Source organism: Parambassis ranga, chromosome 20 (assembly GCF_900634625.1).
Source record: "Parambassis ranga chromosome 20, fParRan2.1, whole genome shotgun sequence".
NCBI classification, from domain to species: domain Eukaryota; kingdom Metazoa; phylum Chordata; class Actinopteri; family Ambassidae; genus Parambassis; species Parambassis ranga.
Window position 1 is genome coordinate 7,913,404 of NC_041040.1, and position 144,179 is coordinate 8,057,582.

A 144,179-nucleotide genomic window follows, 5' to 3' on the forward strand; every position below is an offset into this window, starting at 1 on the left:
TTTGCACTCATTGCACTCATGGCACATTCCCTTTATTGTCAGCGCGTGTGTCCATAGAGTCTGGCGGCAGAGAAGCTCAGTACATTACAGTCCCAAAAGCTCATGGTTCATTCTTTTTATAATGGTTGCTGATTATTTGAAAGAAGGGATGGGCAGAGGGATAAAGTGGAGGTGATGGGTAGTGTGTCCTTCCCACCACGTTAAACTGGTCTCTTCAGAGCGGGCCAGCAGCAGGCCTCCGTCAGCAGTGCCGAGCCCAGCAGCAGCAGCAGCAGCAACCTAGAGGTGGACTGAGGCATCAGGGAGGCCGTGCCCGAGTTGGAGTCGCCGCAGCCCCCAAGCTCTGACTCACAGCGGCGCTTCTCACACAGCAGGCCGGTGTAAGCTCCGAGACAGCTGCAGCGGACGTTGTTGACACACACCCCTCCGTTTTGGCAGCGCAGGAGTTCGTTGTCACACACCCGAGCTGCGATTGGAGGGACAGCAGAGGAGTCAGAGACACACAAACACTGGTGACACTTTACTTGAAGTGTACCACAATGAAAGAAACATGGAAGCTAAGCTTCAAGTAAAGTGTTACCACATTTGAATCCAGATTCAATATTTCTGAACTCTTACATAAAAAGCTGCAGATAGTTAGATGAGAGGATTACTGCCAATCATCAAATATAAAGATACATCTTGCTCTAACACACAGACACACAACTCCTTGTACACCTTCATTTTGAATGAAGTTAAAGTTGAAACAATATCGTCCAAAATTAAAATAATAAATGCAATAAAAAGAAATAGATAGATTTCATTTTAGACGTCTGTGCATAGTGTTGCAGAGATTAGCCAGCTAACCAGCTAGCTGCCTGCTGTAATACTAGAGGCACCACAAGCTAAGCTAGGGTTGGTTTCTAGCCTGTGTCTGCACCAAATTTTAGCAAGCCACAGAGACTAGAGGTCTAAACTGGTACCTGAGCGGATCATCACACAGGCTGCTTTTGGGATTATTTCTATGCTCAGACACTCCAATATTAGGTGCCGTAGATATTAAAAAAAGTTGGAGTAGTAAAAAAAAAAGAAGCAACCCCTAGAATAAAGCAAAGTGGGTGTTAACTTCAGGGGAGCTGCTTCCCTTATGTTTGGTCCTGTCCACACAGACAACTGTGGTAATCATCTCATTTAACATTGTGCAAGAAATACAACAAGCATATTGACCAAAATGTTAGTCAAGCCAAAATAATACTCTCTTTACTCTAAAACATTTAAATCTGATGTACAGTGGCTTTAAGGGTTCTTTTTGAGGTGAATCTTAGAAAATAAAACACCACCTTTCACAATCTACATCTTCAACCTCCACACAATTTCACATCCCTCTGTAATGATATGACATGCAGCCGAGCGCCTGACATTTAAACATGACAAAAGCAAAGATTCCTCCATTTTCTTTCCAAATATCAATCCATATTAAAAGTCCTTGTATCATCTGCTACGTTACGGCACAGAAAGCCACACTTCCCTCCATGCCTGCAAGGCTTTCCCTAAACAGCAGTGATTTTAGACAAACTGAACGTCAGGTGAAAATTGGTGTATATTTAGAGCTGGGACGCCGAGGCCACTCTATTCCCAGTGGAGGCAAGCTGTCAAGCAAGCTGGAGGCAAACAAAGCAGCGCTGCACAAACTAATAAACCAACAGAGACAAATAAACAGTGATAAACACAGGGGCCACTTCTGCCCATTGCAGTCCTTTATGGGAGTGGAAAACAATGTGGTGAGCAATCCATGAGCTGTATGGGACATAAATATCACAATAACAAATATAAGACCTCTCTCCTAATACTCAGGATTGGTTGCATGCTGTCTCCCAGGAATAGCCAAATAGGCCTTTGATGGGGTGGGGTGGGGGGGGGGGGCTTGTTAAGAAACATTGTCTGTGCGAATCCTATTTGTGCCACATCTGTGTGGTTGTAGAAAGGAGAAGCTGCTGTTTGGCTCGCTAGGTTTGGCTTCAGGCCACAGCTCACCAATTACCATGCACAACTAGATCCAAATGAGACATCTGAACTCTATAGTTGTCTTTTTTTCAAACTGACATATCAATTTCACTCACCACTCAGAACAAACTACCATAAGGAGTCAATACGTGAGGAGGCTACAAGCTCTGCTGCTTTCTATAGAAATCCTTTTACTTATGATATATGATGGACTTAGTAATTTGGACATTCCCTGGCATGACAGGAAGGAAAACTAATTAAAGAACCACAAGGCCTTGAGATGATTGGTACATCAGACAATGACCTTTTATTCTCTTCCTCGTTTTTTCTCTCGCTGCGATGACAGAAAGCAAACACGTATTTCCGAGAATATTCAGAGAGGTTTGTGTCCCTACTGTGCTGGGAATTCATCATGCTGGAACCGTTTTGGTGCAACAGCCCTTCCAATATATATCTGTTGCTGTAAGTAAGCTAGAAACCATCACTAGCTTACTTATATGTTGTTACCTATGTTACTCATATGTTGCTGTTTAGTATACACCTCATATAGACAATGACCCCAGGGACATTGGTCACATAAATCTAGATTTCCTAAGGATTCATTCAAACAAATAAAGACTGTGATTTGTCTGCTAAATTATTTGGATGCAAGCTCACAGCTTGAAGCCTGTCAGGATGAATCATCTCTTTCTCACACAAGTCTTGCTTCTTTCCAATATAAGATTCCTGTTGCAACTTTTTGGAAAAAAAAAATCACAAAGCAATGCAATCAGGCAATTGGAAAGGACAGTATCACTCTGGAAATACAATAAATCTGCATATAATATACAGCCTTATTATTCAATGTTTATCATAAGAAGCAGTTGTTACATTGTGTTGCTGCTGTCGCCCCTGTGAAGTTTCCATTCTGTCACTGCTTGTGTCTGTGCTTCAGGGAGATGCTCCAGTGCTGCCAGCTCCTCAGTAAGAAAACTGGCTGTCCCACTAAATTACCTTATTGCATAATTTGCATAGTTGAAAGTGTTTAAACTACCATTGTATTTGTTTTGTTTTTAAAATTATCCATTTAAATATACTATGTATACATCCTGCTCTGTAAGCCATGACCTGCGGCAGCTTTGCATTACGATTGGACGCAGAGTGGTCTGGGTCTGCTCTCTGCTCGGACTGCTGTGTGAAACTACTGTGAGACTGACCTGCTTTCACATCAGTCACCAAAAGCCACCGGAGAAAGTTGCTAGATTTGTCGCTAGTCGCTTTTGACAAAAAAAGATTTAGAAAATCGTCAGATTTAGCAAAAGACACGCCAAAGTGACAACACTCATTTCTATGCCAGTGGAATAAAATGGCTCCCTGCATTACTTGATGCACATGTCTGGAACTGAACAAAACACACAATTTAAAAAAGAAGCATCAATAACAACTTATTGAACTCGATGAGGTGTCAAAGGTGTATGGCTGGAAAGATTAAAGGTAGTGTAGCACTTTGATGGCTTGAACACCTACGTGGGGATAAACTCACAGCGTGAGGAAACATGGGAGTCTGTCTGTATAGTAGAGATGAGGTAATCATTTTCAGAGCCATGCACCTTTATCCGCTGTCTTTTTCTCTCATTTCACATTACCGCATGTAAACAGAACCGGCACAGGCAGTAAATGACAAGATTTGTTGCGTTTGCTTTTGATATGAGTGATAATATTTAGAGAGGGGACCAATGTACTAGGTGTGTCTGTCTAGAGAAAGTGCTGTGTTTGACGAGAGATTTAAGTTTTAATTGCATTTTTCAGTCGGCATGCAGATAGAGGCTGGTCCATGCACAGAAATACTGCCGCAGAGGCAACACCCAAAAGAAGGTCAAGACGGGAAAGTTTTCAAACTGCTTCAGCTGGGGACTCACTCAGCAGCAGGAGCTCCTCGGGCAGGCAGGTGTTTCCGATATCAAACTTTTTGTAGTTTGCAGCAATATGTATTGTATAATGTCTACTACGGCACAGCTGTGTTTGAGGTCACCTTTCGAATTCCTGTGGAAAACTGGATTTGGAGCTTTTTTTTTCAGCTACTAATACAACAATCCACTGTAGATTCATCAGGGCCGCTTATCACCAAAGACTCAGTAGACCATAATGCAATGCAGCAAGAGCTTTCATCTTTGAGGACTGGGTGTAAATCTGGATGCACTGATTCACCAGAAATAAATATTACAAATGTCCATTCATTTCCTCACAACAGCCAAAATAAATAAATAAAAAAATATAAAAAAATAAAAAAATTGGCATTTGTAACATTCACAGCACAGAGACCCCCACTGTGGATGTTGCATTCTGGGAAATCTGGTCACAACTGGTAAAGGAATCTGTTACCATGGTAGCAAGAAAAAAAATGGCAGAGAAGCTTGTTGCAGATAGGAGGAATTTCCCTTGTAGTATAAACAGTTTGATTATCTAGATCCAACCAGAGAGGCTAAAAATAAAATTATTCATTCATTATTTAAATCATAGAAATTAGCCCTAGTGACAATGCAGTATTTATTGTTCAACATGTCTGGAGCAGATCTGTATTTGCTGCTTTTTAGTGTTGATTACACCTCTTTAATCTGACTGTAGGACGTTTGAGGCAGAACTTTAGAGAAACGCTCCACACACTCATCTCTGTTTGATTTTCTGATCACTGCTTCATGACTAATCTGACAAATACAACCACTGATCCATTCTGTGCTCTGTCTCTCTGTTTCTGGCACCATCTGTTTAACTTGGCAGTGTGACAACAAAAAATATATTATATTTTCATTTTTTTTTAAACTTTCTATTGTCACATGTAAACATTATATTAGTCCTACTGTTGGACAGCTCAGCATTCTTCAATATTCCTCTTAGCAATGCTGCAGGATTTATACACGTAATGATGTGCCTTCGCCTTCCAGCCTAGAGATGCACTTCACACTGAATAAAAGCAGCCTTATCTGTACATTGTATATAAAATTGGTCATTCTTTGGAGCTAAAAATATTTTTTCATAAACATATTGCTTAAACTTACAACACATTTCTCTGCCATTGTCTTGGCTAATAATTCCTGGCTCATCTGGATAATTTGAGGGCGCACAGGAGAAGAAGAGCTTGAAGTTATGTTATTTGTCAGCTAAAATTCATCATCTTCAGTTGTTTACTTTGTTTTGTCTACCTCCTGTGGGTTTGTCACTGAGGAAAACAATGACATTTTTTTTAAAAAGTGACTACACAAGGCATGCAATACAAAATGACTGAAGGAAATATACACAGCAATAAATAAACTTAAAATGACCTGCATTCTCCTTTAAAAAAAATAAAAATAAAAATGTCAGTGTTGGATGACATTGTCCTGTTGTGGACAAGCGAGGGGGTGACGGCTACTCAAACAGATCATAGGCAGCCTGTCAAGCAGTCAATATTGACTCAGCTGTTGTGTTATGGGTGTGCGACGCGCCTGGATAACCCAGTTACTGTGCAGCATGCATCCTGCCATGCCATTGCTTTGTCTCTCTTTTTTTTCTTTAAAAGCCATAAAGGGCACCTGCTGATATTACACTGGCAACGCAGCCGCAGCAAGTGTGAAAGGCAGGATTAGGTAATGAAAGAAATGGCTTCAAAGTATATTGGGTTAGCTTGTGTTAGGTCTGTATTTGTCAAGGCAGCTGTAGGCAGTCCTGTGTATGGGCAGCACATTCTTCCAGCCAAAGCAGGAATCACACAGAGAGAAAAGACATCAGAGAGCGAGAGAGAGAGAGAGAGAGAGAGAGAGAGAGAGAGAGAGAGAGAGAGAGAGAGAAAGAACACAGGGGAGCTGCGTAGGGAGGGTTGTGGTTCTACTTACATTTGCAGCCATCGTCCCACAAATAGCCGGGTAGACACTCCTGACACTTAGGCCCTGTAGTGCCCTCCTTACATATACAATATCCTGTGCCATTACAGCGATCACTGACTGAGCCAAAGGGATTACAATTACACTCTGGAAAAACAAGACACACACACACACACAGGCTGGAGAAAAGGGTGGTGCTTTAACTTCCTGGCACAGGATTTTTTTTTTTTTTTTTTGGAGTGGACCACAGTCCTCGAGCTCTATTATAATCCCAACAGGTCGAGATTTTTTCATAAACAAATGAATTTAAAGAATCATACAGGGGAAAAAATGCTACCATTTCAACTGTGATGGAGACAGAATGAGGAAGGAATGAAGTTGGATCTAGATGCACGAACACCTTATATTCATTACAACATATTTGTAATTTATATTGAAGTAATTTTGCCATGCAAAGCATTATCAGTAGCTTTGATTTCAGATGGATAAAGTAGGTTTAGCTAAACATGATCTTGTAAAATCATTCACACAGAAAGCGATGGAAGAAGAGTGGAAGAGCAGACAGTATATGAAATGAGAAGGTATCAGATGGAACATGGCATGAAGACAAAGAGTGAATGTTTAGAGGCATGGCAGTACAGTACATTGAAATGGGCATTGTTGTAATATGTTCTTTAATTCTCTTTTAAGGCTGTAAATACTTCTCCTTCCATAAGAACTGTCTACAAATATCTCTTTATCATTAGATCGCTATTAGCCACAATAAAAAAAGTATGCTATAAAAAAAGGACCTGTTAAGTCTCTACTGTCCTACACTCGACTGACCTCCCAGCCTTCCGCAGTAAGAGAAGCACTCTGCAGTCAAAGTGACACCTATTTTGACAGTCCCTGACCATCACATTGTACCTTCTGGCTGCACGTGGCTGCACCCGAGTGACATCCAGGGGTCAGGCAAGAGGAGAGAGGTGACGGCAAGTGACAAACTTAGGGGTCAGTGAGAGAGAGGCAGGGTGACGGCGGGTTTGGCACGCAGTAATGCCTCGGTGACTCTTAATGCCTTGTGACGGGTTTCAGCTGCTACTCCTGAGGCCATTTCATGTATATGACATATGCACTTGCGTGACACCTCTGACTAGCTGTGTGACTTCCCTGCAACATTTCTCTCAGAACTCTTGTTACTTGTCAAACTTCCCCCCCTCAGGACTCACAAATGCACCTGGCACTGAACGCCGTGAATTCACACTACACGTGCTAGGTAAAAAATTCAATAGGGACAGAGCTCTTGCCTTAGGAACTATGTGAAATGCAATTTTTACACATAAGAAAAATAGATGATGCTGTTTATGAGCGCCTGCATAAATGTCATGAACAAAATAACAGAAATGCCCTTTTAACTTTAACACTATAACTACAAAGGTGGCATTAACTTTATGAAATAAAGTATGATTTTAGAGACATTTGCATTTTAGAGGGAGATTTTAGAGGAGCTAACCTAGCTTTGAGCCACACCAAGGCTATCTGTGTGATATGCTAAGCTAAGCAGCTGCTGGCTTCTCTTATACTCACCATAAAGACTTCAATTTCATCTTAAAATGTTAAACAATTTCTTTAATATTTACATAAAAATATCAATATTTTGGGCCTTAAACTATAGTTAGCCTAAGGCTATGTCCAAGACTTTACAGCTAAAATGTAACTCAATACTTAAAGAAATCTGACCAACCTTTAAGCTAAGAAGAAGGAATAATATTCTGAAGGATACTGCAGCATCTGTATTTGTAACAATACACCTAAAAAATGCTTAAGAATCGTCTAGAATTGATTGACCAGCATCCTCTGTTAATCATTCATTCTCACACAGAGGTTGTGCAAAAGCAGAAGAAGCAAAAGAAGAAGACCACTGAAGAACATGGAGACAGGAGGGTGGTGTACAGATGAGACAGCGGTGAGTGATGCATGGTGGCACTTTCTCTGATGAGGAGTCAAACACAGGAAGTGAGGTGAAGAGAGTGTGAAAGCATGGTGGCAGTGAAGGGGCCCGGATGGGGGACTGACCTATGCACACATTTTCATCGTCCAGTTCTGCTGAGGCATTGCGGTAGTAGCCCAGCTTGCATAGCTGGCAGTGCTGGCCCCTAGTGTTGTGCTTACAGCTCACGCAAATGACGCTGTTTAGCAGCTCGATGTAGCTGCATCGGTTGGAGTGGCCGAAGCATTCGCAGTCTTGCAAAGAGAGAGGAAGTGTGAAGAGAGAGAGAGAGAAAGAGAAAGAGAGGAGAGAAAGAGACGCGATAGGGAGTGTTGGAATTGTTGCTGTTGCTGCGAGTGCTGCGGCGGCAGGGTTAGCAAAACTTTGAGCGAGGCGCCACGGCATGCGAGGTTAAAAAAGATGGAGATACTGTGTGAGGGAGGAGGGTCAGATGTTAAGGGGAAAGATGAAAGGTATAGGTTGATTAGTCTGGCATGGGCACAGCCAGAGTTAGAAAATCATCAAACAAAAAAAATGCACGGCATTAGTAGGATTTAGAGAGGTCACATCACTTCAAGCACACCACAACACGAGGCGAGGAAGGCTCCAACATGATGGCACAGAGACACGATCACATCGGAAAACACCACACAGCGAGAGGCGGGAAACACCATGAATGAAATGATCTGTGTGAAATCAGTGTGAGTGAGGCCTGTCAGTGTCATGGTTTTTCTGGTTCGAAGAAATCAGAAGGTGGATGAGATGAAACTTTGATTGGAACTTCACATCGCATCCCTCAATAATGAAAAAAAAAATATTCAATCCAAATGGTGAGAAAGAAGTTTTTAAAGAGTCACTACAGCACAACTGATATTTCAGTGAGAGTGATGGTGAGTTGCAGCTGGGAGAGAGTGTGTGTCGTTGCCGGCTGTGCAGTGTTATGTCATGCTTAATTAGATATAAGGAGCTGGACTGCAGAACCTGCTACAGTCTATGATACTCAGTGGCAGCACTGCCCTTAGGCGTGCAGCCCTTGCTCGCCTCTCTCCCGAGTGAGGATCTGTCTGCCACGCTGAGTGACCACTGACACCATGTGTCACAGCACAGACAGATGTGACCCTTAAGCCTCACTGGCAGCTGCCTGTACAGAAAGCCCACTCACGGCTCCAGAACGAGTGGGGGGATGGGGCTTTCATCCAAGGGATTGTTAGTTATTAAGAATGTGTATCGAGGTCAGTTCTCTCTGTCTGGCCACTAACAACTCAGCAGGGCTTAGAAATGAAGAAGCAGTGAGTCCAGTCCACTCTACCTTTCACCTACATCAGCAAGTCTTATCAGGGCGTAAGCTAGGATCTTCTACATTAGACGCTTCACTCGAGCAGACATACTCTCCTAAGACAAATAATCTCTTCTCTCTAGAAATAGGCTAAGGTCATAAATCATGCACACATGGGGAATAAAAAGTCTCTGAAAGACATTCCCCCCAAAAATAGTTGTAGTCTCAATCACCCGCTTTATTTGCACTGAAACAGAAATGATTCCAGGGGACGTTTACAGTGTTTAGAAACGATTCATAGATGAATGAGTCCTCAGTGTACCTCGGATACAGTGAAAGCCATCGGTCCAGCACTGAACTGCTGATATGGTGATATACACAGTACTGTAGCACAGGGTGAAGCCGGGCATACACTGTGCGTTTTTTGGTCCAATTTTGACCCGAATTTTGAGTCATACGATGGGTCGGGCCGAATTTCAGCTTTGTCGTGCGTCTTTAATAGCGCAGTGTACTGGGGCTCACGAGAGGCAGTTATAGTCGCACGATCGGTTGATATTCTGACGTTTGATATATTTGTCGCCCCTCGTGAGAATATCGCAGAGATACGGCCCAAAGTCTGCGTTTTTCCCACACTGCACATGTGGTTGCCCGAACACTTTTAATGTCATGACGCCTCCACAAAATTGTTTCAGATGATAACAAACATGGCGGCACCCACACGTTTCATGAGCTGAGGCAGCAACACGCAGCACAAACTGACTGACTTTGACTGTTTCTTTGAAACAGCAACAGCTCTGGTTTATACATGTTTAATTTCCAGTTCAATGTGATCACCTGTGCACCCGAAGTCGCGTGTAGTGTGAGCAGTGACATCGCAGCTGACCATTGCACCGTACAGTGTGACCACATACATCGTGAGCTTTGACTTGACATCGCATGCGTTTTTATTCGTACTGTGTGAGTTGGTGTTAAACACATACTTCCCCAAAATCGCACAGTGTATTGGAGGCTATAGTGCCTACAAGGGTCAGGGTTCTTATAGGTAAACAGAAACACCAGTTCATACATTGAGAGGGCTTTAGGTGTCATCTGGGTTGGGGAGGGGGGAGGGGGGGGGGGGGCAACATATGAGTTCTAGTGCTCCTACCTCGCTTGCTGTTTGCAACGTGGACAGAGGGGGCAGTGGACAATGCAACTTGCGGAGCTACTAGACAAATTAAAAGAAGAAACAAAAAAAAACATGATTTTGCAATTAAACATAACACATGTAATGTCAGAGAATTAAGAGTAACAAGCATCATGCCTAATAAAAATATGACTGTTAAAAAAAAATAATCAAAGAAACACACACAATAATGATGAATGATAGCGCTGAGAAATAAGGAGTGACATTGCCAAGTGAGGCTGGCTGCGTGTAGCAGCATCTGTTACAAATGCCTTAGATTCCTAACAATTCAAATATTATGGTCCCACTTCTATGCTTCATTTCATTAACAAGTGCTTTGTATAATTCAGAAGGCTCTGTGCATGTGTCCCCAGACAGAAACCTCTCCTGACAAACTACTCTCCACCTTGGCGGAGGCAAGCCGAGACTTTTCGCCCTATAAATTTGTGCACAGGAGCGTGGTTTAAGGAAACGGGCTAACAGTGAACACATCAGTCCTTCCGTTCTTTTCCGGTCATAAAACAAACAGTTGGAAAAAGAGAAAATAATAAGGCCCAGCCTCTGCCATTGTGCTGGGTGACATAAGCCCCCTGACACATACGCTGAGCGCGCTTGGCTGCAGTCATGGAAACACAGAGCTGTGTGGTTTTTTTTGCGCTAGTTGTTTGCAAGGTGGCTGCGAATCACATCTGCTGATGGATTAAACCGAGATGAGCCCAACATCTGCATAAAACCACCGTGAAAACCTCTCCAGCTTTTCTTCCCGATGAGCTGACACAGAACCGAGGGTCCCTGGAAGTTCTACAGCCAATTAAATTCGAGTGTTTATGCATAAACGTACAGCACACACATTGAGTGTTAGAGAGGATAAAGCACAGCACTTCAGTGTGTTGAAACATGAGCGCCACATGAATGCACAAGCCTTCCTCTTGAGCCGCCATCATTGACAAGACCAGCATGTTTTTTACTCAGTAAAGGACCCTAAAGGGGAAGATACTACCCAGAAGAACTCTTTTTGGTGACTAAGCAAACACCTGAGGTAAATGAATCTGTGAAAAAAAAAAGAATTGTTGCATAATCTTGAATGCCTACCTTCTTTTCGGTTAGCGACACCTAGGGATGACACATTCGGCCGAACTGCGTGCAATTGAGAGAAACCAGGAGTTATTCATGTGTCCTTTGTGTGTGATGTACTTCACAGACTTGTCTAGAGGAGAGGGAGGGGGGTGGGGACTACTTGGTTGCTGACACACAAAAACTAGAGACACGGACATGTCCAGCATGACTCAAATCAGTAAATCAGGAAACAGCAAATACAATGGGGCAGGGCTGACATGAGAATGCATCCAAAGACCCCGTTCAAAGGACATTTGGAAAGACGTTGTATGTAATTCGTATGACTTCCGTGGGCTTGCTGTGTGTGTGTATGTTCATGGCGATGATAAGCGAAGAAGCTAAAGAAAAAAGAATGTTGTTACACTTAGTATTTAAGTCGTGATTTATGCAAGGGAGTCTAAACTATGTATAGAAAATGAAGACGTTAGGGGGCATTTTGTTTAATTCATCACATCGACTGTGTAATCGATATCTAATTACAGTGTATTTCTGCTGGTGGAATAACAATGAATAAATAATGGCAGGTGTTGGGACTTGGAATGACGGACTGCTGTGGGTAGCATAACCTCATAATTACATACAAGTCAGTATTTCCGTGTCAGGGAAATACTCTGCGGTTGGAAATGGGAGAGGACTCAAGCAAAGTGAGCGAATGGGATAAGTTTCCTCATTGTGCCCCTTCATCTTTTCACTTGATCTTTCTGTCCTTTCGCTATTGACTCCATGAATCATGCAATCTCCGGCAATTAACATCCAGTGCTCTCTTGGCAAGAAGCCTATTACTCTAACTAGGCATGAGCAGAGAATATGACTGCAGCTCAGAAGGTGGAATCTTTAAGGAATGACTATTTCACATAGAATAATTGTTTTAACCTATTCCCTTTTTTTCAAAAATTAAATAATACATTAGCTTTGGGCTTGGCGTGTCTACACACTGTGACAGTCACTTTTAAAACAGCCTTAGCGTTACTGGCTGGCTGTGACATCTGCAGTGGGGTACAGTCATATGAGTCACTGGATGAGAGGCTCTTTGAAAATGACAGATTAACAAATAAAGAACTTAACAAAAAAAGGAGACACCACTCAAACTTGGCTCTTATATTTTAAAAAATGGTGAAGTTTTCCTTTTAAATCTGCATTTATATCCAGAAAAGCAGCTCGAGGATGCTGATCTAGGACAAAACAACAAAACAAAAACAAACCTTCCTGTCCGGATCTAAAACCTCTTAATTGGTAAAGTAAGTTCCTTTTTAATTATTTTGTGTTGGCGATTGATTGGCTGTAATACACATCTGGGGTTCCATTAATTATTTTGCTATGGAGAATATTCAGGTGAGGCGAGCTAAATGAGTGGTGACGGATTTTAATCAATGCCATACTTCTAATGAAATGCAATCTTGCAGAGCCAGAATTGTTTTTTTAAAATATTAATTTCACTTTAATGGTCCGCATTAGGCAATTCTGCCTGGCTTAATAAACTTGAAATAGAATTGAGAAAAGTCAATAAGGAATTCAATTACCTTCAAACAACAACATGAAAAGTGCACGGCTCCCACAATAGCTACGGCTTCCCATCCTTTTAACAACCTCAACGACCTTCTAAAACATTTTTTTCTCCCACTCTGTTGTAACTTTATTAACAAATTCAGACATGAACTTGATTGCACTGAAAACAGCTTCATCCTCTTCAGAGTGCTTTGAAAGAAAAAAAAAACCAAACAGTATCTTTGTGTTGTGTTGGATCTGAGGGGAGGCTGCTGCGACAAGACAGCCACTCGTGAGAAATCTAAATCCCTGTGGGCCGATCTGAATGAGAAGTGAAGACTTTGGTTTGTCAGAGTGTCCTTTCTTACATCACCCACCCCACTCACACACACACACACTTATCAGCATGCACACTCGCCCTGTACAGGATTTGAGGACAGCTGTTGGACATGGTCTGACCTGGTGCTTTGAGATGGGACAGAGAAAACGGATGTGCAGCAGTGAATATGTGTGTATACATGTGTATGTTCAGTATGAAGAGCATGCACACACCAGTCATGCCATGCATGGAGAGGAGGTAGCATAAATCTGAAGGAGGAGGTGGCCGGCTGTGGAGGGATTTAAAGGGGAATGGTGGAGGGGGTGGGGGGGTAGGTGTCTCATGTCCATTTCTGACTCGACTCATGACACAGCATCAGACTTTACTTCTTGTGTGAGCCACCGCACTAAAGCCTGATTAAATACCACCTGGGAACAGCCTGTTTCCCTCCCCGTGTCACTCCCAGCACGTTTTTGGGAAACTTGCCCGGCAGTCATCTTAGCCTTTAAATGATGAACAACAAGACAAGTCTGCATGTGTTGTGTGTCCTCAGGGAGACCTTGGAAATAATTAGATGCTGAGTGAAAGTATGGTTCATTTATATTAAATAGATCTTTTGTTGTTTCGTCCACCAACTTCATCAATTGAACCAGTTTCTCAAAAACGTGCCAGTCAGTGTGGGCTCAGGATCAGACAGGGTGGGGTGGGGGGGGCAGGTCACTAATCAATCTGCTGCCATGGGGACCAGAGGATACACGCTAAGAACAGGGCAATGAAGAAAAAAAAAAAAAAAACAGATTAAGATGGACTGAGCCAGGCTGTGAATGCACTTTGACTTGTTCAATACAGTCCTACGGTTCCTGCATCACGCAGCCTTCCAGGCAGCGGTAACTTGAGACATGGCACCTCTCTTCTTCCTCCTCCTCCTCCTGAGGGGCTACTGGTTGACGAAGATAATACCAGCCGAGGCGCTTGCGGCTCATATTAAAATGACCTCCTGTGACATTATACTGCCAGAAAGGTCTTGGCACTTTAATAAAGTCTAGATGCCATTTATTTATAATGCATGGGAGAGAGAAGGGGTGAAAAAAAAACAAATGACATTCTGCATGCAGAGCTAGACAACTGTTATCTGGCTGAGTTAAGTCTGGATAAAGTAAATTAATATGCCCACATCAGGACAATATAGCCTTTAGCTATTTCTTAACTCCACCCCACTTTAAAAAAAAAGTAGGAAACAATTGTCAGGTGACTCTTGGTAGGAAGATTGGAATCAGAAATGAACACTCGGCAGCAGGTTCGGGGATGTGCGATGGAGGGTGAAACAAAAAAAGGCAAAGCAAAGCATCAAGCAAGTGGAAGTGTTTACTTACTAACTGGACCGATGTTATTGGGAATACCTGCAAGAGACAAGGAGAAAAGAGCATCTTAAAAAGGGCCTTGAGAAAATAACATTTGTAATAGAGATATATTGATAGTCCTCCCCTCACACTTCCCACACAAACATTTGTGATTCATCTGGATGATAAAGTCAACATTTCAGAGTCGAATATTTTAGTGATTAGCGCACGTCAGGGGTTAGACTATGTATTGTTACACACACACACATATCAAATGGCATCATTGATGACGAATCCTGCTTCTGACACCAACGGGAGGACATGTCTTATCCTGCCGCCTCCCCGTCCATCCCTCCATCAAGCTCAATCTCTGAGCCGGGCCGCCACTGAGCAGATAATACAGTCTGTCTCATCCCCATGGAGACCAGATCTCTCCCACACCTGGACATTGGGCTGGATTTGGATCTGAGACATTCACAGGCTTCTTATGCTGATCGTTTTTTACCATCTGAACCAACTGGCGACATCTTGGTTTGGGAATTAATTAGAACGCTTGCATCAGACAACATAACGGAGAGCAACCGATGTCAGAGAACACGTTTTTTCTTTGTTTGAATCTATGTTCTTCAAAGACACATCAACACACTGGTTGCGTATTTTTGGTCAGCTTTGGTCTTTGCTTCCAGGATATCGATGCCAACTCCGTTTTTTCTTCTAATCATCCCTTTGAACAGAGGCTCTCCCTCCTATTTGCTTTACCCCCTGCCCTCAATAAGGCAGTCTGCCCACAAAAACAAACCACCTCCTCACCACGGGAAGGGGAAGCATGCTGGGCAAGAGAAGACATGCGCCCACATTTCTTCCAAACTGGAGAGGAAGAAATGAAATAAATCTCTCTGTCTCTCTCTCTTCCTCTCCTGCTTACATCTTGCTCGCTATCACACCTACAGCTGAGGAAGCTGAGGAGACATATGTGCAGGGTTTTTATTTGGTGGGGCCTTTCAACTGATGGAGCCATCACAAAATATCTCCAAGCACTCGGGGGAAACATGATGCTTTCCTGAGTGTGTGCGTGTGTTTGTGTAGATAGACTTTGATCAAAATGCTGTCCGTTCAATCACTTTTCCTCTGATCTCTGCCCCCTGGTTGTATTTAGGAGGCAGATCTGTGACCTGTCTGAGAGCTGTGAGGTGTTGGGAGGCTATGCTAACATATGGCCACAGAGAGAGTAATGGATGTCAAATCTCAGGGGGGTGGCCAGATGCTAACCAAGAGGACAGGAAGGACAAGGCAAGGACAATCAGAAGCAGAATTATCTTAACTGGCAAGTGCAGGCTGATATGGCAGCAGGTTCACAGTGTTACAATAATGATACAACAGGACAGTACAAACCACAGGCAGCATACATTCTACAGCTTTACCATAGAATCTGCTCCACTCAGCTGCATTTAAATGTTACGCTAAGTAGCCTGAAACAAGCAAAGTTTTCACCTTTGGAAAAAAATAAGGATTTCTTCAACCTCACCACTAGATGGCACCAGATCCCATGCAGAGGTTCTTTAAAAGTCAATTAACAAAACCAGTTAGCGTCTTTAACTGGCAGCACACTGAAAATGAGAATTATAATATTTAGAGTTACTAAATAAGTAACTTGACAATTACTTATGTGCATTATTATTATATATACATCAATATTGATACATAATCACTCTTCAATTATTAAATCATACATTAATCTATTTCCGCTTAATGCAAGCTTCACATGATTGAAAATGCACTGGAAGTGTTTTAGCTCTAACTGAACTGAAAAAAGAAGAAGAAATGCAGTGCTAAAAACGGGCCTGGTTGAGTAGCTGACAGAGCAATAATACACAGGCGCTATCTACATCTAGTCAGGAAGATTAGCAGGGGACCCACTACATTAAATGGAAACGGATATAGATATATGAGCAGAGAGAGAAAGAGAAGAGGGTGACTGGCTCTTGCTGTTACAGTACGGACCTTCGTAAAATAGAGTTCACTGTTTGGAGAGAGATATTCTTCATACCAGTGTGTTTATACAGAGAAAATATTCACTGTGTTCTCAACAGACTGTACACAAGTGCCTTCAAGATGAATATACAATTGTAATAGGCTATTGATGCACTGGGAGGGTGTGCGCTTACTGAAGTGTTAAATCACTCACACCACTCAGAGTAAGACGATGCCGATGATATAAATTGAGAACGGCAGATTACACAGTGTACAGTAGTCGTGTATTAATCAACTACTGATTATACGATGTAGTATTTTTAGCCTTCCCCCTGTAAACAGAATGTACCTTCAGTGTAAATCATGTTACATACAAACAAGTGTTAATCAAAGCCACCACTGTATTGACAAATTACACTTAGCCGAGGTCAGGGCCAAGCAGCCCTATCTTCCAGGTCATGAGCTCCAACACCAGAGGCCTGTCAGCGCAATTATTCACCGCTTTATGAACAACCTGTGTGCTCCAGGCAGATCCATGGATCCCATGTCAGGTCATTCGATTAATTTTCAATCGCAGTCATTTTCAATCCCCTTCACCTGCCCGGCCTCGCCATTACAGGGCATGGCTGCAATCTAATTTTGTCCTATCACACAGGAAGAGCATTAGGGGCTGCTTATGTTGACGGCGTGCTCCATTGATTTTTATGTGTTTTGCTCAGGGATCATGGCTGCGAGCTGCTTGGGTGGTGAATATGATCTCTGAGGGCTGTGTTGTTCACTGAATGTGATCTGTGTGAATGGGATCTGCACATGTAACACAAACACAAAGAGGGGCATTAAAATCTCACTTCACAGAGCGGGGTGGTCAGACGTGCTCGATGTTTATTCTTTACACGATCACTTCAAGTTATGATGTCAACCAACTAAGACCTCCAACCTATGGATTATCAGAGTACAGCTATGCTTTAAATAGATCCAAGCTAATTTATTCTGTGCATGGGCTGAAAGAATGGACGTCTTGGTCAAGTTTACCCTCTGGTTCTTGGATTTTACTGTCAGTTGGTGGCGTAGTAGTCAGATATGACTGTGTGTGTCATTACATTGTTTCTGTCAGTCTCCATTCTGCTCTGACCTTCAATGTGCCTCACCTGTTTGCCTGGGCGCTACCTGGACTTCTCTGAAAAGGCGGCTTATCTGCTGAATTCCACCACAGGCAAAGTTGGTAATTGCTTTCCCTGGCTGCCATCATTTCACAGCAATCTATCATCATCTGGAGCTCTTTGGCTATATAGAGCCCAGTCATGGTGACAGGCATTGCTAACTGGTTAGCAACGGAAAAGGCTGCCAAAAACACAAGCACACCGCATGCAGGTTGATTGAATTCCTCAGGAGAAAAATTACGGCTTGCCTTGCCGGAGTGCCTGGCTCACCGGCTCACTCGCCTCGTCTCAATGTGTAGATCTGAATTGAAGGTGGCAAGTCTTAAAGTGCCCAGGAGCCAAGTTGGAAGAAGCACAGTTTAAGATTTCAGGGATGGAATGAGGTGTACGTCGATGGTGGCAGCAGTAAGGGTATTGGAAGAAAAAAAAAAGATGGAAGAAACAAATATTTGAAATAAAGATTACCGTCACAGCTGCACAGAGCTGAGATGTAGAAAAGACAGAGTAAACAAGCTGGGTCTCTGGGGTGGTTGGGGGTGTTGTGGAGGATAGAATGAGAGAGAGAGAGAGAATGGAAGCATAAAACAAAACCAAGAGATGGAGCAGGCAGAGGAAGAAAAAGGTAGTGAGGAAGAAGAGCTGAAGGAGCAGCAGGATGGGAGAAGATGGGGTGAAATAAAAATTCAAATAACTCTGGGAAAGCATAAATGAGCGGCTGTGAGAGAAAGGGAGGAACAATGGGACTGTGTGGAGATGCATTAACATGTGGCTCTAATTGAATACCAGGTAGACATGTGAGCCTGATTAAAAAAACATTTTAAACAGAGACAACAGTTCCACAACACTGAGTTAAATACTGTCTTTTATGTTCATTAAATCCCCTGTGAAGAGCTGTAGGAAATATTTGAAAACTGTGTTTGTGGAAACCGTGGGCTATATATAAAAAAATATGGTATTTTATGCATATATGCAGATGCACAGACTTCCTGAAGAACATTCTGAAGCTCAGTGTGGTGGCTCTGGGCCATTTCTGGAGTGTGAGTGGAGCTGAGTGACTATTTCAATGGCTACATTTCTAGGAAGCTACTCTATCAAATTGCGTGTTCTCATGTCTCAGTAACCTTTGATTTCTACCAAGGACTGAAGACTTCACAGAGTTCTCAAGAATGCTTTGTGTGCATATTGCTATCGCCAAAGCACCCACAATGGTGCATATATGAAGATTATTAAAGGTCTCAATGGGAATGTTTCGACATGCACCGTTAACAGCACCATTATGTGTCCTTTAATCATTAGAAGAAAATGACATATAATAAAAAAGTCTCATCCTTATGGGGAAAGCTTAGCAAGGGGTTGAGTTAGTTTAGAATAAATACCAAAAAAATGGTGGAGAAACTTGTTGCAGATCAGACAGTTGACCTCAATGTGTTCATCTTTGTGATCCAAACCATAATTTCCTAATTTTAAACCTAACCAAGAAGTTTTCATGGTTTTAAGGTGAGCACACAATGTCAAAAGCTTGAGGACATGTTGTCATGGGTGCAAAAATTATGCATACTTACTAATTTTTTTTTTTCTACCAGGTAATATTTGGGAGTCTAGAGGAGTAGAGTGAAGAAATGTACATATACTTCATCCACACCTAAGGGAAAAGCAATCAGACCTAGATCTAAATGTGTGTATCTGTGTAGATATGTGAGTGTGTGTTTTGGTCACATGACCACACAGGTTGGACAAGAGCTCTGCATTAATGCACACTCATCAAAAAAAAGGAATTTGTAAGTCGTGTGAAATAACAGTTGTTGTTGTTGTTGTTGTGACTGTCACCTCCAGATACCACAGTGCTGCTTAGCATGCTAATGTGGGATGCAGGAGATGCTGCGTGCTCTGTGGGGTGAAGCAGAGAAATCCACTGCGTGTCCACGCCTCTTACTGCTTTGATCAGAGGAGATCCATAAAACTCTGAGCCTGGCTTCAGCTAAATCTCAACAAGAGTCTCTTAATCCTGCACTGACAAGGTAATCTACTCATCAGGATGCAGACGGAACAAACGAGTACTTCATTTCCAGGAGTGCTATGCATCATTGGGAGAAAATTAAATTTCCTCAAGACAATTATTTGTTAAAATGTTTAAATAAATAAAGACCCTGTTTTACTTGTTTTCCTACTGAGGCCATTTAAACACTTTCAATTAGCAGTACCTGCTAAAACATCGCACAAAAAACAACACAATGTGATCATCATGAAAAATAATGGCTGCAGGTGACGGGTGGGATCTCTTATTATTGCTGTCATAGCAGCTATCAACCAGAACAGTCACAAGGCTGTCGGTGTGCAGCAAGGCCGCACATCTCTTATATACCCCGTGACTGTCACAGCATGGAGACAGGTCACAACCTTCAACAACTCTTTCTTTCTTTCCCACAAGCAGGTCTCTCAGAAAACATCTTTAGGTGACTGAATAATTACAAAGTTATCTGAACGTAATCCGCAGATGGGTTTGGAATTCATTTATGTGTACCTTCCATATTTTAATGACTTACCTTAATTTCACACCTTTGTCAATTTCATTGGGATAGATGATGGTGCAAATTAGTCTCCACCCAACCCCTCTTTGAACACCAGACAAAGTTTATGGAGAGGCAAAGCCAGAGCACTGTGTTTCAGCACCTTCCACTTTGGGACTGGAACATATTTAATTGGATCTGACACCTCTATTAAATTATGCAAACACATGTTTGTCTAATATTGACTACTTGTTAGTTGTGGTTCTAAATAATAATAATAAAAAAATCTTAATTTCCCCAATATAGAAACCAGAGGTGGATTTATGATGCATTCCATGACTGTTCTCTTTCCCCTCTGAGCAGGTGGAGCTCACCCCTGTCTGTGTTCCAGGACCTGCTATTGTACAAATAATGCAAGTAGTGGTTCTTTATGTTGTTATGTATGAAAATGACTTCAGTTCTGTGGCTCAGCCAGAGTGATGCCAGCTTATTCATTAATTCTGACAATAGCAAATAATGATGTGTGTGAAAATGATCCGTCATTCAGGTCATGGTGTATCAGTAAGATCTGAATGCTGAGCTGATGAAGCTGATGAGGCTGATGAGAGCAATGAAACGTCTTCAAGGAACTCACAGACAAGTCCATTTAACATTTAAGAGAAGAGATTTCTTTGGGTTTTTAACCACATACTTCACTGCTCCATGCATACATACAGGAATATTAATGTATGCAAATGTATCAAAGCAATGTAAAATCAATTTAAAGTTCATATAAGAACTTTAGCAGAACATTCAGGAAACATTTTTTACTGTTTGAAATCAACTTTTCAGAGGCCACCAGTAGCTGCTCCCCAACCTCCACCGCCGGCTTCTATTTCCCTCAGTATTCTCGGCCCTACAGTGAAATGAACTGCCATGGTTAATTCTCAAACTGATCCCTCTCCTTCTGTCTCCACAGAGGAAGGAAGTGAGAATGAGTGAGGATCAGGAAAGAGTGTGTGTGTGTTTATGGTGGGTGGGGTATTGAGAGACATAGATGGAGAGAGGAAAAGTGAGAGAGACAGAGCCCACCCCAGACGGCTGAGTTAGCTGTGACAGAGAGTGATGCCCACTTCCCCTCCTTCTATCTTTGCCATCATTTTCTTTCTTCATCACTTTTTAAGTCCTCTTCTTTTGCGCTCCCAACACATCGTAAAAAACCACATATCACACACACACACACACACACCCCACCCCCCCATGTATGATGATTCATCGACCTCCTTATCACATCAGACGACTTGATGGGCATAGTAAAAAGAAATTAAATCTTAATTAAATTTTCATCTTTGACAAATTTGTCTCTGCAGAGCTGCCATATGCTCACTGGTTTTGGGGGGAAAACATTGAGAGCAGGGGAGACTTTTGGAATTGCTGTTAAAATGGGCTTGAACATTACGAAACAGCACAAGGTGCATTTTTCTGTCAGCCTTCTGCATTTTCTTTTCTATTCAGGAGGGATAACCTTGCATTCCTATAGATTTCTCACAGCGTTATTACATTATGGATTTTTCTCCCTCCAAGACAAAGTATAATAATGCACTTTATACCAGGACTGTTTTTCATCACATGCAGGGCAAAGGGAGGCTGCGTGTGTGTCCGTGTGTAGTTAAGATTGTGTGTAAGCTTTGAGGAGTGTGCACACAGGTGTGGGTGAGCACCTGTGTATGTGTGTGTGTGTGTCAAAATTTTTAATAATGTGCTGTCAATCTGGGCTCAGGGGATGGTCATTTCACTAACCCTCCCTAAGTCTCATATAACGTAGATCCTCTGGGAGGAAGAGAATAAGTCATCAGTGGCCCGACGGCAGAGAGTCCTCGAGCACCGCCGACGCAGTCAGAAATCACAGCAGATGCAATAAGAAGACGGGCGGGATAAAAGTTGGGCTTTTAAATTAATGCCAGCACACTCGACCTCATAGACCCGCCGCTCATCACTCTGTCTGGGGTGATTTCATAGGGTGACAATTAGGTCTATCATGCATTTATTTATTCATTCACTAAAGCTGGACCCAACACATCTGGAGTCTGCAAAGTCTGCAAAGGGACACATGGAGGATGGTTCTTTTTTCTTTCTACTACATTTATGTGTGTTTCTTTCACATTGTATCAGATAAAACCAAGAAAAATAGTTTAAATGGATGTCTCTTGCATGAGGCTAAATATCCAATATGTGTCTTCCACGCTCCGTATAAAGAAAATAAAAAATCCTCTCATGATGTGACGTCACTACAACACATTAGACAAAAAGGAGTTGGCCCACTTACTTCACTGCAAGCGGGAGTAAATAATTGCCTCTATTCTACATTAGCATTGCAGCTGGTGCTGGACAACATTATTTACGACCTCTAATATACTGTGTGTATTAGTGTAAATCTTTGGCCCCTACATCAACAGGCACTTTAAGATATAAAATGCAACTGTAGACGACAGTGTACCCAGTTAAATACAATGGAGGGACGCTGCACAGCAGAGAGAAAAAACACAATATAGTCACTCATTTTCATCATTTTTGGATAAACTCTTCTGTTCATTCATCTACACAAAAGACCTTTTTAATGTTATTAATGCTTTAAAAGCAGATGATTCAGCACAGTGGTGGTTATTTCTTAAGGCCTCCACTCATTTTACAGAGCAAAGTGATACTAAAAAGTGAAAGGAAGACCAAACTATAATCCTGATGCTCCACACTGAGGTATGTGGTCTTGTCAAAGAGAGCTCTGACTTGATGTTGTGGGTGTTTTTAAAGGACAGAAGGAGTAAGTAAGTCAGACACAGGGCATCTGCTGTTGCAGCTTTTACAGCTCCTACCATGCCTAAGATAGGAAAACATGTAGTTTGTTTTGTGCATATTGATTGACTCTTTAGTGTGTGTGTGTGTGTTTGTACTCACAGATATTAGCCGTGCCCTTGGGGATGGGCAGGTAGGAGCCAGCGCTCCACGCTCGCCCCTGGTAGTTCCTCTTACAGCGGCCACAGTCGGGGCCCGTGGTGTTGTGCTCGCACTCGCAGCTCAACTTCTCTTTGTCATAAACGCAGCTGTTGGCGTGAAGATTGCACTTGCACCTGTCAAAGACAGAGAGGAAGCGTTCAGAGGACAAACACATCAACACGAGCAAATTTTCACGGCAAATGAAAAACAGACAGCTTTTTATTGTGTTGGACAATGGAGCTGAAGGGCAGAACGTCCTTGACTGGCGGTGGCATTGAAACGCAGTCAAAGCGGCACAGACAGTTACGTCTTCAAACTTCAAGGGGTGCTAGTTCAAAGAAAAGAACAAATCTGGCATCATTATTTTTTGCACCCCTCTCCACTTGGAAAGGTAGCACAGTTTTAATTGTCCCACTGGAGGATGCGTAATTGTAGTAAGGTCACGGTGGATGGGTACGGGGAGGACCAGCAGGGAGAGCGGGACGAGGAGGAGGAGGAGGAGGTACGGGAGCTGCAGAAAACAAGCCGAGTTAAAGTGTGGCACAAGCACCTGGAAAATGAAGGCATGGAAAGGCTTGTAGCTCTGCGAGACGACGAATAGCTCAGAGTTAGCCAGAGGGTGGCACGGAGCAGCAGCGTGACTACCTTTTCTATGACAAATTAATATGAGATGAGATCTCAGAAGCATATTTTCAGGTTGGGGGAAGAGGGGGCTCCCTTAAGGTGCACTAAATCCCCCACTCACATCCTGCTCACCAGAACCTCAATTTAACAATAAACTCAGCAAATTCATTTTCTGCGGTGACTAGATGAGTATTGAGGGGATATCTATCTGTTAAATTAATTTATGAGCCTGATGCAGCATGAAGCACTCGGAGAAATACAGAGAAATTCACACACAGAAAACAAGACGACTGAGTTTTGGACTGTTGGAATATGAATTCTAAGGCAGTGCTCTGTGTTTTTAAGATATCTTTAGCCCTTAAGTAGAAGGATTACATTTATACATCTTTTACATTTGACCAGTTCATCAAAGCTCTTGTTTCCAAAGGGTACCAGCAGGCACGATTGTGCGTCAGTACCTTTACCCTGTTTCAGAAAAGACTCACTGAATAGTGCTGCGTTTGTTTATTTGATAAATCCTGCAGGTCATGTAAGGGTACTTAGAACATTTACACTCAGAGTCAAGTGAAAGGCAACTCTTCACAAAACATTAAGGGAGGGAGATGGAGGGAAAGATGTTGATGGAGATGACACAGATCAAGTATTAGTAAGGATCTCCAGTATAGTGGCTGGCCACTTTCACCCTGCCTCAACACAACACTGATCCCTGAATAAATACAATCATTCCAAAGAAGGGCAAAGACTGTAATCACTTACTGGTCCTTGACCCTGACACTAAACCGATCTGCCGTTTGTTGGTACTTAAGTGCTGTGCTGAATGGAAGTGTTGTCAATGGTCACAAGTAACTAATACATTTAATATAAATTCTGCAAGTAAATAAAAAAAAACACACTGTTATGATTTTAGCTAATTTGTCATCACACACATTTGAAAGAAAGGACAAGTATTTGGTTCTAAAACCATTTATATTTTATATTTTTTTGGGCACAAATGAAAGAAAACATTTGGTGCCAAAAGTGCCAAAAACCGCAGTTCCTCTAACAGCCACTAGTCAACATACAAACTGCAGCACTAAAAGTGCATGTCTGCTCTGAGTGACAGATAGATGCTGTCACGTTGCCACCTGCTGACCTCTGCCCCCCCCCTAACACTCCACCTCTTAATCATGCCAAGTTACAACACACAACACAGGAACACAGGCAGTGTGATACAAATATATTTGGTTCACGGCTGTCAGAAAAGTACACAATACTACCAACGTTAGCACCACACTCTGCCTGCCAAAGATGGCAGACTGCACTATTTATTTTATCTGTCCACATTTGTCTGGCTGCACCGAAACTCAGCAACTTGTGATTTATGTCCAGCCACAGCCAGATAGAATGGAGGATGGAGCTTAAAGGACATTTTTCACATTTGTTTTAGTTTTCAGATGTGTTACAGCACCTTTTATATGCTGTAATTTAGCTTTGTAACCTCACATTACAATGGATTACATTTACTACAACTCTCATAAATATCCAGTCAAAGTGGCTCCATCTGAGTTTACAGTCCTACTCATTGTGCGCTCTTTTTTTCTGTTGTAAAAGTCAGATTTGTGTGTGTACGTGTGTGTGTGTGTAAGTGGAGCGGTTAGACGCTGTGGTGTGGATCGACTTCACATGCAGCCCCTTTGTGGTTTAACCTTCAGCTTCTTTTAACGTCGGCAACATTTTAATCAGCGTCCAGAAATGATAGCGCCGTCGGCATAATGATGGAGACCGCCGGCGGGGCCCGCAGGGTCTCCAGCGCTGCTGTGCTTCCAATCAGCACTGGCTCCTGAATGCAGATACCATTGGGATGCTTCCTAACCGCTGCAACAGCAACTACATCTTCAAAAAGGGCCAAAGTAAACTTGTACTTAACAGCATTTGATTGGCAAATTTCCTCCTGGGTTCCCCAATTCTGTGTCTTCAACTCCTGCAGGCCCTGCCACACTTTGAAGGCTCTGTGGGTTTTCTCTTCTCCTGACTTCCTATCCGTCTTTGAATCATATAATATCTCTTCATATCCTGCCTCTATCCACCTATTAGGCTGTCACTCTGCTCCGGTATCTCTCATTAATAAATATTCATGGTGCTAAGACGTCTTTGTTTTTGCATGGTGCTCTCAAAGTGATATTGCTCAAGGCATTATTGAGTGTGCCAGGCACCGTCTGTGAGCTAAAGGTCCAGATATGTTTTCATAAAATTACCCACAAGGCTGTGAGCTCAAACTGCTAAACTGGCACAAAAAAAGGCAGAAAAAAAACTTGATTGAAGGTTTGATTCTTTTTTTTTTTTGCTGCAAACATAATCTTATATCTGACAAGGGTTTAAAGTTCTCCTTGAGATGGTGTAGATGGAAGATCGTTGGGCCCAAATGCATTATTTTTCTTTGTTTTTTGGGGTGCAGCCCGTTGAGACTTAGCTTACCTGGAGCAGTTTGGCAACAACCTCTGCAGTAATGGGATTCTGATTGACACCATGGGTCCAGACCACACATTCCACTGATGATGCCACCAACAACAAATGAAAACAAGGTACCACAAAGCTGTAATTCCCAAGAATGCACCCTGTTTTCTTTTTTTTCTTCCATTCAGCCATGTTCGTTCCCAGTCATCGCTTAATTTTGCTCATTGCAGCATCAAAGCCGAACGTATCAGCCATTAATTAATAGTAATTATCCACAATCCAAGCCTACAACATCCCCGATGCACAAAGCTGCTGATCCCAACAAATTGAGCAGAGTAAACTCAACATGGTCCTTAAGTGGGTTAACTAAGTGAAGCAATTAAATTTCAATCTAACGCCCAGGTGTTTTCATACGCAAGCCAATTGGGTCAAACGTTCGGTTAATAAACGCTTTTTATAGCTGCGTGTCTGCAGTCAGTGCAGTGCGTGCTGCAAATGAGCGACAACACACCGGGGGTTGAGGGGCAAGGCGGTGGCGGTGATGTTGGGAGGGGGGGGGCAGCTGGTTCGGAGAATGCTACGGCTTAATTATGCATGATGAAAATGAAAGGGAAACACTGGGAAAAGGATCTGGAGGTGTAGTGGTTACTCACTCACATACAAGGAGATTTTCTGTATAACTTCCCACCTAACTTACACGCTACACTGACATGTAGCTGCTGTCTGTATCAGCTTAAAGCGTATCAGCCTGCCTGCTAACATGTTACCTGCTAATTGCCTCTGCTACGTCTCTCCCCACCCCTGCCTGCAGTGCATTGTGGGAAGTGGAAAGAGTGAGATCTCAGCACCAGCTCTCCTGGGATGGACCTAAGCCCCCAACCTTCTCCTAATTATAACCAGAACCTCACTAGAAAGCAAGCAGGCAGTGAAAGCCGAGAAATCATGACAGATTTACTGCATTACTCCTCAATTAAGGGACATTATAGAGCTGTTCAGTAAATGCATTTACAGATTGAGCAGAGCTATGCAAGTGCAGGACTTGTGAAGAGAAAATATCCAATCTTTTAAACCTGCATGGGTCTAAAGGGGCAGAAAAGCACTGCTCTGAATGACCTCCACCTTTACAATCCTCAGCAGGTGCACATTCAGCCTTGTTGCTCTGTTTTAGACTCTGCTGGAAAGGGCAGCAATCGCAAACAGCAATTATCATTAAAACATTTTAAGATACAAACAAAAAAAAAGTGATAGTCATAACTGCTTAGTTGCACTGCCTGGCTTTGCTAGTGTTTACAACAGGAAATATTGGAGAAGCCATATGCTTAAGTAGCCAATTAAGCCTTGGGTTGGCACACAGATAGGGACCCAGCTGCTGAACTATGGCAGCTTACTTAAAAAATGCAGGACTTCTAATTATTTTAATGACTGTGGCTCTAGTTGTATATTCCTCTCAAAATAATGAAAAAACATTCTTTTTTTTAATCCGCCATTGGTCTGTTAGTTCTCTGGTTCCACACATAGAGGTAAATGTGCCTGCACCCATCTATCCAATCCCCTGCATTACTAATGTATGGAGTTGGACATGCTATCCAAGCAGGAGTCAATCAAGAGGTCTTTACTGCCTGTGACATGCCAGGCCAGTTCAATAGAATCGACATGCTGGGCCTCGGTGATACTGCTCTCAGCTAAAGACTGCTGGCTGCGTGGACAGAAAGTGCACTGCAGAGGTGTGAGAAGGCTCCATCACTGAGAGGAGGGAGTGGATACGGGCTAAAAGGCAAGGCCAGGTGGATGAGTGACATTTAGCAATGTTGTCATTTCATAAGTGATCTTACTGCTCAGAGCTTTAAGAGAGGAAACTCCCAAAAGATGAGGAAACGCATTGATCAGTTTGGGTCAGCAGAAAGTCCGCAGACTGTGAGAGGTTAAACTGCATTTGACCTGTGTGTGTGTGTGTGTGAGAGAGAGCATCATCTACAGCCTCCTGTTTCAAATCTTGGTGAGGCTAACAAATAAAAAATTAACACGACCCACTTCTTTTAATGGTCTTTTGTTATCTTCTTTCTTCCTACTAATGTCACTAGCCATTAAACTTTGGCAACCTCTTCTTTGTTACTCAATCCCAGCGTCTGGCGCAGACATTTCCCATGGCTACGCCCACCAGGGGCCATAATCTGAAACCAAGGGAAGGACCCAAAGAGCAGGTGTAATTACAGAAAATGCTGGCAGTTTCCCAGCTTGCACAGGGGTTAACTCTCAGAGCCCTTCTCCTACTTAAACCCCAGACCAGGTCATTAGTAGTTCAGGTGGTTACTAGCATTGTATTGAAAACATTTCTATTATATATAAGTTGAACAGCCTCCTGGTGATTGATGAGCAGTGGGATGTATAGGATTGCTTGAAGGAGAACATGCAGGTGTGTGTGTGAGAGAGAGAAGAGGGATGTGGAAATGTAGAGAGAGGATCTGTGTGTGTTTACATCTGTGGTCTCATTCATGTGCTTAAAATATTACATATTACAAACAAGTTAAAATGATGATTGACTGCTTCAGCAGGGACTGGGGTGCATTTATGATCTGTGACTGTGGTATGGCTGTGACTGGACATATTGGTGCTGTGCAGCTAATGGATATTTATGTCAGTTTGTTTTTTAGCTGATTGAATTGTTGTGATTCTAGAAACCTAAAGGTCTGCGGTATATTAGAAGAGAGAAGAAAACTGCAGTTACCCATGCAGACAGAAAGACCAAATGATTTTGTTCCATTCTTACCATCAACACAGCAGCAGCTATATTGAAATAAAAAAGACAGAAACAAAGAATATAGCAGCAGCTGTTTGGCAGCAAATTCAAACAATGTCAACTCAGGACCAGCCGACTGCTGACAGGCAGCACACACAACACAAAAAAAGCTGATTAAAGCCAAATATACTATCTAAAAAGCTACAATTTTCATCATATTCTGCTTAATTTTTGAAACTGTCTATGGCTAGACAATATCTCTCCATGGAACCTGATAACTTATTATAAAAAAGTGAAAGTCTGTTCTGGATATTTTGACTAACACATAAGAATCCTGATAAAAGAAAACAATATTATTTTAACTTCTATTTCCAGACATCCAGGCGACTATGGCTGAAGACCCAGTGTGCCAGTCATGTGTCAGTCATACATACTTAAACCAGTGGTGACACTAATTATTGCTGCACTGGTGACCATTTGTGGTCATCTTGGTAACCCAAAGCCACTGAATGCTGCCATCTAATCATCAGCATCGCCTAACATCATCATCAGCATCCTCCTGAGCAGTCACTCCACAGCACCACTGAGACATCGTGCTCCAATAATTTACATTACCTTGCTAAAGGAGCAAAGGTCTGGAAAATTCTACACAGCACTTTTTTCTTTGTTTGATTGTATTCCTTTCTTCCTTTGTCAGTTGCAGCTCTATTGTACCATCCTGTTCTGCTTGAAGGCTAAAGCGCCGTCGGACGGCCATACATAATGAGCGCCTGCATTCATTGGCCTCCGCGAAATATAACTCGCTCAGAATCGCTTTTCATGACTCAATGATCCCATTATCAGGCAGTTTTTATTCATCACTCCCTGTCGTCTTCAGATCAGAATCAAATATCTCGCTTGGGGAGGTTTAGGATCTTACCACATCAGCGCTGTCACTGAGTGTGTGTTTGAGGGTACAATGTAGATTACACAAACAGAAGCAGTATGATGACGCTGTCTACACATCTTCCTCTCTCTCTGTCTGTTAGAAATGCTGTTTCTGCTTCGGCTTGTGAGGGGGAAATACTGCCATATGGTGTTTTCTTCACTGACGAGGCTCTCGTCTCATGTCGCCCATGCCGATATGGTTAGCACAGCAGGAGGTCTGACTGATGAGAGCATTGCCAACTCTTTTTGGTATTTCAGATTATGTGCCACTTCAGAACTCATCACTGCTTTCTTGCACTTGTGTCAAAGTGAGCGCCAGAGGCTCCATTTAGGTTCTGAGTTCATTACCACATGTGTTATTAGGTCTCACATATGCTATTTTCACATAAATAACTCAATATTACATCAATATTATATCAACTCTATTGCTTTATTGCACCAAAGAGGAAGCCCTGGAGTGTTTAATATAATGTCTAATATAGCAATAATATGATTGGGAGAGGACCTGTCCAGGGTGAACCCATGATGGATGGTTTGGATGATGGATCGTGGGATGATTGGGAGATGGCACAAGACCAAATATGGTATCAAAAGTGTAAGAAGCACGTTTTGTTGGCATTTTGTGGGAAACAAGAACAAACTGTAAACAATGCTGTTGCATCCAAACCATAATTACAGCTGTGCACTTGAGATGCCAAAGCTAACTGCCACAGTTACAGTTGTAGTGGATTTGTCAAAATTAGCTTTATACATGTCTGATGGATAAAGACCAAATAACATAAAAAAATCTCATTAAGCCATCTGCATCTGTTCAAGCAGCACTTACACACTAACCAGACAGACTGATGGCAGACACTGGCCTCCACGCTGCTTTCTTTACTCACATAAGTTGTAGAACTAGATGAGTGAAGTCAGAAAGATCAGGAAAACAAACAGAAAGGGGATTACTGGCAATGATCAATGAATCAATCATTGTTATAGCGAAACATTCGCTGTGTCTCCTCAGGCTTTGTTTTGTCCAGATTGGCCCTACTGACATACAAATGTGAGATTTGGTTGTCGTCGGCTAAGTAGCCAAGATAGCGACCATCGACAGTGAGAGTTTTTATTCTTTCTCAGTAGATAGATAGAAACTCTAGGTGCATTTACATGAATCTACTTGTGAGTGTCAACACACTTATTCAGATTAAAAAAAAAATGTTATTCATCCCTGAAAGGCAATTCAGTTCCTTCAGTCCGTTAGGAATGATAGGAATAAAAAACATGTATATACCACCGCCAAGTGTAAGAGCCAGAGTACAGAGGCATCTGAACAACATACCAAATAAAATAAATGTGTACTTAAAATATATTGGCGCTGAAAAACCTGACCGTAGAAAAATACAGCCTCCTCTAATAGTTCACCGTCTGACTACTCAGCATTGAGCAATTTAATAGCTGAGGGAAAGAATGATTTTGAGTAGCGGCTAGTCCAACTAAGTACACCTGAAATAGCAAGTAATAAGGAAAAAACATGAAATGTGAAAATGTTGTTGTTGTCAGACGGTGAAACGGCTATTAAAGAAAACAGCTGCTAATGTTATAACAATATAACCATCTACACATTAGAATAGAGAACTGTGTTTAAACCGGCACTGAGGAGCAGTTTATATTATTACAGATGCATGTTTTGCTGCTATCCACCCCCCGCCTTAAAAACCAGTTACTGAATCATCAGTGTGGTATGGGTGCTGCAAGTGAAGGAGAGGTCAATGAGGGGATTAGTCATGAAACCCTGACAGGAGGGCCCATTATGAGGGTGGCTACAGCAGACGAGGACGAGGAGGAGACACGTCGAGGAAAAAGAAAAAAAAAAGGCCTCTCCATTAATGAAATGGGTCACCACATGAATGTTGAATGTGCTCTGTCAACGTTGAGGCAGAGAAAAATGCCTGCGATGTGCCTGCTTTCTGCACCCGAGCACCCCGTTTCCAGCACAATAGAAACACCTCACTTGAAAATAAAAAAAGGGCTTTATGAAAAAATCTGATCAAAAAATGGCTCAATGCACCCACTGAGAGTGTCAAGATGTTAATGTAACACCAGTAAACACTTAGTTATCATCATGTCTGTATGTTGGGAACTATAGATGAACTATAGATACTTCCTGCATCACCGATATAAACAGCATTTGTATGTATGTATGTATGTATGTATGTATGTATATATGTATGTATGCATATATGTGCCTGTGTGTGTGTGTGTGAGAATTTTCTATTAAATTCCTGTTGAAGCAGATTTGGATTTATCGAACACAATATGAGATATATTGCCTGGAGGATATGTTTTGCCCTGCCACACACACACACACACACACACACACACCTAGAATGGATGAATAAGGATTCATGGAAATACTGTATGTGGTGCAGCCACATCCCATAAACAGTACACCACCAGTGGAGCATGAATTGTCTCGTCATGCGGGCCACATCAGAAGTGCACTCTTCCAGTCCAAGACATAAATTCAATTTGTTGTCTGCACCGGCTACTAATAATGGCAAACCCATTGGGAGAGAAATCAATGCGTAAAAATACAAGATCTGCAGCATCAGCAAAGCAGCACTCAAGAAAACAAGCAACATTTGTATCAAGTTAAAAGGTGTAAAACTTCATATCTGGAAGTGGAAAATGAATGTATCTTCATCCCCGAGAACGAGAGAAGGATTTGTTGGAGCGAGGCGCCTCCTGTCCTCTGCTCGGCTGATAAAAATCTTTCATGTCACTTGTCGCTTTGCTCCTCATATCTCTGGACTCAGTTGATTCCTCTGGCCTGTGATAAACAGGAAGGGATTGGCTCGTACACCTTCTGTGGGTTCAGTGTCAGCGACACGGCAGCTTATCGCCTGATTTTATTTGTACATAAAGCTTTCAGTGTTCTTGATTTTATTTTCTGACTGAACAACGGTATTTACACACCGCTCTGAGGGTTCTGTTATCATGTGTCAACAGCAGACATATCTTTGTATTTGCTCATATGACCCAATGGGCTTGGTGTATCTACAGTGTATCTTGCTACTTCTTTCAATTTGTACCATAATTTAGTGGTTTTATTAATTTATTCTCATTTATATTTATCAACCTTTCTAAAGCAAAGACTGTGTTGAGGATTGTGCTTCCTCACACAAACTACCCCTACCGAGCTCTCTACAGGCAGCCTTCTTTATAAACCCACTGTAACTCAGATGGGGAACAACAGAAAGCAAACACTCTTCTGCTGTTTATGTTATGGATATTTTAAAAAAGAGAAAGAAATAGCAGAGGCCTTGTGAAAGTACAGTACAATAGCTTTAAGCTGGATTGTTTTTGGAAAGGGGCAACTCAGCAAACAGAGACTAAGCAGTCAAAATCCATCCTTCTTTCATCCTGTCATTTGTATGTGAGAGTGGTAGGGAGAGCAGGGGAAAGGCAGAGGAGGTTTTAAAAAGGCAGAGAGAAGAATCTGCTCTTGGTAAAAGGTGTTTAATACTCAGAGGCAGGTTGGAATTTAGGATTCACACACACTCATCTTCTAAAGACAAACGGTTTGGATAAGATGCTTTACTAACACCAATGACCTTCAAACATTAAGACAAAAGTTGTTTGTTCAAACGCATTCAAGGTTTAAACAAGTGATATTTTATCTATTACTGTAGCAACAGTTTGCTTCTCAACACACTTTAAAAAAAAATAAAGGTCTTTTATTGATATTTGTATTCATATGTTAGGTAGTATGTAAGCCTGTTTACTAGTCCACTAAGTGGGGACCCTTGCAGTTCTCTCTTTGGCCTATAAAAATGTGAAATTATACAGGTGTATATATACATTTGTTTAAAATACTATGTCTAAATATATATTTTATGAGGGCTAAGCATGTAAATATTAAAAATAATCATCATCAAACATACTATTTACTATTTATTTACAAATGCACAATGTAAGGCACGGTGTGGTGTAGTGCAACATTAGCATTAGCATGTTCAGGTAAAATAAGGCAATGTTTAGATATTATATGAAAAGCTAAAACTAAATTTGGCACTTAAACTTAAACAGTTCAGAATTTTAATCATGGCTGACATTGCCACGGACAGATCAATGCCGCCAGTGCGGCTAAAAATGCGTCCATTCTCTTTAAACATGAACTAATTAAGCATCTGAACCGCGGCTTGATTGACAGGTGTAACATCACTGCACTGAATATTTTTGTCCCACCATCCATGCCTCATTTTGGTCCATTGCCATAGAGGACACAGACACAGCGACAGTGCTCTGATGTTGCCAGCAGCTGTATGTCTCTGCACAGGCAGCTGTGGCCTCTAAATATGGTGCCACTGGTTCTTCACTGCTGCCACCACGCTTAACCTCATATTCTGGCCCATGCCTGTTCACTTTGCATTTTTCAAGTCCGCCCTCTCATTTGTTTTTTCTTCACCTTCACGGTTCACATGTGTATTGCTTGGGGAGGGTTTTTGCAGCTGGGAAAATCCAATTAATTGGACAGGGGGGGCCCAGCTTCTATATTAATACTGCTCACGAACAGGAACACACCCACCACAGCTGGCTAAAAGGGTGCATGTTTGAGCACATGACTTAACATAAAAAATGTTCCACACAGCTGAAAGGAAATTCAACATTGTTGTTCTCATTATCAACATTAACAAGTGCTTTACGAAATAAAAGCTTGAGCTGCATGAGGACAAAAGGGGGAGTGCAGGTGGCACGAGGACAGATGGGGCTAATAAATCATATTAGGATTTACGGTATTTCGTGCCGGTGTATGTCGCTGTCTGCCTGCTTGTCTTTGCTTCTCTACAGCTGGAGGTTGCTTCCGAAAACTTTCAGATGCTCTCTTGTCCGTGCAGCACACACACACTTTTCACGGATCTGATTGTCTTATGAAGCAGGCTCTTCCAGCACAGAGGGAAAAAAGTTTCTGCGTTGACTGATAAAAATTTCTTTTGAGCTCCTCAACCTGGCAGACTCAAGCAGGGAGGGCGTCAGTGAGAGACGAGGATCAAAGTCGGGAAGGTGGAGAAATGGCTTGGACAGAAGTCAGGAGCGACAGGTGATGTAGGTGTTGATGGAAGGAGGAAGAAAAGAGGCAAAAGAGAATGGAGAGGCAGGGAGGGGTTGTTTGGTAGCAGGCTGAGTTCCTTTCAGCAACAAAGAGCACAGATAAAGCAAAGAAAAGAGGTGTTCTGGAAGAAACTATGCTCAGTAATAGGTCAAATGTTTCGTAAATATGGTCAAAAACACCTCAAATGTCAGCTGAGGACTATAGCTACACTCCTCATATCAGTGATGCACGCATATTTAAATAAAGTACCCAAGCTGCAAAGACAAAAAGATTCTAAATCTGCGGAAGCTTCAAAGAGAAGATGTAAGATTCCAGCTGAAAACTTTAGGTCACTAGTTAATAAAGCATCCACTGCTTCTCCTCTCACAGCTTCACACTGAACGGGTTCAAAACAAAGAGAAAGACACAAACAAAAGCAGCGTGGGGGAAACGCAGGCGTGGGTCAGAGGACGGACTCAGGATAGCCTTTAACAATTTAATATTAAAATGTGGGTTGGCAGTATCATCACTCACATACTGAGAGAATGCATCCCTTATGTGGATAAGGTGAATGGAGAAGTTCTATTTAAGCAGAACTACTTTTGTTTAGTTTTTTTGAGAAAAACACAACAAACTTTTAAAATATACTGTGGTGTGCTTCCCAGTGTTCCATATTAACCTGCGTTGGCTAGTTTTCTAAAGTAACCTTAGCAACTGTAACAATAGAGATGTTTTTTTCTTTGCAGCTCTGCCTTTACTTCCATGAGTCACCCTCCACTAATTGACCTCATTCTACAGTAGATATGGCAGACATACATTAGACACTTTGACTTATAGCCTCACTGACTCACATTGTTTGCTGACCAAACAAATGGCCGCTGGGTCATTTGATTACAGCCATTAAACTAACATGTGGCATGGATGTTAACAGATGGTCCGAGTTATCTGGACCAGTCACTTGGCCTGTCCCACAAACATGGCATTCTCCCACACATGACTAATAGCGACTGCTGATTCAAAAAAAAAAACAGGGCTGAAAGGCTGAGCATGCCACAAGGTAAATAGATGCTTATGGCGGTGGAGAGTGAGGAAAAAAAGAGAGACTAAGGAGGGAAGACAAGAGGAATGACTTATTCACGGGGGAAGTGGGCAGCAAGAAACATGAAATTAGCACAAATAGATTATCTGTCCACTACAGCCAGGCCTAAGAGCAAGCCAAGCACTGTGGAGAGAGGAAAAAAAAGCAGATCGACTTCTTGTTTGTTCCTCCCTTAGGGGATTCCAATGGAGCCATCACTCACCAAATTGCTGATCTGTAGTTGGAACAGCTGTATCCAAAGCACACGTGCACTGGACTACACAGCAATTAGAATGCACCAATAGTGTGACCCGTGCACTGTGGGAGAGATGAAGTGTCTAATCCCTTACAGATGGTATATATTTTTTTTTGCATGCCTCAGATAAATAACCTCTCTTTATCACACCTTCGGATAATAATGTGCTAAAGCACTATGGATTTAATCCAAAAAAACCATAATAGAGCATTGCTATAGTAATGACAAGCCATCCTCTATAATGCACAGCATTGCAATAAACACAGCAATGCAGACATACGCTGCTGTTATTGCACAACATGCAATTAATCAAACGTATTGTTGCAGATAAATATTGCTTTAAGTAGGAGGGGATGAAGACATAATGACGTGTTTACAGGGAAATGTGCAGAGCCATATGACAGCTAGACGTACAATGAAATACAAACATCTGAATCCCATGCAACATGTTATCTCACTCCAAATAGCTTCACAAATGTTTTCTGATCCAACACAGAACACAGCATTCATACAATGCAGGCTTAACTAACTTCACTGCTGTTATTTTTCCTTCAGTGTGTCTTTGCTCCACTAGTGGTCTGTGATGCTTTGGGTGGAATTCCGAAGTTGTGTTTATGATTGCTGACCAATTAGAGGCTGTGTTTCGGATTGTGTGTGCAGCTCTAATCTTAACGGAATAAAAAAATGTACCTAAGTAAAGTCACCTGATCATGGGCTTGGTAGGCAGGAGAATAAATACACAGAAATGGCTGCCATTTCCCCCTTTTACTAATGATCTTTCTAGGTGTTTTAAATTGACGTGTGGACTCACATACCGTGAAACACCCTGCAAGGTGTCTACACTCACAGTCACTGAACAAGCCTTTTTCTTTCCACGAGACCGAAGGGAATTCAGACCAGGAAAAAGGTTGGTGCATCTAATAACCAGTTCACCCCTTCGAGTGAATTACCTGTCTACCCTGCACTCTGTGTGATATAAATTCTGAGGGTTGGCTCTGACCTCCCCTGATAGTGTCCCTCAGCACATACTCTATGCTTTGAATTGAATCCCAACTCTCACAGGTGCAAAGGTAAATTGGTATATTGGGCTTTACATTATTGTTTATGCACTGGGACAGTAACTCTGGAGCAAATTGCACATCAAGAAGTCAAAATCTGTTGCCACGTAAAGAGGTTATTTAAATCTCTGGCCTTAAAAGGATTGTCCTGGTAGATATTGGCAGTTAAAAACCTTGACGATCTAAAAAGAAAAGTGCCAAAAATCCCACCTCCGCTTCTTCCTGTTTGCTGTATTTTGTTTTGGTTTAATGGTGGGTAGTGCTTTTTGCCGATGTGTGGTTAGTGTTAATCCCTGCAGTCGATGTAAGGCAATGCAATACAACTGTGATTTTGTTTGCATATATGAGACAGAGACTGAGAGCCTTTAGAGACGGGGATAAATAGAGCGAGACGGGGAAAGGGGACAGAGCCCGAAAGAGGGGGAAAAAAAACCAAGAACCAGAAACAGATCCTTTACTAGTCTGGATCTTCTCCAGCTTTAATTACACTGTATTGATCACAGGCAAGAGGGAGGAAGAGGAGGGACGGGAGATCGAGTGAAGAGAGAGACAGTTGGTGGGGTTTCAGGCTGTAGTTACTGTAAAGCATGTAAAAAAAGGCAATTATTCCAAAGCCATACAGTAGATAATTAGAAAATCCTCCCCCCTTTCTCTCCACACAGCCATTTAACACTGCTGAAACAATGAAACCGTGAGGGTGTCAAATTCATTTAAGTCACCAGCCAGTATGCATTGTTCACATCCATCTCAGAGCTCCACGCCTGGTTTGATTTGAAATTCTCAGCATCGATTTTTCCCCCCCTTTGGTGCGGCCCTTCCTTGTGATCAACCATAATAGAATGGTCATGCATGGCACTTCTGGCTTCCCTGTGACAACCTCAGATACATGTTAGACAGATGCAAAGCGGACTACTTGTGGAAAAATTCGCTCTTTTCTAGGTTGACCTACTTTGGCAAAGAGCTTAGGTTCCTTTTCTTTGTTTCTCGCACTGTTGTGGCAAGGGCAAAATCTGCAAGCTCTCCTACTGTATTTCCCTCCACACCCACTCGCTCTCCTGATCCAGGCGGATGGTAGCTGAGTCCAGCACAGTGAAATATGCCAGACTCAACCTCGCTGCCCCAGCAAAATCTCTCCCGGCAAGTCTCACAGAACTGTATTCTGGGGTTAAGGAGCTTATGTCTCGTATACGACGCACAGAGAAAAGGGGCTGAGCAGTGATTCGCCACGGGAGAGCGTGGAGGGGGGGTAAGAGGAGTGAAGCCTCTCTGTGTAGAGCATATCTCATTATGGCTGAACTGTGTGTTACCTTTGGTAAACAGTGGGGAACATTTCTCAGGCGAGCGTCACTCCAAAAGCAGCAGGCTGGTAAACGACCACGGCCCGACGGTGCCGCAAAGCCATTGCTCAAATCTACAGCCCCACAGGGATGTATGAGTTGGGTCATGATTAGTCAGATAGAATAAATAATCTTTGCTTATGACAGCCCTCTTCATTTCGCTGTGTGCGTTGAATGGATGCTCCCATCCAGCTCTTTTGTGTTAGTAAATTCCCTCCAGTTATTTTTGCTGAACGACCTTCTCAATCACAAGAAAAGTCAAAAACTCAATTTCTGAGCAGGGCATTCATTACCATAGACCCTTTTTTGCTCAAGGGTACCTGCATTTAATGTGCATCACAGCGATGTGTAGAGCTCAATTTCAGTTGTGTATAGTGGATAACAACAAATTAGGGAGTCATTAAATTGAAATTGAGAATATTAATGTAAATAATGTCACAGCATGTTTTTCTCTTTTAGCCTCCTCATGCTAAAAACGTTGATTCCACACAGCCACACTAAATAGAACAAACAATATCAAGCAGGACACTGATACTGACATTTCTATTTGTAGTCATCGTTCCCAAGTCTATCTTCAGGCACACTGTGACACGCTCAGTGTTGCGAGCTACGGTCTGGCAGCCCGACTTCAACACTTCCGCCCATTTCCTCAAATTGTTGTGACGTTCCGCTACTCTGCGCTGCTGTACAGTGGAGCCTCTCATGTGTGAAGAGCAAAACAAGAGTAATTAAATCTTCATTCCTTCACCCCTACTGCCAACACACACACACACACATGCACAACTGCATTCACATCTGTTAAATTGAAAAACCACACAGTGTAAAACAGATCCACTTAAGCGTATGCCCCAGTGACTCTTGTAGTAGCGTCAAGAAGCAGAGGACGCTTTTGTCGGCCTTTCCGCTAACAGTATAATGGCGTCTTGTTTTCATGTTATATGACCCTCTGTGGATTCTGTAAATCAGACACTAATTACAGCGAGCAGTGACCTGACGGCTGAAATGCTACATCTGATGTCTTCCACGGTCTGATAGACAGCTGAGTGAATCTGCCGCCCAAAACTCGAGTGCTTCAGCAAACCGTAAGCAGCTTGGTTAATTAAGACATGCTGACAACTGGTGAACTCTGCACATCGTTATGGATCCACTGCCTAATTGGAAAGAATGGTTAAGTGTAAACACATTTTTCCTCACTATTAGGCAGTTGTACTGTACCTCCAGTAAAACCACAGAAAAACCACAGAGGGGTCAATCTATAGCCTCATCTTTACATTATCCATCCTTTCACGACCCAGGCCACAAAATTATTCAGCCTCAAGCAACCCCATTTTAGTTGATTAATTGCCAAAATATATGGGAATTCTAACCAAGCGAATGAGCAAAAATCATAGACATAGAATCTCTGTCTTACCTTCCTTGGACTTTGATGTCAGAAATGGCGTAGAAGTATCTGGACAGGTTGTTCTCGTCCACCATCGTAGCTCCTGTGGCAGGTCGAAGCAGACGGATCCTCAGATCGGTAATGGTAAAGAAGTCCCTCAGCTTCTTAGTTGTGTCCAGCTGTCCATAAAGCGAGGCCATGTTGTGGAGTCGGGGCCCTGCAAACAGTGCAAATCGGTCCTTGATTTCAAAGCGGACAGTTTTGTCATACTTCCACACGTAGCCCCGCGAGTAGTCCTCGGTGCAGATGATGTCCAGCAGGGTGTGCTGAGAAAGGTCCTGCACCGTCTTGGGCTCCATGGTAAAAGCATCCAGGCAGTCGGTAGCATAGAACTGGTAGGGCTGCCAGGTTCGTCCGTAATCCAGAGACTTTTCTAGGACCATCTGTTCGGGTCGGCCTGACTCAAAGGTGAGGACGATGTCGTCAGTCAGCTCAATGGTCTTGTTCCAAGATAGCGTGATGTTAACCAGGAGGGCCTTTGGGTACTTCTTCCAGGATGTGGACTGCCAGAAGGTTGTGGGGTTACGACCCTCTATGTCGAACATGAGCTCTGGAGGGTGGGCGAGCTCCTCAGTGCTGGCGTCACATTCATTATTACACATGTAAGGGTTCTCCTACAGACAGACAGGAAAAAGGAATGAATGTGTTAGCTGCATCTCAGAGAAGCTGGCCTGTGCATTCACATATGAATATTTCAAGCCACGTAGTTTGCCATTTATGGGTCTGCAGGACCCCTGTTCACTCTTGGTATTACAGTAATTTCACCTCTTTTTATGGCACTGTCATACCATGTCATGACAAATATGGTGTCATGTGATTCACAGAGCTTAAATTAAGACCTGTTTACTAGTCAAAAACAGTAAATAATTTGGTGGAATCAATATCTTAAGAGAGATTTTATTCACTTTTTGAACTCAAATCTTTTAAATGTTTCATTCAGATAAAATATGTCGGATTTTCATTCATGGCTTTAAGAGTGCATTCTTTACAAGCTTTCTGTTTATCAGACCCTATTCTTTGAAAGAGGTCTTTCCAAAAACATTTGTCCGATTTACCACAAATCATTACCAGGCTATGTTCTCTCTCTTTGCTCCCTGGGGGCTCGATCTAGCTGTCAGAGGGAGGAGGCACTCCTCCAAGAGGACCTTTCAAGTGCTACAAGCTCCAATTTATCAGGACAAGATAATCCACTACTTGATTAGGTGGGAGATGTCACCCTGGGTGTGTATGTGTGGAAGAGAGTGTGGCGATGTGGTGAGGAAACAGGGGAGAGGAGCCGGCCTCTGATGTAAGACAGTCTAATGAAGCAGTGAGGCAGAGATCGAGTAAGTTAGGGGGAGAAACAGCTCCATTCGGCTAATAAGCTTTGCAAGTTTTCCCCTCGTCCTCCAAGGCAAGGTGACAATGAAACAGGGTTCTGTCAGGCCTTTTGACTGTTGGAGGGCCCCATTAATATCCTGTCTGGACCATTCCCTACAGGCTTCTCACAGCACTGGATGGCAGTGGCTGGGAGGAAGAAGGCAGCTTGGCAGTGGAAAATTCCACTCGGGTTTGAGTGTACCATCTCAGGGAGGGAGGTTAGGTGTGCCATTAACTGCAGCATCTGGTGCACCATGTACCCACAGACAGATGTGTAATAACTCATGGGCGACAGTTATGCGTGCTTAAGGGGTGTGGGCAGTCTCTGAAAAACACACTTGGCATGCAGGATGTTGTCGTGGCTTGTTGGATGCATGTCGTTAATAGAGAGAGTATGTGTATGAATTTGGTATCAGAGAGTAGAACATGTTGATTAATTAATGTGGATTATGTAATTATTCTGTACCTGTAATTATTCAATACCATGGTAACTAAACTACTTGTAATTGTAATTTTTAGTCAGGGTAGTGTGGTGACAATTATAATTCAGCTTAACATTGCTTATAATTTTTTTATTTTACTTCAATCTTTTCATAGAAATGAAGGTCTTTCAGTTATGCAGATTATACAACAGGTCATTTAGAACAGCATGCAGACAGTAGACACACAGTGAATAGTGGAGCTGAGGTATATGTAAAGCACAGGTTTCTCATAACAATACCTAAGAAAAAGCACTTCTTAGGCGCCACAGCTTTGTTATTGACTGACCCAAAATTCAAGCTTTAACCTATATGTTTACCCTGAAGAGGCAGAGTAGGCAAACAGTTTTAAGTGTGTGTTTATGGGAGCAACTATATCATCTCTGAGGTCAAACTCTTTATTCCTTTATGTCTAAATAAGTCAGAGCCAATGGTCAGTTATTGTTGTAACAGCCCCACACACACACACACACACACACACACACTCTGCTTTCCTCACATCTCTGTAATCAGACAAAGATGTATCCCTATCGATCCCTGTGGCCGAGCAGCTGAAAATCTGCTGCGTGTAGCACCTGGCCAGCAGTCCAGCGAACACACAGGTTAAGAACCTTTCATTACTGTCTCCTCCGCTTCTCGCCTAACGACAAAATACTGCCTTTATGAAGATCAATAACCTCACCGGTCTGCCGGAGAACAGCAAAGAGATAAAATGCTGAGTATACGGCCTCGTGAAAATCAATAGCAGATTTCTGTGTTTTACTGTAGGGCACCGGCGAGGCCTCCACCAGTGAATTAATGATTTGGCACATATTAAAACAATTGACAGCAGCCAGGAGGACAACAGCGGCATTTCGGTAATTACAAAAGATGTTTCTATTAATCCCTGAGTGATGATAAGTGGCCAGGATGAGGGGGGGGGGGGGGGGGGGGGGGCAGCCAGCACAGATTACAATACGTTGCTGCAGCGGATAGGTCATGACAAACTGGCGCTAATAGAGATAGCCGTCAATACATCCCAAAACACACCAGCTTAATCCGATTATTAGCATTGTGATGCAGTGAGATAACACAAGGGAAGGGTGTGTGTGTGTGTGTGTGCAGGTGGGTGTTCATATACCAGCAAGTATGTAACTGTGGGTGGATTTCACAAATCATGAGGAAGCTACTCTAAATTCCCTCGTTGTTGTCCCCATTATTGTCAAACTGTTCAGGCTAATTTAACCAGCTGACTAGAGGAATGAAAATCAGCACTGCTGCACTACAGTGGATAATGAATTAGACTAATCTCATTCTGCTGCACTCTACAGGACCAGTGTTATTTGTAGTGCTGAGGTCACGGGAAAGGCTTCCAGACATGTGAGGCAGAACAATTTGTCGGATGCAATCAAGGGATTTAACTGTCATACAGAGCAATATTTTGGCTACTGCTTGGTTTTTTTATTTTGGTTATTGCTTGATTATGTAAATAAAAACTGCACATTTCTGGAATGCAAACCCTGCCGTCACGTCTCTTTTTTGCCATTTCTGTTTTATCCTTTGACAAAAGATCACCTTTAACCTTTAAAAGTTTTTCTGACAAAGAGGAATTTTCCTCATCGGTTATTGTACTTTGCACCAGCAGTCACAGAGAAAAACTGCAGTTGGGACCAATGATGAGCAGATATGAAGAAACACACACACACACACACACACACAATAGAAGAGAAGAGCAGATAAGTTACTGAGCGTGTCTGGTTTTAAAATAAGATATGACCATGGTGGCTGACAGCCTTGGACTGGCCTCACAGTAACCGCTGATGGAGGATGGGACAAGGGGGGAAAATAAATTTACTAACTGAAGACGAGCCGTCTACAGTAGATGGATGGGCTCACACCAATCAAACTGATCCGCTTGTGTGACAGATGTCTGGGACGTGAAGCCCAGATAGCGAATTGAATTCACACACTGTCCTTTCGTCTTTTTTACCTTTCTGCCCTCTGCCTGCTCTTTGTTTCTTGTTTTAACAAGACTTTTCAAATGTAATCAGTGTCCATCTTGTTTTGTACTTTTTTTCAAAGGGTTCTGGAAGAATGAAGACTTTGTTCTTATTGCTCAACAGACATCTTTACAGAAACTGTTGGAGTATCTGTAGTTACAATAAGATGAAACAACACTGGCATCAAGAATCAGAGCGTTAAAGGGTCAATAATGGGCCCCTTCATGTTTATTATAACAATATAAGAAGCAAACTACAAATGGATTAAACACTTTAATGTTAATGTTTCATCAAGTAAAATAAGCTCTATTTATCAAATCATGCAGTGGTTGGCATCAAATGTAAAATCCTGTAAAAAACTAAAACTAATGATAGAATTTATACAACAATGGACTCTTTACTCTATCCACCTTTTAATCTGCTATGTGTAAAGATTAAAACTTCAAAAATCAGTCTGAGATACTGTAACCACGTTATAATACACCTTCAAACAATAAATAGGCACCATTACCTGCCATTTTTCCTATCTGCAACAAGCTTCTTTGCCATTTTCCTCGTTGCCATGGTGATTAGGGAAAGATTTTACATGTATTTACTTAACAACCACATAAAGACCCATAGCCATACCAGCACTTGTCTCACAGGTTTATCTCATGTGACTGTCAGCTTACTGTTTTTCATGATGAACATTTTTCAGTCCTAGGAATAAAGACCCTCACCCTACACAGGGTTAAACATCATTAGCTGTTCAAAATGTTGCATCATTACACCACTAAACTGATCTGAATTTATTATAGATCAAAACCAACCACACACAGCACCTTTTAAGTTCAGTTCTACATGTGTTTACAGAGCAGCTAAATGCATAACTGCTGTAATTTCAGCCTTGAACGTCTATTACAACTCTGGGCCACATGCTCTAGAAATCCTCCGAGCGTCTCCAGAGAAATCTCTTTTCGTACATCTATCCATTTTTCTTCAACCCCTTTCTTTCCTCTGCCAGGTAGGTGTATGTGTGTATACCTGCATGTGTGTAAGGCAGGGGGTTAGGGTTAAAGCTATCCCTGCTGCATTAATGAGACCTTGTGTTCCACAATAGATTTCTTCACCCCGACCCAGGCGCTTGATTGAAGCAGTGCTCTCTCAATTTCAAAACCTCTCTCCCTCTCTCTCTCTCTCTCTCTCTCTCTCTCTCTCTGTCTCTCCATTCATGCCAACACCTTCACTGGATCCCTCCCACCTCGGCCTCTCTCCCATAGTGATGGGTGGTGCAGACAGACAGAAAGAGGAGCTTAACCTGGACGTGGAATGAATATTGGATGCCAGTGTGACAGATTACAGTGGTAATAGACACCCTGGCCAAATCCTCACAAGGATTACAATCATATTTTCAAATAGCTCAGGGTCAGCCGGAGGTCGTCCAGCCTGGACCGTGGTCAACAAGGCGAAAAAAAAAAAGGGACCTGAAATCACACGCTCACACACCCCAACACTAGCTCTCTTGCCAATTGTGTGAGGAATCAGGCATAATTTAAGGGTATGATATTTAATTGTTACAAAATAAATGACACTATAATATTGGGCAAAAGGTGGAAGATAGAGGCAATACACTTACACAACAGTGTATGTAAACATATAAAACATACTGGGGCTTCACCTAAAAGCTGCTTGGATTGTAGAAGGACAGCTTAAACAGTCTGACAGATGAAATATATTTTCTAGCACCACTGGGGGAAATCCAATAGTGATCCAAGGCAGTGAGCGGCACCAGTCAACCACCTTAATCACCGCAGTGTGGGCCGCCCAGTCGATTGAGCGGAGGTTATGAGGTGAAACGATGTCTAAACTTTGCGTTTGACGCGACCACTGCCAGCGATTTAGGAGATTCATGAACCTTAAAACAATAGCAGGGAAGCCTTCAGCGCACATCGTCTTCACATTCAGAGGACATAAAAACTGTTTTATATTCCATTATCTTTTATACGGTGATGCAGGACCCACTGGGTGCCACCATGATATGGTCTGGAGGACAGGACGATGTGCCCCGCTTAAGAGATGGTGTAGTTGTGAGAGCGAGGTAAGTACACCCATCAAGAGCTCCAGCCACAGGTTATCTGACGGCGGTAAGAGTCCCCTTTAACACAGACAGTTAACTTGACAGGTTAATGGTCCAGTGCGGCACAGTATGTTGAGACGTGTAACTCCAAGTTGCGGAGACCTGTGTGTACAGCATGGTGCGCCGTGTCATTACATCTATGTGCAAGCAGATATTTTTCATTTGACAGAGCTTGAAGTGTAAAAGAAGATAGACGGTGATTGATGTCTGGCAGTATAAAAATAAATCCATGAAGCACATGTGGTGCAGCAGACACATGAAACCAAAGAATCTGTCATCCTCTAAATGGGTTTACATGAGCTGGATCCAATGAGACACTATTGATTTTATTCAATCAGACATCGTGTCTTTATCTAGAACTAGGACAGTCAAATATTACATTTTCTGATCAGGGTCTTTGCAGTAGTTGGGAATTTTAACATAGTTTGACACAGTTTTGAAGTGGCCCCAAGTGGTTGTTTGAGGAACTGCAGTTTTTGGTGTTTTTTTTTTTTTTTCCAGCAGCTTAGCCAGATGTGAAGCTCCGCCCTCTGAGGTGATGCTCCACCATAGACTGAGACGCAATCTGATTGGCCAATCAACATCCTGCTTTTTTTTTAAGTGTCTGTTCTTTAGAGGTTTAGGGTTTTATAAGAATGTAACCAACATTCTGCTGTGACTGGTCAGTCTATAAGCTTGCCTGTTTGCCAATTTAAACAATGGCATCCTAATGAAGCTTTCAATAACTAAATCCAGTGATGGTGAATGCACACTAAAAAGAAAGACCATTTAAAGTCCAAGCCTTGTTTCACGCACACTAATGTAAAACATATTTCAGACTGCTGCACTGCTGTACAGAATCAGGAATGCATCACTGATATTTTCCACCGTACCCAAGACAAGTGTCATTCATCTTTCATTAAGATGACATTTCTACAGTGAGCTAATACACTGGGGCATGATCGATCTGCTGGCTGCTGCGGAGCTACATCTCTCCATCAAACTGTCCCGTCAGATAAAACGACGACTTGGAAATTTTTCACTATACATTAAGACCTGAAAACATGACTGGCTGGTGGACATGATCACCCCTTATCTCTGAGCTGAAAAGTCCCTTGAGGTCTGACATCAAGCCAACTCTCCATCCCCTCCCCATCATCACTGCTTCAATCCTTCAATCTGATGGTATTTTTTAATGGTATAATAGCGCTACATATCCTACACAGAAGCACTCCAGAGAGACATGGATCTTTGTCACCTTGACCAAACAAAGCGAATAACCGCAGCGCGGGGAGCTGCCTCAGCTTCTTCATATGGAAAAACCTTAGCAAGCCATGACAGCTCTGGCTAAGATGAAACCATCTTTTCATCCTGATGCTAAAATGTAGCAGGATTCAGGCAAGACGCAGGTTATATTTAGGTAAAATACATGTGTAACCAGCAGGTTAAATATACACGGCCACTTCAGTGCCTGGTGTACGCAGATCAGCCAATCCAATTAAAACCTTCATGGAAGCTCTGATCTTCCTCCTCCACCACTGCTGCTACGGCCTTTCTGCTCATTCCCTGCTCGAGGTGTGCTGTGTGGGCTGCAGCACAGCGCTGCTGTTTTGTTTGCCCGTCCAGGTTGCTAAGTTTTAAACACATTTCAGACCGGTGCTCCTTCGTGCCTTCCCTGCTGTGTGTTAAATATGGCCTCAGAGGGGGACCTGAAGGTAGAGAAGCTGATGGAGGACATCTTTGTTTCAAGCAGGTTTCCTGCTGTATGTAATCACTGTGTAATTTTCTGCCAAACCACTGACTGTGAAAGTGTTTTTTTAGCAGCTATGGCACTAGAAGCTATTGGTTCACTTAATACTTAGTCTTGTTTCGTCTTCATAGTTATGGCTACTCATTTTGCTTTTCCTGCCTCTTTGTATTGGTTAGAAGCTGTTACATGCTGCAAGAAGGAGGTACAACCGAGCCAAAATGGAACCCAAATGAGGGCTGGTTCCAAAATACTAAACATTTGGTTCGGTTTTTTAGGTCTTTTAATCACTCACTTGTTTTAATCACATTAATACTTCAAGTTACACATAAATATGGACATGACTGCTTTGAGTGACAGCCGGGTTCTGACTCACAGTGTGAGCTGCCTGCTTCAGCTCCAATCCCGCTCTACCTCTTTGTCTTTATTGGGAGTTTATACAGACAGACCGTGATGCTGCCAATATGGCGACAGTTGGAGATCCATCCATAGTTTTCCACAGTAATGGGTGCAACCCAATATGGCTACAAATACCTACAATACTTCCAGCACTTCCTGACAATTAACACAAACACAATATACTGATATTTACAATTTGAACACACCGCCAATAGTTGTGGAACTGCTTACACCAGTTTATATGTTTCCAGGTGTGCTTTGTTGATCATGCACTGAGACTCCTGATGAAGAGTAAATGTCAGGACTAATTTTTCTGGGTGAGGTTAATGATTAAAAACATTTTTGGGGGGTTCTGGATGCCTTAACTGTGTTCTGACTCTCCAGCCCTAACCTCCTAACCAATAGAAAGAAATTAAGTGTTTCAGTTCAAGTTTGGAAGTACACAGAGAAAAGTGATGGAATTAAATGGTATTTGGGGAAATAGCTTTACTTTCTCTCTCTCTCTCTCTCTGAAAGCTCTTACATTATCACATTTCCCTCCCAGTGAAGCCTTTTCAATCAAGCTCTCTATCATCAAGCTTCACCCCTCATTAGTGGCTCTACAGACCGCCATGAGAACGTCAAGAATCTATTTCAGTTAATGAGCGCTTCTGTGACTCGGTCAGCAGTGGCCAGAGCAGGGGGTAAATTTAGAGCCTTATAATTATCTCAAAAGGGGTCTGAGAACATTTGAGATGTCAAACAAATTCAATCAGTCGTCATGTGCCAGATTCAGAGGATTTCTATTTTCTCCACTCCAGTCTTTAGGGTCTCCTATTTTATTCATTCTTTAAAAGTCTGAGCTTTTAAAAGTATGATTAAAATCAATACTGTGGTAAAGCTCAGCATCCCCAGTGTGGATATTTAACTGCAGGGTGTAGTTGGGATGCAGCTCCAGGCCTCTCTGTCAGATCACTGAAGGTCTATTTAGTCATTCTACAGGGAGACTTTCTTCTTTTTGCCTTTATTCTTCTTTTCCCTGTCTGCTTCCCTTGCCGCCATTTTTTTCTTCTTACCACTGAATCTGAGAAAATGATTGGCAGATGACTCCTGGGAAAAAAAGAGCTTGGGCCTTTTCCTCTCACACAGCTCAGAGGATCACGACACTCAAACACACTGACAGGCAAAGTGGGTGCACACACACACACAAACACACACACACACTTTTAACACAAGTCACACAGAACACTGAGGAGAAAAAATAAGGACACACACACACAGGAATTGACTTGGCACTATTCCTATGATCTTTGACAGCTTAGTATATTTACAAAAATGACAAAAAGTCTTAAGACTTGACCACAAGTTGACATTTAATATATTAAAAAGCTTAAGATGAACACTTCAAACAAAGAAAATGACTATTTGCCTGATAACGTGACAAATTCTCTCTTCAAAGCTATAAAAAAACATTTGTGAGCTCTTACCAATAAAACATCAGCCATCAAAAATCCCATGAATAGGAAATCAAATCCTGAAATATGTAACTCTCTATCATCATACATCATTAAAACAAAGTTAAAAGCTACACGCAACAAAAGCAGCAGGGCAAAGAGGAACCAGTCGATACATCAGTTCTCTTGTCGCCTTTATCGCTAGTTGCATTAGTCCATAGAATAAAAAAGTAGAGGAAAATTCTAATAGCGCACAGCTAGAAACAATGACATAAGTGGATCCACTTGATTCCACCACAATAACTTCAAGCGTTTGCTGCCAATGTAATCACAACCCTCAAAAAACGGAGTCAAGGGTGCTCTGCCAGCTGATTGTCTCTACGCTCCTAATGAGCCACCATTATGAAAGATAAGAGAGACGCCTCAGTGCGTAGAGGGCTGGAAAAAAAAAATACAGAAAAGGAAATCAAAAACTTTAACAGGGCCAGAGGGAAATACTACACTAATCAACTCCACTCTGCTGAAATTATAGATGAATTAAGCTCTCTACTAGTGATTAATTAAACCAAGAGATTCACAGTAATGAGACCACACAGAGCAGTGTGTGTGTGTGCTGTGGGGTGGCTTCTTGTGTACATTTCTGGGACCAAATACAGCAGAAGCACCTTGGTTTCAGGCAGAGACCCGTGCTAAAGAGGAATTAGATTCAGTGGTTGATCTTGTGATAGCTGTGCTCATTAGGTAGCCAACAAATAGGCTTAAAAAATCTGAATAAAAAGGAACTGTCTGTGGACTTGAGGGAGGAAAAACTCTTTGTTTACACTCAGAGCACATTAAAATGGAAAACCGGTGTGTTTTTAATGTGAGAGTTCACATAAATGTAAATATTTAATGTTCATAGTTTGCTCATAAAAACAGATTCCTCGAGGAAGTTAGTCATGCAGTTAGCAGCAGGTGTTCATGTGTGTCTGTGATGAAAGGAGCTGGAAGGTCTGGCTGTCTGCTGCAGGGGGCAGAAGAACAAACATAAGAATTTATTTCATCTATTTTCATGTGGACGGTCTTGTTATTTGAATTTTTATGTATAACATACTCTATTGCTATGCTGTGAGTTACATCCCGGGTATGGTAATAGTGCATCATTACCATACAATGGTAATAGGTTTGAACTTAAAGCTACAGTGTTAAACTTTTCTCTCTTTTGTCCTTCTGGCAGAGAGAGCAGTTACATGTGCATGTCACGTACACGTGCCTACAGATTAACTAGTCTCAGATTAGCCACAGAATATGGCCTAACACCATGAACACCAATGATTTAACCTGAAGGAAGAAGCTGTAATCTAAGTCAGCATTTTCCTAAAACAGTGGAACTGTGTCTTTGCTTCTACTTTGATTGTGCGCCATCTCACACACCAGGGGGGCTGCTGAGTATTTTGACTAATCTGTGAGACATTAAATTTACTCATTTTCTCAAACTAGTGAAAGATGCCAGCAAGCTTGCAAACACCATACACCACTGGTGTGTCTGAAAGACAACAACAGACTAAGTAGCTATTAAAAAGTCTAAATAATGGATTATTGCATTGCTGTGCTGCTATACTGAATAAAGCCTGGAGCCTCTCACTGTTGATTGCTTTATATTCCTTTCTTTCTCTCTTTTTGTGATGTGGATCATCCTTGTATGCATTCTTGGTTTTCCTGTCAGCAGCTTCACCACTCTCACAGCTTAGCTTACTCCATCACTAAATGCATGGCTACACCAATGCCTACACATCAGATTTCAGAGATATTTACAAGGCATTGACAGGCTTCAACAGCATTGTGTTAGAACAATATGTTTACATCCAAACAACTCATACCTAAACATGTAAAAAGTGAATGTTTTTATAAATATATCTGCTGCTGAAGTCGTCTTTAGCAGCCTCTCTGCTAACGAGCTGCTCCTCTGATTGCGTCATACCCAGTTAAAGCTGATTGGTAGCCTACTGTCTTGACAGACACTAGAACAAAATCAAAATGGCTTATTCATGTGTGCTTTTATAGTCTGTGACGAACACCATTCAGAGCTCAAAATCAATAGAGACAATATCATTAATGACATTCTCCTTTCAAATACAGCTGTCCTGGGAGTTTATCGCCATCTACACTCAGGACCTTCAGCTGGTAATATACACACACTAAGGGCTAAATTGTCTTCTTACAGTGTACAATATGATGTGGGGCACAGAGTAGAACTACATCCATTCTGTGTTTGCAGAGGTGTTAGAAGTAGGTTTTTGTAGACTGGGTTTGTAACATGAAAGAACAGTGCTGACTGCAGGTTCCCATGTCCTATTTTTGAGCTTGACTATTTCTGAACTTGTACGGAGATACATGCAATCGAAAGAGAATGTGTGCAACCACGGAGAGATTACACCTTACATTTTAAATTCTAAAGAGTGTTTGCTCATTAAGTAACGTGCAGTGAGATTTTTGTGCTAGAGGAGGAGAGCAGTTTCTAAGAAGTAAGTAGAGTTCTACAAGTAGAGTTCTACATGTGCAATATAAGAGCCAGGTATACATTTATAGTTGAGCCATAATTTATTAATGAGAAATGCAATGAAATAACAGCCATATATAAAACACTTAGAAATGTTAATTTGGCAAACACTAAAAAAAAAATCCACAGAGTTGCTGTCAACCGTGAAAATCATGTCTTACAAGATGACTTTATGCCATTAACACCTTCTTAATCTGAGAAGGTTTTTTTGCAAAATCAAGTTCAGACCTGACCTTCACAGAAGCAAGAACCATACCAGTAACATGTCAGCTTCCACAAGTCTGATTTCCAACATAGAAAGGTGGAAAAAAAAATCCTCAGCACCACTTCCCAGAATCCATTATGACAGCTCCATGCATCATCACATCAACAGCTGTAGTTATATACATAAACATGTATATTTGTGCCTCATTAAATCTGTTGTATACACAGCACATTTAATGAGGCTCTCTAATTGCAAACACAAAGTACCACCTAATTCCCACTGGTAGTGCAGACACAGCACTGATTTCTGATCCAAGTACCAGTTGAATGCACCATAATACCTGTGACACTGGGAGCGGCCACGGAGGAAACAGACTGCGGAGCATCCAGGTTGTAGTAGAGGTCCCTTTTGAGGGATTAACAAAGCCTGGTTGTCATTCAGGTTGGTATTCATAAAACACCAGGGCACACAATAACACCCTCCAGGCATCAATGAAGTGTTTCTGATTTGGTTTTGTTTAATTCCCAGGCACTCACTCTTTCACCACTGTGTTCTGTTTATTCTCATCTTGGCTTCCTGTTCAGGTATTCTGTACAGGCCCGCCATGTCCACACACCCCGAGACGAGCCTTTTATATTTTTATTTGACTGACAACAATAACAATACATGGTGAAACTAGGGTGCAGCGCCGTGTTTTCAACCTTCCTCGCTATAAGCAGGTAAAGATCTGGCTCGTTCTCCTGTACGCGCCTCTCTCCCCGTCTCCCCTCTACCACCTCTTCTTTTGCTTCTCCTCTCTCTGAAAGTTGATTTCATCTGACTTGACAGAGTTATGGAAACCATGGGCGGAGGTGTTACAAATGCTCTGTCACAGTGCTAAACATGGCAGGATAGGAGAACGCCTCGACAGCTCTCGGATGCAACTTGAGGAAGGCAGCGATGATGCTCTGCCTTGCCGGCGCCTGTTTGACTTCAGCATTTTATCTCTCACTTCAACTACACCGGCAAACTGCTCTGTGCCTCCTCTGTTTGGCTGGCCTAGATTTTTATACTGGCGAGGGAGAATTGTGCAGGTGGGGAAGTGGTGGCAAGGAAAAAAGGGAGGAAAGTTGAGCTGAGTGGAAAAATCCCCAGTTCAAATGATGCCTATATATATAAAGTAAACACTATTAGAGACCATTTGTGTGAAATCAAACACCAAACGAGACACATTATCAGAAGCACTGTGCAGGGTAAAGCTATGAGCAGCTTTCTTTCATGCAGCAGGGATCAACAATGTCAATACCACTCAAACTGGCATTTCATTTCAACGTAAATAAGGTGTCACTGGAGCAGTGGTGGAAAAAAAACCCCCACAAAAGTTAATGCATATCAGTGAGGAGTATCAAACTTCCATCTTTTCCTCTGACTCAACAGTATCGACAGGAACGAAGCTGGCTGTAATTCAGCCTTCCTTATAGATTTAATATCTGCAGCAATTCTGCAGCATTAGAAAAAAATCTGTGTGAGTGTATATGTGTGTAAATGTGCTTCTCTGTATGTGTGTGTATAGATCAGCTTATGTTAAAGAAATAAATAGATGAAAGCATACAAGCATATATGGACATGTATTGAAGATGTTCTGAAATGAAAAGTGAAAACTAAATCTAGTAAAAGAAAAAGTTTCCAAAAACTGCAAGAACTCCCTTATTTATAAAAACAAATCCCACCCAGTTTGAGAATTTAAATATCATTAATGCTTTAAAGTTTGGCCTATTGCTCCTGCCTTTACATTCACCTTCGGGAAAAACAGCCAAACAAAAGACTCATGACCATACGTTGCTATGGTAACGATGTAGTGTTTTAAATGAGAGACAATATTAAAATGAGGAGATGTTCTGTTATTTACTGAAGCCATTGTTGATGTTTATCTAAAGAGCTGAATATTATATCTATATGTTCAGGGATGTCCACATACTTTTGGACATTTAGTGTAGATGTATTTAAAAAAAAAAAAAAAAATGCCAACAAAGCATATGAAATAAAACAGGCGTTAAATCATTTTGTCTTTCAGCAGTTACAAAGTAGCTTAATGGACAGTCGTTTTTTTATTAAAATTGTTGGGCTGTAATATTAGTCTAATCCCCCAAATTAAGCCTCAGTGCACAAGCTACTCACACTGACGCACACAGTGAAAGCTTCCACTGGCTCTGCACTATGAGTGTGTCTGTGTGTCTGTGTGTCTGCCTGCAGCTCCAGACTGAAACCCTTTGGAGAGAGTCTGTTGGCAGAAACACAAATCGGCCTTGCCAAACCTCCTCCCAGTTTTAACTTCTTAATAGGATGGTGGCAGCCAGTCCACCTGAATTAATAAACCATCTAAATATCAAGAAAGCCCTGAAAACAAGCTGCGGTGCTGTGTGGACATTCAACATAATTGGACACTGTCAATGTCAATTTGACTTCAAGGCAAGTGGTGGGTCTTTTAATTAAGGTCCAACCACAAATTTTGTGGTACCCAGTCTGAGAATTAGTTTTCTAATGTGGTGTGTTATTATGATGTGTTCAAGTGCTGGCAGGAGAGTCAAACATCACATTTCTAAGCTGGCAAACACATCCACAATTTTATCCAACAACTGAATGCTAAAGGCAGAGTGAACAATCATTAAACAAAGAAAAAACATTAAAGAGACTCAACAACTGTTGATTCTGGCATTCTTTAAAGCAAGAGGACTTTTTAAAGGTTCATAAATTTGATATTGCACCAAGTGGGGTATCTTCTGAAACTATCTTCTGGGTCTGAGCAGAAGAGCATGAAAGCAGTCATGTAGTGTATTTTTATGGACATACAGTTGGAATGAAGGCTGCTGTGTATTTTCAATATATCGTCAAGACCTTGGACTTTAATGTAAAAACTTGTATTCACACGAACACAAGAAGATCGTCACCTCAAGCTCAATAAGCCTTTCAGAAAAGCAAATACTGTGTTAGTTCATCTACCATTGTAAATACGATGGGACAAAAGCACCTCCAAGGATGTGATTATACGGCCTTGTTAACACAGACAGACGCAGATCATAAATGTTCTTATCACACTCCTTTCTTGTAAGTTTGAACAAAATGCTTCAAAAAAGGTCCTGAGTGAAAGTAGTCTGCCACCTAACACAAACATTTGCACCTGTATCTGTCCCATGATCAGATTTTTGTGAGGTTGTGTTGATCTCACATGGTCACATGGTCAGTGTTACATATATGATGCCAAAGAAAGACGGGTTGGAGATGTAAAGCATAACTGTTTGGGTCCTTGTTACCATGGTTACCGCCTCCACTCCTTCTATAACATGCTTTGCTGCCTGAAAAGGAGCTGCTCGCTAAAGGCGTGCCATGTTTACGCCATCAACAAGAAAAGTGTCAAAGAAAGGACATATCATCTGCATAGAATGTGTCATCCACAAATCCCACCAAGTCTTCCTCACAGGACACAGATTGGTGTAGACGTCTCATGCACCTTCCACTGATGACAGCAATTAAACCACACACACACATTTGCATGTTCATTCATTAGGGAAAAAAATCATCACACCTGCATAGCAATTAATGACACAGATGAATCATGCTAGGCTTAGAACAGACTATAATATTACAGTATATTACAGTAATATTACACTGTCTCCTTTTCCCTCTTAGTTTGGCTTAAAGTGTTAAAAGAGGCTGGAGAGGTGGCCTGAGCCATCTAACAAAGCTCATAGCACAAGATGCTGTGTGCTAGATAACAAACAGTTGTGGGCTTGAAATGTGCAGTTAAAAAAAGACAGATAAAAGAGAAAGTCAGAAAGTGAGGAGGTGTGTGATTTTGTGTTACTGTAGGTGTGCAGCTGCAGCGCATCGCACTTCATTTAGACATGAGTGAGGCTGCATATAAATGCAGTCGACGCACTGGGACTTCACTGTGAAATCAGCTAAAACAGGAGCCATCCTTCACGTGTGCAGCCTATGCTGAACTGGATGAATATCAAGAGTTTAACAGATTTGTTTATGGACAAACAAACCTGAGCAGAAATAGGTGTTGAGATGAACAGGAGTGTGGCACTGAGATCCAGAACCTGAAGCTTCTCACAGCAGGATTATTTTTCTTCCACCAGGGAAAGGAGGAAGGGTGTGATCAGCAGTCAGGCTGGCTCTCAATAATTCAGTCTGGTCTGCACCTCACCTCAGCCTGCTTCACACACACTTCCAAACTCTCAGCTTTTTTTCATGTTCTATACCACTATGAAACACAGAGACATACTGTAGCTCCATTTAGCCTTCACTAGCACCTCTGCAGAAACCAAAGTCACAGACCATGGACCAGGATGCCGCTGTAGCTACAGGTAATCGGAGACGCGGCTCGCCTCGGCCCTCCAGCTCTGTATGTCAGCCCATTAAATATTATTGTTAGCTGGTTTCAGAACATTAGCTGATTACTCCACAGGTTCCACTTAACGCTGTGTTTTATGGCCTACAGTGAGCCTAAATCACTGCCATAATGCTGGTGTAATTTACCATAATGATTGTTTTGCTGTTTTACATGCAGCTGAGGTCTGAAGGCGTTTTGATGCCGAGCAGGCTGACAGCGCTGCTTAGTTCAAAGTATTATAAAGTTTGTTTTAAAGCTTGAAATGCACAACTACGTCTACGTTATTGGCCTAAATCAAAGCATCAGCAGTAAAACTTAAGCTTACTAAGTTTCATTCTAAACTCATCAACAACCACCTGAATGAGGTGTACGGCTTCATCATTTCTTCATCAGCTGGATCAATGCACATAAGACAGCTTGCACCATAGACACCTCGTCAAATGAGATTAACTACCATCAGTATCTAGCAGACAAATCAAAACTGAACACTCAGGACTTCAATAATTGTGGCAACAAACTGCAGCAAATGTCAAATCAAACTGCCTGTCAGTTTTCAGCAACGCGAACACACCTCAGCGTGTGTCTGCTCGCTTTCCCCGAGGATGTACTTTTCCTTTTTCAGAAGAGGAAAAAACACAAAGACCACTGTGAGAATATCCACTTGCTAATTTGAAAAGCAAACTAAACAGTGAACACGGCTGACTTGATGACAGCTGTCAGTGTGACAAGAGGTATTATCAGGTGGGATTTAAATTGTTATGCTGGAGGCAGCCAGGCGGTGTCCAGAAGGGATTTTGGAGGGGGGGATGTTTAGTGGCTGTCAGTCATATATTGTACTTCGAGCAGGCCTTTATAAAGTTTCTGTGCTGAATATTCATATTGTTATCCTTCAAAAAACAACAAGAAATATACCAGCAGCAATTATATAACAGCAGGTAAACACTGGATCGTAGTACAGTAGCCCAAAACAGAGCAGAGTTTAATATTCATATGTAGTGTAATTGCTTCAGGGAGCAACGGTGGTGGTTAGAAAGGAACAACTAGGTCATTATGATGAGACAAATGCTCAACGTTTGACATGTTACAGCATCAGGGTGGCAATAGGAATCCTCCCCCTGAAGCAATCATACTGTCTGCAAGCTGGCACTCAAAGTGAAACCAGCAGTTAGCATGACGATGTAGTAGGTGGAAATCAAAACAAAAACCTGGTGCAATTAAGATTTTTAAAACCAGATGTTGTGAAACAACAATACTATTAGTGACTTCTAACAGGCCTGAGTAGTGAGAGCAGGTACATCCCTCCAGGCTTTACCAAGCTACCAAAAAAACCCCAAGGCAATATGTAAATAAAATACATAAATGCCACAATCCTTGTGTCCTGATAGCTCCTCACTGAATAAATGAGTACAGCTTCACTGCTTGGGATTTTGGTAAACAAGTGGTATGACACAGCGTGCCCACTGACCCCTTTGCCCAACAATGTAGGAAGTAGAATTATCACTCTGGGATTGAATCATCTCAGTCCCGCACACTTGAAACATGCTGAAAAAGCAGCCTAACAAGGGTAAGCACTGGTAAGCAAAAGCCCGTGAGCACCATCAGCCATATGCCAGCCTCCACCTACACTTCCCAGCAGGCACTGCCCTCTTGTTGCAGACCTGTTTGCTGACTGCTGCCAACATTTCACTGGCAAAGTCTTCTGCAAGGCATGCATCCAGTGAGGACAACAGTCTAACACCTTTTACTTCAGGAGCCAGTCTACCTTTGTTTCAGTATGCACTGAAAAACACTATAAATATCCATAGATATAAACACTTTAATTCAAAGTACAAATCATCAAAACAATTGGGTCTATTGTTCCTTATCGCCATGTGAAGCTATCCTCTATGATTTCTCCCCTTGAAGAATAAGTTTGTCTCTCAAGTGCTTAGCATTAATTATCTCTAACTAATGTGTTCTCGCATGTACACAGTCAATAAGCAGCCCTGCAAGAAGAGTCACATTTTAAATAAAGCAGCCCTATAACTTCCAACAAAGCAGATTCAGAGGTGAAATCCAGTAGGTTGGCACAGTGAGAGCTTTACCCTGTGTTCTTATCTCTTGGCAGAGGAGAGCTGAGTCGCTCTGTGCCACATGGCACCCGGATACACAGCCACACACCATCAAACACACACACACTCACACACACGGCACACGTTGACTTTTATGATCTGGTCCCCCAGAGCACTTCCGCAGGATCAAAAAAAGTCCGAAGCAATGAATCAGGGGCCTGAGCCAGGTTTTGTACAGTTATATCATTAAAGCTGGATGTCTGTTCCTGGGTTCGTTATGTGATCTAAATTCAGTTGTCCTCTGTGTAAAGGAACAGTTTTAAAACTCATAAAAGTTTTAAGTGATGGTAACAGCTCCGACCTAAGAGGAGACTGGCTGATGGTTCTGCTGTATTCTGCACACATGGCCTGGAAATCAAATTAAAACACTGACATCCATACAAAAAGCCTGGCTCACTGGTTTTACAGTGCATGCACACTTGGTGGACATGTGATGTAGAGGCATATGGACACACAACAAACATGGCCCACCACAACATACATGAGATGCACAGTAAGTATCACACATATATAATGTTGCCCTGCACGGCAAGGTAAAAATATATATTGTTCAGAAAATACAATAATTAAATAACATTACATTTAATTAAAAAAAATGTGTATTGTTTTGTCCTTATGTCTATTGGGCAACAACTAATGTGTTTTTTCTTCATCGGTCAGCCAGGCTGCTGACAGGCAGTGGCAGGGCTGAATGGTTTCCAACCTCCAACTGCACACCAGAGGGAGTATTTAGAGGAAGAGGGAGGGAGTGCATTAGGGGAGCTAATTAGGATTATTAGCAGGACGTATTTTAGTCAGCTGGGACTAAAACAAATTGCTGAGTCGTTACAGAGCAAAATTGAGAATGAGTGCAGAATTACTGTGAATGTGCCGTTGCACACAATTTGTCCGACATGGCAGGATTCACATGTGTGAAAGCGGCTCTGAAGTCTAGTCAGCAACTCAAACATGGATCGTCCATGATTAACACACAGCTGGGCTACATCACTGTGTACATGTAGGGCTACATACAGCTTAGCTTAGCTCTGCAGCTTAATATTAAACACAATGATATGAGCCACCTTCTCTTCTAATTGTCTCGAATCGTATGAGTCTGAACAACAGCCTCTACACCAACAGAGAAAATTCATCATCACCACAAACAGCATGAGGACTGGCATCCATACAGTCAACAACTTTCAGCACCAGGAGGATGAAACAGATATGAAAACACCACACTGGACAGAGAAGCCAAAAAGGAATGTATCAACTACATCATCATCATGTAATTGACAACTGATCCGTATTTTAGTCTAAAGCAGTAAGGGTGATGGCAAGACAGCAAGCCAGCTAGTAATACCGGGGGAAGAAAGCCTTTGATGAGATCCAAGGGAATTCAGGCGAGGAGGAGGAAGCAGATTCATATCAAACGCCGACGCTCCCTGCCACGCTGTTTGCAGCTTGGCGCATGGCCCTCATGTTTACAGTGGGGAAATAGACTGAAGCCTCGCTGAATGTCGTTGAAAGCGAGCCTTCAACGTGACAACAATGTGTGTCCCAGAGTGCCAGCTAATGCCTGGCACCTCTATATAAATCATTTCATTTAGAGCCTCTGATGTGCAGACAGAGGGGGATGCAAAATGCATTTCCATGCCAGGCCTCTCAATCGCTCGCCGTCCTTGCAAACATAATGAACAGATTACCGTTTGCACTCTTGTCACATCATGCTTCTGTGACAAGTGCCTGGCGTCTTAGCGGGAGATGTTTTCAGTGCTTGTCCTCTCATTCCACACTGAAGAAAAAAAAAAAGAGACTCAAATCTAGTTTCGCTGCCACAGGAAATACAACTGGCTAATTAGAGTAGCAATGGACTGAGGCAGACAGCATTGCCTGGGTGGATGGCTTGAGAGATGGATAGGTTGAAATGCCAAGCGTGTATCCCAGCACCCTTAGGCCAGAGTCCTACAGACACTGCAAGTCTACACCCAATTTACCAATTGTTCTGACTGTCCTGACTCGGGTTAATAAAATGCTAACCACCTCAATATCCATGACGGCATTTTGCTAACTACCTCCCCTCTAGTTTAATTCAGCCTCTCTGGTCCTTTTCTCTCCCATGGAAAGAGACTGTAACTCCTGCCTCGGCTTAATCAGGAGGATTGCTTATTAAGGAAAAGCTCTCGGGTACTCCCTAAATTGGGGGAGAGGACAGTCTCGCCTGTGCGATAACTGCAGATTTATGTCAGAATTAGGTGTAAATAGCTGTACTAGATGTTCCCTTTCTTTAATTAAAGCAAGCACATTTTTTCAAGTCTTGTGCGCTGACCACTCCAGTTCCCTCTGCGGGGCATGTGATAGCTTACAAAGCAGCTCAGCCATGTGTAGGACAGAGCACACAGGAGCCATTTTAATGTGCTTCCAAACAGGAATATGGCTAAAAATTCACAATAGTTCTTATTTTTTGTACATCTTTGCATATATATATATATATATATATATATATATATATATATATATATATATATATATATATATATATATATATATATATATATATATATATGTGTTTTGTTTTACTCCAACTATCAATGAGCATTCACCCAAAACGATATAAGGCAGCATACGTCAAATTACTCCTGAGTGTCATTTCAAGCTGAGCACAGAGGAAAATAAAGATGTTCCACGCATGTAATATCACAGAGTCTGCATTTTGAAGACAGTTCCATCTGTGGCCTCTCATCTCCCTGACTTTTTTTTTTTTTTTTTTTGGTGCTCTGTTTTTCTGTGCACGTCCTGACAAACTTTACACTTTATCTGCACTCAAATGTACCAGAGAGAGAGACAGAAACGTACCTGAGACGAGCAGCGGAAAAAATGCTCTTATGCAGTTCATGAGGGGGTACTCGCCGCTCAGATTCCGCATTCAATTTCCATCACTGATAGCATTGCTATTGATTCAGAGTTTGCCCTATGCTCATTGCAGACCAGACATAACAGATCTTATAGTTTGGGAGCTGTCAGTCAAAGTAATCCAGTAGTCTTTTTCAAAGCCTGTCAGGGTGAAGTATACAGACTCACATTTCCCTCAAACAAGGAGGATGACAGAATGGGCCTAAAAGCTGTCTGAGGAGAAAAATGCTCTAAAGGGAGGGGGGGGCGGCAATGAGGCCAAATAAAAATAAAAAAACTATGAAAAAATACAATACAAACACTCAGTGGTGCTTTCGGGAAATGTCTTTGGCATCTAGTCATACTCTTGTGTCTGCAGAGGACCTGTATATGTTTTTTACTTATGCTTAGACATTAAGATGATTTGGTCAATTTTTGTCAACGCTCAATTGATTTGTTTCCACACCTAACCAAAAGTGCCTTTGATGGACCTGAAGAGCTAACCTGGATGTGGATTATTGTCCAGGGTATTGTCCTGGTTTCTCATCTATCAGGTATTTTTGACCCAGTTCTCTTCATGAACTACAATCAATGCTTCTTATCTTCCATTAAACCCAGACTTTGCCAACTTTAAGCAAGTTCACCCTATGATTCCCTTTACTCTGCTTGGGGAATCCCTTGTCCCTGAATGTTAATTTCAGCATTAAAAGTAGAGTTTTAGCGGGAGCCCTTTAACAGCACTTCTTGTCCAGCTTGCATTTGTTTTCACTGATTATCCCTAATCATGAATTTGGACTCAAAAATGCAACATTTTGAACCCACTTTTGTTTAAAATACTCAAAACATCTTTCACCAAAATAAGTCAAAAAACCCCATGAGACTACATCCACCTGAACGGCTCCTGAGTTCAACTCTAAGGCACTTAATTCTTTCAAGTTTCCAGCCATTACATCACACAGTACCTAAAAAATATTTCTCAGAGAATGGGTTATTCAAAGCATTCAACGTTGCTATGGCAGCTGGTTGATGCCCATGAGAGACAACCTTCATAATGTTGCCACAATGGTAGAACTGACAGTCAGTGATGCTGAGAAAGCGACATGCTGTTTGCTGACGTGGTATCATGTGCATCCTCTTATACACATCACAGGAGTTCACATTACTCTGACATATACCATCGAAAAGAGTGAGAATTTCAACTGCAGCTCAGAATCCACGAAGGCCCGTAGTGAAGCAGTAGATAGACGCACATCAAAAGGAGCCACACACAGACATACACACACACACACACACACACACACTGTGTACAGCAGTCACTTCAAAACAGGTATTTAATGTGCTGATAAGCGATGGGAGGCCCTGCTGCTTTGAAATGCTGAGTAGAGGAGGGAGAGCGTCTGCCATGGCTGTGGGAGCATCTGACCCCCCACCACGGATAGAAATGAGACATGGGATCACTGGGATTGCTCTATTCAGAACACTGCCACTTATCTGCTGCAATTAACATTAAAAGCCCCTAACACAAATAAATGAAAACCTGAGTGCTTCTAAATATGAATGCCATCACAGGCCATGTTTTGAGCTATGTAATCGTGTCTGTATTGGCCTCTGTGTGTGTTTGGCATTTGTTATCCGTGTCTTCAAGAAGAAAGAGTAAACTGAGGGAAACCTGGTGTCAGCTCAGAGGGGGAATCCACCCCAGAGGTTCAAAGAACAATTAAAAGTCAACGGCTCTCCATCCATTCCGTGAGAGAAGGAAGAAGAAGAGGAACAGAGGGGTGATGGAGAGAAGGAGTTCCAGACCATAATTTTCCATGAGTGATGAACTGTGAAATGCAGCAAAAGCCCCCAATTACCGCGAGAGGGATTTAAAGCTCACAGAGCAATAGAAGAGAAAAGGGGGCAAAACATGCCTCCGACAAGTAAAATACAAAGGAGGAAAAAAAATCCAGATATCAGACACAGTGAGCGTCTAACATGGGACCATGTCATACTCCTGGTGGACCTGTAGTCAGGAGCAGAAGAGTGTAACATATTCAAAGGCTAAATCTGACCAGAGAGCCTTCCATTCTTGGCTTAATAACTAGTATGAGTACTCACTCATTGAAATACAGTGTTTATATTTCTATAGGTGAAGCCTTAGTCCCACTCCCACTGACTTCATTCATGCAAGAGAATATATTCAAAGTTGCACTTTCACAGTCTAACATGAAGTTTTCACATCTTAATGCTGTTTTCCATTCTATAACCTCTTCCAACTTTTCCTCTCCATACATAGCTTATTGCAAAGGAGGAACTGTTTTGCTCCAAACTTTAGAAAAAAAAAAGAAAAAAAAAGTAAACAGAAAACCCAGTGGGAGGCTGAAGTCAAGGAGGCCCCCTGTTATCTTGTTATGGCAGTGTAAACGGTGAGGCAACACTGAATGCCTTGATGGAGCCCGGATAGAGAGTCACTCTCTCACACAGCACAACATCACAGAGCAACACCTCATGTTGTCTGCATACAAACTTTTCACCAACTTCCAGAAACTTTATGGAAACAAAAACACTTCCTTCTGCTCGCACAATATATACTTACATATATATGTGTGTGTGTGTGTGTGTGTGTCTGTCTATCTATCTATCTAGCTACACACACGTATATATATTACATGTAAATAACAATAAACAATATGAAGGAAGTTATTGTGCCATTTCTTCTTCTTGCTTTCCACTCAAGCTGTTTACATTTACATTCTCTGACTACTTGTCACAAAGGGCTCAGTTGTTTGCATATGTACACTAGTGTAGAAGCCCCCAGGCCCCCAGTTACAGTTGATGTGCCTGCACTCTGTCCTCCAGCACAGTCAGTCTGTCATAATAACACCAGCATGAGCACATGAAATTCTTGGAAAGTCTTTCTTTTATAATCAGACACTAACATACTAAAGAGTTTTGCATTAACCAAGTGACCATTGACTTTAGAATCAAGAATTCAACCTTTCTGTGTTAAGTTTGCAAGTGTGACTGGCTATTTGTCTCTTATTGGCTCTGCCATAGACTGGCAACCTGTCAAAGCTGTACCCCTTTTCGCATACTGAGAAAGCCTATAGACTCCAAAAAACATCCATCCATCCATCCATCTTATTTAACACATTTAATGACACCACATCAGCTCACTACAAACCTATGGGCGACATCATAATAGTGTCTAGAGTTATATACATACTCCAACTCAGTGCACCCACCATTTCAGCTACTCAAAAACTATACTATAAAAGGTGGAGTGTAATGCAGTATCACTGTAAGGCTGTAAATATGTTGATTTGAGTTCTGAGTTGAGTATTTTAACATGAATGAATAAATTGGCAAAAACACGATCCTTATCAACAACTCCTGGACACACACACATCAGCTTCTGGGATGAAAACAATTAACAAAGCAGATGAGGCCCTCACACACACACCATCACAAACTGAAATTTGATAGATGAATGTGTGGATGCTTCTTTACAGTCTTGCCCAGCCAGTGAACTAAACAAGGCTGAGCCGCAACATGCCCAAAAACAGGAAGTGTGGGATTTTCTGCCAACACCTGTTTAATGAACTTCTCTTGAGCCCGGCCGGGGCTGGGCTGCCTGACAAGTCTGTGTTTGTATTGGCGCTTGAAGGACTGGAAAAAACGAGAGCTTGGAGGAAGTCAAAAAATGATAAAAATTCAGACAGCGCCCGATGCTCATGCAAAGTTTATGGGGCAGGACGGGTTGGGGAGAATATGATGAGATCCTCCTGTAACTGCGGTGTCTGTAACCTTCACGTTGGTCAGATGGATCCTGTCTGTCTGCCTGACAGTTCTCTGCTGTGTTACACAATATTCTACCTGCTCTCACTGCACAGGTGAATGTACTGAAATACACCTCTGGGTTCTCACAGGCAGTAGGTTTTAAGCAGTGCAAGGGCCAGTTCAATATCTCCATTATTTCTCTATAACCTATAAATTCCATATAAGCTATTTCCATACATGTTTGTTTGGAGTCGCCATTTCACACATGTAGCAACACCGTGCATTGGTTCAGTGTGCAAGATGATTCATCTAGATGACAACTGTCTTTGCTGTTAATACTACAAAAAGGTATCTATAAGAGAAGAGTGCGAAAAAATATGCAGGAAAGAAGAAGAAGAGTCAAGCAGCCACATTCTATAGAATGTCATCAATTCACTCACACACTCAGCTGAATTCTCCAGACTTTTCCAAAGAGTTCATTCTGGGAAAAAATGCACTGGAATCCATCCATCCATCCATCATCTATCAACCCGCTTTGTCCTGCAGTGCAGGGTCACGGGGGGGCTGGAGCCTATCACAGCTAACTACGGGTGAGAGGCTGGTTACACCCTGAACAGGTCACCAGTCCATCACAGGGCAACACACAGACAAACAACTTTAGAGACTTTAGAGTCACCAATTAACCTAGCACGTCTTTAGACTGTGGGAGGAAGCCAGAGTACCCAGGCACAGGACACGCATTTCAAGGTGTCTGCTGTTGAAATATTGATAAGCCTGATCCTTGTGTTTGCAGAACACCAAAAATAAAGCTGCTTTGGTCAAAATTTTGACTTTTTTTCAAAACATACAGGGCCCATCCATCTAAAACAAAAAATACAACATAAAGTACTTTTGTTAAGAAGACACAAAGCATAATGTGTCCTGCCTTCTCTGGCATTAAACATGCTGGTCTGTAGCTAAAGCTCCTGACTGCTGTGCATATGGGGACCTTTCTCTTTTTTCTCTTTATCTATTTTATACTAATCAATATGGAATACATGATAATAGCAAAAACTGATTCACAGTAATCCTGTAAAAGACAAATAATTCCACCTGTTGAGAGCACAATATTCTATATTTAGTGGTTGAAACACGTCAGCAGCCTGTGTTACCAGTCAAGTACAATCATGAATCTACACTGTAGTGCTTTAACTTTAGATTGTTTGCTGAAGGTTGATTAGGCTAATTAAATCACACAAAAGAGACCGCGTTCCCTTTGAGTGCAGATTAAAATCATGTGTGAAGAATTGTCGGAACGTTGCCTTTTTTTGGTGAATTACGCAGAACTAATAAGTCAGGCTTTGTTTTCAGATAGCTATCACTAATCACACAAAGACACAATGACTCACACAGTGAGAATCTGTGAATTAGCCACATTTTTTTTTCCTTTTAGATTGTTTTGCTCCATGTCCTCTGCCGCTGTCACCAATTTCAATAAAGCTTTGATTTTGTTTGGTCTGGCAAAGATGAAAGAAGACACATAAAACGCTTCACGTTGACTTAATCCTCTGATGTTAAACACTTCTATTGAATGAGTGATTAGTTTTTCAATGCTGTTTAATTGCTACAACATTCTGGGTTTTTGACCCTATTTTTTTCTCTATACCAATCAGCAGATCTGAAACGCCACCTTTGTGCTTGTTTTTACAATCTCTCCCCCACACACAAATAACCCAAGTATAAACAAGTTTAAAAGGCAGAATGTCACACACAACACTGCAGACCCGTGAAAAAAAGCTGCCGTCTCTTCCCTCTCCAGCTCATCCTCCTATAACCCTGTGCACTGACCGAGAGTTGCGGTATGAAATGAGACATATTGCTGCTGACAGTGCGCTCGTTTCTGAAGGAAATGTCAGCATGGAGCCTGTGGAGAGTGTGTGAGAGTGGGATGGCAAAGGTATGGTTGTGGTGAGGGGGGGGGGGTGTTAAAGCGCTTTGCCTGAAACCTCTAATCAGGATCGGCTTAGGGAAAGGTCAGATTTGTATACCACAATGTAAATCCACAGGAGACCACAGCGCCCCCGACTTTCAGTTAAACACACCTAGAAAAGCTCATTTACAGACACAACAGTGATGCTGTTCGTCTGCTTAGCAAAGGTGCAAATCTAAAAGTTACCATTGAGGATTCAAATATTCAACATGCTGCTAGTTTTTTTAATCATAAAAAGCTGTTCTCTGCACCCTGCGTGTACTCCCTCGATGCAGAGACCACATACACAAACATGTGTCGCTCACAGGTGCTGCCATGTTGGAAAAAATATGCCATCTTAGAACTAGAGTCGGCCCTGCCTGGGTTTTCTCCGGGTACTCCAGCTTCCTCCCACAGTCTAAAGAAGTGCTAGGTTAATTGGTGACTCTAAATTGACCGTAGGTGTGAGTGTGAGTGTGAATGGTTGTTTGTCTGTGTGTTGCCCCACGATGGACTGGTGACCTGTCCAGGGTGTACCCCGCCTCTCACCCGAAGTTTTCTGGGATAGGCTCCAGCCCACCCCGTGATCCTGCACTGCAGGACGAAGCGGGTTAATAGATAATGGATGGATGGAACTAGAGTCTGCACAGTAAAGGTATAAACAATGCCACCACATCGCTTCTACACCCAAACACTGGCCCATTTCTGCAGCAACAACACTCCTCCCTCAACTTTTGTGAATCAAAGTGCATTCAGGTGATGTCATCCATCTTTATTCGCAGTCTATTGCATGACAGATGAATATCCCCTGTGTCTAAAAGTAGTGGCAGGTTAAGGTTAGTTACAGGAACTGTACTAATTAGAAGTGAAGTGTACTCAGGTGAACACAAGTTTATGTGTTTTCAAAGTTTGAAGCCTGCAGCATAGTGACACATAACCAAACTAAAAATACGCCGCTATTTCTCTTCATGTTGCCTGATAAACTGCTAAAGGAGCAACACACAGAAATGAATGTTGTCACACTTAAAGTGAGGTGACGATATTGGGTTTAAAAGCAGAGGCAATCAGCCATTTCTCACTTTAGCTGAACTCTATTACTTCATTATTTAGCTCTCAGGTGTACCGCAAGTTAAATTGCAGCACCCATCCATTTCTTTCTTTATCTGAGTGAACTATCCCTTCCCTTTAAGTTAAGCACGTTTAACACAAAATCTGAGCAAAAACATGCGCCACATTTTATCTTAAGTGTAAAAAAAAAAAGGCCATATACTCCAGCATGGCTACCTTTAATGGCTTATTTAGCGACGCTAATGGCAAAAAAGTCCACTTTTTAAATCAGTTTTCTCATTAGCTGAGCAGCTGATTAGAGACACTATTTGTAATCTACATCCTCTCATCATGGCACTCCATTAAAGTCCTCTGATTAAGAGTAAAATGGGATAAAGGCACATACTGCACTGCCTCCTAACAATCCCCTTTCGTTTCCTCATTTAGATTTGATTGGCTATGAAATGCATCGGCCTGCCAGGGACTCAGGTTTCAGCATTCATCAGCACTTCCTGGTTGTAAATTGATGGCCTAGAATGAGACATACAGTACTTGTACAGGAATGCATAAGGACATCCGCATGGTAGTTTAAATTATAGACCCACAGGTTCCTATAAATTCTCACAAAGAAGAACACGTCTGAGGTCACGTGTCCAAATAATCACTCCTTATTTACCTATAATAATTACTGGTTAACAAGAATGAGCTTTTTCATTTGGTCTGAACTTTAAGCTGTTCACCTGAATCCCAAACAAACTCAGTCATCAGCTGGATGTGGCAGTGAGAGCTGTCCAGGCTTTTAAAGGCCAGTCTAACTGGAGGGGACAGTGAAATCTCATATGATGGCAGATTCATGTGCCAGAGTTCACTGAATGCCAGCTTATTGCTATCGAAAAGGTCACCGGGCTAGCAGGCGAATAAAAAGTCTTTACTGGGGAGAGCGGTGTATGTGTGTTTGAGTGTAGTGTGTGGGATGCTGTCTTCCTTTATCTGTGACCCTGGGATGAAGGCCGCAACCTGAGATAACCATGCTCATATAAGCACCACGCCCTCGAGCTGCTGCGCCCCTCTCTCTCTCTCTCTCTCCCTCTCTCTTCTTGTCAGGCTTGGGTGTCTGTTACCTTCAGCACTGCAGGAAGCAGACACACGGCTTTAAAATACACCCGCGTCCGCGAGCGCAAAATCAATTACCAGAGAGATGAAATTCTCCAATAATGCGGCCTAATGATAATTGCTCCGAATCTGCAGTGATCTGACTTATAATACAAACCACTATTGGCATTGCAGCAGTGTATTGGCAGCCAGAGCAGCTGAAATATCAATGATAATTGTCCCAATGTTGATTTGGAGCTGCGTTACTGCCTGGGGTAAACATAAACCAATTGTAGTGGATTGGACTCTATGGTAAGCGGCATGGGGTCATATTTCACTGATGTTTGTGTGATTTGTGATTAGTACAGTACAGCATAGAGGAGGAAATGGTTATGCGGGAGCTAACCGCTGCCTGTTTAATTGAAGCACTCCTATCACATTGACTGCCGGAGACATGAGGGCGACGGCGCGGCACAAGCTCCCTGCTAATTCAATAAGCGATCATCAGACTGTTAAAAGGCTGGCGATAATAATTATAAACTCTGTTTCAACTGTGCGTCCAGAAATAGAACAGCAGACACAGAAGTCATTCACAAAAAAGAAAAAGAAAAAAAAAGGATGCTATGAAGGAAATATGGTGGCGAACTTTAGGTTCAGGTCACAGAGTGGCCCAGAAATAAAGGAAAACGGGGCGCATGTGAGGTGACAGGGACCCCCCGTGCCCTCTAACTCACTTTGCCTTCAACCAACCTTGGAGTCAGCCGATCATGGGAGTCAGCATTTTTCAAAAGTGCCTGAGAGATGTCGAGCTGAATAATGCGTCCTATGAATAAAACACATTAGCTACAAAACATGTTGAATTATTCACATTTCAGAGCCCAAGTCCTGTATACGCTGGAGATATTAGTTCCTCAGTCATCATATGCTTTGCACATAGTCCTCCGAGTCTCTGTCTCCCTTATGTTCGCTCCTTCTTGCTTCCCTCTTGATCATTCTCTCTCTGTCTTTGTCATCTGTGTTTTGTTAATCCCTCTCTGTTCCTCTGTCTCTCCTCTCTCTCAGCTGACTTTCTGCTGATGGCGAACCGTCTATTTATACTCCTCAAGTTACAACTTTTCCTGGAACATTTCACTATTTATCTAAAGAGCTCTTGAAGTCGTTGAGGAGTGCATTTGTTCTGAGAGAATCTTTGATGACTTGGTAACACACGGCGGCCCAAAATGGATTCATCATTTAAGCGTTAATCTGAGGCGACCAGCTGTGAGTTTCAAAGCCAAAAGGACCCGGGATAAAGAGGAGGGTGGTTTGCTAATTAAATACTTGACCTAATATGAATCTTTTTGCTCATTTTATTTTCAGCCCCATCAGGAATTTGTGATTTTTAAATGATTGCAATATAATTGGTGGAATCAACAGCATCACAGAAAGTTAAAAGGGCAACACACTCAGCCAGTCAGTGATCAGGGCCAATGCATTTTTGCAAGACTAAAGAGAAAAGGGCATTCATTCAGCTACGGGATAACAGCGTGGACACACATTTTTTGGGCCGTCTGTGGCCTGATCCTATGACACACTTGTCGCCTCCGCTTGTAACTTTGGCAACAAACTTCTCCCATCTCCCTTTAACCCTGCTTTCCAATGTCAAGTCTCTGGCATCAAATATGAAACAGCAAAAGAAAATGTAAATGTCTACTAGCAAGCTTTAAAAAAAAGAGAGAGAACAGATGAGGTGGGTGGGACATGTAGGATATATCTGGTCATGACCCAATCAACGACTGTCCAGCCTCAAGTGGACATTTGAGGAACTGCAGCTTTTAAATACTGACCTCATTTGTTTAGCTGAGGAGGTCAACAGAAAAATGACAATATGGAGCAGGGAGCTATGTTGGACTATAATGTGTGTTTACATTAAATAAAATAACAAAGCTATAAAAACATACTGTGTGGGTAAAAGGTAGAAAAAAAAATGGTGCATTTGAACTTAAAATAATGCTCCACTTATGTTTTCATACAGGCTGTTGTATTTTTAGTGCACCTGTGCACTGTTTCACCCAATGCTGCAAAAAGACAAACACTGGCGCAACAAAAAGGAGCTCAGGGATGAGGTTTTGCTTTGAAATCTGAACAACTGAGGAAATTATATTTTTATGTGACTCATGGTGTGCGTGTGTGTGGGGGAGGGCGAGTGAGGTGTGTGTGTGTTTGTGTGTGTGTTTTTCATTGGTAAAACACATTATACAGTCTTTTCTGCAGCGTCAACAACACATCAGACAGTGTTTGCAGTGCACGCTGAGGAGTAGATCTCCAAACAGCAGAATATGACGTCAATAGGCACAAACCTATATTTCTTCAGCCACAGCAACATATGTGAATCGCACATGGAGATGTGTGTAGGGTCAGAACATCCACTTCATCATGTACTCACCAGGGCACAGTATGTCTCTGGAGGGTCGCCGCAGGTGATGTTGGGGGGATCCAGTGTAACCTTCAGGTATTGGGTCATGTCTGCTGCCTCTGGTTGGCAGGCCATGTAGTCCCAGGTGAGGCCTTCGTCTGAGTAAACCTGGGACTTACACACGTCGTAGTGGCCCCATGCTGCGGGGTAGTGCTGCATAGCCGCCTGGCAGACAGCGGTCCATATCGCCTGCAGCGTCAACGCGAAATGGAAACGCATGGCTGGTCCTCAAAGAAGGAGCTGTATCTCCTTCTGATGGTGTACAAACAAGGAATCACTCTTTTGCTTCCACTTACTGCAACTCACTCAGCTGGAGTGAGGAGGCATGCCAAACTCCCTTTAGGTGGAGAAAGGGGTAGTGTTTTTTTTGTTCCTGTCAGATTTCTGGAGTTTTGGCCAACTGTGAAGCGGCGGGGTTACCAGTCCATTGAGAAGATAAGAGGAGACGACTGAGGGAGGGAGGGAGGAGGTACGGTTGAGGAGAAAGTGGAGGAAGAGGAGGGGGGAGGCGAAGAAGACGATAGCCCTCTGACACGCTGATAGGAAGATGAGTGACGGCTCTCCTCAGCTCGCCTGGCTGTCAATCATGGTCCTCGTTCTGTGTGACGATCTGGCACTGTGGAGAAACAGAAGAAGAGAGAGCAGGGGGTGAATATAGCCCTCTTATGGGAATAGACTTTGACAGTGAGAGAACATTAGCTGGGGCCACAGCAACGGTAAAAGGTGTACGTGTGAATAGGAAGTTGGATGGGTGTGAGAAACGGGCAACGTGTTGGTGTTTGTTGTCCATCAAAGCTCAGTAAAGTGAGGCCATCAGGGTAAACTGGATCCTGCTGCTTTCACACCGAACCCTCATCGCACTCAGGCCTACAGTGTTACAGCTTCTCCCAACCTCCACACACACACACACACACAATCCATGCACACTCCTCTCACATCCCACACTGTATGGACTGGAATGTTAAAGAGTGAGAAGAACATGAAGGAATTATGCTGGCACAGTACTGTAAAACACTCTGCTTCCTTCTGTACACTGAATGCAAATATCAATGTATAAGCTTCTTTTTTTGGGTGCGCAGATGCTAAGTGCTACTCTTGTTTAAAGATAAAGACTACTGTTACTGTAACGGTAGACTGTATTGTAGCAATCAATTGTGCAGTGAACATAAAGTAGTTCAAAAATAAAAGTTGGCAACATCGGGTGTATTATGATACTTAAATGGCTATCAGTGAGCACTCACAGCCAGGGATGCACCACATTTGTGTCAGTGCTGTCATGAATAATATATCATTTTTTTCCTTATAGGAAAAAAAAACAAGAAGTTAGTGTTTATATTTGAAAAGTCATGAGAAAATAAAGCCTGTAACTGGATTAGCATTTGATTGAATGTACATTAACCTGAATTGATTTTCTTTTTTTCCTCTTTTTTCCATCTGTGCTTACAGCAACATGCTGAATGCACCAGTCAGAGGCATATTTCCTTATATGAGATGAACAGATACAGACATAATCCTTCATTTTGTGTCTACCTGATGAACGATGACAATCCAATGTGTCACTACAGATTGTTTTGTTAATGTTTTGCTGTTTTCTGAGCCTGGTGATATGAGTGAAAATGAACCAAAACACAAAAACAATGACAATGATAATGATATAATAATAATTATTATGACATAATAATTATAAAGCTGTAAAGGCTGGTGATAGGACCAACAGAAACACAAGTATCTCCTAGATGTCCACTAGATAGTATCCAATTCACCATACGACTGTGATGTTTTTAAATTTTAATGCATGTGAGTCTGCCATAGCTACAGCCGCAGCACTACATCACACACAGTTACTTCATAAGGTGCAAAGCATCCATTTATAACTGCCAACTGTTGTGGGCCGTGTCCTCGCTTTTCCTTTTGTCTTAGTTTTAAACCGCCTAAACTCTACTGCATCTGCCTTAATTTCCTGCAGCCTCTTCTCTTCCACTGCTTATTCTATTGGCTTTTTGAAACATCATTTCAGACCTTTTAAACTGGGTTGTTGTCGACCAGCAGTGAGGCTCTTTGCCAAGGCCGTGGGTACGTCAATGTGTGAAGGTTTCAGATTAAGGATGATTGATGGGAAGCAGAGTTTGAGACAAAGGGGGACAGATCACTGGGCCTTCTTTTGCAATGTTTCAACAGTGTGTGAAAAAGAAGCAACTAATTTGACCCAATTTAGTGAACAATCTAGTCTAATTTATTGTAAAAATGTTGCAAATTAATTCAAATACATCCCGTAGACAAATGCAACAGTATCGATAAAATCGGCCACATACTGTACATACTGTGGTGCACAGATTTATTTGCACCACACAAACTGTGGCTGAATTATAATGACTAATTTGTGAGCGTGGAAAACAGAGTGCACTTTATATAGGAGCTGCACATTTACTGGTCTAACTAAAGCCAAGAGATCATTAGACAGTGATAAAATGTGCAGATGTGTAACTGTGACGTTCAGATTAAATAGTATAAAAGGCACATTGAGCAGCATTTCGAAAGCGCATACACGGAAATGTGGCAATAATGCTATTTTTATTTGCCTCTCAAAATGTAAATTGGATGCGTCGTGCTGAAGTATGGTGGATGAGGGCTGTCTCTGTGTTTCACACTGTGCCATTCAGAGTCATTTCAATCTGATTGAATGTAAATCATCATTTTTAAGGAACAGCCAAGGTCAGGAGCAAAGCCTCAGTAGCATTCATACATAGTATATACACACTGTGTGCAAAGCAGGAAAGGCACACAGCAGGGAAAGAACAGTTAATACGAATGAAAACACGATTATAGAGGCAGGAAAATGTGCTACAGGTGAGGTGAAAGATCCTCTCTCTAAAATCAGGTGCAAGCTAAAAAAACATCCTGTTGAAACTGCTTCTTATTGCATGTATCATTTTTTAAGTATTATGAATATATTCTTATTATTATTATGGGTGTCATATGATGTTTTTTTAATTGAAAACAGGGCTCAATTCTGCAGAAGGTGGGCAAGAACGGTGTTAAATGAGAAGCAAAAAAGAAATACACGAGTGAGCATTGTAAGTCAGAGGACAGAGGAAGGAGGAAGAGGTTAAGACGGGAAGAAGAAATGAAGCACCTTAAATTTAAAATGTAAGAATGTCAATGGGGGAGATGTCAGCAGGTGAGGAAGCAGCCAATTATCCAGAGGAACTCTTGGCACAGAGCTCCTGTTCCCATTAAGAGACATAATATTACCATGTTAAGAGGGAGACCAAAGAGATGACCAGAGAGTGTGTGAAGGGTGTGTGTGCACGCTCCACGTGCAACCTCTGGATAAAAAAGTAGTTCGAGTCATAGATAATGAGACAACAAGCACCAGTGAGAGCTTCGATAACAAGCAATAGAGATCACAAAAGAAGGGTCGTTATTAGTCCGCCATCCCCGGACACAGAAGCCCCTTCCTCTCATTACTCCCTGCTCATAACCCTCCGTCACCCCCACATGGAGACCAGGTGAGAGAGAGAGAGAGAGGGAGGGAAAGGAGAGCAGATGGAAGAAGTGTGGACGTGCATTTTAAGTGAGAAATAGGTTTATTTTCGGGCAGGCCGCTTCCCCCCGACCATCGATCAAGGTCTGAGGACATCAGAGGAGGCGCGCTCGCAGGAAGTCTGAAACTCTTCCATATACAGGAATATATATTGCACCGTAGGCACAGAGCGATAAACACGTTCAGGAACAGTGGGAGGTCGCAGGGTGTGAGGCGGCATGAAGATAAAGTTAAAAAAAAAATAAACTGGAAGTATACATTCGAAACCTTTTAAAAATGTAAGAAGAGGCGTCATCACCCAACAAGCGGCCTAAATGCTCGACAAACACACTGCATGGATTCCACAGCATGCACACTTTCCCATTACCTGCCCACATTCACCACAATTAAGGTGAAATATGCAACATTAATGAACTATGTGATAACCATCGGTTGCTTTTAAAAGAAGCAGGTGTGCAACAAAATGTTAAGTGACCTATAGCGAGGAGCAGAGGTCTGAATGAGCAGAAAATCATGATTTCTTTGTGACTGCACAGCGAGACAGAAACGCTCCCGCCGGTAGGCGGACATGTTTCCATGTCAACAATCAAGAGAAGACTTCCCGAGCAGAGCCTCAGAGGATTCACCATGAGATGCCAACCCCTGGTATAAGCCTCAAAAACAGAAAAAAATCCCCTGCTGTTACAAAAAACACTGAAGAGAAGCCTGGAGTTTATCCAAAGAAAAGAAAAATTCAACTTTATCAGGATGACTAAGAGGGAAAGGTATGGAGGGTAAAAACAGGAAAAGGTCACTGGTGGTCACTTATCTGGTGGTTTTCTATGCATTAGGGGACACGTGGAGAGAAGAGGAGGAATATTCAAGTTAGTCAGGGAATCATGAAGTAGTGAAGGCCCCGGAGAGAAGCACCCGGGAGAGCGAGCACTGCCGTCTGCATGAACTGAAGACTTCAGGCACTCATTGACTCACAAGGGTTCGTCCAATATTCTTAGGTCTGGGGATTTTTAATGAGAAAAAAGCAGATATAAAAAAAACAAGTGTAGAAAGAATGTAGCTCTGGATGGTGGAGGGAGAAGTTTACAGTAGCAAAGAGGGAAATGAATGTAGCATGTATTATGACACAGTGAGTAATGCAAAAAAAGGAAGGAAAATAACCAGTATTGATCAGCAGCTCAGGTTAAATATATAAACACAGGCCAGTGTGTGAGGCTGCCTAGAAACGACAGGGGGGGACCGTAGGTATCAGCCCAGCAGAACCTGCAAGCTTTTATATTTAAACTCATGAATCTTTCACAAGTCCGGTGGAGCTGGGTTGGGTTTGTTTGGTTGCTGAGGTCACCTCCCACCCAAACAGCCACCCTTTGCACCCGACCGTCGGCTCGCCCGTCTCCGTCCCCGGCGTCCGCTTCCATTTCATTCCGGAGGCCACTGGAGCATGACGGAGTGTTTCTCCAAATCACCGGGGAAATGGTAAACGAGCGTCCCTGAGGCTGCTTTTTATTACTGCCGGGGATCGTTTGTAAATCATGCATGTCATTAAGTGAACTAACGAACTAATCCTGTTAAATTTCCTCTGTTTGCAGCACTTTAACCCTGAAACGCGTGCAGGTGTACATTTATGGTTCCATTTGGCAGCTCTCCTCTGTCCCTGATCGCCTCATTTCCCATCCTTCCTCTTTCCAATTCTTGCCCATATTGATTGTTTTATTTTTTGTTGACCAGTGCTTTGTGTGTGCTCAGCAGTTTCTCCTGCTGTGGGCTGTTTGGTGCCAACTGCATTTTTTTTTGGTAGTTCTGTGAGGCCTGAACATACTGGAAAGAGCTGCCAGGCCATAATTTCCATCTCAGATCATCTATGGTGGCCCACAGGGGGCAGCACTTACACACCTGCCACATTATTAAGCAATTTGGATTTAAATGTAAAACAAAATCCACCTCCAAAGGGTGCGCTCAGGCCAGAATAAATTGGGGTAATTACAAGGTTACCGCTGATACCTGGGATATTTTTCTGCCTTTCATTTTTAATTTCACGCATTTTATTCACTTTCAAGGGCAATGTCTGACCCTGCTTGTGTCCTGTCTCTACAGAATTTCATCTTCCCACCTGTTTCATATTCCCCACCAGTGCCTTACTAAAGAGAAACAAGAGTGCAGGCGAAAGAAGGGGAGAAGGACAGGACGGCAGACTGAAACAGATTAAAGATAGATAAAGATAGAAGCTGGACCAGCTTCAGAAACAAAAAAAGAAAGGGCTTCTGCCTGCTCTCTGTGCTCTCCACTCACCAGATTTCTCTGCCTGGCTTTCCAGAATTCCTAATCTTGCCTGTTAACAACCTGCCAATAGAGCCGCTGTCCTCATGAATAAACATACGGATGGGGGAGCACGGCCCCGCAAACATGACAGCCAGCGTTACTGTGGAACAGTGAGCACGTCTATAATGCATCCCCGGGGTTCGCCTGTGACTCAGTCCATTACTTAGCGCTCTTTTCCACTTCTTAACATGTTGCCGTCTTCAATCGACGTGCTATGATCTTTTAATAATGGCGACAGGTAGCAAATGGGTGCAGTGCTGACAGCTGGTTCAGTGACTGTTGAGGATGGGTGGGCTGCTTGAGGGTTCAGTAAAACAGGCTTGTACTTCCGCCTCTGATATAAATCCTGCAATAAGATTGAAGCTACAAGTTTCCCACTTGGAATTGTATTAGTTTGTAGTTTGAGTTGCTCCATGTGTGAACTCCGACTGTTCCTTCAGCAGGGTATAAATGCAGCCCCTCTTCAGCTCCAGACAGGTCAGGCCTCACAGACATATATATACGCCCCTGACTGCTGAGGACATGCTTCACTTGCCTCCACCAGCTGCATCTGCCACAATCCTCTGTCACCACCACCTCCCTCTCCAGAGCTGCTGAAGCTGCTGAAGCTACCTCGTGCACTCTGTGCATGTGCGAGCAGCACTTCTGACAGGGTGACTGTGGCGATGCTGCCCCAGAGTCGAGCTCAACACCCTCGGGCGTCAGTTACTCCACAAATACAGCAGCTCACGGGGCACCAAATGAGACAGTAAGACAAGATCACGCCTCTGCCGCCCTCCCTCCATCCCTCTCTTCCTCACCCTTTCCGCCTCTTCTTGCCACCAAGCATGCTTCTCTCTCTTTGCGACACGGAAACACCTTATGCATTATTAAAGACACTTTTCCTAAAAGGCTGCTAGCACATTATTCTGCAACCACAGTGACATGTCTGGATACTCAAAATGTCCACTTTAGCTCTAAAGAATGTGCTCAGCCAGGTAGCTCTCTCTCTCTCTCTCTCTCTATCAAGCTGACAATATTGTGAAAAGGCTGGAACAGTCATAGGGTTTAAAGTGACAGCTGCTTTAAATACACAAAAGATGACTCATTTTATTACTACATCAAACATGTAAGAAGCCGTCACATGATCTGTGCTAAACCTGAAACGCTCCTCTCCACTCAGTATCATCTGGCTTAACCCTAAACTCAAGTCAGATATGATAAGTGTGAGCGTGCAAGTAAAATTGTTAGATATGATCCAAGTCAAGGCCAAGGTAACATCTTCTGAGCGAAAAGCCTGCACAGCCACAGACACACCTGCCTGCAGCCACAAAGCAACAATGAACATTTTCAATTAATAGCTGCAACAAAAAAAGTCAACAAAACTGGTCAAGACACAGCTACACTGTAGTACAGGCTATTAGAGGTAGGCCAACTGGCATGACATCAATCTAATTATGCGCAATGCAATATAGACAGGCAGCGATGCGGTGATAAGTTCCACAAGGGGGCGCCTCTACTAATGACCTGAGGAAATGGTGTCAAGTTTTGGATGCATACAAGGTTTCCTCTTTTTAAAAGTCTTTCTTTGGATTAAAAGTTGGAAAAAACACACAGTTCTCTGCTGATTGCTGGACACACATGCAGCCAAGACACTTAACAACTAGCTGCTTCCCCTGCAGGAGTGTAGAAGCACCATTCAACAAACGCAAAGTAAACTTTACCAGCAAATAGAAAACTTACATTTCGTGATTGGCCGGCTCTTGGACCGGGGTAGTCCCTGTCCCCCCTTGCTCTTTAACGCCGTTCAACAAGTTCAGAGCAGCAGAATGATCATCAATGAAGAATGAAGCTCTTTAAGATGCGCACCTTAACGGGAATGTGATGAGTACGCACGTCAGTCTCACAGGAATCGCTGCGCGCACCATCTCTCACTCTTGTTCTCAATCAAGAGGAGGATTTTCCTGCCACTTCAAAACAAATGACTGATCACCGTCCTGAGGGCTCGGTCAGCACCGCGCCTGCTGTAAACGGAAGGATTTCTGAGCAGGAGCCCCGGTGCCAAAGTGTCCATCATCCTCTCTCTCTTTCTCTCTCTCTCTCTCTTTCTCTCCAAGTGTCATTCCATCACGGCGTCAATCTGAGGCACAGTGATGTCCGCAGAAAAGGAAAAAAGACCCACTACTGCAAAAGAAACTTTGACCTGCTGCTGAGCGTCCCTGCTCAATTTCCGACCTGTTTATAATTCCCTCATTTCCAAAAGGCTCCTGCGTGCGGCTCTCTGCGCGAATCTCTTCGCCACTCTCCTCTTTTATCTTCTCCCTTTGCTATGAATAGATTTCAGTCACTCAACAGGACATGAATCACACCAATTAGTCTCGGCTGCTGAGAATATCCGCTCCCATCAACGTATCTTCTCCTGGCCGTTTTCCCCGGCACGGCGCAGCACCAACCGCCCAGACGGAGATGACGGGGAAGATAATGCGCTCCGAGGCTCTATTAGATGAGACGCACACTCAGCTTGTTTCTCTCCCCCTCCAACCCTTCCAACGCACACCTATGCTTTCTCTCCCCACCCCTCCAAGCCCTTCTCCACCTCGCCTTCAGCCTCCCCACCCGCCCCCCCTCTCATAGGCATCGCCACGCGCCATCCTCTTTCGGGACCTTTTAGAAACTCAGTAGGGAGAAGGAGGATCGCCTGTGGGTGAACCTCTTTTGGTGGAGTTCACCCGAGTCGCTTTAAATTATCCAACAAATGCGGGCGTAAATGGAGTCTCGAAGGAATTATAGCATCCGGGCTAAATAGGAGGAGGAAAAATCCAGATACTTGATAATTCTGAGTGGAAAAAGGTGTGAGAAAAATAAGAGATATGATAAGAAAAGAGGCAAAGTATTTGAAAAAAACAAAATAAATGAAATGTGTGAGTTTGCTGTGACACTTCAAAATGATGCGTAATTGTTCAAAAACCTTCATGTCCATAGGGCTACTATCGTTTCCTCACCAGATGAGCTCCAAATGCGTAAATGGAAGATTTTATTATATTTTAAAAAGAATACTATTTAAAAGGAAATGGTGCCAGTGCCATTCTACAATTTAAGTCCTAGTGATCCAGGATAATTAGGCAATACATAAATAAATATATAAATATAGACGGATGATGTCATACATTTAACATCATTTAATATCACAACTTTCAGGTCTGCTCACACACACACGTGCTTTCTCTGGATAAATGGAAACCCGGATTTTGAGGCGTCATGGTTTAAAATAATTTCTGCTTCATTTGTGACCTGAAATGTCAGAAAAAAAATGAAGAGATTTTTTGTGAACAATCTTCCGGAGTGCTCCACATTCTCACACCTTAATTGATTATCACAGAGTGAGAGGAGGGTGTGAGATGGAGTCAGGTCATGACACAGGTTAACGTCGCAGCAGCTTGACAGCCCTCTGCGCAGCTCGCTGTGTGGATGCATACAATGTGTATCTATAGGCTGAGAGAGGCCTCACACCTGTCATAGTTACATCATTATTTTAAAGGATGCTGTCAGAGGAGACGGTATGAAATCATGTGTGAGCTGAGCGTGGCTGAGAAGCAGCCTGTGCGCATGCAGCGCGTCCATTTAAAACACCAGTCTCTGTTTGTGGTAATTACGCACAGCTTTAGGTAAAAGCAGCTCTTCTCAAAGAAAGTGTAACGCACCTCTTTCCTCTATAGACAACAGCACCAAAGGTACAACTCATTCCTTTAATGGTCTGGCACCAAAGGTGTTGATTTGTACATGTCCACGCACGGGGAAACGCAGGCTGCGGGGCTGACTGAAAGTAGAGCAAGAGAACCATCAAAATAGCATCTGCTCTGTTTACTTTTTCCAATCACGACTCACAATTTGGCCACCCACTCGGCGTGCGTCGCAGCGAAGCTTCAAAAGTTTACGCGCCTCACCATCCAGTTGGATATTAATGAAATCAAAAGAAATCGGCTGCCTCAGCCTCTCACCTTGGTTTTCAGCGCTTCATATCGTCGAGACCCTTCGGCCGTGTAGCCTGTTGCAGCCAAATAAATCCGCTTTAAAACGGGACATCTTAGTACGGCGCAGGAACGGGAGGCACGGCGTACAGAAGCGACCCGCTTGTCTCCGTCGCTCCCGGGGAATGGAGGGGAGCTCCCGGTACAAGCGCAACTCACGTCACTTACGAGCCGGTGGCACACAGGTGGAGATTATACAGGAGAAATCCTCCAGAAAGCACATGCAGCGTTTCTAAACAAAGCAAAAGTTGGCCAAATATGAAAAGGCGCGTAAGAATAAGATCCCGGGTGACTCCAGAGACCGCAGAGAGTGACCAGACTCAGTGCTCTCAGACACAATGAGGAGGTGAGGCTTTGACAACTGACTTTCACCTCAAGTTTCATTCTCTGCTGAAGGAAGCGAGCAGCGGCTGAGCGCGAGCAGAAACACGCTTTAATAACTGTTTTATGACTGGATGGGTTTCAGGCATTTTCTGCTGTGTGTCGCAGTTGTCCACTCGTGACACGTTTCTATCTAAATACTGTATGTGATCACATTCAAATGTGCAGCAGCGTGGCAGCGAGAGAGGGAGGGGGGGGGTCCTACTGTGGCAGATTACACAAAACGGAGAAAGTTAAAGCTTAGATTAAAATCATATTAACACTTTCCTGTGGAATCTGTGGGGATTACCATACATGCGTTCCACAGAACGTGATGTCAGACTAAGAGACATTAACAATTACATGTTCACAACTGCTAGACAAAGCACTATCTTCAACAAATGAGCCAAAACAGGGACAGATTTCTGACACCTGCACAGTTGTGTCTGCTTTAAAACACAGACTCACACTATTTTCTCACTAAGTGTCATTATTTAGAAGAAAAGGTGCACTTCCAGAGCCAGAAGGAGAGTTTTCAAGGCTAGAAAGCTCAACAAGATGCCAAGATAAGTATTAATCAAAGCATCTTAACATGGTCCCTGTGTTTAATGGGACAGCATTTAATTTATCTTTCACTTTGTGCCACAGTGGAAAGGTTAAGGATACAGTGTCGACTATCTCAGCCACCGAGACAGCTCTTCACACAGCTGCCTCTCTCTCTCCCCCTTCGTTTCCCTCTCCTCTGTGAGCCCAAGGGCAACTTCCCTGACATGAACCTCTTTTTCTAATTCACTCAGCTACAAAAAAAAGGAGGAGAGCGGCGGCGGAGAGCTACCAAAGAGCACATTTAATTCCCACTTATTGACTCAATACAAAGACACCGTGAACAAAAAAAAAGAATGTTCTCTCACAATACATTTCTGAAGCTCATCTACTGACTCTTAAGCTCTGTTCTGTCTCTTTTTTTTCCAAGGTCTGCAAACATTAAGCTCACACAGACTGGGTTCTGCACAGGGATTCTGTAAATGGAGACCAATAAAAGGCTAAAGTCCTCCAACCCCTCTTTATTACCATGTTAAGGCCGGGCAGTGTCAGAGGAGACATGCTAGAGGTCAGCGGGGAGAATGAAAAGAGGATGTGGAGGAGTATTATTATTCACACATGCAAAGACAAAGTGACCATGTGCCTTCAAATCCATCAGCAGGTTCAATAGAGAGCTCTTGGAGTCTGCAGAGACCCACTACCATGTGGCCTCGTCTGCACCACCAGTCTTGTGTGTGTGTGTGTGTTGTTAATTTTTTCCCCTCTTCTTGTCATATCTTGTGATAGTTATTAGAAAATTGATGGGTAAAGCTGTTTTTGCACATCCCTGTCTGGCCGACGCCAGGCACAGATGTATTGAATTTTTGAGCCTGTTCAATGGAGGGTAATGTTGCCTTTATCCGGAGGAATGTGTTTGTTAGTCAAAGAGGAGGAGGAGGGAGGAAGGGAGGGGGGAGGAGGAGGAGGAGGAGGTGAGGGAAGGTTGTTCATGAAGAAATAGACTTTTATGAGGTAAAATACAGCTGTGTCATCAACAGTGGAAGAAAGATGCTACTTCAGGCGAATATCTTAAACATAGTGATGACTTTCAGAAGTGAAAGTATGAAGGAAAATTAAAGTTACCATGTAAAGGACTGGTGGAATGTAATTAGTGTCTGCACATTGTCCTAAGGAGGCCAAGTCCCTCCATCTTGTCTGATGGAACATCGTGAGGAGGCTCCGCCCGTCGCTCTGCTGCTTCAGTGCTTCTGAAAAAGTAAAAAAAAATATCATATGTCAGTGAACTCGGCGCCTGAGGTCTCAGATTCTGAGGTCTCTGCTTATGTGGCGGCACTGCCCCACCTCAGGTTACTGCTTTGCCCGTATTTGGATTAACTGGGTGTTAGGTGGACCTGAGTGCGATGTAGTTTGTCAGTTTTATTCCACATTTATTAGTGAAACCTGTCTGATGAGACGCATTTACTTTGTATTAACTCAGTCAACATGGCAGCATCAGATGCCTCTGTGCTCTGTGCGTAAGCATCTAAACTTGTCTTTGAAGGCGAGGCGCTTAGTGACAGTCAGGACAAATAAACAGATCACATAGCTATGTGAGGATACTTCGGAAAGACTGAATCAGGTCAGTCTCACCACCTTTTATGCACCTGCTCCATTTGGACTTTGTGTCAAGGGTTTATCACGCGTCTCTCAGCCTGGCACTAACCCTCCGCTCCAATCTGCCGCCTGCAGACCTCTGCTGCTTATCCAATCCTGCACGGTGTCCTAAACCCATAACCCAACTCGGCCAAATTGAAATATCATATTAAGTTATAAAACAATACCTGAGAAGAATTACATAGGGGCATAATCCAAAAAGTGCATGATTGAAAACGGATTAGGGGGGCGGTGGGGTGAGGGGCGGAGGATGTGGCCACACAGTTTGGTGGATTTGCACTTTGCTCACAGGCTGAGAGCCGTCTGCCTCGGGCTGATTGTGAATCGGGGCCATCCCGTTCAGATTTACGTGCCCCTGTGAGCGATTTGGGATTTACTTTCTTAACAGGCGCCGTCCAGATCTGCCCTTGTTGTACAGTGTGTGTCCGTCCATGTAGTCACGCTTCAGTGCCTCCGGCTGGATGCTGTTCTGATAGGCAGTGGCTTTCTCGGCTGCAGCTCAGCGCTCGGATAAATACTGTTTCTCATTTAAATAAGTGTAGAGTTTTATTACTGTTGTGGAAAAATAATGTATAAGGGCATACCGCCGCAGTTTTATTTTAGGGTGTAGTAGCATAAGGGGTCAGTTCCTGTTGCTAATGATAATGATGACAAATGGTCTGGCCTGCTGGGCCCTAGAGAAATGAAGTCCACCACTCTGGGGGCTGGTCCACCAAATTAGCTTTTGTCAATACCATGTTCCCAATTTGTCCTCACAGGATATGCTGACAGGAATATTGGTTACTGTAACCGACTGTGGGAATTGAATCCTATTGGCTTGTCCGTGGTGTCATTAGCATACAAGGATGAATGGGAAGCTGTGATTAGATGCCATGTCCCACCAGAGTCCAGTCAGGTTTCAGCAGCGATCAAAGAGTTGTTTTAGGGCTCATGTTTATGATTTACATTATATGATTTTGAAATGCATATTAACCGGTCAACAGAAACAAACTAATGCAAATTAAAACCATCTATATCTACATTTTTCTAATTAAGCTCCAGAATACATTAGGACTAGCTCCTCACAGGGGATGTTACTTGACTTCAGTACAGTGATAGAGAGGTGTTGAATGCGATGTGAGATCCCTCACATTCAAAAGCTCTGTGAACTGGTTTATAGTTCTATTTTTGTGGAACGGCAATGGAGTTTTGTTGACACAGGTGTCAAACAAAATATGAATCTAATTTTCAGGGCAATTTGAGCCTTGTAAAAATAACCAAAACAGCTCAGACTGTGGGAACAACCATACCTGCTTTATCATGGAGACGGTAGGAGCTTTTTCCCCGGTCACCATGGACAGACCGCCAGTCCAACACAGGTCTAACACAGAAACACATGAAAGTGTTCGTACTCAAGATTAAGAATTCTCCAAAGAATCAAAAATAACGTCCTTAAAAATTAAGACATTATGTTGAAGGATGATCTAATGATGCAATCATCTGATTTTAATACTTAATTAGAACCAAAACCAGACTTGCAGCTTGCATTGTTGTTGGTTGTATCATGCCATGACCTAGCACAGCTTCTCTGGCATAAACTGAGGGAGGTTTTGGCATGAGAGGAAAGAATGAATCAAACCTGCTGCAGAATGCCAAAAAGCTCAGACTGGGTGTTAGAATACGACCTCAGGCACAAAGCCTGGCCAAATCAGCACCAAAATAGCTGCAGAACAAGAACAGGGGCTCGTTTGAATCTCGGAGGAAGATTAGTGGTAATAATTGATAATAGAAGACTGATGCTGTATCTTAAATGGGCCTGAACCAATAATGATATAAAAAAAAAATCTTAAATTGTTAATTTTTGGTGCAAAATTCAAAGATCTACTGTAGACAGATGGATGATTAAATGACATTTCTGCACTTCTTTTTTTAATTTATCTGTAAAATCATGTGGAGAATGTGAACATTTTGTAATAGAAATTAAAAACTGAATGCTTTCATTGTTATATTCTGCACACTGCTTCAATAAAATCTGACATCTGGCCTGTCTGGACCGTCAATCCATACTAACACTCCTGAGAGGTTGTAAAGTTGAAACATTTACCAAGCATTAAATGAACGCTAAAGATTAGTTATCACTTTAATTGCTAATAAAAAGTTGGAAGACGGGTTCTACAGATAATTGCATGTTGTGAACCCAGTTCAGACCGTGCTGCCTCTTGTCTCATTCACCACTCCTCCAGTGAACAATGAGTCTTGAAATCAGTTAGATTAAGCACATTGTCTATTGATTGGCTCCTAAATTGCTGTGCAATACAACACAAATAATCCCATTTGAAGTTTCAACACTTGTTTCTAATGGTTTCCAAATCATTTCAGGCAGGAATGGATCACAATTAGTTTAGCATTTAGCAGCCAAGAGTGGCCGTGCATGCAATAGTGTGATTCTGGGCTTAACAGTGCAGCCTGCGCTGCATTTGACATTTCCATTCTCTGGACACCTTCCTTTGTTCTACCAGCAGGGCTTTTTTTTCTCCCCCTCAGGCACCTGTGGAAAGCTGAGAAGAGATTGAACCACCGTGGGCTCACATTAGGCCAGCGACAAGTGCAGAATGTAATTTGGGTAAAAAGTATGTGGATTTGTTAGTGTTAGTGTTTTTCCTCTGACAAATAAGAGCTACTATAGTGCAGCGAATAACGCTGAGCGACCCACCTCACATATAAAGAGCACAACAGATAGATTGCAATGAATCACAAATTATTCAGGTGAGGTTGTAGAGCTGTAACGCCTGGAACAACTCCATAAGGGTGGGGGCAGAAAAAAAGAGAATTGAGATTGCAGGTGCAGCCAATGAGTGAAAAAAAAAACAATGCAATTCTTGCTGGTAGATTAAATTATTTGTTTTCTAATATTAGCTCCATAATCAGCATGATACAGAAAAACGTGTAGAAGGAAGAGCTGCGATACCAGGTCCACCACACGGTTGTTGCAGTCTCTCAGTCACAGTTTAGGTTAAAGGTAGGGTGGGAGATTTCATTCTGGTGCACTTTTTGTTTAATTAGTGTAACTTCTTTTTACAATCTGATAGCAACCAATTAGTTCGGTAGTTTCGCATTAAGACGAAGAATATGAATCATCTGTGGAAGCTATAAAATGCTAAAAACATCAGCCAATCCTCCGGGTGGACCCTGCGCGGAGTATTGGCTGGTTGTCACTCTCTTCCTGCTCTGCGTTCACCAGAGAGGTACGTGCATTAGGCCGAAGCCACAGACCGCAGCTCGTCTTCAGGTAATGCTACCTTTAAAACCGACTCTTCAAGGCAAACTTCTCCCTTCTGCAACAAGCATTTTGGCCATTGTCTTGGTAACCATGGTGACAAATCCCACCCTGATCTCTGTTTAACATCCGACAACAATGATCTGCCAACAAAAAAAAGTAAGATCTTGCATCAGTAGTGAGAGACACTACAAAGTAACTGATTTAAAATATATCCCATATCCTGCAATAGCCTGTGTCCTATCCTATAGAAATATTTCCACCATGTTGAATCTCTGATATGTTGCTGTGACCCTTCCACAGCAATAGACATCATCATACTTATCATCCTATCATTGTTGCTATATTCAGTTACCTGCATTTGTTGTTTGTCAGTTGCAAAGAAGACACAGAGAGGAAAGATTTAAAAAAAATCCAAGAAAGCAACAGCTTGAGAAACAAACCGAGACAGTTAACTAACCCAGTGAGGATTCACTGACAAGCGTTGATTGTCTGGACTATAAATCCAAAGACAACTGAATGGACACAGGTGAGTAGAAATATTTGGAGGGAAAACATGCAAAGACAGGAAGTAACTTTCAAAATAAGTAGGTCTGCATGTGGTCGTTAAATAGATTGTTCTTTCAGTGGATCTCACACTAAAAAACAAAGGATGTATGTGTGTGTGTGTGTATTTGTATGTAAGGGTTTAAGAACAATTACTGACCCTAATGTATCAGTTTAGTTTGTGCCAAGTCACACACACACGTTTTTAGGCTCAGAATGTTCCTACACTAACATCTTAAGTAGTAAATGTGCTCTTTAAAGACACACTGTACATGAAGGGTTTTGATGTAAAACATAATTATCACTATTCAAGAGCAGGCGCTGATGGAAAATACTGTTAATCATGGTGAGCTGTAACAGAGACACCTCAGTTTGAACAAGTTTAAAATGTAATTTACATATTATTCATTTGTCCCTGAAATAATGGACAATGCCTTTGATTATTAGACACTGTGACCAGTGATTCAATTCAATTCAATTTATTAAAAAAAAAAAGATCCACATCCGTGCTGATGAAACAAAATCAAAGCAGCACATAGCAGGTGAAAATGTAGCGTGACGATGTTGTAAAGGACATATGTGTACGCATGAACCGCCGCATAATTAGAATGCAAGAAAAGATTCTTTACACAGCACGATTCACACACAGCATCTGCTAATGTTACATCAAAGTTTAATCAACAGATTGGCCTTGCTTTGACCTGGGAGTAACATAATATTGCATAATGGGAAAAATGCACCTGCAGAAAAAGTGGTAAAGATGATGCTCTAATTTAAAGGTGTATTATTTATGGGTATTTTAAATCTAGAATTACAAGAAGAGTCAGAGCCACCAACGGTGAATCAATACCACATATGATGGAATATCAGTACTAAATCTCAGGTTTTTAAACATTATATCCATGATTATGACAATCTTGTCCATCCTAATTCTCATTGGTCAGACAGGAACATTAAGGTGGAGGTCAATAGTTTCAAATATAAAAGTAAAATGGAAAAAAAAATGATTAAATGTGTATTATTGACTGGATATCAATACTTAAATCTATTTCATCAACACCATTAGTTTGCCTCTAATAGCTGCATTTAGTTAAGAGTGTTTTATAGCAAGAAATAACACACATATATCCTGAAGCTACTGTATGTTGCAGAAAGCAATGAATTGCAGAATTACAAGTTTTCATGAAGTCAGTGTTTACTGTCAACAGATGAGACTGAATCCTAGTTTTAAACCAAAATAATAAGCCAATTTGGTGCTTCATTAAAAACGAACCGAGTCAAAGAGCCGCGGTGCAACGCAGCCTCCTGCCTGACTGCAGCTAAGTCCAAGTCAATATATTGGTCTAATCCTCATTTGAATGCAGAACTTTGATTAGAATCCACATAATAATATTCATGATTGAATTTATCAGAATATCTAAGAGCACAGTGTTGGTAAACCTGCCTCACACCGAGTACAGGAGCTACAAACATACCTTCAGCTATCAGTGGTCAGATGTTATTCATCCACTCCGTCTTCATGCAAACGCTTTTTAAAGTTAGACCTAGAAATTCAAGCACAAAACTGTAAACGGGTTATTTTATAAAAACAATAATAGATGCAGCTAATTGTGAGAATTTATGAGTCACTCTTTAGTGGAAGAGACTTCTTGATGCAACTTCATGTGCCCTACCAGCCTTGTTTGCAGCATCCTATTGGGGAAGCAGTGATTTTAAGAAGAGTATAATTACATTTATATGTATGCATTATGCAGATTTTATACATTTTTAATGAAATTCTGTGATCTTCCCTTCTCTACCTACGGTACCTTATAGTGAGTTTATGCATAAAGCGGGTGTTATCAATAACACACACACAGAATGAATGGAATCTGTGCATTAGACTATGAAGGGCCTACTTTTTTCAGTGTGTATGGACACACAGATCTGACCATCAATCCTGATTTTAGAATCTGGCTCGAGTCACTTCAGGATGTGGTCTTAAATCAATATTTATTTGATCTGTGACCACGCCATACGAATGTGAACCAGTGTGAGAGGAGCCACGATGTTCCTTAATGTGTGTCTGTACAGATGAGCTACAGACCAGTGTATTCTTATCATTTTTTAATGTGATCACAACAGGCAGTCAGCAGATTTGAAGAACAGGTCATGATAAAAGCAGTTTGTTGGGGCCACATCATGGCTGAGCCTCTGAGCTCCAGTCAGGGATGGAAAAAGTCTTGGATTGTCTCTTCTCCTGTCCTATGCTGTAGTCCATGTGGATACATATATGCCTGGCGCTGTCCTCCAAGGGATACATGCGGATCTCTCCGGTAACCAGTGTGTCCTGCACCACTTCCACCGGAGCGTCCAGGAACAGCACGGCCTGCTTCCAGTGCGTCTCCGGTTTGAACGGAGACGTGGAGAGCACGAGGGAGTGCGGTTTATCCGGGCAAGGAAACGTCACCGTGAAGTAAACACAGAAGGCGTTCACTGCAGCCGAGCCGAACGACTCACACCTGAAGTGACCCTGCACCGACCGCAGCTCCTCCGCGGTCACAGAGTGCAGGTCGAGCTCGGCGAAGCGGGCCGGGTGTGAAAGCACGTCCTCCACGGTCACCGAGTTCACCATGATGTCCGAGTTCCTGATACATTTCCGGGCAAACTCGGACATGCAGGACATATCTACGCCATACTGGTCCTTCACGGTGTACCAGAAGTGCAGGCGGTCCTCCACCACCGGGTCACTGATGGGTGCGATGAACAGCTCCGCCTTGCTCGGCAGTATGAGGCCGCCCGGCTTCAGCCACTTGTCGCGGGCGTAGAGGACCGAGTTGAGCATGGATTCGTGCAGTAGAGCGTAACCCATCCACTCACTGACTATCACCTCCACCTTCTCCGGTAGCTCCACCGTCTCCACCGTGCCCCGAATGACTTCAACTTTATCCTCCATGTTGTTGTGTTTGACTATCTTCACGGCCTGCTCGGCTATCGAGCAGGCTTCCACCGCGTACACTTTCTTAGCACCGGCCTGAGCACAGAAGATGCTTAAAACGCCGGTTCCTGCCCCGACATCCAACACAACTTTACCCCGAATTGACTCACTGTTTCTCAGTATCGCCATCCGGTACGTGTTGGTCCGGACGTGGTCCGCTATCATCTCTTCATGGATAGTCACATCGGAATAGCTGTCAAAATAAAGCGTGTCCTGTCGGGTTTTATCCAACTTTCTCTTTTTCGCAACATGAGACATCTCTGCTGTGATGTGCTGCAGCCCGGTACTGTTTTTGTTACACTACTTCCGCGTTGTTAAACCTGGGAGTTGTAGTTCTTAATGTTTGATTCTAAGAAGGATATGAAGTGAACTCAGACTACACTTCCCACAAACGAACGGCAGACAAGCTGTGGTTGGGAGTGCGGCATTCAGGGCCAGGTGAAAGGTGGGACATTGGAGTTTCTACTCAAGTTTAACGCCATTCTCCAACCTGTGTGCAAAAGTTAATAAAAAATAAAGCTAGGTGCCTTTTCCATGTCTTCTTGGATCTATTTTCATGAAGCCATTGTTTATTATTTGACATAAAATCAGTTTGCTGGGCAACCAAACTAATTAGACCATGACTGGAGGCGGCATTAGGACCCAGACACACGCCATTAACAGAGAACTGAGCAGTGACAAAATCTGATTGTACCATCACATCATTTTTTTTCTATTGTCAAGGCCAAAATCCTGCACCTACAGATTATACAATAAAACCAGTTTCCATTATACAGGCAGTCCAGTGGCTCAATGTTCCCAGCTTGGTGTGTTGCAGCCATTACAAACACCTTCCAGTAAATCCATCTATCCATCATCTATTAACCCGCTTTGTCCTGCAGTGCAAGGTCACAGGGCCTTCCACTAAATATGAAAAATAATCTCATATATTTGACTGTAAAGAAACATTTTATATTGATGTATTTATATATCAATATCAATGCAACACATTAAGGAATGCATCTATGAAAAACCAGCCAACAGCAAATTATCTGCAACATTTCACTTGCTCTAATCAACACAGGGCCTGGTGGTTTATAGCTTTACTGCCTATTTAATAACTGCACAACACAGCATAGTCATTACCAGATCTGAGCTTCTCTCCAAAGTTATGGCAAGCAGAGCACAGCTCCTTGTGGCTCAGCTCCTCTCTCTTCCAGGCAGTCCTGTGGGACCCTCTCCACTCTGTTCTCTGGCAAAAGATGCTGGACAAATGAGCAGGAGCTGTATCCCATTTCGTGAAGATGAAAAATAAGGAAGCAGTGGTTTGAGAGGAGAGGCACAGCAACATGCAGGACAGTTTGTTGTTTTCAAGACAGCACAGAAATAATAGCACTGCAACATAAGGGGGAAAAATGGAGTGTGTGTGGGTGTGGATAGGTGGGTGTTTGTGTGTGCATGTACATTTAAATGCTACTTCTAAATTTGTATCTAGTGCTGCCTTTAAAGCACTGATCCTCGTGGGAAACCATGCATTTAATTATTCAGACTTTTCAAAAGTGTATTGAGAATAAAGCAAGGAAATAATTCTACATAAACAGCAGCCATCAAGGGAAAATGAGACATACATTTGTAGTAAAAACAATGAAGCTCCACGTTCCCTCTGGATGCATTTTATTTATGTTCAAGTCAGAAACACAATGGCACCAAACAGCATCTGAAAAGATGCAGCGTAATCCTTAAATGAGACAAAAATCAAAGCTGGCCCCCCACGTCCCGCTGGTCAAATTCAAAATTGGACAAAATGCAAAGGAGGACTATACAATAGGATAGATTACTGGACTGTGAAACGCAGACGGTTTGTCATTCTATGCACTTGGCAGGAGGCTTTGCAGGCGGTGTAGCTGGTAGACAGAACAGACAGACCAGCAGCTGTTGGCCGAGTTGTCCTCTCCTTCTTCTGAAGCTTCAGGTAGAAGCGCTGCCAGGTCCACACAGAGCCAGCAGCTCCCACGGCTGCTGTATTTTACCCCTATTCTTCAAGTAAGTGAATAATCTGGTAATGATCACACAGTGGTTAAAAGATTTCTCATAATTACGAATTGCACAGCTCTGATCTTAGCGGATTAACAGTCTAATCCAAGAGCATTACAGATCATTATTGACAGTTTAGAGCAATGGTTGCAAACCCTTTTGATGTGATGTCTGTTTGTGAGCATTTAGGCCTCCTGCATGTATTCAATGTGTGTATTCGTATATATCAAATAAATTTTGGTTTTAAGATAATCAGAAGAATACACCAAACAGGATTGCAGAGTTATTGTGGAGGTTTATGCAAAACAAATTATATTATAAAAGGTTTCCTGTGTGAGTTATGAAGCAGTGAGGCTTGATATATGCATTTACAGTTTTATTTTAGCCATTGTCTAATACTAAAGATCATCATTATAGAAAACAGTAACCAGTTAAGATTGTTAGTATTAAATACTAGCATTAAGAAACATAAAGGTTTTATAGTATAGATAAACAAATCCCTATAATGAGGGCCAAGACGAACAGATCCACTCATTGCACAGAGCTTAGGGGGAGAAACACGCCCTACACTCTGGTCGGGTCCTTGTTCCTTTGGACCAGGCAGAGGAAAACAAATGTTTTACCAGCACAGACCAAAATATGTGCTCTATAACCAACAACTTTTTCACAAGGTTTAGCTCTTCAATTCCACAAAGTTGTGTTTTTAGATATGTTTTATATCTTCTTTCTTATAAATACTGTTTATACTGTTTTATTTACCTTTAGAGATCTATGTTTACTATGATGAGTGCCTGTATATGGCTGCTGTAATAGTGAAATTACTTCTGTTCTATACTATGTCACTTAAGATTAAGAATTAAGATTAATAATTATCTCATTAATCCCCAGGGGGAAATCAGTTAGGAAGCACGTGGTTTTTGACATTATTATCCAGTGGTGTGAACACATCTCATTATTATTACCTATAATACTATTTCTTTTAAAATGCTCACCTGCTTTCAAATGAAGCTGCATCTTTTTTAAACAAAACACATGTTTGTAAAGAGTAGAGCTGACCCTCATTAACAAAGCTTCCTATTTTCATAGTCCTGCACAGCACTGAGAGCAGATCAGGTGTAAGGAAGGGCTGAGCAGAGTATGAGTGTGTCCTACATCCAGAGATAATACTGAGGTTGGGAAAAGATGTTAGAAGCAGCCTGAGTTGGTCAACCATGGTGGAGCTGATGGCAGGCCAGTCACTTTGGACAATGAGGGGTGTCGTGGAAAAATCAATAACCAGCTTACTTCACCCCCCACCACCCCCTACTCTCAGCCCTCAAGCTCCAGAAGCTGTATGTGAAAGAATCATGCAGAATTCAAAGAGTGTTCTATATTTTAAAGAGACAGATGAAACAGAAGGCAGAATTAAAAGTTATAAATAAAATGGGAACAAACAAATAGTGATAAAGACAACAATATATCTAAAGAGAGATGGAAGAATAAAGTAAACGTGCTGCGTGGACTCTTTGTACTGGAAGCCCATCAGCAGCTGTTCCTTGTCGTGGCCAGCTGCTGTCAGCATGCACAGCCTCATGGGAGCTGCCTGCATCCAGTCACTATTACAGGACCTGTCATCGGCTGGCACACACAAACACACGCTCAGATATGTATACACGCATGCATTGAAATCTGCACAAACAGCATGCAGAAGTCACAGCAAACCACATGCACAGAATATATAGGAGCAGTTTCACAAGCAGCCATCTGCTTCAGTGTCATGATCACCCGTTTCAGAGGAAGGCAGACTGCTGAGCAACAAATACTAAGGTGCAATGGCTTCATATTGATTGTTCTCGGGGATCAATACCAGGCTACTTTGATATCTCACTCCTAGAGAAAGAGCCCACATCTGTAAATGCTGGTGTGTCATAACACACTTTCCATCTCTTATTCAACTATTTATTCGCCCGTTTCGTACAGCAAACATAATTCATCTCGCCCAAAAAGACTGTTTCACGCATGGATCCATCTGAATGCCTTTTCCAAGTGTGCCTTATCTAGTTTCATGCTTTGACGTCTCCCTATATGGACACAGTGTGCGCCAGTACTTATCAGTAGAAAACTTCTAACAACGGCCAGAGCTAAGTTTTCAGACCCAGACCTTTCCCATTCCCCTTGTTTGCACAGTGCACATATCAAACCCAAACCTACTCAGCTGCTCCAACCAATGGCGTGACAGGATGCTTTCCTGTCAGTCCGCAGCACCAGTAATCAACTCATTAATTACGTCCCTTTCCCTGTAGACACACATCCCCTTCTGCTACACTAGTATCAGTTACATTACACTGCAATTAGATTAAATTACTAAGTACAACCTGCTATGACAGCCGTTGTGGCGGCGTCGGGGGGATATTATGCTGACTCCATGACAAACCCACTGTGCAATTTTCCAACTGGAAATATTGTGTGTTTGTTAATGGAGGTTATTTGATAAGTAAATGAGAATGTGCTGTATTAGTCTCATTAAAACTCTGCAAATACGACTGCAATGGTGCTGCTTAAATATAAGACATAGAAAAACAACGCTGTCTTAATTGTTCATATTTTTAAAGTTTTTCAGCTGTGTTTTCTCTTGGTAAATGTATGTAAAATGATTTTAGCTGGGACAATGATTGGAGTTCTTATGGTGTGTTTGAGTCCTCTGTTGCAAATTCCGAACAATTTAAACTGATAAATGCAGACGAAGGTTTGTAGTCAGACATCACTGCACAGTGTTTAGTACATGGGAGGATTATCAGGTAATCCTGCTTTGTACGTGAGACACCTTCACTCCCTTCCACTGTAACATCAGAACAAGGACTATGGATCATGGCTGATCCCACACAACCTGTGAACCACTGACAAATCAATTCAGCCTCCATTCATTTTCTATTGGAAGCAAATAATAATGCACTTGTGATGCAAAGAGAGCGCACAAAGTGAGGCAAAGGGCAGAGGAAGAGCTGGAAATACTGATAACTACATGTAAATGCATGCCTGTGTTTGCCATGACAGGATCAATCTACTTGGCCAAAGAGGATGACATTTTCTACAAGGCTTCTTATAAGACTGCTTTCTCTGTAAAGACAGCAAGGGAAAGTTGCCAAATAACTAAAATATAAAGATTAGTTCAGCATCTTTGAAAGGTCTCAATGTCTTGCTGAGTGTCAGATGAGTAGATCTACCCACTGCCAGGTATGTACAGACTCAGAGCGTGCTCTGGTTGCCATGGCAACCTCACACTGATCAGAAGATTTTATCATTTTTTTATTCTCAATCAGCATCACACATCAATCCAATACATCGGAGCTAGTATAGGGACTTTTTGTCCCTATTGGTAGGCTAGATGGTGATCAAGTATTGTAACAGAGTCAATTGACATTTAATGGGCTATAATGGTCATTTCCTGGGATGGCACCAGCCATTTAATAAGATAATAATCAGGTGATAAACCTGATAAGGTGGAGGAGGGTTTAAAATAGACTTATGTATGGGAGTGATAACTGTTAATGTCCACGCTAGGATAACAACTGGCTGCTAAATGCTGTATTTATCACACTCTCAAACATCACAACTACACTTCAGACACTAGACACGAACTTGCTGAAGGCAGCAACAACTCATCATCACATGCGAGACATACAGACCTTGAATTGTCAGATTTTCTTTACTCAGCAAAATAAAGGAATACAAAATGAAAATGATGATTGGTGAATTATACTGTTACGCAGCAGTGTTTGTATGTGTCAGGATGATTTCCATGCTAACAGCAGTACAACCATGTAATGAGTAATGTAAGTGTTGTGAAAATGTGCATCTTCTTCGTTTTTTCTTTGATGCAGCCGTACCTCCAGTGTCCTGCTGTCAGTTCTAATTCAGCTCATGTACTGTGGGCCAAGTTTAAGTCATTCACTGGGAAAGAATTCATTTGGAAGCGCTGTCACCTGCCATGATTAGGCCCATTACTTGTTTTCTGCCTCGGAGGCGCTCCCTGTGTGTGTGTGTGTGTGTGTGTGTGTTGCCTAAGTAAGATATCACAAACAGCTATAAGGAAATTCTGGGGTTATGAGGTAAATTTCTGGTCTGAGGAAGAGAAGATAAACAGGCGGGGAGCCATTTGAAAACACTAACACACACACACAGCTTACAGCAGAGACCATAAAGTGAAAAGATATGTAACATCATAACACTTTGTCCAATTGTCTTAGATTTAAAACACTGCACACCGCAAACAGTCACTTATTTGTTGCTTTGCTTTATGCAAGGTCACAGTAAGTCAGACTGTTGTGTTCTCAACTTCATTTGTGTTTATTTTCCCTTCAATAAATAGACTGAGAGGAAAGCCTGTACTCCTAAGGTGATAAGATCCCCCCAGCTTGTTCTTCGCTCTGACCTTGGGTGCTGCAAAGTAAAAATCGATGTTTTTTTTTTTTCTTTCAGAAGGACAGAAGGCAGTATTCACTTTCTGTGAAGGTACTGTGCATCTTCCACACAAAGCAAGGGGGGGGGGGCACCTGTGAGTCAGTGCATGACAGTGGAGGGGTTATCTGAACATACAACCACACATGTAAAGACAACAGACGTTAGCCGATAGGACAGGATTAGTGACAGGCCTCATTTATCTCAAATACTCACACTTCTAAAAGTCTGTCATTAAAGTTGCTGTAATTCCTATTTTGTGGTGGCTACAAAAGAGATATCAAGACATACATCTGCAAAGTCAGAACTCAAGTTTTAAGGTACTGCATCAGTCCATCATTAGTAAATCACATAAATTACATTAAATCATATTCAGTAAATTGAATATAAGAGTACTTCATATATACTAAAGTACATTTTGATTATACCTCCACTTCCACCACTGCTCAAATGGCCACAGGGATTTAAATGGACCTAATTAAAGAGGTACTTTTAAAATGTGGACTCCTGCCTTCATCTAGTAATTGATTATTGCTGGATATACACTATGTAGACAAAGGTTTGTGGACACCCAGCCACCATTTTTTCTGCCTTCCCGTTCTGCCCAGGAGATCAGGATCGACAACTTTTTCCACAGCGAACCGCTCATTTCTTTGAGCATTTTGTGCCATGTTGAAACATAAAGCTGACAAATGCACAAACTAACATCATCTACATGCTCATTAAAAGGATGCCACAATCAGAACACGTTGATTAATTAATCATGCACAATCAATCGATAATGCAAACAATCATCACTTTCAGATATAGCAGGGTGCAGCGTTAAGATTTCCCAGACAGACTGCTGAGGTTGCACATGACTTCCGTTTGTTTGTGGTCACACAGTGTATGCTACTGTATAGCAACTTAATCAGCCATAAATTATATCATAGAGCTGTCTGATTGACACTGTTAGCTTGGATGAAATCGTTCTGACGAACATTCCCACTGCTGTCAGTTAAATAAGATTCCCAGCCCAGAAGTTGTCCCTATTGTACATTATGCATTCTGTGGAAATCACAGGCTGGCAGGGTTAGTAGACACAAGTGTGCTGTATGCACCTTAATGACAGGCAGATGAGCAACACAAAAGAGACTCCGAGTCTTTGAAGAATTCAGCATTTTTCAGGCCTTTTGCAAAATGCGGTTGTGACAGTTTAAATGTAAAATCCTGCTGTGGCTTTGCAGAAATAATCACTTTCGGATAGAGGTGTACTACTGAAGGTGTGTGGCTGAGGCAGAGATGCTTTACTCCTCTCTGACTGTACCGTCAAAGAGTAGCTGACCGAGGACAGATGGTGAGAGATTTAGCTGTACAGTATTGCTTTCCTCCAACCAAATCAGAAAATCCATTCATGTACATTAGCACTGCTGCTAATTGCTAGACTGTGTGTGTCTAATTGCACACATTGATCTGTCCGCAAACCTCCTCCAGTTGAAATAGAATTGTGAAATTAAAGACCTTAAGTGGACACATAAAGGATTTGTGCCACATTCAACCACATGAGGGGAAAAAACATGTTTCCTGAATGTATATTCCACTGGTGGACATCAGCTATAGCATGAGGCTTAATTAGCTTTGAGTGATGTGAGAATAAATGTACAAAAGTCACTGTAAGTGTTTATTTATGCATCCTGTTCTCAAAGTTTCCTGAAATGAAATAAAAGCCACTGTGCAGGACCCAAAAATAACCTGGAACAAATTTTTAATCCAGCATTACTGATCACATTTTTCACTTTCATTTCAGATTCAGCACAGATTTTGAACTATTTTGTGAAATGTTTCTGTACTGCTGTGATGTCTGCAGCACTGCTAGTTCAACCTTGGTGCATCAGGTTGTATTTTGTGTTTTCTTTAAGTGGTAAACCCCGGGGCAGGAAGGAAAAACAAAATGCTGTAATTCCTCAAATAGCCACTTGAGGCTGACTCAGAAAAAGTCAGTCAGTAATGGATTGCTTCCTTTAGAGTGGCAAATGAAACAAACGCATTTTCAGTCCATTAGAGGATGGGGACAAAATTGCATCTGAATCAAAAGTGAGCATCTCTTTGTATCTGCATTGCAGACCATGTTTGTTTATTGTTCCATAAATCTGACCTAAAGTAAAAAGTACAGTTTCGCCTTGGGTGGTTTTGACGTCCCTATTTAAAAACCTGTCACGGCAGCTATGTGGGCCACAGGCAAAACAAAGCCTGTGTCCTCAGGCATAGTAAACAAACTGTCCACCCCACAGCAGATTTATTTTCAAATCAGCTGTTGTTTTGGTCCACATGTGTAATATAATAATATAATAGTTTCTTACATTTTTGGCACGTAAAGACTTTCTCTCTGGTATCTACACACAACACTTCTTTTCCTGGAGTGACCAGTTCTTGAAGCCTTTCCCTTTACTTTGCACTCCCAGTGAGCCGTTCCTCTCTGCTTTGTGTTCATCCCCAAACAATGACATCATCTGTCTCCGGACATGCACCTCCATTCTGACCTCTAATTGGCGAGGCAGTGTGTGCCAGAGGGAGCCTTACACTGCATTCCTAAATGGCTACTCTGGGCCACTGAACAGGACATTTAGTTAAAGTTGGCCATTCTCCGTCCCCAAGAGAGGCAGTATAAAGAGTTTGCCACATTGCCGGGAAGAAAAGTGCAAAGACGTACAATGTGGTGTATATGACAGGATTCTGCTGTGCAGTCCCTGGCTGCAGTCGGGATGGCAGGCGACACAGCGTGAAGCTAAGTAATGTCCCACTGTATCTGGCTAATAAGCTGTAAATAAGCATCAGAGTCTCACTCCTCTCATTTGTCTGTATTCTTTCTAGCAAAATAAGAAAACATTCAGGTAGGTTAACCATTTTTTTAACAGCACAGGAAATGGACCTCCTCCTGAGCACCCCTTGTTTTTCAGCATTACCTTGGAATAACTTGGCTGTAACAGGACTCCAGCACACTCTCTGTGAACCTTTGTTTTTGCAATAAATCAATGTGAACTTGTGCCGGCATTTTACTGTTCAAAAAATATTGCAACTTAAGGTGATGCAGGTTGAGGGGATGTCGAAAATTTCTGTTCATTGAATTATTCCATTCAATAATGTGAAAATGGTTCAACTCGTGGGCTTCAAAATACAAAACAGAAAAAAAGGGGAAGCCTCACTGTAAATAATGTGTCAGATGCCAACACCTGTAGTAGCACGCGCTAATTGCTAACAACAATTATGGTGTGCACATAGCTTCCAATTAGACTACATTTTCTGAGCATTGACAGTAAAAACTATGGACAGAGCTTCCGTGACGTTACCCGTTTGTTTCTGGGGGAGCACGAGTGGAGTTGAGGAGCCTGGGCGATCGCATTAGCAGGAAACTCGTGCTGTGATATAGCAACCACCTGTCAATCAAAGTAGCAAGTAGCATAATTATGCATCATTTTTAATCTGAATATAATTAAAACAAGAGAAGATTGAAGCAAGGCGTCTGGACTTGTAGAGTTTTCTAGAAGACGTTTCGCTGCTCATCCAAGCAGCTTCATCAGTTCTAACTGTTTGGTGGGGAAACATGGTTTATATGTGGTTACAGACCTATGTGGGTGGGTCTGGGTAAAACTTAAAAAACTTACAAACAATAGCACTAAATGTTTCCATACTTACCTGTGATGTTCTGGCTGACTGGGCCAGGTGTGTCTAACGACTGGCTAACGACTATGAAACTGCCGGAGGGGGACTGGTTGACAGCCCTTTGTTCTTGCTGTGAGTATGTGCAAACTTCCTGGGAATGGATGGAATCACTGCATTGTATGTGGTAGAAAGATGATGTCTGAGGCCACCACCTCTGTTAAGGGAAGGTTTTTCCAGCTTAACATAGATGGCTTCCTTGACTCCTCTTTCATACCACCTTTCCTCCCTGTCTAAAATGTGAACATTGTTGTCCTCAAAGGAGTGTCCTTTGTCTTTGAGGTGGAGGTGAACAGCTGAGTCTTGTCCTGAGGAGGTGGCTCTCCTGTGCTGAGCCATTCTTCTGTGGAGTGGTTGTTTAGTTTCTCCAATGTACAGATCAGAGCATTCCTCACTGCACTGGACTGCATATATCACATTGCTGTGTTTCAGGACACTCCTTTGAGGACAACAATGTTCACATTTTTCACAGCGTGAAGGAGGGAAAGACGACAGCCTCACCCAGCCAGGTCTACTTTTAATGTTGCTCTTGTAAGTTTATGTTCATTCAGCATACTGTATTTATGGTGAAGACCTTCGCGATTACTCGCACGCACTCTCTCAGATCATGAGTTCGATATTAAAGCAGTCTACTGAGGTGATTCCAAATGAGAAAACTGTTCTCCGGGAGCAGTTTATTGAGGGTCTGAGGGACGTAGCTCTCCGTCGTGAGCTTAGGAGACTAGTTAGGGAAAAACCAGACTCTAGCCTTCTAGATGTGCGGAATGAAGCTCTGTTATGGGAAATGGAGGAGAGCAGACCCCACCGCTTCCGGGCAATAAAGAGTAACCAAGTTATGTCAGAAGCTTCTGTTGCACAGTGTTCTGCCAGTTCCATTAACCCTGATGAATCAACAGTACTGGACAGTGTCCAGAGGGCAGTAGCTCGGCAGGAAAAGCAGCTAGCAGAGCTCACCAAAGCACTAGCCGAGCTAACCGGTGCCGTGAGTGAACTGAGTAAGCGTAATCCAGCTACAACATATTCAGAGCCTAGGCCGCGGCCCAGGTCACTGCCGAAGTTCACACCAGATGGTCAGCCAATCTGCTTTAAGTGTCGGGGTATTGGACACATTGCTAAAAAGTGTCAGCAGACCCGCATGAGTCCTAGTCCTCTGACCGCTGAGCCTTCTGTAGCTCCGGAAAACTTGAACCCTCGGTTGTCTTGAGCCAAGCAGCTCGAGGGGAGACGTCTGGCTCACCCAACGATTCTGACAGAAGTAGCATTTTAGAGAGGGCGGTTGGGGAGTGTAAAACATTAGAAGTCAAACTCCGTGGGGTTCCAGTGCTGTGCCTTCTTGACACCGGTAGCCAGGTCAGTACAGTCTCCGAGAGCTTCTTTTAAGAGCACCTGGCTGAAAAAGGGGAGGATATCCGTCCTGCATTTGAGTGGTTGAAGATTACCGCAGCTAACGGGTTGGCACTGCCCTACATGGGTTATGTAGAACTGGATGTTGAGGTGATGGGCCTGAGGATTCCCGAGAGGGGGTTTTTAATAGTCAAAGATTCGGCCCACACTGCCTCAGTGCCTGGACTAGTAGGGATGAACATTGTCAAGAGATGCAGAGAGCTTGTGCACCAGGAGTTTGATACCACCATTGGTGGAGAACTGGACTGGAGAGAGGCTTTTCATCATCTTCATACAGCAGAGGTGGCAGACCGACCCTGTTTCACTAGAGTGGCAGGTAGGGATGCAGTTCATGTCCCGGCTTCGTCAATGGCTACAGTCATGGCCAGGGGCCTTCGAACGGAGGGTCGTAAGGGCCCCCTGTTCCTGTTAGAGCCTACGAGTTTGCCTTTGCCAGGGGGGTTGGTTGTAGTGCCAACTTTGGTCGTGTCTGAGCGTCATGTTTTTCCTGTCCAAGTGATGAATCTGTCGGATGAGGATGTCTGGTTGAAGCCAGGGATGAGGATGGGCTTGCTCACTCAGGTTGATGGGATTCAAAGTGATGAGACCTGTGAGGTGCAGTTTCAGAGAATCTCAGCAGACACAGAGGAAGTCAGCATTGATCGGCGTAATGAAGAAGCCCCAAATATCCAGTCTATCTTGGACCAGCTGAATGTTGGCGGTAGCCTAGAGCAGCAGAAGCAGTTGGCTTCCTTGTTGGCGAAATACTCACTTGTGTTTGCTACTGAAGACCTGTCCTTAAGAGACTAGCGGAGACGGGTCTTAAGTTGAAGCTGCAGAAGTGTGCCTTCTTGCAGGACACTGTCAAGTTTCTTGGGCATCAGATATCAGCAGACGGTGTGGGGACAGACAGCACCAAGGTCTCGGCAGTCAAGAACTGGGAGGTCCCAACCACTGTGAAAGATCTGCAATCCTTTCTGGGGTTCTGTGGATATTATCGCCGATTCATTCGCGGGTTCTCACAGATCGCGGGTCTATTGCATGACTTGGTTAACCGATGCTCTGGTGCAAAGGGTCGAGTAAAGACGTATCACAAAATTGGTGATTTATGGACGCTTGAATGTGAGGGATCCTTCATACAATTAGGGGACAATGTGAGGGATCCTTCATACAATTTGGGGACAACAGTGGCGCAGTGGTATAGCAGGATTGTCTAGTAACCGGAAGGTTGGTGGTTCAATCCCAACTCCTCCCTAGTCACTGTTGTGTGTTCTTGGGCAAGACTCTGGGCAAGTTCTGTGGCGCGCCTTGCTAGTCATTGTATGACACTGCTTGGCAGCAGCCGTAAAGAATTTCCCTCTGGGATTAATACAGTATCTAAAATAAAAAATAAATGGTTTTGCAGACTTCACACAGCCGTTCACCCTCGAGACTGATGCTAGTCGGCATGGTCTTGGCGCTGTATTGTCTCAGCAGCAGGGGGGCTCTAAGCGCATTATAGCCTATGCTAACCGCAGGTTACGTGATGCAGAGAAGAACGATTGAAACTACAGCAGTATGAAGTTAGAGTTGCTGGCCTTGAAGTGGGCGATCACTGAAAAGTTTAGGGGCTATCTGCTGGGGTCGAAGTTTGTCATTCTAACAGATAACAATCCACTTTGTCACCTTCAGACAGCAAGGTTGGGAGCAATAGAGCAAAGGTGGACGGCCCAACTCTCCATTTTTGATTTTGAAGTTAGGTACCGCCCCAGCAGTAGCAACACTGCAGCGGATGCCCTCTCTAGGCAGGAGTTTGCAGGGGAGCCTGATGTAACTAATGACTCAGAGTTTGATGACTGCATCCCTGTGTGTAACTTCATCGGTCGAGGAACACCTCTGGGTTCTGATCTGGTTGCTAAAGGGCTCAAGTGCTACAAGGTGAGGCAAATCCGCGCTCTTGAGTCAGACCCTGAGAAGACGAGCACTGGGCAGGGTAACACTCCCACGCTGCCTGGTTACACAAAGGAAGAAATGATTAAGTTTCAGGGCAGTGATTCCACCTTACAAGTTTTCCGATCATTCTGGGATCAGGGAAAGAGGCCCAGTTCCAGGGAAAGGGCAGCCCTTTCAAGTCCGGTAAAAAGACTGCTAAAGCAGTGGAGCTGCATAAAGGAGAGAGAGGGATTACTGTACCGGGTGGTCCATGACCCTCGTCATGGGGAACTGTGGCAGCTATTCGTGCCTGGTTGTTTGAGGACCCAAATCCTAGAAAGCCTGCATAATGGGATGGGGCATCAGGGAATCGAACGTACTATAAATCTACTGAGAGAGCGGTGCTTTTGGGTTGGGATGTGTGAGGATGTCGAAAACTGGGTTAAGAATTGTGAGAGGTGTGTTTTGACTAAGATGCCTCAGCCAAGGATTCAAGCACCGGTTCAAGCCTTCTTAGCTTCCAGACCTCTCGAGGTCGTGGCAGTGGATTTCACTGTGCTTGAGCCGGCCACAGATGGACGGGAGAATGTATTGGTGGTGACTGACATCTTCACCAAGTTCACACAAGCATATCCTACCAAAGACCAGAAAGCAGACACCACCGCCAAGGTGTTGCTCAGGGAGTGGTTTATGAAGTACGGGGTGCCCGAGCGGCTTCACTCGGACCAAGGTCGTAACTTTGAGAGTGACATTATTGCAGAGCTGTGCAAGCTCTATGGGGTGAAAAAGACCAGGACCACTCCATATAGGCCACAAGGGAATGCTCAGTGTGAGAGATACAATCGAACGCTTCATGACCTGTTGAGAACATTGCCTCCAGAGAGGAAGAGACGCTGGCCAGAGTACCTCCCCGAGCTGGTGTATGTGTATAATGTCACACCACATTCATCCACTGGGTATGCGCCATATTATCCTCTCTTTGGGGTTCAACCGCGTCTTCCAGTTGATGCTTTGTTGGGGAAAGAGTGTGATAGGGGACAGGACTGGTTGTCTGTTCACCAGGAAAGGCTGAGACAGGCACATGAAAAGGCAAGAGAGTATTCAGAGCGGAAGGCAGCGGAGAGAGTTGCACTGCAGAATGGGAAAGTGTACTGTCCAGCAGTGGAGATTGGTCAGCTGGTTTACCTGCGACATAGACCAATGGGCCGAAATAAGATCCAAGATGCCTGGAGTCCCACCGTCTATAAAGTGATTGGCATTCAGGGCACTACACACACTGTCGAACCAGTAGAAGGGGGTCCATCCAAACGGGTTCATAGGTCTGAGTTGCGTCCGTGTGTGAGACCAGTGCCTAAGCCGAGAACAAAAATTAAGGAAGTACAGACTGCACAGCCAGAGGAGAAGGTGTCGGACGAAGCATCAGAAGCTGATTTTGTGGTCATCGAAGAGGTCATTCCACCCGACTCTGTGCCTAGCAGTCTGCCTGATGTCCCCCACAGAGTTGTGTTGCCTGAAGTAGCAGTTGGTAGTGAGAGTGGAAGAGATAGGAATAGAGAGGAAAGGGTTGTGAGGGGTGCCCAGAGTGATGATAGGTGCTCTACTGTGCCTGCCCTTTCTGGTGAGCCGAATCGTGTCAGGCTGACAGTGCCAGATTCGTCTTCGGGAACAGTAGTGGGGCCCACCCCAACACCTGCGGTGAGGAGAAGTACACGAGCAACGGCTGGGTCTCATTCAAATCCATTTCGCTTACCAAAATCCACCTGCAACGCTGTCGCTGTTAGTACTGACATGGTCTCTCAAGTCCTGACAAGTCTTGGTGCTGCACTTTTTGAGAAAGCTTTGCAGGGGGCATTTGTTGGTTCGGGGGTTGTAGTCACCGAGGACGTTGACATTGCGCAGGGGAGAGTGTAACCGGGTGGTAAAACAGCCCATTAAGAATTAATGTGCATATGGTTTCAATTATAGTTCTAGGAAACAGTGTGTATTTTCAGTGTGTGTTGTAGTTTTATACTGTGGTCAGTAGGTGGCGATTGCAAGCTGAGGTGCTCCTGTTCCCACCGTTTGTTTTCCTTTTTTTTCTCCTTTTTTCTTCTGAGCGAACGGGTTGAGGTTGGTGACGGTGTCCTCCGAGCAGGGCTAGCTCGTAAAGTTTTAACCAAAAAGGTGAGAGCCTTAGTGGCCGATACGTTACGGAGCCTACCTGAGTTGAAGAGGTGTCGCTGCAGTGTGTGTTACGGACGTCTGCGAGGGTGCGACAGCGTGAAAGCAGCGTGAAGGAGGGAAAGACGACAGCCTCACCCAGCCAGGTCTACTTTTAATGTTGCTCTTGTAAGTTTATGTTCATTCAGCATACTGTATTTATGATGTATAAGCTAAGTGGGTGTTTGATAAATGTTTGTGTTTCTTTTTATTATCAGCCCCACTGCCGTATTTTCTTTTATGTTATTTGGTTTATGTAAGAAGCCTCATGTTGGCTTGGTTAACTGATCTCAACACTTCTAGTTGTGGAACAAAATGATGAAGAAATCACACACCTGTCCCCTGCATTGTGTTAAGTGACCAGTTTCTGATCTGGCCACATAAAGTTAGATCAGATCAGTTATACTCAGCTGTCAGCAGCAGCACTAATGAAAACACTATTATATCCAGCACACAAAGTCTTTTAATACAACCTGATGATTCAGCACTTAAAGATTTGGCCTGTTCTGTTATCCTAAATAAGAAAAGTTCATGTTTTTTCCCCTACTATACTATTGTAATTGTAGAAAATGTAAAAATCATCTCTTGTAAAACCATAAAATCAAATTCAAACCTCAACACTGAACTGTAAAAACAGATGTTATTCTCCTTGTATGGATCCTTTGACCCACACAATAACATTAATACAATATTTATAAACTCCACTATTTAAAACTCATTACATTCCCACAAGAAATCAATGCAGGTTTATTACCTATGACAGCCATCTGTTTGCCGTAGCCTGTCCACAGCTCCGGCAGTAATGCTGCTTAGGTATTAACACTAATATAATGACTTCAAATGCAAAGTAGTGTTAGAGTATGATGTTATACATTTTCTTTGAGATGTTATTAATGTACAAGGCTTCACAAAACATTCATTATTTCATGTGAGTGGGGTCAAGAATTCAAGTGATTAACTGAGGAAAATGATGAAGTGATAGCATGACCTGATGGAGAGGTTAAAGGTCAGCTTCACTGTGCCATTATAATGCTGTACAAAAACACCCCAGTTAGTGTAGTTCTACTTTGTTCTGCATGCGAGATTTGTGTGTTAAGCTGAAGTACACCTTGAATCAGAATCTGATGGTTTGGTGGGTTTTACACCTGTGCAGGTCGGCCCCGGAGTCAGATTGAAATTCTTTCTAAATGGTAATAAATTGTTCATCTGGAGGTTTCATTTTAAGCAGCCATTTTAAAAGGGAACATATTTGTATAAATGTATGCTGAGCCTCTTTTTTTCCAATGAGCCAAAGTTGAACAGCAATCAGACTCTCAAATGCTTGAATGTGTTGTGTTGTTTCTTAACTCCTGTGGTGTGCGACCAATGCAAACACACTGCATGACACCGGGAATACAGCCGCAGCCTTTGTTAAGCAACATAATGAGACCTCAATAAAACACCGAATCAATCGTTCGTCTAATGAATCCCTTCGCTGAAAAAGGCCCAGCAGCTCCTACAATAGGAACAAATTTGCCAGTCGTGACCTTTTCAACCTTTCTCATATTTTTCCTGTGATAGCATGGACCAGACCTTTCTGGAAGATGAGATTGCAGAGGGTTGCCTGTGAACTAAATACAACTGCTATTAAAAGATATCCCTATGCTCAGAATGACTCAGTCTGATTTAGTATTCTTTGCTTGTAGGAACCGGTGCAGAAAAGGTATAAACCTTTGCCAGGAAAAGCTGGATCAGAGCATTAGGCTCCAATAAACAGGCTCTGCAGATTTTCCTGCAGTGCTCAACAGCACACGGGTTGATTTCCCTTTTAAGTTCCTCGCTGTTGTTTTATCTACTTCCAAATGTAAGCGATCAGCTGTGTTAATCATTTGGATTCTTTTTTTTAATTGTAATGTTAATTAAGAAACAGCAATGGCCCGATTACACACTTTAATTAGCAAGTAAACATGCACACACACACACACACACACACACACACAATACAGCATCAGATCTCTTCCATCCTGTACCCCACATCTGTTACAGGGTCTCTGCTTTTCTTCAAGGTGAGTAATTTAATTTCCCTGATTTGACTGACCTTTGCCAGAGTTGTTTTGATGGCAATGATTTCCTGTCTCTTTGCCTCAGTTGCTGCGGCAAACAGAGCAAGTGTAGCGGTCTGGTTTATGTTCCCAGCTCTCAGATGAAATGTGAAGTGAGCTGTAAAGAGATCTTTGTGTGCGACTGAGGGTCAGTGTGCAGAAACAGGCGGAGCCACATGGTTCTGTACAAACACCTGTGAGGATGGGTTTTAGGGAGTCCCCTGAAATTTAAAACTGGTATTAACAACTTTACAAACTATGTGACAAGAAAGATGTGGACCAGCATCATCCATCCATCCATCCATCCATCTTCTAAACCTGCTTTGTCCAGAACCACAGGGGTCACATGCGGCTGGAGCCTATCCCAACTATCAATGGAGCAAAAGGCCGGGTAAACCCTTGAAAGGTTGCCAGTCTATTGCTCTCTAACATAGAGAGAAAAACAACTAGTCACACTCACACTAATTTAGTGTGAGTCCCCCATGAATCTAACATGCGCATCTTTAATGTGTGGAGGAAGAACCAGAGAAAATCCACATAGGCACAGGGAGAATGTTAAAATTTTTAGCCAGCAAGATTCAAACCAGGAAAACTTCTAGCTGAGAGGCAACCGTGCTAACCACTAAAGAAAGCAATGACACTATTTTGTCGCATGACAAAAATGTTGACCGTGAGTTCCTGTAGGGACAACTGATAAGTGTTATTGCTGCTTCTACAGTGATTTAAACTACCCCTTGAGTATTACAGCACAACACAAACACACCCAACATGTCCACCTACCAAAGTGGGTTGATTACCAAAGGATCCAATGCCATGTTTCAATGCCAATAACTCCTCTCCAAACAGGTGCTTACTTGCTTTACAGTTTGTATATCTGCAGTTCTAACTCTAATTTTCCATTGTGAATGTCAAATGCAGAGTAATAATACTGACGTGTTATTTCTTCTCACAGAGAACATACACATGCTAGCTGACCACTGGCTGCTGTCTCTGCAGTGTTAACGAACAGATAAATGCGATTAGAGGATGTTTACTTCCAGATTAAAAAAAAAATAATTATATTGTCATCATTCTAAATTTACACGGGTATAGCGAGCACCCAATCTTCCACAAATGTAATATTTAATATTCAGAGCGGCTCCTTTTTTTTGGTGTCTCAATGAGCCATTTGATTATTAACAAAGGAAAATGCCAGCTTACACTTCTTTGTTCCACTTGTTCTCCTTTTGCATTCAGCAAGATTCCTGTGGGCCGAGCGTGCTGCACTACCCACGGGAAGAGCGTCCTTAACAAAAGGCCTGTCTGTGGCAATGACCTGCATGGCAGCTAGCTTTTCTTTTCTGTTTTTTTTTTACATTTGAAATGCACTGGGAGTTTCATGTCTGCTAAGCCTTTACTCTAAAGCTTTAAACTTTACTACTAAATGTGTTTGAATCTGTCCATTTTATGTCACAACAGACAACAGTGATATAACATTAATGTTACAAGGAAAACATCGGCTGCATTGTGCCTCTGCAATGGCTCGCTGGGAATCATTTGTCTGTATGTGTAATAAATAAGTCTTTAGTACATTTCTGTAGAAGCTGAAAGCTAATACATTTAGCACAGTGTAATGTAATTTCCTCCCACTGAACTAGTATTACTTTGAGACTCACTTAAAATTGCAGGACCAGTAGAGTGTGTTTGGAATAGTATTAGATTTCTAAGGGGCATTATTTCTCCAACTTTTCTCATAAAGTCTCCAAATCCTCTGTAAGCATGAGTTTTAAATAGTGCTTCCTGCCAGAATCGTTACTGTATGATTAGTCGGTCTGTCGCTGTTAATGGGCCGTTTGTTTTGACACTTTTTGGCTTATTATTTGGATAATTATTTGGAGCCATCGTTTCTGCATGATTTGTGCACTTTGTATTAAATGCATCCAGCAAGATGTTGATGTCATTCTGCTTACTTTATCAACCAAAATGTTACTAATTATCCGCAACCAGCATGGCTGAGATGTATTTAATTGGGTGAAAGCCACCGTCAGGAGTCTAACCTGGCCAGAAGAAACAGTTTATGTCTTAGTCTTCATTTTTGCTTCAATGCTTTTAACTTACAACTCTAATAAACCTGACTTTTTGTGCTTGAGCTGCTTTACAGTGTTCTTTTTTAGCATCAAACGCTCGCCCCCTGTAGGCTTTAAATGTAGCTGTATGAGTGATCCAGCTGACATGAATTCAAGCTGACCACAGACGCTGTTCTCTATGACGGATGAAACTGCCAACTTTTTAACAGCCACATTTTAAGCCTACAGGGGAGAACATCTAATGTTGAAAAATAGATTTTGGTTGACATGGTACCTAAACCTTCAGCAGAGGATGTTCATATAAAGGTACAAGGAACCTGAATGGACTTGTATTTGTTTATGCTGTGAACAAATGATTCATCTGTAAGTATTTTTCCATGAGAAGCAGCGGGGCGGCAGAGTAAAATCCCAACACATATTCATTTTATCATGCAAGCTGAGTGTATTTTAAGAACTACACTCATGACATGACTACTCATGTGGGTGTGTACAGATTGTGATAGCACCCTGAAGCTTAATTTTTATGCACACTGTTGGTGCCTTGGAGCATTGTGGCACGGGTGGAAACTGACGTCAGTGTTGCTGGCATGCAGCAACGTTGACTTTATGTAAAAATAAGACTTTATAGACTTCCAGCTACTACACTCTGTTCACACACATACAGCGTTATAATGCAGCCATGGTGGGACAGTCACAACATGCCGCTTATGTGCCTGGTGGAACTGACGGGTTACTCATTCGCCTTGCTGCGCCCCTCCTGCTAATGCTCCGGGTTGCTGTGTTACATTATTCAACCCCCAGTGTGAAATATTTCCAGACTCATTCAAACTGAAACTGTGAAGTCCCTGCTTCCTTGAACACATGGAGAAGTGGCTGCATAAATACACTTGTTTTTCCCCATTTTCAATGACTGAAATATCGATCTCTTGTTATGTTTTCATGGTAACGAGGCTGGAAAAAAATAATTGAATCAAATTTGGCTCAAATTGTGGTACATGACAGAGTTAACTAACACAAATGGCAAATGTTAGTTTCGTCACTTTCAAATCTATCCCTCACAAAAGCCTAAGCGTGTTTTTAAGGAAAATTAACAGACATATATTTGGAATGTATCATATCAAGGCACATTTGATCTGCTACCTTTATTTGTTGTTGTTACACAAACACATTTTTTTCTCCATATTTTTAACTTAAAAGCACAAACAACTTGGGAAATTAAACTTCTAAGGAACAGGTGAATTCATTACAAATGTCTGTATATATGTGTATAGCCATGCAGATTCAACAGATGTGACTGCTTTACTTTAGTTCCGAGTGCACAGTTTAGTAACATCATGGAAGCATTAATCCCTGAAGGAGCATGATTTGCCACCCATTCTGCTACACCTGCCATCGAATCAACCCCACCTGCAATATTACAACTTGTTTATCTGCCTTTAAACTGCCAGTTCCATATTCTCTTAGCAGGGTATAACCTGTGAGTGACAGCTTAGTATATTACATTTTATTGCCCAGCAATGGAAAACGTGGAGCGATAGCGCCCTAATCGGGGACAGGCAGTCGCATTCTTTTACATGGCGAGGAGCGGAGTCAATGCAGGCACGGCTGATAGCAATAATCTCTAAATGGGGGGGCATTTATTTCCGAGCTCTGGTGGCCACAGCTGCAACAGTTGTTCATCTGGATGGGGATAAAGAGGTGGCAGCAAGAAGCAGTGAATCAATTTTAGAGGGTCGCGTGGAGGCAACTTTTTTTACACGCAGGGGGTGAAGGGAGGCTGAACTGGAAACAATATCTGCGCTGTAGTTACAGCTCTGCAGACCATTAGGTCACCGTGCATGACAGAACAGGAAGTCTCAGGCCAGTTCTCGCCGGAGGACCCAACATATCAGACTGCTTACCAGCATGATTTAAAAAATGTGATGCAGTTGCATATTTTATTGATGTACAGTCGTGTCTGAGGGATGGCTTTTAACAAGAGCTGTGGTAATCAGTTCCTCCACAATCCAAAATGGAAATAGGCTGATGAATGAAAGCAGTCTTTCATAAACCTGAGATCCTTCAAATACTCTCTCCGGGAGAGGATATTTAATATGTCCTGCTCATGAGACGCACACAGTCAGGTAATTTCCTTGCAGGATTTACTTCTAAACAGGGCAGCCTATCTTTGCATGCAATTAGGTGAGCAGCAGCTTGATTTGTTCCCTTTCTCTTTTAATGTTAGATACAGCATCTTTAACTCGTCTACATTCTTATTGCCTTGACTCCAGTAATAAAGAGCTTTGCGACACTTTTAGGTGACTAGAATGCAGATTTACTATTTTATTTATCCTCCCATCATGAGATTGGATTTGCTTTGGGGCTATGATCACTGTGCACAAATGTTGAAGCCCTGCTTCACTCAAATAAAGTATGTAAAGATTTCCCACACAGCCTGACCATTTACAATATAACAGACTAGTTATAATGTGTAACTACTCGATAACACATTACACACCCCAGAACACACTAGCTCTCCAAACTCAGCTGTCATCGGCATGAATCCTGACATCTCATTTAAAGTCATCTGATTTCACCTCAGCAGGGATGTTGCTGCAGCCTTTTTCATAACGACGCCCGCACACTGGCTCATCAGGGAGACTGCGGCGTCTCTCCCAAAGAGAGCACAGAGTTCCTCTGAGTGTCAGCCTGCAGCCTATTAAAGCGCTGTCAGGCTAGAGAGCTCATACCATTATGAGTTGCCCGTGGACCCATGAGCAGCTTCAACCGCCGGCCACAGAATGCCAGGTGATTTAATATGACCCGTAGAAAGCCGCTCTGTACCGATAATCCTCCCTCCATCACATACATCAGCAGCCTCTCAGTATTCTTTATGCTCTTGTGCTCTATTCACTCAGCTGTTAGGGGGAGGGCTTACTGCTGGAATCAGCAGTTTATTCAGCATTCATATTTCTCTTTATTGATTATTATCAGTGATGTTTAAATAATAAACTTCAACTTTCAACTAAAGTGGACATGTGTGAGTTTAGTGTTAAATGATATAAACTCCATCGTTGTCAATAGTAAACATGTTCCAGTCCACCCCCACACTGAATGCAGTGATTACAGGAAAAAAAAAGAAGTTACAGCATGAAGTGCAGCATCCAGCTGGGACATCGCTCTGATGGTGTCCTTCACAGGAAAGTGGGGATCTAAAATGTGAAACTACGTGAGGGCAGACCAAGAGCTGATCTGAGTGTATCCCTCTGTATGACCACATAAATACTGTATGGTCCTTTATTGACTTATCAGGAGCCCTCATGTCCAGTGAAAACTGTCTATATCCTGTAGTATAAAAATCACACTCCCTAAACAAAGATTTTTAGGTTTATATAATGTGACAAAAAATGGTAAAAAATCTGCGTGACTCACAAATAAATATAAAAAATAAGTAAAATTTGAAATGTATTTTATTTTATGATTACAGAAGTTTCCAAAACATATGTATGTGTATTTCAGTATTTAAAGATCTAAGATTAGAGGAGAGAAAGGACGCTACATTTCAGATTTCTTCCTGTCTGCAGCAAGCTTCTCCACCATTTTTTTTTAAATTTTAAAATTTAAATTTTTTTGAACTTCCACTTTTCGATCTTGTTAACATTTATTTTCCCTATAAAAAACTAAAACTTCTTTAGGATTCAATGTATGACATTTAAGGAAAAAGTCAAAAATGGTGAGCTTTAACTTTTTGGGTGCGAAGAGATCCAAACAGGCAACTTGTCAAATTAGTGTCCGAGACACTAAAAGCTGGTATTGTAATTTGATTCTACCTCAGACTTTAGGACAGAGTCAGACTTTCTGGCTTAAGATCACAGCTCTCCCTAAGGGGGCAGAGGCAGATAGATTTTATTACAGAAAAACAAGCATAAATGTCCATTAAAGAAAATCCAAAGTAGAACGTAATTAGTTTCAGTGGAGCATTTGACTGACACGTCTTGGTCTACATGCTGTCTTCGAGGCTTTTTAATAATGCCAAGGATAGAAATTAGACAGAGGAAATCCTTGAAAGTACTTCTCAGTTTTTTGGCTTTAGCTTCAGTCCCAAGAAATCTCTAAAAGGATCAGCTGAGAAATGTTTTACATGAGAGTCTCTTCTGAATGTTTGACCTTCATTGCCATCATTATGCAGTAGCAAAAACGTGCAGACTGCTGACTGAATAGGGATGGCTACAAACAGCACTGATCACAGACATGAATTTTAATGATAATGATCACATTTCTAGTGTCAACAGAAAGAAACACTGGTAGACATCAAAGCTGCAACCTCTTTGCTGAGGCGCGGGATCCCCAACACTGCAAACCCATTTGACCAAAAACTGCAGAGAAGGCCTGTGGGCCTGTGTGTGACCGTGAATATAAATCACAAACATGCTTACATGTAGTCAGTCCCATGCTGCTGAATAATAGCAGGTTGTTTATGCATACCTTATTAAATTGACGTGGTGTGTGTGGACATGGGCAGGTGCTGCCAGCGGGGTGGCGGCGTATAAATAAGGATGAGAAGCCCTTTAGAATGGCAAAAAGGTCTGAGGAACATGACCGGGCATCACATTAAATTTCCCTGTTAGGATCTCCATCTTGTAAACGATGGTAGCAGCAAGTGATGCAAGACCATCGTGTATTATCACACAGGTTCTTAGGAGACACTTAGAAGAATATTTTCTGAACTGAGTTCTTTTTGTATTGGTCCACCTTTTGGTCCACTTAAAGAGGACAGAGTTTGGTTCTTTTAAAAGGGACCAAGTGTGAAAACACACTAAAACAGTTTAGAAATGTCCAACAGCCAGCCAGCATGATGGGCTGCTGCAGCATATATCTGTATATCTGTTATATCTGTTGGACCAGGGCTCCATGGTGCTGGAAGAATGTTGACAGGATCTAGGTCCTTGCACAGCTAAAAGCAAACCTGTGTGCAGTCAACCCTTTGCAGTCAACTTGGTCAAAGATAAGAAATTGCAGCATGTTTTTCCAGAGTAGCAGACACAAAGACTAGCTCGCCTTTGTTCCTGCTGTGACAGAAAAGTAGCTCTGTGTGGTAGTTTCTAGTTGAAAGTAGCCTCAGGGCTAATGAACCACCTTTTAGAGAGGGTTACAGTGTCTTGGCACATACATACAAACTGCAACTGCCTACAACATGTATTCCATTACAACAAACACAGGTAACGTGTGCATGAAGACATTCTAACACACTAGGCCAGGACTCTTCAACAGTATGTCCTTTGACAGCTAATTTGACAAAATAAATGTTGCTGCTAGCTACAGTGTTTGTGTCTTTATTCACATCGAACCACTCAGGCTGATCTGTACAATAAACCAGCTGAATAAGCTACTTTTTGTCTGTTGTCATCAACATCCAAAACTCCAATTTCACATCAAAAACATGTCAGTGTTTGTACGGCTCATGTCACAGAAAATGTTATTAGTCATATTAGTCATGTTTTCTTAGCCCTGTCTTTTCTTTGTCTTCACTGTATCACATTTCTCCCTTACTCATACAAAACAGTATTACACTCAGGGTTAATCTTATGAGTGAGGTTCATCTACCTCTAAATTTAGATGATGACAGGTTTCAGTGCGGCTTGGTGGATGTTTTTAAATCATCAACTTTCAGAAATCATTCTGGAGTAATATAAACTCCCCCTTCTAGAGAGGAGAGGAGAGGAGAGGAGAGGAGAGGAGAGGAGCAGAATGGCTCATTTTATTAATTTGCAAATTATCATTTAGCGTTGGAGGAGTTTGTTCTTTTCTCGATAAATTCTTTGTAGCTTGTGTGGATCTATTTGTTACATGTTATCTGCAGAAAATGACCAGGAATGGCCTTTATAGTGGTCTTTGTAAAAGTAAGTACTGTGTACAGTGTGATGCCACCAACACCAGCTGGTTCTCAGCAGGATAGGTGTGTGAACACACATATTTTACCCATAAATTAAGGATAAACATGTCACCTACCACCTCCGCAGAGCAATCTCATCTGAGAAAACATGCCGCCTGCCTCATTTTGTCAAGGTTTTACATGGCCTATATTTGACAGCTGTGACAGAACTGTCACATAAACAACTACACACAACGCAGTGGAACCAATGTGTTTTAGAAGCAATGGATAATTACTCTGATCTTAATGAGGAAAGGTACATTCCTTATGTATTCTACACATTTGTCCTAAAACATGCACTCAACTGCAGGCATTAGCATTACAAGCTCACTTGTACTTTAATAGATTTAGTTAGAACAACTATTGCAGACATCCTCTCATAAAACACTTGAAATGTGACCCTTAAATGTAAAATGTCTTAACGGTTTTGAAGAGCAAAAGTAAAATCCTTCATGATCTGGTTATGAGCTGACTCAGTGTCAACTCCATGTATAAAAAAAGTTTCAGACCTTTTCTTAAAGCAGAACAACTTTCAAGTCCAGACATAAAACTCAAGATTGCAGCTATAAAAGAGAAAACACTGATTGAATTTTTGAAGCTATACATCTCCTGTGTTGTAATGTGACATTCCTTGCATAGTGCACCTACAGTAATCATTCTAACATGTAGCTTGAGCTGTGACTCCAAGCAAGGTCGTCTCTATCTCCCCTCTTCTGTGTATAAGCCACATAAATCATGTATGCACACACCCAGTTGAGCCCTGGCTTGCCCGCTCATGCGCCCTAACGCCCACCCCCATGCAGCGGCCCAGATAAACACGGGCACACAGATGAACTCTTCAGGTTATCCCCCTGATTCCCTCGGGTACACGTCAAGGAGATTACACCGCCAATGAATATGCAAAAAGAGGGGAGGGAGCCAAGTGGAAGTGACAGGAATGTGGGACTGTGGGGCAGATAGCTACGGGTATGGCTAATATGTCAGCGCATAATGATGTCTTGATCACTTAACAATTGAGTGACTGTGGCCGGCGGATCTAGCTGCTGCTTATCTTGTCACTGAGTTCACACGTGATGGAAGAAAAATGAGCAAAGGAGAAAAACAGGGGAAAGGACAAGAGATGGATACAAAAAAAAGAAAAGGTAGGGTTTCATTACCAGGACTCAGTGAGTCTTTTAACTACTGTAACTCTCCTTTTAAAAGTCTCAGAAGTGTGATTGGACTGATAGGGGTGGGATAGTCTACACAAACGAGTGCAGTGACGCCTAGGAACACCAGTCCCAGTCTATACAGAGCCAAAGCATTGATCAAGCTCATGTCTGAATGAACTGAAGGGAGGGCGACAGGGGGTATAGCCTTTCTCCTCCACTGTCACAGACTCTAGACCCATTGGCTGTGAGCTCTTAATTGTCTGGATGATGATAAAGAAAGTAAAACTCTCTGGCACATTATATTCAGTAGTGAAGATACAGATATAGATATAAATATGGATTATTGTTGCGTCTTTTCGTGCCTGTGTCTTTGCCCATTTGCATAATTTCCGGACCTTTTTCCCAAATAAACACTTTGAAATACCTGCTTACTGCACATCCAGTGAATCCCATTGGATGCATTTCAAAAACGCCTTCCGATCGCACACTGTTGGTTTCTTTAACCTTGTGCATTAACTCGCTGCCCTCTGCTAATGTCTATCAAACATACTTGACCTGTCGCTAAGATAGATTCCCCTCCATGATTAATTCGTAGCTCTCGTCTTCTGGATTAAGAATTCAAAGGCCTCGGTGCTAACCATTATCCCCAGGCCATGTTCTAATATTGGAGATTGGAGCATTGTCTGGCTCACATATCCCGCCACTCTCTATCTCTCTCCGTCCCTCATCCTCTCCTACACACATGCACGCATATATTTTCTGCATCTCTGTGGGGATATTGTGTCCTAATGACGTCTGTGGACTGATTCCTTGTCCTTGTATGGGAGGTCTTTTACTGTGGTTACATACTACTTCCGAAAATAACTTAACTGACATCTTTGAATAAGAAACTAAAATCACATGTCAGACAGATAAATAAAGATTTTTTTTTACTGTAACCCAATAATGAGACACGCTGATGGAAGATAATGATGAAAAAAGAAAATATGCTCTTTAGTCACGGTGCTTAATCATCCATTGTAGATAAGATCTGGTATCAGGACTTTCCTCAAGGAGATTTAAGCACATTTAGCTGAAAGATGCCTCAGATCCTTGATAAATATTAATTTTGCTGTATAATAGGCATTTATTTAATGATGTGTGAAGTGTGGAGGTGGTTTGGTTTTATTTGCTGGCAGCAGAAATGAAAGCGCTACAGGTTGCTCTGCTATTGAACTACTGCCTTTGAGGTTATTTGTAATAAATTATGACTTGGCACTCAGCTGTGTTTCAGTGTTGTACTTTTCATGTAATATAATACACTTACACTGCTTTCTTCTTAGCAAAACTAAGTGTGGCGATCAATATATACAGAAGGTACGTGCTAAATATGTTAAATATGAGAATGTTAGGATGCTACTCGGACTTATTTCTATGCAGGAACTCAGATTTAAGGTGGTGTAAATATGGACAGGTCTGCAACTCTTTGTTTAGCTGTTCTTTTTCCTGCTTCTAACAGAAAGCTTAAAAAAAAATAGAAAAATAAAAAATTGTTACCTTAAGCATTACCTTACAAATTCAGTCCTTGACAGAGGGCCTCCATTTCAGGGGTTGGAACACAGAAAGGTGGAACGACGCCCAGAAACAGCTTGTTACTTCCTGCAGTGGAAAAACATCTTATGTTTATATGTTCTTAGTAAATTAGCAATCCATCCATTTTACACTGAACTCAAAATGTCAGCTAGCTGTGGTGCTGCAGGATTACTCAGAGAAAACTTTTATTATTTCTGACAATCATGAATGTCTTCAAATTTTCTGCCTATCTGGTGATGAATATTTAATATGGTCAATACCGTAATTTTGTAATTGTCATGGGATTCCTGAATGACTAATCACTGACTGATTTCATTGTAGATCTTTTTTACTCTGCTTTTTTTGTAATTAGACTCATATTTAACTAATAACCCACAGTAACAGTCTTCTTAACAGCCAAACAACAAAAGGTCTGAAGAGTCCTTAGACCAGTTTGATTTTTCCTCTCTTCATTAGCTTTCTCAACAACTACTCAGCAGGCTCTGTGATTTTTGTCCTGAGCCATGACTGAACACAGATCCATCACCTATATTGTCTATGATAATTACCAGTTATGGTTTGTTTAGCCCTTTGTCTTGACTGAAAACAGAAGAACAAGCGAGTGAGACCCAGAACGGGAGAAAAAGGCAGAACATGGTTACTCCAGTCAATCCCCCTAGGTCCTACACCACCTTGCATTGGCATTATATTAAAATATTAAAGGTGAGGTAGATCCACACAGACATATTGTAAAGCCTGTCACTCCGATCACAAAGGCACTGAAGTGAGTGGAGGATGGAGAGGAAGAGCAAGAGGAAGCAGAGAATGGGGAGGGGTTCAGACGGAGCAACCAAGGGAGGCTAGGGACCTGAGGCAACAATAGAGAGAGAGAGAGAGAGAGAGAGAGAGAGAGAGAGAGTGTGTGTGTGTGTGTGTGTGTGTGTGTGTGTGTGTGTGTAGGTGACTGAAAGGCAGTGGCTGGGAAAGTCACAGTACAACAAGCAATCATAATTTCTATGCCACTGCTGAGAGAAGTTGGTGAGCAGGACAAGTGGAAGGGAATTGTATTGACACAGGGATGAGGCGAAGGATGTTGGGAGCCCACGTGTTGAGAGGGGCTGAGAAACCAAGAAGGGATGTTAAAACACAGGCAAATTCTACTGGGGTCTCTGCATTGATTCTTACATTTATTTATTTTATATTTTGTGGTGGTTTTGACGGGCGTGCGTACACAGTGGAACATGGTCCCTGTCATGTTGGGCCTGGTTTGTAAAAGGAAGAAAAATATGATTGACACTTACCCTGCTGAAGGGTAATATCGTCAATGTTTTTACCCCACTTTCCTCCAGATTTATAATGCATAATTCACTTTGCAGTGTAAAACCCTTGTCTCTGCAACACGGTATCTCTGCTGCTGATGGGTTGACAGCTGTGTACTGCTCTGTGAGGACCATCACAGAACCTGTGTGTGTGTGATACGTGAGAGAGATTTATGCTATCTCTACAGTTTTAATCCCACTGTGCAGGTGACCCAAACATCCAGTCAGACTCGTACTAAGATCAAGATTCTCACTCAGATTCTGCAGACATGAACCGGAGGTTACACTACTGGGAATCATACTCCAGATCTCTGGAGTGTTGGATGAAAATATCTACCAGAACACCCAATGATTATCCGTCATAAAGTGATCGTATTATTATCCTTAAAAATACTATTATTATAATAATATTATTATTATAAGCCTTAAAAATACCCTTATTTTTAAGGCTTTTAGATTGTGAATGAATCATGTACATGGTGTACAAATGTACTCAAAAACATTAAAAAATCCATCTGTAACTGACTTTTTTTTTAACTACAAATGTATGAAGTCTTCATCACAATGCTGTTGCCCTTTAAAAGTGGAATATGATTGCATCTAATTGTGCTAACACTGCAATGTTCTCACATTCAAGCTCAACAATATGACCCCATGGCTGATATCCAGCTGGCATCCTGTTTCAACAAAAGAACTCTGAGATAAGACAGTTTTTAACATATGGGAGCACAGTTTAGCAAAACACTGATCTGATGACAGTTTTCAGAATAACAGATAAAAAGAGCCATCTAGAGGAGGTCTGCAGAGTCTCACAGAGACTTGATGCCAGTTTAGATATCGGCCTGTTCTTCTGGTCATTGCTGCAAAGTAGCCGAATTTTCCTAATTAAATTGATCTCATGAACAGTTCAATCAGCAAGAGGAGTAGAGATTAGAAAGAGACTATGTAGGCAGCTTGTAAAGACTCCGACTTCATCATTCTCCAGAAACTCAGCATGCAGGAGATCAAGCAGACATAAACCATCAATTAGAAATCAAGTTATTTTTCTGAAGTGGCTCTTGGGCTCTTTTTTTTCTCCATTGGAGCAAAAAGTAGATTTTGTCTAACTTTCTTTCCACTGCTGTTTATCTTCCTTCAGCATGCTTTAGCAGCCAAAGTACCAGTGTTTTCAAGCACAGCCTGCATGGCTGAGGACTGACAGTTATATATATATGATGTTCCTTGAGACTTTATCACACAAGCAACCACAATCACACAATGAGAAGTCACCATCTAAAATGAAGAGTATGTGAATGTGTATCATATCTTTACCATCTCACGGCATTCAGTCTCCCTTAACAACCTGGAATCAATCGTAGCAGCTTGGGTCATGCAAACTGCAAACTCGTGCTAACATGCAAACTGAAGCTGTTCTGCATAATGCATTTAGTGATGAGTCTGCAAATCATGAAGTAGTCCACCTCGGTCAGTGTGCAAATACATACTGCATATACACAGTGAATTTTACTGTCAGGTTCTTCCTCTTGTCGGCACACAAAGCAGCTTTAATACCAAACGTTTCAGCTCCGGTACACAAAATTAAGCACATTTAAAGCGCCTCATGTGGTTCAGTCTGATGAAATGTGTTTGATTATAAATTGGCTGTTCATTTTAGGCCAACGTACATCGTTCATAATTTATCAAGTGCAAATTAACTTTTATTGATTATGGTTGTATACATCGTGGGCATATTAGTTAATCAATATCTTAATGCTGTTGTGAATGGAGGTTTGGAATGTGGCTAATTAGGTCTATTAAATATGACTAGTTAATGAGCTTTCTGAGAGAAATTCCTGTTGTGCTTGAGAGAAATATCACTTTTTTTTAATTGTTCTTTAGAAATTTAGATATTTCCATATCACACAGCAGATACTATAAATATCATCAGAATTAATCACTATTTCATGTCAAACATGAGACATGTAAAATGATTCACTTTTGCCAAAAAAAAAAAAAAAACCTTGGTGTCTGAGGCTGCCTCCCTATAGAGCACGGTTAATGTCCTTGCAGTGTTTCCTTGGCAGAGTTCGGCCTATAGAAAACCATGATAACGTGGCTGAAACATGAGATTATCCCACCTTGCACTTTATGTAAAGCAGACTGACTGGAATACATTTGCTTTTCTGATTCAAGCTGCAGCACTTTCTTTTGAATTCTACTCTTTCGACTGCTTGCCATTTTGGGTTTACTTTAATCATGTCATAGTAAACTAGCTAAGGTGGCTCATGCAGGGACTACAAAACCTCACACATGAAACACATATATTTTTACTCTTCCCCTTGCTCTTTTTTTTTTGGTGCCATGCCCCTTTGTTGGCACTTCACAACAGCAGTAACACGGCTGTCCCTCTGCAGCTTAAATAACACAAGCCAGATCATCACGGCTCGGATGGATTGTAAATAGTCGAGGGGGCGATAAATTTGTCACCGCTTGGACAGAGATAGGGCACATTACCTTCAGAGGAAGCATATTTCACCCTTCCCTGGGGCTGATGAAATGCGGAGCACAGGGGCAACACAGCATCTGTAAGTGAGGCTTTCTTTATGGCCTGATTAAGTCATCTGATGCTAGCTATAGAGCCGGCCGTACAGCTTTATTTCACCTCCCACTGTGCAGTCATTGTAATCATCCAGGAGGACCATGAAGGTAAAACAGCATCGGAATAGCCCTTGTAATACGATGGGGACAGTCATTTCCCTTCCCTCTTTATATCTGCTACTGCAATGTCTTATGAACTAATATTGCTTACTAAGAGCCTTTTCTTTAAACACCTACGGTCTGATCATGTACAGAACTATGCATTCATTTTTTGAAGACCTGCTACACTGCTTGGAATGCTGTTTTATAGATGATTTATAAATCATAATTAAGATTATATAGGAACACTGTTTTAAGTCTATATGTTTGCTTTATTTTGATTCAACAGGAAATTAATGTGACTCAGTTTTTAACTGTTCAGTGTAATCAGTCAAGTTAACTGTGCACCACAGACCTTAGCACATAACCCAGATTTAGCTTTGCATAGTGAGAAAAAAAAAATGTGCCGCCTTTTTTCCTGGTATGTTTTTCTTTGTTGTTTTCTAATTAATGTCAGAAATAACTCACAGGATCAGACACAGCTGTGTCATTTTCTGTTAAAGGTGCATATGGTGTTTGCAAGTAATCAAAGCATTATGTTTACGTACACTGAAAAGCACTGTGTGACACCAACACAGAGATATCTTATTATTTTTTTAACATTTCTAATCCAATGTATTTGTCTATAAATAAATACATAAATAAAAAATGTAAAAATTAAATTGCGTAATTTTTCATGTACCTAAATTCGGAGGCAGTGTGTGTGGGAGGGAGGCACAAATAAAATGACTTTCGGTCATTCTGGCTTGCACTCTGCACATAGCTGATAAAAAAAACTGCACATGGTGCATTAAAGGACCTTCCTGATGATAATGATATTTCTGACAGCTTTGTCCTCACCATCTGCCAGTGCTAGCAAATCTGAAACCTCTGTGCCCTTTTATTGTTTTGAGTGTTAAAGCATTGTAGCACATTCTTCAACAAATATGACCTAATGCGACACAGTGAGTCATTGATCCCAATAGCTGTGGTAATAATTAATTCATGTTAAAATGCTACGTGGGGCCTTTAAATAAACACAGTTCAGATAATTACCTTTGAAGCTGTGCACATTAGGAGTAAGCAGAAGCTCAAATGATTGAAGAGTTATCCGCAACCATTCATCATAGTGCAGAGATGAGCAAGCATCATATTACTATAATGCACCTTCCTCTTATGAAAAGTTAAAAATCAATACGTTTTGAATGATACTGTGAGGCGATATCGGGTTCTCCAATTGTTCTGTGTACAGTATATGTGATCAAAACCAAGTGCACTTATGCCACAGGGCTTTTGCAAAAGAAATGTTCCTCTTATAGTGCGTGTGTGTTGTTTGTGTGTGTGTGTGTAGCATTAACCGACCAGTTCAGTAGCACTTTGGCCCTCACTCTGTGTGTCCAGACTCACAGGCTCCGGACAAGAAGGGGCCAGAGGGAGGCTCCATGAAGCAAAAATATCATCCGAACATGGAATGTACACTGTTAACCATTACTCCATGCTGTTTATGTATTTGATACTAATATCTGTAATACTTTGACTGTGTTCGCCTGTGCATGTATAAACATGATCTAACTTTCTCAAGCCAATATTATTTCAATGATGCCGGATCAGGGAGCTATTTACGTTTTCAGTCTGAAACAGCAGAGCATCATGAATCTTTCCCCGCTGTACATTTTGGCAGCACAGAACAGATGGTGAGGCAGTGCCAGCTGACAGACCTGTTTGTGTTTTTCAAATCATGAAATTCTATATAGCATGCCCCTTAATCATTTTATAACCACCCCCTCTCTGTTTTCATCTGTTTGTGTCTCCCCGTCTCTCTCTCTCTCCGTTTCCCTCTCTTTCCACTCACTTTCCTGCCTTGCTTATTATCGTCTCAGTATGTGCCAGACTTTATCTAATCCTCATGCCTCTCTTCTCTCTCCTTGTTTTTAGCCCTCTATGAGCTGTGCTGCTTTCCCAAGATACTTCAAATAAGGAGAAGGAGAATCTGGTTTCACATGCAATAACTGACTATATTTTACCCAGAACCACTCCTGATGTTTATAGCATCCTGAGGAGGTTTAACAGCAGAGTTATAGAGTCTGATCAGAAATTACACACTAAACACAGCACGGCTAACCTATCAGGGCCATCGCCTGCATTGTACGCATGATGATGTGTTTTATGTACATTAGTGGGGAGATTTCTGTTGTTTTGTATTACAGTTAATGTAAATCCCTTCAGAATATTGAAGGGTTTATTGCTTTATAAGCATCACACAAGTTTCATTCAGTCAGGCAAGTTGTTAACATCAGATATTACCAAATAAATCAACATATTAGACTGGTACTGCACGTGTTGTTAAAGTGGAACCCTGCTGGTACTGCAGGGGCAACATTTTGCCGACTATTGTGTTGCATGTGCTCGGTTGACAGTAATGACTGCTTTCATGCAACTCAAGTAAAGATGTAAGACAGATATCTAATAAAAGAAGCCTACTGAGACGTACAGGGTAGCATGACGTCCTGTGTGTCTGCTCAGTCAGGAGCGATGCTGACTACACAGCTCTTCTCAAAACAAGCTCACCATTGGGAAAAGAAACATGTAGTTAATTATATTTTGAGAGAACTTCCCTTTAAGAAGAAAGCAGCTGAAGGAGCTGGAGTGTCTCCTGCTTCGTACGCTTAGCACTGCTTATTTCTTGCAGATGCAATGCCATATTAACGTCTGTGGCCTCTGTTGCCACATCAGGGTGAGCAGGAAATCTTTCCACGTTGCCTCTCCCCTGGTGGCCTGGTTGGCGGTTTAATTTTGTTGAAGTCTTGGCAGATTACCGCTACCTTACTGCTGCTGTCATGGAGAATGTGGCCCAGGCATGCAGCGAGCTGGGAGCCGGCGCATTGATAAGGACAGCTGCTCTTGGGAGATTTCCCTGGAGAAACCAGTGAGACAGGACCGGCGAAGACACGCTGGACGTCAAGAGAAAAAAAAAAAAAAAAAACACCAGGACCGCCCTCATTGTGGCACACCGGCTGGTATTCAAGTCCCCCTCATTATCTGATAGGCAGCTTACAAGGTGGGAGACCATCAACTTTTGTTGGTGGAATCAAAGGGCTTAAGGGTTTCATTCTGATTGGATTCACTGGTCCAGGCACCAAAAGATCAGGACGCAGATTGATAAAAGAAAAGCAATCCCCCCCCTCCCCACACTGATTATTACAGAAAACATGAAAAAAAATAGTTCTCTGCAGAGTTTTTGAACTTCAAAAGCAAGGCAACAGAGACTACACTACAAAAAGGTATTGACTACAATGAGCCTTTAGGATTAGAAAAAAAAAATTATTTAGTTCATCTTTACATGAGAAAATACGTACTTTAATGGGCTCATCAGGGAACAGTTTGTTCTACAATAAAAGCAGTACAAATGGCATTTATTTCAATGGGTTCGCTTTTGAAAAAAACTCCCTGAGGCACAGTGAAAAGGCTCCGGCATTTATCTTACACTCTCATTTTCTAAGTCCTTTTTGTTTATCCAAAACAAAAGACTTTAAACATCATGGCATTTCCATGTCCATAAAAATAAATAAATAAAATAGTGATAATAATAACGATAATAAAGCCTTTTCTCTTTACTGTGAAGAGCCAGGCAGCAGCGTGAACCTTCACATGAGAGCACCGCCATTGCTCTTTCCCCAAGATCCCACTGGGTTTCCTTGACAGAAGTGTAGAGCCTGGTGACTTTGATGAGGAAATGTTTGCCCCTCTGTGCTCTGTGTTCAGAGGAAGCAGGAAGTTGACAGAATGTTTTTTTGTGCATGCACGTACAGTACTTGCACATTTCTAAACAGGCTGTCTTTGAAAAAAATGGTTCTGTCATGAATTATAACCATCTGTTTATGTGTATGTCTGATGATTGCGTGGCAGCGGGCAAGAATGGTGATGAAAATCTGTACTTATCTGTATCGCTGGTGTTTATATACAGCGATGGTATATGATGCTGAGCTGTAGTAGAAGCACCTAAAGTCTGAGTTTAGGGCTGTATGCAAACAAATTTATTGATAAATTCAGTCTGCTTTTACAAACTTTCTGCTTTAACCACATGAAACATTACTACTTGATGCCAACTAAAATGCATCTACTGGTTGGAGAATGCTTAATTAATCTCAGGGGTCTGAAATCCAATTTTTTCACAAAAAAATACCAACAACTCACCTCTTCTCACATCAGGGCACCATGTACTCTAAACACTATGTACCAAAAATACCAAACAGATGAATGGAATTTGAGCATGAAGACATGCCCAGCAAACAGTGCACTGTTCTGGTCATTTTGCCACCGTAAAAATAGGACCCACACACGCCAGACAAGTACTTCATTCTGTCATATGTAATTATGATAAATGTCTATCAGTTAATCTTTTTGTCCTTCTTCTCTGTCCTCGAAAACACAAATTATGTGAGTGTATTTCTTTGACCGTATCTCTACATGTCTATGGGGGCTGGGAGTCATTCCCAATTGCAGTTGAAAATGGCAACTGGAAAACTAGAGTTATAAATTTGTGTGTTGGACTCCTGAGTGACAGTTGACCACATATTACCTTACAAAAATTCCTTCCACACAATGTTTCAGCAACCGTAACAATGCCGAAGAGGTGTGTATATGGATTGTGTAAATCAACTCCAACCCAAAAAGCAGCTGGACAGATATCGGGTATGGATTAAGCAGTAAGAGAGGCCTTATAGACAAATGAACTTTGAGAGAATCAGTAAGAACACCTGCGTTTGTTCCAAGGTAAGTTGTGTTATTAGCGATCTAGCCACTATGGCTAGCCAGGCAATTTGGCCTAGTACTGCTGCAAGGTATGTTGTTTAATATGCATGAATTAAATATTCAATCAATGTCGACATGGAGGCTCACTCAACACTTTTAAAACAAGCACTGCCTTTACTATCCTGAAATCTACTAAAACTACCAAGTCAAGGGAGTGAGGGCAAAATTAAGCACAGCGCCACTTGAGATTCTTCCATACCTCATGCTGATGACTGGTCGTTCACCAGCAGTACAGCAACTTGCAAGGAATAATCTTTTATTTTATTACAGTGATGAATGACTGCTCATTAGTGTCAGCCACCCTCTGAAAGCTCGGCCGTACATGATGAGTCTTTTTCATTGAGGAGAAGCCTTTTAAAAGGCTGATGGGCGAGATTTAGAGAGGTGTGCTCATATGATCGTGGAGCATTCATGAACTGCACTGGAACATGTCACGTGCACAAACTTTTGTATGAAGATCTCGGTGTGCATGTAAATCAGGTTGTGCTGCACGTGCCTCAGGGTATAGGCATCCTTATGTTTAATCATCTGTGATCCTGTGGATTCTGACCTTATTATTGTTCTGGTATTTTCTGTCCTTGTGGTGTTTTCATCCCTGCGCTCAAACACCATTCAGGCTTGATTGGTATTCATGGCAGCCTACTGTCCTTATTCATTGAGCTTTCTGTTGACTATACAGTATATTGAGTGACCGTTTCATACTTTTTTCTCTGACATATAAGAACATTACCACAGCTTCTCAGCTGAGGACAAACCAGTCAGTCTGCACTGTGGTTTGAATGGTTCACTATTGTGTCAGCTAGTGCAAGTTTGACATATTGCCACAGCCATTTTTTTATATCCTGTGTCTAGTATTGTAGTGATGCATCACTATCACAGACTCCAGTTCCTTTGGCAACTGCCTGCAGGTGTTTTGCCGCCCACACATCACAAGAGCATGATCACTCAGTCTCCTTCTATAGCAAACACCTCAGCGTGTTCTGTCATCTCCAGTAAACATCCCGCCATGTACACATTCTTTATGCCAAGGCGCCTTTGAAGGTCACACAAATGAAGTATGATGATACAGAAAGAAACGGTACTGCCACATCTTGAAAGAGCAAAGAATAAAGACTCTAATGTGCTTATCAAAGGCAAGCTCTTTTATGCCATGTCTGCAAAATGTTCTTATTTTGCAGCTGATGAGTGATAAATAATCACTGATCACTCCTACTTTTGTTCTGTCTTGTCTCAGTGCCCCGATTTCCTTTGAGTAATATGTTGAATCTTGCTAACCATGGCCCCAGTGTAACCAAAGTAGACACAAACATTATTTGTCCTAAAATCATTTGCTTTTTCAACATTTGTGAATAAATATTGAATCATCTCTCATGGCTGGTATATTACACGCATGTCATATGGAGATTATTTCAGTCCTCCTCCCCATTTGACACTGATCTGGGGCATTTTATCGGGGGCAGGGGAGAGAATGGAGACATTAATGGCTGCTATAATTGCATGACAAGTCTAAAATAGAACAATGGGAGGGGGATAAAATCAGAAAGAAAAAAAAATGTGCTGTAAAAGATACCAAGGAGAATGTGAATACATCTCAGCACATACTGTTTGACAAATTATGTTTGACAAATGGGGTAAAATAGTTCTGTGCAGACATTCCATTGTACACAAGATCTGTTTCTCTCAAGCTAACACGACACACTTCCTATGCTGACACTTATCCACTGTCTGGTATGTTGTGTTTGAACGAGTCTTGTTTTGTACATTATTAAAGTCACTGTGTGAATCATTTTTGTCTGTGGGTGTGAGGATATAGTGGCTTACACTGTTGTTTGAAATAAACTACAATGTGTACGATAAAAAAAACTTGGTCACCTCTGATCATTATTCTAGACTCTGGAACACCCAGACGTGCCCACCCAAGGAAGCGAGGCTCTGGGCTGGCCTGTTAAGAAGCTTGGAGCCAGACACAGATTAATTTCAAAAGTGATCGGTAAACAATCAATTCTAAAATGTCAAGGGATCAAATGGACGGAAGTATGACTGGGACAAAGTCATCTGGTAAAACTAATATATGGTCCAGCTGCCTATGTCTCTTTTGGTCAAAACTTGGTCATACTGAGACAAAAAGTTATTGGCCACTAAGAAAACAGACCCTGCAGCACCTGCACCTCTTAGTTGTCAGAGGTAAGTATATCAGTGTGTCGTCTGTGTAGCAGTGGAAGGAGACACTATGTGAATAATTTGGCCAGGTAGGAAAATGTAAAGTGAAAATAAAGCAGGACCTAAGTAGGATGTATACTTACATATGGCAGCTGCTTGAGTGTTTTTCTCTTATTCAATCATAATACTGTACAGTGTTTTACAGTAAATAACTCATAGGTAGGTCGTTACTCAATCTTACTCGATCTTTACACAAGAATTTCTCATGCACCTGTACTGTTTGTGCATACAAATGGCTAATAATATCTAATAATAATACCTCACATCTTGAATCTTGAAGAGCAATGTGCTTGGACTGAAGACAAGTCAATTAAAATGTTAAGATACACTATCAAAAACTAATGTATGTTTCTACACACCTTAAAAGTAGGCTAAGGGAACTTTAGTGCTACTGGGATACTACATCATATAATGTCAAAAAACTTATGAGAGAAGTTATGTGTATATCTTTACGGCATCATTTTTATAGCTCTCCATTAGCCTAATTAAACAACCATACTTGCGGCTTTTATGCGTTTTGTTCAAAGAGGAGCTTCAAAGCCACATCCCATCCAATGACCGCTGCCACTTGATGAGGAAAGTTTTGACTGGTCAGCTCCTTTTATCTTTCACATGTCTTATAATAATGTGATTACATCTGTTTATCATGGTATGATTAGATTTTTACAGAGAACGTAATCCTGTTCAGCATTCAATGATGTACATGTCTAGTTCACAGGATGTGTTGTTGTATTGTAACAGGCATCGTGCTATGGTGTACAACGTCAGGCTGATATTGTACAGGAACATGATTGGCAATTCAAAGCCTGTAAACGCTTTTGTGAGGAGTGGATCAGAAGAAGCAAAGCCCAGTCCTCGGATCAAAGCTGCACTAATCCCACCTGCTGATTGGCCCTGTAATGATAATGTTTAGACTGGTCCTCAGAGAGTCGTAGTCTGCTATAACTGAAAGGAGTTCAAGACTAACTGCCTATATATGCATCGCCTTGTTTAACCTTCTTAATGTGGCACACAGCTCTGAAACATGCCTTTACAAAGCTGATTTTACAAGAAGTGCTGCTGACTAACATGTAATACTGACTTCCTGTATGTGTTGTATGTGCACATCAGCAACAAACCCTAATGACGATGCAATGTTAAATCACTGCAGAGGCTCTAAACAAATACATCTAAGAGAGTTCATTCAATCATTGAGAAAACATCAACTTACTATTAATGTGCGACAAAGCTTGCAAAAGCATCACACTCATACACAGATCTTGTCAGGTGTAGAGCAGTTTTAACAATTCCCCTTGAATTAGATTTCACTCTTGACTTAATCTCTTTATTCGTGTGGAGAGGCTTTTTTTTGTCAAGGAGGTTGTGCATGATGTGGCTTAATCCTTCTGCCTGCATGGGCACAGGCAGGCCTTTGATCAGCTCCTGTTTGATGAGAGATATCGACAGACCTCATCTGACACAGCGGACAGCCTGCCGCTGAGCCCCGCTGCCCCCCTCCTTCTGCACTTGTTGAGGTTGATGAGATTAAAAGAGGAGAAGATGGAAGCGTCAAATGTCGGGAAACATGGTGGTGGAAAAAAAAATTGCAGTGGCACCGGCAAATGGCTGGACCTTGACTTGATTTATGAGTGCACTCCATTTCTTTTTATTTCCCCCTCTCTCTCTCTTACCCTCTCTCTTTTTGGGTGTTCCCTCCCTCTCTCTCTCTCCCTGTCTCATTGTGAAAACACAAAAACAGAAATACGAGCACGCACGTGCAGACAGAAAAACGCAGACTCCACTGCCTGCCACCCTCTGCTGAAGGTTAATAATGATCTCCAGTGTGACTTTCTGTGAGGTCACTGTGGACTTTGACACAAAATAAGAGTTTGGCTCGTACATGAAGGCCATTTCCCAATAGTTCATTGTCCCCGTCGTGGCTGTGTGACATTTAGAAACACTAATAATGTGCTAATGATGCAGTATTTTCAGAGAGCTGCCCCATGCCACCAATGGCAGGTACTGCAGCTTTCACTTGTTTGCCCTCTGTAAAGAGTCAAACGCTTAATTAATGTCCAATTTAACCCGAGACTAAAAGGTGGCAGAGGATGCGCTCATACCATTTGATGTACAGCAAGTTTCTCTTGTCAATGTCAGAGGCTACAGTAAAAGCTACTGATGATGAAGAAGAAAAAAGATTTGCACTAAAAGGTGCATGTTGCTTTTGTCTACTCCACATATGTACTTGGGTGATTTATACACATTGAATTTGTCCTTCAGTCCTAAACGTGGTTTGTCAGCAATATTTTCCTTCTGAGGCGCACACTCTCTGTCACTGACTGTTAGAACACAACAGGGGTTCCAGCATTGTCACCAACAAAGTACAGTATGTTGATACTGAAATGATCTGAATTAGCGGTTTTATTCTTGAGGGAAATAAACCAAAGTTATTATATTCAGCTTCTCTAACAGGAATGGAGCATTGCATATCATCATGGTTATGTTTTCAGGCATAATTGTAATACTCTTAGGAGAAAACTGATGTATTTGAAGTTCTTGATAGTATGGCTGTAATAGTTGTAGTCATGCAGGGCTTTGTATTAATGTGAGACAACATTTCTGACCCTGACAGCTGACACTTTAACAAAATAATCAACAAATAATTAACTATTCTGATGAATTCAGATTATTTACAAACAACAAAATCGAAAAATATTTCAGGTTCTCGTGTAAGGATTTGCTGCTGTTTTGTTGTTGAACAATTTCAACTTTTTATTCATCACACAATCATACAATAAAAAACAATCTATGAGAACACCACACTTAGTTGAAGCCCTGTCAAGAGCATGCCAAAACAACAGGCAGTGTTGTTCTTTAACCCTAAAGCCATGTGGAACAGTGTGAAGCCTCAAAAGGAGCGGCCTACTTGCTCAGTTCTCTGTGTTTTCTGTAGCACAGAGAAAGGCCAAAAATACAAAAACAAAACAAATCAAAAGGATTAATCACTGTGTTGAGGTAATATTCACGGATCCAAATGCTGCCCTAATAACTACGGTAATATGGCCTGTATTTAGCCTTAAAAGCATTAGCAATATCCTCAATGACAGCATCTCTGGTTAACATTCTATGTTTGAATGAAGCTGTGCCGACGACTCGAGTTTCATGCAAAGCAACCACACAAACACACACACACAAACACATGCACACACAGCAGTGAGAGTGAGAGAGGCTGATGTGTTGTCAGAGCAAAACGCCCTCTGCTGAGAAAATAACCCTGCCTCAACCTCTCCCCCACACACAGGAATGAAAGTGCATTTGAAAGCTATTTTTTCCCAATTTGCTTCTGTTTAAGCAGATTGTCAACTACTGAATACCAAAGCCTGGATGCCCCCTGACATTATTCATAGAGCAGTGGACCAGGCTCACAGACTGGTGGAATTAGAAAATACTGAAAGAAATTCAAAACAAAGAGCACTTGAGCCACGATCTGTAAGGGCTGAAGGCATGGGCTGATTTTTTTTTTTCTGTCCTCTTTTTCTTTTTAAGCCAGGAGTTATATTATGGGTGCAATTTAATATCTGAGAGGAGGGAGGGATCTGGATTTTCATAATCTTATGATAAGGAAAGGGATTAAGAATAAAGAAGGGATTAATTCGCTTGATCTGCCAATATGGTGGACCAACAATTTTCCCCCCCAGGAAGTGATATGTTCTCCTCCTTGTACAAACCCAAGTATAACCCAATTACTATTCTCTGAAGAAACTTAATTTAGCCACATCGTGTTTTGATGGCTGGCCCTGACCTGCTAATATTCCACGACATCCTTACACAAAGCTGTCACCTGTTGAACTACTTACATGTTTAAAAGAAATATATAAAATACAACAATCGAGAAGAATTCCCAAATATCTTGATGAACTAAAGGACACATGTTGTATAATAATGATGTTAATATATAATTATGTAAAGTGAGGTCAGACTAACTGAGGTTGATGAAGATGACACTTGTAATGTAATTATCCATACAACAACTGGAAGTTTATGTATCTGCAATAAGGTTCTTTGTTATTTTTATTACCATATCCCATAATGTAAAACAGTCATGTAATGTAATCTAAACCACCACTTTTATCTTGTTTTCTACTTGTGGTTGTGGTAAGGCATCAAAACAGGACTTATGTTGTATGTTGTCATGTTCACTGTCATGAAAATGATTTGTCAGTCTGCACAAAACATTAAAGTACTTCAGTATTTGGGAAAACACATTTTTTGTAGACATATTTCAATTAAAATGCAAAAAACACAAAACACATGTGCTACAACTGCTGTCAAAAACACTCAACTTGCCACGAAGCAGTGCTTCCTTCAGTATGTATAAGCCCTTCTGTACTTACAGACAGACAATCATCTTAAAGCCTGGTACTTTATGAGGTTTATAATAGGCACTGATCTCTATCTGCAGTGGAGAAGGAAGATGGAGGTGATTAGAAGTTGATGCTCCCTCAGGCATGAGATTATGGTAAATATACCGGCCATTTCCAGGGATCATTAAAAACAGCTTCCTCATCCCCTCCAAGTAACTGCTTATGTTACTGGACCCTTGGAGGGAAAAGCAAAAGCAGCCACCACTGCTATCATTTTAGAGGGAAATGAAGAGCACGGTGTACCAGAGAACCGCTTTCATTTAGGCCTGTGCAGCTTTTAAGTGTCTTTTCTGTAGTAAGTATGCAGTTTTAACCTGTGAAAAGGAGAAAAAAATACCACAAATTCATACAAAAATTCAAATTAAAATGGATAAATCACTACAATTTGAAGTCTTCCTGTCAGTCCATCTCCAACTTATAATGTCTCTTCAACAACTGATCCATCACAAACCTTTCCCGCAGGCAAATGAACAAGCCTTTGTGTTTACTCGTGCAGTCTGCTGGCAGGCTAGACTTTAAACCACACATTCAAAACCAACATGTTAAAGCCCTCTGAGATATACAGGGTCAATAAGCGGACTCCCACACTCACGGCTGTGGCAGTGAAAGCCACGTCACCCAGCACCAAGGATTGCCCTTTGGGAGGTCCAGGCTGAGGCTGTGACAGCCTTCAAGCTTTCACACACTTCTCACCTTCAACAGAGAAACTGTTGGAAGGGCTTTGACATGAGAAAGGAAAAAAAAAAAAATAAGAGATGAGAAAAGAGTTCTCAGCAAGCATATTGAGGGAGGATGGCATGCAAGAGGTTATACACACCAGCAACTGTCCATCAACAGGCAGTATAAAAATAAAACTACTGTTCATATCTGTAGTGATGATCACAGATTCGAGTTTGCGCCTAATAACTGACTTATTGCTGGCAGAGTTGCTGAAATTGCCACTTGGGGTTTTCTATATACCTTCATGTTAAAGTTCCCATATTCACAGAAGACACACCTTAAAACACTGGTACAAACAATAGTTTTGGTTATGTTATATCAATCTGTTTCATAAGACTATGTATAAGAGGAGAGGTTTTCAGATGGTATCACAAGTTTTGGAGTCAAAAAGGTTTTAATGACAGCAGCTTGTGTATCTGAGTATTTTGCAACCATCGTTTTTTTGTCGTTCTTACACACAGACAGAAAAATCTGGGTAGCATATGGGAAGATTACGGGCAGATGTGGGTGTAAACAGAACAGATACTCCCAATCACAAAGCTTCACTTACATAACTGCACACACACACACACACACGCTTGTGCATGTATGCCACGCTCCGTATGTCCTTCTCACAAACACACAGCCCGAGTTGGGAGAGGAGGATGAGAGAGACCCATCTATCTTTTAACAGATGTGATGAATATCAGTGCATGACCCGCGCTCCTTCCTTGATGCATCACTGCGGCGTGCTTGTCATCTTTGTTTTTTGCTTATTATTCTCAGAGAGAATCCACAGATTTGCCTCAGGTGCATTTTTTCATTCTCCATTTCATTATTTGCCCAGATTAATACGAGCAATGGTATCAGCGGTGGCGTGGTCGGCTAAGCTGTGTCTAATAGGCTAGAGTCTAGACATACCCATACCAATTATCCACTGTAAATAGAATCCACGCTTTGGCTCAAGGCTTTGTTTATTCAATTCTTTTCACTTCATATCCGCGTGATTATAATTAAAGAAAATAAACACCTGCTTAGAAGGTGAATGCTCAGAAATGTGCATCATATGTCAGTCCTAGCTTGTGTGGGTTGTGCTAAATTTAAGGAAACATTATCATTTAGAGCAAATTAAGTGAGGCATGTGCATCCTAGGAATTTTGTTAATTTTGAGATACATGTGTTAAAATGGATAATTCAACAGTGAATTCATTTACACATTAAGTTACTAGAATATAGACACTTTTCATGCGACTATTTATACTCATAGAAGGCATAGTGTGAGCAGCAGAACAATAGCAGCTATATCTGTCTTTGCATGAGAAGCACTGATATCACCTTTCACTACATTTTGTGTAATGATGATAAAGGGCGGCCTACGCCTGTCATCACCCCTAGCCCCACCTATCTACTGTCCCACTTAATGCGGTAAAACGTGTAGACAGCTGTGCACTGATGATGCACGATAACACATAAATTAGGGAGAATTATATGAGGAAAAAGTTAATAATACACTATAATATTGTTTAAGCTGCTATGAATATAATAAGTGTCAGAAGAAAAACTGAGGATCCTGCTCTAATAAACTGGTTGACTCCATTCAGTTAATGTGCCAGTAATGGACACATGAGGACACATTTGCTGAGATATTTTCTCATAACAACACACTGATAAACACAAACACAACCATAAAGCAGCTGATAAAAGGACATTAAAGGTGTCTGTGGATGCTCTAATTTATCACATCATACCAAAAATAAACAAAACTGAGCAGAACTAATTATCAGTCATTTCCAAAACATAATTTAATATATATAGTCGCTTTTTTAACACTGATGAAAAATGAACAAGCCTGAGTAAAGTGAGATGTTATAACCATTATATTAAGGTTGCATTGAATTCTTTTAACAAGTTTTACAAGGCAAACTTTTCTGCAAAAAGCTTCATCGTGGCTAAAAGGCCGTCATTTATCTCTGATGCCTTGTTTTAAGTTTCACTCATAAAACAGACTTTCCAATTATCACAAACTTTTCAAAAGCAGTATAGATTAACCTTGACTTGATGTAGTTATTCTTTTTTAGTGAGAACACTTTAATCACTAATTTTGACAAACCCCTGTCAATGCTGACTGTGTGATGTTAGGACCAGTTTCTCCCACTAGACTGATGTCAGCGCTTTATCGTATCTTCATTAGTTACAATCCAATTCCCCAAAATGTCAGATATGAGACTGCTGTCAGAGCCACAGACTTTGTGAGGAAATAAGCTTCCCCTCACAGTGAGACTGCTGCAGCTGTGACTCAGAGGCACACCTTCACCTCGTCATCTTGTCCTGCTTGCCCACTGACGTACTGCGACATTTGCTTACGGCGCAGAAAGAAAAAAGTCTCAGCAGCTCAGCCACCCACCTGAAGTCATCAGTGAGGCAACGGTACATTGCAAGTGACACAGAGTCAGAACCTAAAATCTCAGTATAGACAGGGCTAAATCTTTCATGAATTTATCATTCCTTATTCATAACAACTCTCTATCCACAATTTTTTTTTCCAACTGATCTGCAACCGACAGGAGAGGTCCTTGGTGTGTGACCTTGTGTGTACAGTTAAAGTTAGAAAGTGCAGGGCATATTCAAAGCACCACCAGAGGAAGCTGTCGTTGTTTAATATCAGTTACACTGGTATAACGAAATACAGAATGCAGAAGTGACTTTTTCCTCAGCCTGTTGGCTCAAGCTCAGGTGGGATTGATTTGAACACATGACCTTTCATCCAGCTATCCATTTCCTAACCTGCTTTGTCCTATGCCACAGAGTGGATGGAGCCTATTCCAACTGTTAACATGCGAGAGGTGGAGTACACCCAGGACAAGTTGCCAGTCTATCATCGGGTTCACATTACCTTTCCTAATACCGATTTTGTCACAGGTTGACAAAAATGCTGCCATCATTTACAGATGATGTAGTTTGTGCTGTCTATCTGTTCCATCATTTTCTTTATAGTTCCTACTTTCTGTGTTTAAAACATTTCAGTCCAACATTCAATGTCATTTAAATTATGGTGCTTAGTAAGGTGCGATAAGATACGGTGCTTTAAGTTAAGCCTCAAGAAAAAGACAATAGAAGCAAAAGATCTTGGCTGCAGCAGCACATCCTCACCTAAAATGACAGAAGTAATTTATGCAGCTTTATATGCACCCTCCAGTGGTTTCAGCCAGACACTGATCTTTTTCAAAAACCTAACCAAGTGGTATTTTATCTGAACTTAACCAAACGGTGAGTGAAAACAAAAGTTAAGTAAAAAACAAAAGTAACAGTCCAACAAAGGATAAGTATCTTCATTCTGTGTGTCAAAAGAAACTCTGCACTCTAAAAGGAGAATTAAACTTCCCAAAGCATTGGTCTCCAGCCAGGTGAACTGTGAATGCCACATTCAAAATGGGGAGATAAAATAAACAGTGTAAACAATGGTTTCCTCCTAGGGTATTATTCTGTAGACATTAGCAGCCTATTTTTCAGCTGTTGAAGCATGGGGCAGACAGAGGTGAATTGGAGCTTTGGTTCTGGAATTGGATAGAAGTTAGACTATGACTACAAAGGCACCATAGAGCACCTGATACCTCCTAATTCCCCCTTAACAGAGCCTGAGAGAGTGAAAGAGACATGGACAGCCCGAGGAAAGTTTTCTAAACTTTGGCTGGAGTTCTGTTTTTTTAGCATTGCGGATATGAGGTGCAGATCACTGCCACTGGGCAGATCACTGCCACTGGGCAGTGATCTCAATGGACACTTCCATTCACATTGTAGAATTTACAGGCAACTCAAACATCAGCCTGTTTCTTTTACACAGTGTGTTTTCAGACTGCTCCAAACATTCTAGTGCTAAATATTATTATTATATTATAAAATATATAAAGTATACACACTTAGAATATGAGCCAAAACATTCACCCTTTTTAGACTACTTTGGGCTTTGCTGTGTGTATGTATTAAATTTAATATAATGTTCTGTTTCACAACAATATATTTTTCACCCGCAGGCCTGTAGTTTATTGATGATTTCTAATTTCCAACGAGACACTGCTCTTTTTTTTTAACTTCTCTTCTGCCTAACAGAACACAATAAAAATCAGGTCACTTTACCTTTGTTGGTCCTTGTGAATAAAAAAAACAAGGCTCTTGCTCAGTGTGGATCCTTGGTTATAGAGAATAAATTGGTATATTTCTGACATCATTATCAGACAGTTCGGTTCACAGCACTTGTGCCTCGTAGATAAAAGTCTTGTCATCCTGGAAGACATTGCAATTAGTGAAGGAATGTATCATGGGAAGAAAGTGTACCTCAGAAACACCATGATAATGATGATTAGAATTTCAGTAGCATGCTAAAGAGGAAGAGCGACTCAGGCACAGTCCCATCTAAAGCAATGACACTAATTAATTCCCATACATCATTTACATTAGAGTTTTTTTCTCCATGTTCTTGCTTCTTTTCACTTTTATGGTATGTTTGGTTGGAAGGCTGTGCATTTAGCTTAGGAAGCAATGTTTTTGGTGTTCAGTGCAGTTTGACCTCTGAGCTCTGGCTTCAACAGCCTTAATTCCTTATAGAGTCTAACTAAATTGTGTTGAACTGCTTTGTACAGTGTGCATGTACCCTACGGCCTCCATGAATAACATTCCATTGCATTTCACAAGACACAACACAGCGTTGTATTTGCCAACATGTCCATGTTTGGCCTTTTGAACGAGTCCCTCCTGTGCATACTTTAGGTGCCCTCACAGTTTGTAGAGACAATGTAAAAAAACTTGACACGCCCACAAGCAGTAATGAAATCAAATTAATTGCATGGATGGAGTGAATTATCCAAAGAATCAACTGTTTCAATAACTGCTTTTGATTATTATTTTAGATAATGCTTGAAAGAAGTTGCATCACGCATGAATAAGTAATGATGATGGTATACAAAGGCTTCCTGACGTTATTACTTTGGATTCAGCATGTCAGAGTCGTTCCACTGTAGAGGCAGAGTGTGCGTCCACATGCTTCGTTGTATCAGATATCCTGTTGGTGAATGCCTGTTAGCATGTGTGCCCTGCTGTCACTATGCAGCCTGGGGCTGTATTTCGCACTGACTCAGAACCCCAAGCCAGTTGGAATATAATGTAAATCCATTACCCCAAAAGAGAATAAAGCCATGGCACTGGCTTGTCCTGTTAGTAAATGTATTTTCTGAGTCAGTTTTAAAATACACAAAACAGGCAGTTCAAGTCAGCTTTTGAAATATCATCTTTTACAAATATATTCAAACGTGGTTCATAGGGCTGGGCGATATTACTTCAAATCAATATCACGATTAATTGAAACTTTTTCCTCGATAACGATTAATGAATGATTATTAATTCTTTTTTTTTTTTTTTTGGGGGGGGGTAATTATGTTCAACGTCAGCTTGAGTGAACACAGACTAGATAAAAGAGACCCAGTCATGTGACTTAGGCTTGTTACATACTCCACTAGAACAGAGAAGTCTATTGGTGGTTCTGAGGTAACAAAAACAAAATTAGTTTCGGCCCAGACGTTTCATAATTTTCCAGAAACGTGTGTACAGAACTCCTCATTTAGTCCTCTGCTGCTTCTGCCGACGTTCAGCAGCGAAACGTCAGAACCTGTATGCGTGTGCATGATATGTCCTGCACGCTGCAGTGGGAGAGCCGTGTGAGGACTACACACACGTTAAGTATGAAAAGTTTGTTTTCGTTCTTGCCACCTCTGGAACACGGACAGATTTCTGTGTTCTCTGGATATGTAACAAGCTCTACAAATCACTTTGTTATTTATTTTTTTACAGCAAGAGGGCAGCACAGAAAAGTAATAACCGAATTAATCGTCACGAGTAAAATTACATCGGTTAGAGGGTCTAAATGTCAGTTTCTATATTTTTTTGGTTAATTGCCCAGGCTTAGTGGTTCATACGTGATACTAGTATTTATGACATCGGTATCATGTTTTGCTAGCAAAAAAACAAAGTGTACGTTTACTGCAAAATTAGTTTTCCACAAAGTCAGCCAGGGGTCTGCCACCCTGTTTGCTATAACCTAATTCTGTATAAAAGCATGGCCTTGCTGCAGTTTGGTGTCAATATTAATTACAGCCGTCTGTCATAATTTGTACTTTTTTTTTTTTTTTTTTAATAAATTGGAAAGTACCACAAAGTGCAGTTCCTCAAACCATCACAAAAGTAATTACATCCCAGTAAAACCATCATGTTTTACAGTGGAGAACTGGTCTATAGTCTAAAAACATCAAAGCAGCTTCCAAAGAACAAAAGTGAAATGAGAAAATCGGCTGAAAAAAATCATCATCATAATAGTCAGCTTTCATTCTCAATTATTAATAAAAGATACTAGCTCCTTTCACTTATTTAAATTTACTGTACATTCACAGTGCTTCGAAAAGACTTAAGTGGTTCCTGAGTGCATAAAACACTACAGAGAGGCCTCTAGTGACAGTTCCATGAACCTGCCTCTGGGTAAAACCTGACTGATACCAGTCTGTGGAAGGAGCCGCTCCTATAAGAGACATTTAGAATTGAAGAAGTCATTTTTCTGTGGGATGTATAAACGCCAGGGTAATGTTGTCCTGTCCTCACAGAGGCTGAGATTGCACAATACTTGTGGTAGAAAACAGCACAGTGTGGCAGTTCATCAACAAAGCAGGAAGTCCTCAAACTAAGTTTGCCACTGATGGTTCAGCTGGTGCCATAGTAATCAGTTTTGTATTCTTGTGAGTGAAATATGATGTATGAGCATCTGCTTTCCAAATGAGTTTACACTGGAGTCAGGGTCTGATATCTCTGGGCAAAGATAATCATTTCTTGTTCTGTCTTTAAAGCTGTGAGATGGGAAGAAGGTGCAGCAGAGGTGGGAGAGAGCCAGATGAATATTACGCTGACTTTTGAGGAATGGAAGGCAAACAAAAGGGTAACGGGGGAGGAAGGCAAACTCAATCTTCCATTTCAGAGGCCTTTTCCCCCCTTTATATCTGTCAGGGCTTTCATGCGCAGTGTCCTAATGACAGCAGCCTGGTAAACAGAGAGGTGAAGAACAAGACTCTCCAATGACATTTTTCTTTACACGTGTAGCATCACAGCACATGCCAGTCACAAAGCAACCACGCAGAAGATGGCGACCAATAAAGAGAGGGAGAGTGGGAAAAAGTGAAGTTTGCTGTACTGTTTTTCCACTCCTTCTCCTTCAGAGTGTGGATGAAAGCTTTTAAAGGTTATACTGAAAATTGTTTTAATCTAAAAATTGAATCCTGGGATTTCAAACAACACTGAACTAAAGGCCACTATAGTGACAGGCTGACCTATTTAAAAACAATAGTTAAAAGGAAAACACATGGAAATGTGGGTCATTAAGATGAAAATTGCCCTTAAGAGCAATGTAAAGAAACAGTTTAGATGGTATGAATACATTGCTGATTCACAACATGTTTTCTGAGGTCTAGCAATCTTTGGATGCCAACATGACTTTTCACCAGTTGGCTGTCTGGTCGAACTCTGTAACCAGGCAACTGTCGGGGAGGTGACCAAGAACTAAGAGCCTTGTTCCTCTGCAGAGATGAGAAAACCTTTTACAAAAGCGGGCATCACTGTAGCAATCCATCAATCTGGCATTTATTGTGTTGTGGCCACACAGAAACTACTTCCAAACTAGAAGGAAAAAGCATGCATGTGATGTTGAGTTGGTCTGACGCTTGCAAAATGGCAAAAATGATTAAGGCAATACCATCCTTAATGGGAGGCCCTGTGTTGCTATGGTGTCAGTGGCATGGACAGGGAAATTGGTGAGGTTTTTAGTAAAATGTTCAAATCCAGTTCAAAAAAATATTTTTCCTCAAATATTTCACACTGAAAAAAAGTTTGAAAAATTGTTTGAATTTAATATTTAAGAAATCACCTTAACTGTACTATTGCAACCTCCAGGAGGCATCTTGCATCTCGTGCATGGACCACATTGAACCACCTCTTATCTACAATGATTCAATGGGCTGGCCACAACTGTGGTTAAGTTATGGATTAATCTATTCTTCTGCATGCAGACATAAATAGAGAATCCCAAAGATGCCAAATTATAATCCAGAATGGCCTCACCTGTTTAATCTGAACGCGCTTCATAAATACTTCTATATTAAATCTCAAAACATACATCTGTAAAAGCTAGATGGAGACTTTAACCCTTTTTCCAGTATAACGGATCCATGTTGCACATGACTCAACTATGCATAAAAATCCACAGACCTTAATGAGCACTTGAGCACACACCTATGAGCACTTTTTTAATCAAACTACATCCAGAAATGTATCCCTACGCAGAGGAGAGCATGCACCATTAATCCAGTCACAGTGCTGTTGCCACAGAGATGGTGTGAAGTGGCACAACTAAAGCAATAGATAAGTGACATGTTTGTTGAAAATAAATGAAATAAAATGCATATTATTTCATTTAAATCAGTATTTTTGT

The 144,179-nt window shown here is 42.0% G+C and overlaps 2 protein-coding genes across 2 annotated transcripts; both read right to left on the bottom strand.

Annotated features, from left to right (window-relative positions):
- Positions 1-200: 200 nt before the first annotated feature.
- On the bottom strand, positions 201-72,219 carry ntng1a (netrin g1a). The gene is made up of 9 exons (XM_028433526.1): positions 71,926-72,219; positions 40,033-40,676; positions 23,059-23,231; positions 20,990-21,022; positions 11,322-11,342; positions 10,212-10,271; positions 7,875-8,042; positions 5,832-5,966; positions 201-466 (listed from the first exon to the last, which is right to left on the bottom strand). The coding sequence occupies exons 1-9, from the start codon at positions 72,172-72,174 to the stop codon at positions 201-203; spliced, it is 1,749 nt and encodes a 582-aa protein (XP_028289327.1). The 5' UTR covers positions 72,175-72,219.
- Positions 72,220-90,268: 18,049 nt separating this feature from the next.
- On the bottom strand, positions 90,269-91,448 carry prmt6 (protein arginine methyltransferase 6). The gene has a single exon (XM_028432762.1). The coding sequence runs from the start codon at positions 91,410-91,412 to the stop codon at positions 90,357-90,359; it is 1,056 nt and encodes a 351-aa protein (XP_028288563.1). The 5' UTR covers positions 91,413-91,448; the 3' UTR covers positions 90,269-90,356.
- Between the last annotated feature and the right edge of the window lie 52,731 nt (positions 91,449-144,179).

What these genes read in the sequence shown, in the direction of transcription:
- prmt6 (XM_028432762.1), bottom strand. Translation starts at nt 91,412, where the DNA reads ATGTCTCATGTTGCGAAAAAGAGAAAGTTGGATAAAACCCGACAGGAC.
- ntng1a (XM_028433526.1), bottom strand. Translation starts at nt 72,174, where the DNA reads ATGCGTTTCCATTTCGCGTTGACGCTGCAGGCGATATGGACCGCTGTC. An exon ending in GACATCAAAGTCCAAGGAAG is followed by an intron (nt 23,232 to 40,032) that starts GTAAGACAGAGA and finishes TGTCTTTGACAG; the next exon opens with GTGCAAGTGCAATCTTCACG. An exon ending in TGTCGCTAACCGAAAAGAAG is followed by an intron (nt 10,272 to 11,321) that starts GTAGGCATTCAA and finishes TAATTTGTCTAG; the next exon opens with TAGCTCCGCAAGTTGCATTG.